The sequence below is a fragment of the Pteronotus mesoamericanus genome, unplaced genomic scaffold, assembly GCF_021234165.1.
Source record: "Pteronotus mesoamericanus isolate MK-2021 breed Mesoamerican mustached bat unplaced genomic scaffold, CSHL_Meso_final contig_101, whole genome shotgun sequence".
Taxonomy (NCBI): Eukaryota; Metazoa; Chordata; class Mammalia; order Chiroptera; family Mormoopidae; genus Pteronotus; species Pteronotus mesoamericanus.
Genome location: NW_026555001.1, coordinates 21,757,484 through 21,901,662, shown reverse-complemented (window position 1 = coordinate 21,901,662; position 144,179 = coordinate 21,757,484).

Genomic DNA, 144,179 nt, shown 5'->3' with positions numbered 1-144,179 from the left:
ATGAAGACTGGCTTGTGCCCAGTCAGCGGGGGGCGGGGGGGGGGCCGGGGGGGGCGGGGGGGAGATCATGGAAGGTCAGGAACGTGATAAAAGGGAACAGCATCTCTTTCAGCCCATTGAAGAAATTGTTAATTGATGGGCACTCCTGAGTGAGGCTATCAGTGTTCAAAGGGCTCCCACTGCCTTTCCCTACACCTGCTCTATGCCACACGCCATGCAGAGGGACGGGGTGCACAGGTGGATGGGGCGCGAGGAGCAACAGGGCACGTGGACAGCCGTGTAAAAAAGGTCCCTCACGTTTATGTGCGACTTTACAGTTTTCCTTTATATAAGTTTGCTTCTATCATTATGAAGTATATCATAAAATGTTAATAAAAATAAGTAAAAATAGTATATTTTACATGTTATCATTTTCCTACACAGAGATAATTGTTAAGATTGTGCTAAATTTTTCATCCACTTGAGTGCTTTCTGGTAGTTGAGAACATACCATATGTTGTCCTCTGTCACCCACTTTGTAATACAAGCATTTCCTCACGTTAATACACAGTTGCTTTATTTTTATTCCATTTAACATTTTAATATATAATTTGCATACAATGGTATTCACTTCTTTTAGTGCATTGCTCTGGTGAGTTTGATGAATGTATACGGTCATATAACCTCTATAAGGTATAGAACAGTTTCCTCGCCCCTCCAATTTCCCTCTGTCCCTTTGTCATCAATCACTCCAGCCCCCAGACCCTGGCACCCTTTGATCTGTTGTCCGTTCCAATAGTTTTGTTTTTGCAAGAATTTTATATGGATAGAATTGTACAGTACATAGGCTTTTGGGTCTGGCTTCTCATACTTAGCATAATGCTTTTGAGGTTCACACCTATTCTGTGAATAACTAGTTTGTTCATTTTTATTCCTGAGTAATAGAATACATTATATGAGGTGAGCACATTTTGTCATTTGCCTAGTTCAGGTATATTTCGGTTTTGTATAAACCCAATCAGAATTTGATCATTACAAAAAAAGCCACTATACACATTCACATACAGGTTCTTATATGAACATAGGTTTTTATTTCACTTGAATACTCGAGTAAACACCTAGGATTGGATTGCTATGTCTTATGGTAAATTAATATTTAGCTCTATGAAAAAATCTACCCACCCGTCATCCAGATATTGAGTTCTAACATCATCCTCCAATAAAAGAAAGCAGGGCTCTTAGGAGAAATGGATGATTCTACAACTGAAGCAGGAAATCCATATTAGCTGGGAGCATCTTTTAGTTCCCCACACAAACAAAACAAAACAAAGTGCCACATTGGTGATGGTGTTTCCAAGGTGCATAGGGGCCAACTGAGAGACCTCTCAATTGTTAAAGCTGGAAGAGTTTGAGCAACAAAGTATGTGAAGTAGTACTGGATTATAATCCAAGGTATGAAGGAAATAGCCATTCTTATATGAACAAATGATGGATAAATTAATAAATGGGGGAGAAGAGACAAATCTGCCATGCAGAAGGATTTCAAATAAGCTGTGTAGATACTCCCTTCAAAGGAGGAGTATATAACCCCCACTTCTTAGGTGAGGGCTGCATATTGTGATGTGTCCCAAAGTGAACAGTATGGATAGGGAAGGGGATGGTGGAACTTTAAATGTGAGACACCTGGCAAACACTCCCTCAGCCAGTGATCATGGTCAACAACAACAGTCAAAACTCAAGTTGATTGTACATACTCTTGATGTGATGTGATGAAAGTGACACTTTAACCCAAAACGCATAACCCCATGAGAATATCAGACAAATTCCAATGAGGGGCATCCTCCAAAGTACCTGACCAAAGTACCTACTCAAAACTGTCAAGGTCATAAAAATGCGCCAAATCTGAGCAACTGTCGTATCTAGGAGGAACGTCAGCAGGCATGGTGACCATATGTAACGGGGTATCCTAGATGGGATACAGAACAGAACAAGACCTTAGTGAAAAATGAGAAATCTGAATAGATTATGCACTTCAGTTGATTATAATATATTGGTATTAATTCATGAATTGTAACACATGTATGTTACTAATGTAAGATGTTAATAGGGGAATTGGTATTACTACTTCCTTAAATATTTAGTAAAATTCACAATGAAGCCACCTGAGCCAGGAAGTTTGTTTGTTTGTTTGTTTTTTAAAAGTCAGTTCAATTTCCTTAAGAAGGATAATATGAATTAGCTACTTTTGATCTCTCTTTTTTTTCTTTTTGGGATGTGTTGGCAAATCTTTCAAGGAATTTGTCCAAATCATCAAAATTGTTGACATTATGGGCAGAGTGATTTATAGTATTCTCTTATATTGTTATGGCTCATGTAGGTACAATCTGTAATAATGCTTCTCTTCATTCCTAAAGTTTGTAATTTTTGTCTTCTCTCTTTTTCTTTTGGTCAGTCTGGTTAGAAGTCTATCAATTTTATTGGTTTTGTCAAACCATGGGCTATTGCTTTCATTGTTTTTGTTTTTTTATCTGATCTTAATGTCACTTCTGCTTTTATTTCCTTTCTTCTGCTTATACTGGATTTGTTTTGCTTTCTTTTCTAGTTTCTTAGGGTAATAGCTTATATCACTGATCCGAGACGCCTCTTCTAACACATGGCTTTAACGCCATAGATTTCACTCAAAGCACTGCTTTTAGTACATTCCACAAATGTTGGTTAGGTTGTGCCTCCATTTTCACTCTCAAAGTATTTGAGAGCCTCTAGCCAAATATTAGAATCACCTGTGGATCTTTGAAAAATGCTACTGTCCACCTCACGCAGAGCTATGTGAGTCAGAAAATAGGGGCAGGTGGGGCCTGGGCATTGCTTAATTTTAACAGCTTCCCAAAGTGAGTTCATCCAAGATTGAGAATTCCTGCTCTAACCTGTTGAAAGTGATTCCCACACTTGTGTGCAAATGCTGATCTGGATGCTTTTGAAAAATGCATATTCTTACATGCACCCCTAGAGATTTTGACTCAGCAAGTATACACGATGGTAAGTGGAAGCTGAATTTTTTAAAAATATAGCCCTTGCAGTGATGATGAATGTGGGCTTCAGACCACACTGTGGGAAAATCTGCATTAAAAAATATCCATGACACAAGAAACGAGCCCTGCTGCGGTAGCAGCTGCGTGCATCTCTGAGTACTGTTGGCGCGGTTGGGGAGGGCGCCTCACCCCCAGCCGGAACCTGTGCTCTCACAGAACAAGTCCGTGGAGGCAGGGCCGAGGAATTCCTTGCTGGGAATGCCTGGGGTGGCTTCATTCCTGCAACTGCTGTCCTTAGCATCACTTTTCAAGGCCACGTAGAATTACCTTCATAGATTTCAGGTCTTTGCTCACGCAGGTGCTCTGTCTAAATGCATCCCTCTCCCCGGTTTCCCTAGCTGACTCCCCACTGCCATGTCAGCTGGGAAGACTTCTCTGACTTCCCCCGACTCTAGCAGCCTTCAGGCTTCTCCAGACTAGATCAGGTGCCTCTCCCTAGGGGCCACAGAGCCTATTTGCATATTCAGCTGGGGTCGAACATCTACTTACTCGTCTGTATCCCCCCTGAACCCCTAGAGGACAAGTTTAGTCTTCTTCATCTTCAGGGGTTGCCTAGGGTCTGGCCCATGATGGACCTTTGGGAAATGTGTGCTGAGCTGATCTAAGTTGAACACTCTTCAAAGAGCAGACATCCTGCCATTTTGATTTCCTGCTGCTTGCGGTCAGGATAGTGACTTCCTGTGTGTTCTCTATTGACAGTCCCACCATCTGGAGTCTAATCAATGCACGTGTGGGTGAAGCGGGTAGAGGAAGCCCAGGCTGTCTCTGCAGACAAGTCTCTAGCCCAGGGCCTCGCAAATGATAACTTCGGAAATATTATCTGATTGAATGAGGTAAAGGAACAAAGAAGGAATAAGCCAGAGTATTCAGAATGTCACAAAGTCAAGAATCAGGAGAAAATGCCACTTAACTTATGGCTTAATAGATTCTAAATACTCAGAACTCTCCAAATCTACTTCCAGGCTTTTTAACTAGAATGGACTGATAATTTGAGAAGGACTTACTTGAGTTTCCCCAGAAAATAAGATAAATGAGAATATTTTTCTGAACATTCTGGTTAATGGGTTAATGTAATGAGTGTTGGTAGGTCAAATAACATAGTTGTGTAAACAAGCGTTTAAACCGCTGCCAGCAAAGATGCTTAATTTCCTTGAAGGGGACTTGGTTTTTAGGCCTGCTAGAAACATCCATTTACAAGTAATCAAGTTGATAAATGTTGTGTTTATTTCTCAAAGTACAATCCCTGTCCCCGGGCACACGTTTGTCACAGCATGTTGTATTTTGCTGGAGGCACTTGTAATTAATAAAATTGCTTTTCTTTAAAAAAATAATATAAACGTCTGCACATTTCTCATGGTTATTCAAAGTAGAGATAGAAATAAGTGCACGAGTTTTTTTTTTAAATATGAAAAATGAAATGATATCCTTTCTGGTGTAACACCATTTAAAGAGCAGGTACAGGCATCCCTGCTTCTCAAAAGTTCGCGCTGTGCCGCCACTTTTTGAAAGATCTACATTAGCACAGGAGCCCCTCAAGCCACATCCTTTCCTTGCAATTCTGATGAGATGCAGCAGGAACTTAACTCTTGCTTATACCAATTATGGTAAAATCAGTTTCATCATACATCGTTTTGCTTAAAGTCACAGAACCTAGCGACGATGTTAAGTGAGGGTTTACTGTACATGGTGTGTTTTTTTTCCCTAACTAAAAGAAACCCAAACAGTGTTTTTTCACTTTTACAAAAAAAGGCAAAAAGCAAAAATAGTGGTCTGTGTTTGCTTTGCAGGGAGCCCTCATGGAAGCAGAGCTCACCCCAGGCAGTGACGGTGGCCCTGCCAAGCTCCTTCCCTGGAAACACACTCAGCATCTCAGTTGCAAACTGCCAGAGCCTTGAGCTGTGTCTGTGAGCATCCATGCTGTATTGCCATTTACGTGGTGCATGTGTTAGCAGGACGTGTCCTCAAATAGAGGAAAATGCTAAGAGAGCACATAGGCTGTTATGCTTAGTGTAAAACTGGACATGATTAAGTGTATTTAGTATCACTTGGTAGGTTAATTTTTGGGTCTGGAAAAGCTAAACTTTTTTTTTCCCCCACATAAATTAATGGTAGTTCCTTCTCCACTTTACCGTATTTTGGCTTATGGAAGGTTCCACAGTAATGCTCTGCTTTCACATAGTGGGGGAAGCCTGTGTGAGCTTCAGGGAGGAGGGACCAGTTAAGCTCTGAGTCTGGGGAAAACGGAAGGGTTGAGGATGGTTGCAGTAGCTGGCTAAAGACTTCCGAGTAGAACCAATTGATAAGAACTTCATTCAGTCAGAAAGTACTAAGTACCTACTGTGTGTCAGTCACTATTCTAGAATCTGAATGATGATGAAACAAGATTTCACAAAACAGATTATGGTAAAATGGAAGGAACTCTGAATCAGGAAACTGGGTTTTAGTTCTGTAAGTGCTCTGGGTAATTTCTTGTCTTCTTTGGGCTCTGGTTTCTATGTACATACAAAGAGGGGGATGAGACTAGACCACAGGAGCTCCAAGGTCCCATCCATCCGGCATTAAGGTACCATCACTCAATTGAGAAATGGAAATGTGCTCGGCGGCTTCAGCGTGGGTGGAGTTCCGAATCTTAAAGTTCAGTATGGCGGTTGGCCGAGGAAACAACTTCTGTGCGGAATGATGGATAGAAAGTGTCCATACTTCCTCTTGAAGGGCGTGTGGGTGAATGGAAGGGGTCTCAGAAAGTTACAGGTAAGGACTGGGCCTGCTTCTCTACTGTCTGTACCAGCACTGGGATGGGCTGCTGTCAAAATGAGCACAAAGGCTGAAGCCAGGCTTAACGCTGGCTGCGGGGTGTCACAGAAAAAGAAACGCTGGGGATACATGGTAGTTCTTTGTTTGCTGTTTTTCTCTCTCACTCAATTCTTAGCTCCCTGAGGTCTCCCTCTGACATATCGTATGTGTGTGATGTTGGGCAGTTTCTAACAACTTCAGATTAAGGTTGACGGATAGATTTGTGAGATAAGACATGCAAGACCCTCCAAGTAACGTTTGATACCGAGTATATTCTACAAGGGCAGCTTCTCTTCTTGCTAGTGTAACAGCACCACTGTGCTCGGAGAGCTCTATTGCAGGGCTAGACTGAACAGAGATTCCTTCAGGGTTATTCGCTCACAAAGATAATGACAGCTTTTATGTTCCTTTCCTTAGACCGAAGTATGTGTTCTCTTTCACCAGGATTTCCAGTTATAGCTTATAAATATTTTCTCCCTCCGCCCAAGTACTCCCCTTGTCAGCGCAGCGTCCACCTGCTGCTGGAGTTTTCCTTCAAAAGCACATCATTCCCCCGCTCAAAACCCGACCATGGCTCCCCATGGTTCACAGAGTAACATCCCACCCCCGGGCTTGCAGTCTGAGGTCATCGTGCGCCTGCCTTTCCAGCCCCGTCTCACATCAGGTCACTCCGCAGTCATTCCCCTCTATGCCAGGAGTCGGCGCACCTCCACAGGCTGCGGAATCACCTGGAGGGTGTGGCACAACACGTGTTTCTGGGCCTCCCGCCCAACGCCTCTGATTCAGGGAGGCTGAGATGGATCGTTGAGATTCTGCATTTCTAACAAGTTCCCAGGTGACGCTGATACAGTTTGGGGACCACACGTTACGAGCCATTGCTCCAGCCACACAAGTGCTTGTTCTCTTGAGATATAGCTAGTATGGATTTTTACAGTTGGCATTTTTTCTTACTTTTTCATCAAGCTCCTGCTCTTGGTGCAGTCTCATTTTCAAGCTAATTTTACTTTCTAAGGAAGCTTGTCTCCTCCTGTGTATTTCTACAACATGATGCCGGTCTTCCATTTCAGTATTTTTTCAGTTCTACACTGTACTAGAGCTAATTGCGTGTTTGCCTTTCTTTCATTCAAGTGTCAGTCCCCTGAGGAAGGGACCATATTTCATTAACCTTTGAATTCTCACAAGGCTTAAATATCACTGTGGTGCCTAGAGGCATTGCCAGTAATTACACATCCTTTCTTCTCCTTTCTCTGCTTATTCTAGCCCCCTACTCCCCCACAGGATTCTCAAGGGTGGCAGCCAACTTCTTTCTGAAGTTGAAGAATTAGTACCATTTAAGTGTCTGAACTAATGGACTTCATCAGCAATGTTATAAAGAAATTCACCACGGTTAGAAAGCAACCAGCCTAAAATGTTGGCCTGGTAGGTTTTAGAGCTACCTGCATCATAAAGTCGTTAAACCCCTTTGTAGTAAGTCAAGCCATTGTGGGGAACACTGGGCTCAACTCTGATCAAATGAAGTATTTGAATTATTTTTAAAATGTAAAGTGCCAGAAGCGATTTTTTTTTTCCTCTGTGGATCATTCTTTCCTATACTGAAGGTGCAGAAAAGAAGCAGGAGAATTAATAATGAAGCCAGAATGAGTGCACAGTCTCCAGAAGGTTTTGTTCAAAGTAAATTTCAGGGCAGACAAAATAATCAATCTCCTTAAAAGACCCTGTCAGTTTCCAGAGTGCACACAGTGAACCCAGTTCTCCCACAGACTCCCTGCTGGCTCGTAGGGAGGGGGTTGCTTCTCAGCCTCCCCCAGCTCCAGCTCCTCTCCCTCTGTCTTTCTCCTTCGTACCAGCTCCCATGCCTGACTCTCCTGGTGGGTTTCCTATAACTCACACCTTCCCTGGGGGTTTCCATCTGATCCTGTGACTTCTTCTCTCACGTGCATCCAGCCTACATCTTTCTCTTAATTCTCCTTAGCTGTTTCACGAGGTCTCAGATTCAATATGCCCCTAAATTAATTAATCATTTTCCTGGTTCTCTGGCGATTTGTAGGGCACTGATTACAAAGACTATGAATTAGTATAACCTCCATGGAAAGCTTTTTAATCATGTCTATGAAAACTGAACAAATGCATAGCACATGTCCCCAAAATTCCACTCCTAGGTAGATTGCCAACAGAAAAATGCTTGTATATATTCACTAAAAGATACATACAAGAATATTTACAACAGCTCTATTTACAGTACCCCAAACTAGAAACTATCCAAGTAACCCATTGACCACAGGATGGATATGTAAATATGGCTTATTAATTTGATGAAATACTAAGCATCAAGGACAACAAAGAGGCCCTGGCTGGTGTCGCTCAGTGGATTGAGCACTGGCCTGAAAACCAAAGGGTCCCTGGTTCAAGTCCTAGTCAGGTCACATGCTTGGGTTGTGGGCCAGGTCTCCAGTAGGGGGCGTGTGAGATGCAACCACACATTGATGTTTCTCTCCATCTCTTCCTCCCTCCCTTCCCCTCTCTCTCTTAAAAAAAAAAAAAGAACAACAAATAGGGTGTAGAACATACAAGCGATGGATGAGTCCTACCAACATTGTGTTGAACAGAAGAAGCCAGATATAGAGGAATACACCCTGAATGCTTCCGTTGATGTAAAGCTCAGAAGCAGACAAAGTGCATTTATACTGGGGGAAATCAGAGGCATGGATACCGCTGGGGAATGAGACGGGAAGGGAATAGGAGGGGCTCATCCTTGGTCTGGATCCTCCTGGCTTCCATGGTGGTGTCCAGTTTGTGAAAATTCCTTGAGCTGTATCCTTAAGAGCCAACAGTTTCTCTTGTGCACTATTTTTCAATGTATATCATACTTCAATAAATTTTATTAAAAACACAAGAAAGAATAAAAGAACAAGGGCCACTGATCTGAGTCTCTTCTCAGCTGAGAGTTCGAGCCTCAGTTATAGTTTCTGTCATTTTTTACATTGGGACTTAGTGATTTATTTCTCCCTTGCTGGCCAAAAATAAAAGAAACAACCAATAGAATGAGAAGACATACTATAAGACACAGATTCGGGGCAAGGTCTAATCAAAGCGATGTTTCTAAGCATCCAGTTGGGTGTTTTGGCCTCCACGGTTGCTCCTTCTCGGCCCCAAAGCAGGCCCGTAGGGCACCAACCTCAGTCTAGATCTCAGCCCACCAAGCATCTGCCAGCGGAGGCTCTGTTGCCCGAGTAGCTTGTGGGCCTAGGTTCCCCATCCAATAGACGGCTGAGGTGGTTTGATATGTGTGTGTGAATCAACTTTACAGTTTCTAGGTAAATGGCATTTTCAGGGCTGTTTTAGGTCACAGACCTGGGTTGCATTAAAAAGTGAGACAGAGCCTTCACTCACTGAGTTGCAACACTGATGTTTTAGTTAGCAGATAGACAGACCTGAAATCTCAGCCTCTAAAGAGGTAAGACCTAAACTCTCAGTAGTTCAACTGAATAGAAGTTTGCTTCTAGCTGATGTGAAGTCTAACAGTAGCAGGGAGGTGCGCTGGGGAGAGAAGGCTCTGGTCCTTGTGGTCATCCAGGCTTATCGAGGAGCTGGCATCTTCAACATGTGGCTCCCTCCCAAGGTCACCTTGGACGCTGACATGCAAATGTCAGATGTGGAAAACGTGAGGGGAGGACTGTGCAGTTTTCCGGTCAAAACTGGCAGTGGGATCCATCACTTCATTGGCCAGACCTGGTCATATGACCACACCAAACGTTGAGGGGGTCCATGAAGTGAGCTCCAGGTGTGAGCGTGGAGGAAGGAACACTAATTTGATGAACACCTAGCCTGACTCTGCAATGCTTGGATTTAGCTGCAAGCAGGGAAAACATTAACGAAGGTGAGAGGTGAGTGTAAAAGCAAAGGTGATCCTGTTGGCTGCAATAGGTCACAGGGGAGGCTCCAGGAAGTAAGCTTTTCTGCCTGGGGGGCTGAAGGGAGATGGAAGCCTTCTTGTAACTCGGAATCAATTTTTTAAAATTAAAACAAAAATGTGAGTGCCACAGACTGCAATCGGAGCACTGGATAAGGGGCAAGCATGTTTACGCCCAAGTTGGTAAACAGGAGAGGAAGTCCAACTTCTTAAATCATTCTCCCACTCCAACCTTTTCCTTTTCCTGTGTTCTCCCTCATTTGCAGTCACCTGAGCCTGATACTGTGAACAGTTTTTCCATCTATATTTATCCAAGTTTTTATCAGGTTTTGTCAGGTTCACATCCTAAATTTTATTCACTTCATTGTATCGTTTCATTTTTGCTAATATTGTCCGTTCCTGGATCTCTTTAGTTCTCAAGTGGGTTATTGCCATAGATCTCTAATAGATCTTCTCACTTACAATGCCTCTGCTTGAGGCTCCACACATTGTCAAAATAATCTTAGAGTGTCATCATTCAAGCATTTCAATGACTCTCCACTGCCTGCCAAATTAAAGTGTAAGCTTCTTCGTTTAACATTCACAGCATTTCTCAACCTAGTCCCCAAATGACCTATCCACCCTTATTCTCTGGCAATTTAAAAACCCTAGAAACGCTTGAAGTTCAAAACAATCTAGCTCCTTGTTATTCTCTACACACTCCTCAAGTCCATTTCACAGGCTTCCAAAGCAGGCCCGTTGGCCTCGCGGGGGTGAGCTCCTAATCAATAACAACACCTGATTCAAATGACACCTCTCCCCAGAGACTCCCAGCACTCTACCAGGAAGAGTTAATTTCAAATATTAGTCTTTATCTCTATTACAGCACTTCTCCCTTTACACTGCACTTTCTTGTTAGCCGCCCCCCTTGCTAGGTGGTCCTGGAAGTCACTGTAGTGTGATAGGGAAAACAAGAAAGTTAGGAGGCAAATCAGGCCTGGACTTGAAACCTACCTCTCCATGATACTACTTGTGTTGCCTTAAACTGCCTAAGCTCTCTGAACTGCAGGTTCTTCTGTAAGATGAGGATAGTAATATTTACCATGTGAGGTTATTGTGGTGACTATAAATGTGTACGTATCTAATATGGGACCTGACACCATGTGCCTAATTTATTTCTTCTTTTCTTCATCTTCCTCCTTTTTCTCCTGCACCTCTTCATTTCTTTCCTTCCCCTTCCTCCCCCTTCTTGTATTTTGTCTTATACAGAATAAAAGACAACTCAAACATTCAGTAAAGATTTGTTTAATGAATGAACTAGAAAGCTCAGCAGGCTGGGACTATTAATTTTGTTCTACAATTCATATTTTAATTTTTGTGTGTGGTATGAGCTCTAGATCAAAGGCAACTTTTCTTCTGTATATGCAAAGCCAGTGTTTCCTGCCATTTGTTGAAAAGTCCAGCCTTTCTGCACCCAGTTGGCTTTTTCAAAATCAATTACCTATATAGGCGTGGGTTAATTTCTGGACTCTGTTCTGTTCTACTGATCTATTTGTCTACTCTTAAGCCAAAAATATCATTGTCTTGATCATTGTGAGACCTCCTTGGAGGTCTACCTTGTGAACTCCAGCTACATGGGCCTCTTCTGACTCCCAGATCTGTCTTCTCTTCTTAAGGAAATAGTCCAGTACCTCTAGAGATCACTCTCTTACACAGCAGTCTGGGAATTTTCTTCAGATCTTAAGCTGAACAATTGTAGTGTTCAATTTGTTTGTTTCTTCTATCTCAAGGATCACTTTCCTTTATTGCCTGATTTCCATGGTCTAAAAACTGTTTCGTATAATTTGTCTGTTTTTTTAATTGCTTCAAATTGGAAAGGAAATCTTATCTCATTACTCTGTTTTGGCCAGAAGGACACATCTGTATTGATTTATTTTTTAGGTGTGTGTTTTTAAAATTTATTTTACTGGTTGTTTTAGGTATTATAACTTAGATCTTTAAATTTTCACAGTTAAACTTCAAAGAAAATTATGCTTTTTAATGAATGTTAAAAAAACTTACTACTGTATATTTCCATTCACTCTTCTGCTTTTTGTGCTCAAATTATCTTATATACATTCTCTGTATATGTTACACTACAGTATCTTGTCATTATTTATGTTTTAAACTGTTAATAGCCGATTTCAAGATGCTACCAAAAATGATTTATATTTATTCAGATATTTACCCTAAGTATGGAATTTCATTTATTCTGGTTTTCTATCAACTTGAAGGAAACTTACCTTTTTACATAAGATTAATTCTTTTTACCTTTGCATGGGTAAAAATGTATATTATTTTGCCTTCATTTTTGAAGAACATTCTAATTGGATATACAATACTAGATTGACAGGGTTTTTTTTCAACACTTCATAATTATTGTTCCACTGTTTTTTGGTCTTCACTGTTTCTGATGAGAAGGCAGCTGCTATTCATTTGGTATTTACTTTGGGTCCATTTGAGGTTTTATTTTTAGATTGGTTTCACATTTTCTACTTATGCCTAAGTTTAGTTTTCTTCATATTTATGCTGCTTGGGGTTGACTTTTTGAATATTTGGGTTGATGTCCTTCATCAATTTTGAAAAGTTCTTGCTGTTTTATTTTAAAATGTTTTTTCTGCACTGTTCTCTTTCTTCTGCTTCTGGGATTTTAATTACATACATGTTAGAACTTTTCATATGGTCTCACAGATTTCAAATGGTCTTTTTTTAAAATTCTTGTCTTTGAGTCTCTTTTTGGTGAGTTTATATTGCTCTAACTTCAAGGTCACTGGTTCTTTTCTCTGATGTATTCATTTTAATTTTAAAGCCTTGCATCGAATTCTTCATTTTGGATACAGATTTCTCATTTCTAGTGATTCCCCTTGATTTAAAAAAAATGGATTCTATTTTTCTACTGTAATTGCTCAGCTCCTGTTGTAAACCTTTTCTACTCGAGTCTTCATCATTTTTTCCTAGATATTTTCAAGTCTCAGTGTGACGTTTCAGTACCTAGGCTCTTTCTGGTTCTGCTTTGACTGTTTCCTTTATTGTCCATGGGCCACATCTTATAATTTTTGGTCATATGTCGGGCATTTTATATCAAAAACAGACAGAAACAAACAATATTTACTTCCAGAAAAATACCACATTTTTCTTTCTGTCAGACTTTTAAAGTGAAGACCTAAGTCACTCTGATCTGTCACTGAGCTAAGTCTGGACTTTGTAGCAGCATAGCTTTAAGTTTACTCATAGCGGGTTTGAGGTAGTTTGAGGTGTTTGAGGTGGCTGGGGACCTTCTCTTCCGCAAAATTTATGCCTTGGACCAGCCACAGCTCTGGCGATCTTTTGAAGGATTGCAACTCAGGTAACAGCCTTCCAAACTGTGTAAAAGCTTGGTTTTAAGAGTTTGAGTGTATGCTTTATGGGTTGCTATGAGTTTTTCTTTGTTTTTCTAGACCACTCCCCGTGTTTTTGTGGCTTAGAAGAATTTTTCTTCCCCTGCTGGCCTGCCCAAACCTTCAGAAGGCAGCTTCACTCCGTAAAGCCTTGAAGCACCTTGTGTTTCTCTCAGCTGTCTTGCATCCCCTCAAGAGTTTGGTGTCTGGGAACCTGTAATACCTCTGGTGAATTTCTTTGAACTCTCTTGTCCTACTTCTTGCCCCAGGAGCATGGCTGATTTGTTCCTGGAGGAGGCCCTTCCTCCTCATTGGCGATGGCGCTCAGAGCTCCTGACCTAACCTGAGCCTTTGGCGTGCTCTCTCAGAGCACTAAGTGAAGCCTTGTTGGAAATATTTGGCAGGTGAATTGAATCTCACTCTGTGCCTGGGGTTTCTCAGAATATTAATCTGTCATCCTAGCCAGTTAAAATTTCAGCTGGCTTCTCTTTATCCCCAACTATGTTCCACCCCGCACCACCTCCACTCTGTCAATGAGACAAACAGCTGGGTATATCTTCTCTTTTATGAAGAGCTTGTCTTTTCTTGGAATTTAGTTCATTTGAAAAAAAATGCTGTAGGTTCTCTGGCTTGTTTTTTTTTCTTAGGGTGAGAATAACATTCTCTTGTGACATTGCACATCCTAAACAGTGTCAGAAGATTTATCTGTGATATATTTTTATTTTTCCTAATTTCTTCAGTATGCCTGGCCGTTTCCGCAGTTACTGCATTGCAGGCTAATTCTGAAGGGGACATTCCCTTAATACCTTTCACGTGATCAGGCAGAACAACTTTCCACTTCTATGACATCATCCCCCAAATCCGTTTTGATCTTCCTCTGTACGTGAACCTTCACCAGTTCGTGGGACAGGTACACTCATGTGGTACTGGCAGCTCTAGAAACCCCACTAATAACACAACTCATATTTATGTGGTACTTTTACAGGGATTCAGTCTTATTTACTGCTACATCCCCCGAATCTGGAATAGTATGTACAGAGACCAAATATTTAATAAGTATTCATTGAATGCCTATATGATGCTTAAACTGTTCCCAAAGAGAAACAGAAAGGGGAAAGAACTCACACTTATTAAATGTCTACTCTTGGTTAGGAAATGTTAAACATGTATAGGAGATATTCTTACTTAACCCATAGAATATCACCATGCTGCATTATTATTAATGTCTTGAAGACTGGGGAACTAAGGTCTCAAACCTGTCAATGGCAGCTCGGCTCCACGGGAAACCAAGTCTATCTTGATTCTTCACTTTTTCCACCACCTCTCACCTTGGCTCTCAGAAAATGGCTCTCTGTGTATGAGACAACTGAGGAAAACAGTATTTCTAGGCATCGTTTACCCTGGACAACTGAGACATCTCTTCTTGGTTATATCCAAAGTTCAAATGTGTGCATGAGAATAAAAAAGACATGTACATACTTAGATTTTCTGTATACATCTGACATCCAGGATGAAAATGGACCTTTTTTTTTTTCCCTAATAACAAATTCTGCTATGTAAAAACATTAAGGTACTTGAATAAATAAAAATACTACTGAGACTCTAATACTATACATTACTTAAAAACGCTTTGGTTGTTTAAAAATATTCCAAGATCAGCTCACACTTGTCATACATATCCCTGTTATCTTTAATAGAAGGTTCTGGTTTTTATTGATCCACTGAGCAGTATGCTTTGCACTAGGAGTGAATTTAAACCACCAGTTCCTGAATTTGTTACATTTAATGGCTCTTTCACAGATGTGCCATGCATGTCTGCATTAAAGCAACGTTAAACGGTGGTTATTTGGATGTTTGCAGAAACTGAATTTGTTGAAAGAAGTAGATACTTGATATTCAAAATGACTATATAATCCCTAATTATCGATCAATAAATGCCTTTCCCAGTTAGCAAAATACATGTAAAACATTTTTTAAAAAGAATCCCACGTATCAGAGTTTAAAAATCGAAACTCCTGATTGCTGATTTTTCTTTCAAATATTTAAATTTGATTAAATTGATTTCTCTAGATTACTGCCATTTTGGGTACTTGTTTACCCACATTTTTAGAAATAGAATACTGAGATCAGGAAGTGCTGAACAATTCTCGATTGCCACGGGAGGAAAGGGAAATAATGAGTCAATACTTAGGTGCAGGGCATTCTTTCTTCAAAGGCACATCTGTCTTAGAACCTGTACAAAGGAATTCCATTACCAAAATATCAAGAGGTTCTTACTACCTGACAGCACACCCTGGGGAGAATCAATATTTATAACAAAATGGGAGGAACATCCTGTAGAACTTATTATTAGAAAATACTCTGTTTCCACCAAATTGCTAATTTGCTTTCTCCCTCCCCACAAAGAAAGTTATGCAATTCACCCTGCTTGTCTTTGCCTTGATTCTCAGGAAACTGTATCAAATTGTATAGAGAGCTTATCAGCATGCCAGTTACTGTCTGTCACACACACACCTTATTACATATACACACATATATTACATGCATGTACACATGCATATAATGAAATATATGTGCATGTTCATATGTTTATGTATAAAGAGAGAGAACACACTCCATTAATCAATAGCCCATGATTAGCATATTTGCTTCAGTCCTAATTTCCTTATTCCATATTAGGGTTATGGGGCATCTTCGTTGCAAGACATCTTCAAACTTTATAGAGAAGAAGGAGGATATAAATAAATATAGAATGCTTAATGAAATAAATATAAAATAATAATTTAGTAATGTTTGAAAAGGTCAAAAAGAGGGAAGAATTGAAGCTACTTACAGGACTAGGGGATGGAGGCAATAGCAGAGCGGAGAGGTCAGCGATTCAGAAGAGGGAGCATAGTTTACAGGAGTGGGCTCCGCGAGAAAAACATGTGTGGTTCCAATAGCTACGTGAGTTTTGGAAAACCAGGGACTCTCTGAGTTTCTTGCTTACGCTTCTGTAAAATGGGGTTAATAATACATATCTCGCAGGCTTGCGGTCAGAATCAAATGAGATCATGAAGGGTAAGTGCTTTACGATCTATAGAATACCCCTCGCATGAAGTTCACTAATGTGTCCAGGAAGGGACACAGCAGGAAGGCCAGCAGCTCCCCCAGTTGCCCCACTTCCCCCCTGCTGGTTGTGATTTCAGTCGGGTGCCTGGGTCGAGTGTCAGGGTGAGAGTGGGTGGAAGATGGCCTTGGGGGGAGGCAGCGCTGGGAGACTTCCGTCGTGGGCTCCCCGAGGCTGGTTTTTCCCCCTCTCTCTCCTTAGGGGGAATCTTGTCCTACTTGTCCTACTCCCAAGTGAAATTCTTGCTCAGCCAACAGTCCATGCCCCCAAATCCTTGTTTGAGCTCCCTATGCTCCGAATAGTTCTTCCTGGAGAGCCAATGCATTGCTGGTCATCTGTCTTCATTCCCGAAGTTCCATCTATCCAACCTCACCGATCCGTCCTCATGGAGGTGGGGGTGGAGGTTGGCGACCCTGGGTGAACATGGCAGCCTAAAATAACAGAAATGTCAATTATTGTCTATTTTTAAAGCAGTTCAGTTTTATTGCTTTCAAATATGCAAACTAGCTAGAACAAGATGAATAACATTGTCCTTAAGGCCCTTGCTTTGGTGAAGAGCCAAATGAGATCCATAATTAGCACACCGGTTGTGGTTAGGAACAATTAAATGGTTTAAATGCCTACTCCCCCTCCCTCATCTTGATTATATTATTAATTTAATCAACTGACCATTTCCTCAAAGAGTACAAGGTAGGTATTAAACCTCTAACTTAAATTATATTCAGTGGTCACAAAGTACACTTTCAGATGTTTCCTACATTATGATAGTATTACATGATTGCAGATTACAAAGTACTGTATTGCATGATGATCTCGTTTGATCTTCCCAACAGCTCTGAGATGAACTGGAAAGTTTCCTTATCTCTGTTTCCCTAAGGGAGAAACGGAGACTCCAAAGCATTAGGTTACTTATCTAAGGCCACACAGTCCGATCATCCAGACTTTTCTGATTCTTCAGAGTTTTACTCTATTCCTATTAATATTGTGAAGGAACCAAAACAAAACCAACACTGGGCATGCAAGGTGGCCAATTTTTTTCATTATTGATTGATTGATTCATTCATTTTTATTTCTATTATGCCCACCTCTATTATGCCCAGAACATAATAAATATCTCAGCAGAGTGCTCACTGCAAGAATGAAAAGGAAGATAGATGGAAGAATTTACTGTATGTAGCGGAGTAAAAAATATTTTACCTATTTTCACATTGTCACTGTGCCATACCTGCAGCCTCAAGTAGGGCAAGTAACATGGGAAAACCTCATCTTACCAGTCCCTCCTTCTTCAGGTACCCAGGGAGGGTGCTGGGTGACAATGTGAGGAACTGCCAAATCTGAAGCGTCCCCATGGCCATCCTTCCCTCTCCCTGGACGCCTGATTCTCACCAGCTGCTTCACTCTTCTGGTGACTTTTGCTCTTATGCTAACCTCTGGGGTCATCCATCTCTCTCTCTGTCATTTTTTTCTTTCCTCCTCATCTTTTTCTCTTTCTCCTTGTCCTTGTACATTTCCCTCCTCTTCTCTCTCTCTTTCTTTCTTTCTTTCTTTTGGTCCAGTGGGAACTTATTCAAAGACTGAGTGGCATGAATAAGGTTAGGTATACCCACAAAATGATGATGCAGATTTGGGTCATTTGAGGATGAAAACATGCTTTGGGTCCTTCCAGCTAAAATCCATTTCCATATGAAATAACCATATAATTGTTATAATATTTCGGAGATGAGTTTTCCAGATGATTGGCTTAATTCTCTACTCTATGCATTATTGAGAATCTATTTACTTATTGCATTATTCTTCTGTATTAAGGACCTTTCTAAGAAGTATTGGATAACCCAAAAATACATTGGCTTCCTCTTTGGCTGAAATTTAATGAGATTTCTGAGAAACGCCTTAATTAACATTATTAAGAGGCAGCTCTCGACTCAATATGTGAATTATGAAGCAGTCTCCCTGCTAGGGGTCCTGTCAGGTTTAGCATGTTTCACAGACTCTTATCTGGCCTCTCAACTCCCAGTTCTTCAGCCTCCCCATCACCCCATCCCCCCATCCCCAAGATGATTTTTCTAAACAATCAGATTTTATGAATTTTCTATTTAAAATGTCAATTGGTTCCTTATCAACAATGAGGTAATGCTCAAACAGTTTTTTTTCCTGAACAAGGTCCTTCATGACTTATCCTGGTTGATCTCCTTAGGTACTGCCTACAATGCCCTCCCTCCTCCATTGTCCCTGGATATGCCTTTCCCAATGCCCTTTTTTTTTTTTTTTTTTTTTTTTTTTTACATAGATGCTATTTCTTTTCTTGGAGTGCTGCTTCTTCCCTACATGCCCTTCCTTTATCTCCCCAGCAATGAAGGTGGAGAGCAGCGGTATATTTGAGAGACATTTCCCTGGTCCCAAACTTGTCTCCTCCCTGAAGCCATGGTCTATTTTGCTGTTCAAAGTAAATCTCTCCATCTCCTTGGTATGTTCCTGCATTATGGCCTGGAAAATCCTCTCTTGTATGGCAATCATTTTTAAAAATGAGTTTGTTTCTGTCTTGGCCTGAGTTTATATCTTATTCACCACCTCTTCAGGGTGCTGCACTCAGTGCTTGGCACATATTTGCTGGTCAAGAGTAGGTGGCCACTAAGTTGTTGAATTGAACTCTCCTCTGCACTTTGAGTCGGAATGTTGTGTGAATAGTAAGATCTCAGTTCTCAAGAGCGAGTCCTTTATGTCACAGGCTATGAGTTCAGCAAGATAGGAAAGTTTAAACTTCATATCCTTAGAAGTTAATAGTTTTGATTGAGACTTTATTTTGGAAACATGTCCCAGAAATGCCAAGAATCTAAGGAGTTTTTTTTGTTTGTTTGTTTGTTTGTTTTTTGCCTCTATAGAAGATTGTGATCCACTATTGCACTTTCTGTTCTGGTGGCCCCAGTCTGTCAGAGCATGTGTTCCTGTCCCAGGTGGAATCCCAAGGGTGGCTTTGGGAGTTCCTATTTTCTTTCAGGTAAATGATTCATTTGGGGCTGTTTTCCCATAAAGGGGAATAGTCACCGTCTCCCCCACTATAGAATATCTAGGTTGAATTTAATTTTTCAGCTATCACAGATCACATTTCTGGATTTTGTTGACAATGTATTTTTTTGTGCATATTCAAGGCTGATGACTAACATTGCTAAGCGAGGCGGCAACGATTAGGAGTCAGGGGGCTTTGGTGTGTTCATATGACTTTGGGCAAGTCATTCATCCTCTCTAGGGTTCAGTTTCACTTGGATAGTAATGTACCCACACCCACCTTGTTGGGTTGTTGGATGGATTGTACAAGGTGGTGTTTATGAATGGGCTTTTAAGCCTCCTGAGTAGTTAGAGGAGTTCCTGTCCTAAAGATGAGAGGTTGGGAGGCTGGGATAGAAAGTGAAAAGGTCCTTCCCAGCATGGCCATTTGAAGAGTTATTGTGTATATACTGTAGTTTCTCTTTGTTTGGATCAAGATGAATATTCATGCCTTTAGTGCATATGCACATATATGTGCCATTCTGTCTGGGACTTAATCAAATTTTGTGCCATGAATCTGTGGTGAAGCTATTCCAGAGGTGGAGAATAATATTATTAAGGGCATAAAGTAAAACATTAAGCTGACTAAGAAAAAAAATAATGAAATATAGTCCTATCTATTTATCCCTTGGGGACTCACAGACTGCAGCTTAAAAATTCCGAGCATGTCTTAAAAATTTTTAACCCAGAAATAAAACTTAAGAGTCACAGATCCTTGTACTCTCACTTCACAGAAGGGAAAATAGGATCCCAAGGACAGTTCCCCAAAACCAGTCCAGAACCACATGGGGAGCTTTGTGCCATGGCTACTGACAAAAATATAACATTCCTGGTTCCTCTGCTTCCAGCCACAAAGAACCCTTGGAATAATTTGTGCCTGGGGTTCTTGTTTCTTGCACCTACCATGGCAGACTTGCTGGAGTGAACGCCATTCGGAGTGACTCACTATCTGATCATTTCAACCCAAAATGGAGATCACAAATGGAGTCTTCCTGCACACTCAGTATACCCCATCAAAGTGCCTGTGCTCCATCAAGGTTATCCTAGTATTAATTATTCATGGACAGAGCACTGACAAATGAATTCTAATTGAGAATAAGTGCAATTGCTGTCAATTGCATAATTTATGATTCCATTTGTTAAACTAAGATGATGGGAGTTGATGAAAGGCATTAAGTGGCCCCAAATTAAAGGTAATTTGGGTTCAAAAGCATGTATTTGTGTGTGTGTAACTTGAAGTTGTCACCTTCTCTGAGACCCTCTCCCCACACTGGTGATAAATACACCAGGTTAGCTGTGTTCCTTGGGACTCGGTGTCTGGCTGGAGATGAGCTGGTCTGAGTTCCTGAAGACCTGTGGTCCATCCAGTGGTGGTCTCTTCCCCACACGAGGCTCAGCAGCTTCCATCTTTCTCTACAGCTCAGGGCTTGTCCTCTGGGTCGTGGCTGCATGAGAGCCAGGCTGGGCAGATTTGTCTGCATTGCACTCTGACACTTTGCTGAGCAGTGTTTGGACAAAATGGCAAACTAGGCACTGGGGAGGTTCATTGGATACAATTTCATTGAAAATGAGGAAAATGTTCTTCTTTCCATGGGACAGGCCCTCCCGCAGAGCAGCATCTCACAGAGGTTAAGTGCCGTCTCCGAAATTGCTCACTGCTCTTCCTACAGCGTAACCTGAGACGAAAGCTGCAGTGAAGATGGAGTCTTTTGCATAATAAATTTCCAGACAAGGCCGTTAAAGAAAAAAATGGGTCTTGGGGGGATCATTTACAGTATATGCACTGAAGTATTTGAGTTCAAAATTTGCATTGTGAGCGTCCATTCTGGGGTCTGGCCTCCCTGCTTTTGAGGAATCAGGGCTGTTACGAGGACACACATTGGGACTTTGAGTCTTGCAGATTTGTTCTGTAAACATGAAATGCTATCCAGTCATGAAGGAAGGGTCTGGGAACAATGAGTGTGGACGTGACTGCTTTTATGTCATGCTCTGTGATTAATTAATGAGCACGATGATTGGGGTCATTGACTTGTGGCTACGTGGTATGTACTGAACTGGGACAAGTGACTGCCCGGGCTGGGGGCCATCTTGCCAGCCATTGTGGGGTGGGCAGCTACGCAGGATTCTGTCCCCTGTCAGCGTGACACACTTCGTAATTCTCTGACACCCAGGTCAGGCCAGGAGGCGTGGGTCCATCAGGACATTGTGGGGGCACCAGAGGGGCCAGCACATTGAGAACGGCCTACAGTGGAGGAACACACTCAGAGGGAAGGCTGTTTGCTTGGGGCAGGGGGAGCACAAGACCCGCTCTGCCTGCTCCCTGTGCATCTGTATGGAGAGACCCCTATTCCCCATCGCTGGGTTGTTGTTGCTGTGCGCGAAGCAATTCAGGAGGGAAGCGCTCTTGAGAGATGGGATGGCTGAGAAGAGATTCAGGATGGGGTGCAGGAGGGCCTTGGACACGGCCGTGGGCCAGCCGGCTGTCTGTGCTCGCTGACCTGCAGGGGTCGCACTGGCCCTACGTCCAAGGCTAGTCTCTAAAAAGTCTTGTTTAGTTCTACAAATTGTTATTTAGGGCTCATCACTGGGTATATGAATGTGAGCTAGGCAGGTCCTAGTGCTTGGGAAACTCACAGTCTCCTAAGTGTTGGGGTCCACCTGCTGTGTTCCCAGGGTGCCAGGCGCTTTCAAATATCCTCACTGATGTCCACGACCACCCTCAGGAGAGGTATGTCTGCTCCTTAGATGGAGAGTTGGAGTGGCTCACCTGCAGCTGGGAAGGGTGAGGCTTGGCCTAATGCTCTGCCTTCTGACTTTGAACCTAGTGCTTTGAAAAATGAAAGGGGGCGGGGAGTGCCGCTGGTGGAGTCTGAGCCACCTGTGAGTGGCGCCTTTACAACGGGAAGCGGGGCACAGTCTGAAGTGGCAACGAGAAGTTAAGCGGTGTGTTTGGGAGGCCTGCAGGCAGAGTGGTGTCTCAGCTCCACCCCTGGGAGCAGGGTGTCTTCACTGAATCATCCATCTTCCCTGAGCTCCTCTTTCCTCACCTGTGACGAGGGGCTGTGACAAATGCACCTTTAGTACGTTTGGGTTGGTATGAAGACCAGGTCAGGTCATTTAAAGTGCTGATGTGGGTCTGTGTGTATCTGCAACATCTGCGTCCCCTTGACCAAGTACCATCTGGCCATCCTGTCAAGATAACAATGCACACAGAGCTTGTTTCTTTATTTTAAACAATTTCAAAATGCTTCACAAAGTTTAAGAGGAAAAAAAAAGCAGCTGACTTCATCTGGAGGCAGAGAGGGCTAAATGAAGTCAAGTTGTGTTAGGTCACCCCGGGGGCTAATTAACTGATTGTCCCCCTGGAGGCCTAATGAGTCAGCTGTGCTTGCAGCTGTGCTTATCACAGAAATACGCTGTTCATGCATTCGAGTACTCAGGCTCGTGATTTGCAGTTTACATGGTTTTACAAAATTTGATTTTCCCGGATGCCCACTGAGACAGGTAAGATTATAAAGGAGCAAACCAAGGCCAGGATTAAATGTTGTGCCTTAAGGCACACCCGAGTCCTTCCCAGCTCCCAGATTGCCAACTTCTCTAGGCTAACAAATCTCCCTTTGACTGCACCCAACAAACCACTCTGGGAACCGAGCACTCAATGCTGCTAACCTGCCCTCCTAAGGACATTTGTCCCCCTTGGTTTTCGTGACACCAGGCCATCCCCATGCACAGTGCGAAGGACCCGATGGGCAAGATGATCTCCAGGGTTTCATAATGTTCCCACCTTCTCTGGCTTAAGTATTGTGGCAGGGAATAGGCGCTACTGGGCCCATGCCTCCTCCTCCTTTTCTTCCTTGCACAACATTTCTGAAAACTACACCATTACTCCAAGGTCCCCATGCCCACACTGTTGCTATTGATGCTGGCCCTTTGGAGAACTTTTATTAATGGGAGTTTGGTGTCTGAGTTCTCAGTACCAAAAACAATTCTGCCTGTACCGGGAGGCAGACATTTTTCTGGGTTTGCTCCTCTGTGTACCATAGATCGCCAAGCGTAACAACAACTCTCATACATTTTGCTTTCAAAAAGTCATTCTCAAATATCTGGCAGGATAAACTAGAGGTGCTATTAATTAGGCAAAATGATGGGTCTCGCCTCACATAAGAGGCCATTGCCAATGGGACAGATGTGGTAGGTGATACATTCACTGACCCCCTGGAAGACTAGGCAGGAACTGGGGTGCCTGGAAATACCACAGATGAGGTCCAGGTAGGGTTCGTTTGAGTCCGTTGTTTCTGACCCCTGAGGACACAGGCTTATGAAGATTAACTCTGAGGTTGAAGGAGCTCTAACTTCACGTAGGCTGGCCCTGCGCTGGGCTGTGGGATATGCAAACAAGAAGCCACTTGTCCTTCAGGGCTCATAGTCTAGTGGCAGAAATTGACTTGTGGGCTCAAAGGATGCATCTTGCTCTGGTGAGCAAGAGCATGCATCAGGCATGCCCACTACTTGGATACAGTAGTTTAGGTCAGACTCCCACCTCACACTCCCTGCAGAGAAACACCTGCAAGTCTTCTTTGATATGCTCATTCAAGAAACTTTTACGGAGTGGCTGTGATCTACACAGGACATCGTCTCATTTGCATTCCTAGCAGCCAGTAGGCACTCATAAGTACTTGTTAAATGAGTGAATGAATGAATGAACGAAAGAAAGCCAGGCACTGGGCCTAGCTGAGCCCTGGGGATACAGAACCCGGAGCAGCAGGAGTATTGTGTGAAGACATGAGTTCAGGACCCTGCTATGGGACCCTAAGGAAGGTAGTGACCAATTCGACCAGTGGTAGGGAAGGATACCAGGAAAACATGCCTGCAGACAGGGACATGGACGTTACTCCCTAGCACTGGCCCTCTCACCTGTTCTGACACATGCACTTAGAGGGGGCCATTCCATCTGAACATGGCATTAACCCTACCCTTCCTGGATTGTAACAATCACCCATGTGGTCACCTTTCCACTCACAAACAAAAAAGCTGAAGCTGAGAGGACTTGTCAATTCTCTAATGTCACTGACCCAGTTAGTGGCAGGCATTTCACTCCAAAGGTATTTCTGTTAAGAAAAAAAAATCACGTTTTTACTTAGCTATGGGAGGTCTTCACAAGCCATAGCTTTGCACCCCTGTACAGAAGGGTAATCTGGATACTTCATCCCTTTCCCGCCCACCCCATAGCTTGGCTGAGGGAGGTGTCTACTCGCAGAGGTGGGGCAGGGCGGTGAAGGCGCAGAGCCCTGCTCCTTATTAACAGCGTTTCTGCTGGATTTTGCCTCGCCTCAGTCTTCTAAGGTTTTTGGGAAGCAACATCAACATCTGGAGTCGGTGTTCTTAGGTGGCCCTGTCCCATCCCTTCCCAGATATACTCAGCGCTGAGGATGTGGCTGCTTCATTAGTATCTACAGCACCACAGAAGCAATGTAACCAATACCAACAAAAGCTCCCATTCTGAGCATGCTGACCGTGTGACTGCTCTGTCGCTGCTCTTCCCATCCGTCACCGGCTTTAACCACCGCAGTAACAGGTGAGCCTGACGTTTCTTACACTGCCTGACAAGAGAGGAAGCGGTCCTAAACCACACAGCTGGTAGTGGCAGAGGCGAGGCCCAAACTGTGAATACAAAGTCTGGCTCTTCCTGCTGCAACGAAATAGAAAATAGAGACAACATTAGCCTAATGCAAGTCATTCTAGGTTGCTCTTTCTTTATTGGTTGAATGAAAATAGTCTAAGCAGGAAGTTTGCATGCATAGGACCTGATATTGTGTTGATTTACTGAATGTGTAGAACTTAATCTGGCAATGTTTTTGTAACATCCAAGCTCCTAGGGTGGCACCGTTGTGGACGTTCCAGTTGCAGTGAACTTAAAAGCTCTGGGCTTTGAACTTGAGAAGCTACTAAAGCACCTGGAGCATTCTTTTTGAGGGAATTAAAAGATATAACATCAAGGGTGTTTTCACATTCTGATTCCACACTTCTATATCCTACAGGCACCTGCTATTACATTAAATTTTAATTCAAAGTCTATCGAGAGCTAATTAAGTAATCTAAGAACAATGTGGAGCTTAGGGTTGGGGGGAGGAAAGGATGAGAGCAACATGGAAATTAAAGTTGGGTCTGAAATAAAGAAAATTTCAGATATTTTGTATAGGAAGAAGAGGCATGAATTCAGGTATTTTTTTTTAAATAAGGGAAGACCCAGATGGGACCCAGTGAGTTAAAATTACAATGGGAAGAATTAGTAGAACTAAGAGCAACTTTTCTGGGGTTTGGGGTTGAGAACAATGTAAAAGGTCTTGACATATATATTTTTAGTACATAGAAGAAGTGCTCTTCCCCTTCTTTTTAAAGTTGATATAATGAACAGGTAACATTATATTAGGTTCAAGTGTACAATGTAATGATTCGATTATGGTCCACACTGTGAAATGAAATGATCACCACAATAAGTTAACACCCACCCCGACACATACTTACAAATTCTCTTTCTTCCCCTTCTTTCAGGGGCACCTGACACCTGTATCAGGGCGCAGAGGAGACAGCGGAGCCCTGGCATCCCCGGGAGCTGGAAGCGGGGGCGGGGGGGTTCCGGGTCATGATGAGCAGCGGTGGGACTGGGTGGGGGGCGACTAGAATGCTGGCACCTGCTGCACTAGTACTGCCCCCCAGGGCCCCCCAGGGCCCCCCAGCGTGGGTCTAGTTTGAGCAATGCCCTGGGCACTCTTCCTCAAGACTTGGCCTCCTACTGGAGCTCAGGCCTTTATCTACCAAGCAGATTCCTACAGAACACTCACTGTATTTTGCCATGCATAATGTGTGCCCACATTTTGGCCCAAACTTTCAGGAAAAAAATTGTTTATTTAAATTTTTTTAATTCAATTTCTTATTTATTTGCATTTAGAAACAAAACCAATTATCGTATTCCAGGGTATTATTTTGTATACGGTTATCGTTACTGCTTTCAGGAGTTATACTTTTAATGCATAAACATAAATAAAAGAATTAAAAACATTTATATAGATATGGAATGAGTACTACCTATGTATAGTGTGCACCCTTATTTTTCCCTCAAAAGATTGGGCAAAAAAAAGGCACATTATACTCAGCAAAATACAGTACATTACCCAGAGAGAGACTTTAAGGAATGCTGAAAATGAGAGATGGAGGAGGGGACAAATGGTGCTGTAAGAAAGTATAAACTATTCCCTCCTGTCAAGGGAAGCAAGATAAAACCCAATGAGCTGAGAACCAAGTAGCCGTGGAACAAAGAAATTCCAGCTTTCGTAAGAAGCAGAGCCAGCTCTTACATGGCTTTTATTTTTAAGCTAAATTCTATTTTATTTCCTGCTTTCCCCCAATGGTAAGCCCACATGTAGGTCCCAGTACATCTCTGCTACCACAAGGCAGTTCTGTCTGAGCACAGGGGACACCTAATCACAAGTTGGTTGACTTGGTTCAGTGACAGACAAGGAGAAGGTATGGAGGGCAGAATAGCTACTCCCAAAGATGGTCATGTTGTCGTGCCTGGTACCTGTGAATATGCTGCCTTACATGGCCAGGAGGACTTTGTAAGTGTGATTAAGGTTGCAGACAGACAGGCAGAGAGTAGCCTGGATTATCCAGGGGGGCCCAACCTAGTCACAGGTGTTCTTACGGGTGGAGGACCTTTTCAGATTTCAGAGAATCAGAGAGATGCCAGTGTAGGAAGGACGTGACCTGTATTGCTTAACCTTGTAGATGGGGCCATGGAACGTAGGCTTCCAAAGTCAGAATATGCAAGGACACTTCTAGAAATCAATGCTGGATGGAGAACCTCAGTTCCTCTCTGGCTACTAGCTGGAGTTTGCCCTCAGTTCCTCTCCATGTGGGTTCCACCAGAGGGCAGATGAGAACATGGCTGTTGGATTCCATCGGGGAGAGCCCGAGAGAGGGAGAGTGGGGCAGAGGCAGAGGGGGGGAGAGAAAGTGTGCTTAGGACAAAAATTCCAGCCTTTTTGGACCCTAACCTCAGAAGTGATATTCTTAGAAGTGACATTCTTAGACGTGACATAAGAAGAAGGAATCCTGTTCCTTAGGCGTGAGTCACTAGGTTGAGCCCACATTCCCGGGAGGGGTTACATGCGTCATGAATGACCAGGAGGAGATCAGTGTGGCCTACCGCAGTTGTGCAGCCTTATTGGCCCCTTTTGTCTTCACATGGTCAAAAAGAGGATTTCTCTGAAGGCCACAGGCAAGGAAGTAGACAGAATTTATCTCACTCCTCTGGGGACCACCGCCTGCACCACAGCCTACCTGGCCTGTGTCACGGTCCCTGAAGGACATTTAGAAATGTACTAACTAGTGACAATTTTCCCATAACTGACAAAAATCTGGATTGGGAAAAATATCATAGCGTCTTAGCCTAAGAACCTTCTAGGAAGACATACTCAAGGCCAAGGGTAGGCGATGTAAGGCACTACACCTTGGTCTTACTATATAGGAAAGAACGTTGGCTCAGGAGTAGGAGAGCTTGTATTTAAAAAAAATTCGCATAATAGGTAAAATTTTAGGTTAGTTACTTAAAGTCTTCAGAGTCTGTTTCCTTATCTATAAAGTGGGTGTCTACCTGTGGTGGGTGTGGCCATTAATATACTTTGTAGTTGCACAGGAGTTGGTCACTCAGGAGTTTCTGAATACAATTCTCAACTCTGGAGCATTTCCCTCAATCCTAATTCCCAGAGAAACTCCTTATGCCAGCTTCCCGGCAGCCCTGGCGACATAGGCTGAGCCAGTCACATGACTGGTGAGAGATGCAAAAGTCACAGTGTACTCATCAGAAAGAGGGCCTCGGGAGAAATGAATTCTCTGGACACTCTGGTGGCAGTGGCTTTGGGCTTGGAGGCCACATCGTTCTTGCCTCAGCCCAGCATCAGCAGTGCAGGTGACTGTGTGTTGAGGTGTGTTAGGGACCTGTGGCCAGGGAGACTACAGTGAGGCCCTGCAGTGTGACTTGGGGGTGGCTCCCAGCTACCAACTTCCCAACTGGACCTTCTGGCATGTCTGGAGATTCAGTAAATTTCCACAAATTAAAGTAGTGAATTTAATTTTATGATATATACCATCAAAATGTTAAATTCCACTTCTGTTGAAACTACCTAGAATGTACTGCTTTGGCAACTGAGAGAGCATTGGCAAATCCAGTACCTGTCAGGGTACCATGGGGATAAAATGAGATAAGGTATGTAAAGCACCGTGCATGGGGCTTTTAGATTAGTAGGCACTAAACAGATGGTAGCTTTTAAAGTTCATTTTATTACTATGTCTTTCTGTCAGTGTCACTTGGGTACTTCACGTCAAAGTTAAATTTAACTGCCTGATTCAAGTGCAGACCAGGGATCTGGACCCTGGGTGGTTTTACCTCCAGACAGTGTGGGGCAGTGTCTGGAGACATTTTTGGTTGACACACAGGACATGGAGAGCTACAAGCGTTTAGTGGGTTGAGGTCAGGGATGCTACTGAGCACCTTATCCTATCCAGGACAACCCGTACAGCAAAAAACGATCTAGTCCTCTGGACAGTCAACATCGTTGAGGCTGAGGAACCCTGCTGAAGATGCCGAAGCAGAATGGAACCTGGCCACCACTCTCCACCGTCAGAAGCTACCGACTATATTTTGCCAAGACATGTTCTAGAACAGAAAATCTCCAGATGCAAATTTAATCACATAATTTCATGACCCTGGAAAGCACGCCCAGGCTGTGAGAGCAGGAAATAGAGTAGTACAAGTTCTCATTTCACTCCCAATGCCCTGGAGGAAGGAATTAGAAAAAAACAAACTAAGGAATGTCTCATTTTCTGCATGGATGGGAAGTTTGTTTGTTTGTTTGATTTTGCTGACACTGTTTGAATTTCTGGGGTTTTCTGTGCCAGGGAGTCTTGGTATTTCCCTCACACATTATAAATCTATATTATGCCCACATACAGCAATATAGAGTTTCTCTGCAGTTATGCACTTTTATTAGTGCACAGAAAATTGAAACATAAAACATCAAGTAGTCTATTTCTTTAAACCACAGATACGAGTTGAATACATCCATATAGTTCTTCAGTTTCAAAATGACTTTGGCTCATTCCAAATAACAAATGAATCCAAGTGAAGAATACCACCATAATGTAGTACCAATAATGGGTTTGTGACTCTTTCTTTCTTTTCCTGGGCTTCAGATTTCTCTTCTAAAAGTATATGTGATTTGCAAAAACTTTCTTTCATTCAGTGAATTGTGTTTAATTTTCTTTTTTTATTTTGAAATTACAATCGACATACAGTATTATATTAGTTTCAGGTGTATAAACCTTATGATTAGACATTTATATAACATATGAGGTGATCACCTGGATAAATCTAGTGCCCATCTGACATCATATATAATTACTACAATAGTATTGACTATTTTCTATGCCGTACTTTACATCCTCATGACTATGCTGTAACTACCAATTTGTACTTCTAAATCCTTTTACCTTTTTCACCCATCCTTCCAACACTCCTTCTGTCTGGCAGCCCTTAAAATATTCTGTGTCTGTGAGCTTGATTGTTTATTTATTTAGCTTTTTAGATTCCACATATAACTGAAATCATCTAACATTTGTCTTCCTCTGTCTGCCTTATTTTACTTAGTATAACATCCTCTAGGTCCATTCTGGTTGTTGCAGTGGCAAGATTTCATTCTTATTTTATAGCTGAATCATATTCCATTACATATATATGCACCACATCTTCTTTATCCATCTATCTATTGATGGACACTTAGGGTATTTCCATTTCTTGGCTATTGTAAATAATGCTGCAATAAACATGTGGATGTATAGTCTTTTTCATCTGGTATTTTGGGTTTCTTCATGTAAATACCCAGAAGTGCAGTTGCTGGCCTCTCTTTTGTCTCTTGCTATAGCCTTTGTTTTAAAGTCTATTTTGTCTGGTACAAGTACTGCTACTAGCTTTTTGTTTAGTTTAGTTCTGTTTTTGTTTTTATGAAAGATCTTTTTTCATCCCTTTACATTCAATGTCCATCAGGTAGCATATGTGAAGACCTTGTCCTGTTAACCATTCAGTCACTGTATGTCTTTAGATTCAAGCATTTAATCCATTTACATTTAAAGTAATTATTGATAGATATGCATTTGTTGCCTTTTTTTGTTCATATTTTTAATCTTTTTTTCCTTCTTTTCTTAAAGAAGACCCTTTAACATTTCTTGTCATACTGGTTTGCTGGTAATGAACTCCTTTAGCATTTTCTTGTCTGGGAAGCTATTTATTTGTCCTTGGATTCTAAATGATAGCTTTAATGGACAGAGTAACCTTGGCTGTAGTTCTTGCTTTTTATCACTTTGAATATTTTGCGCCAGTTCCTTCTGGCCTGCAAAGTTTTCAATGATAAATCAGTTTTATGGAAGCTCCTTTGTAAGTAATTAACTGCTTTCTCTTAACTGCTTTTAAAATTCTCTCTTTGTCTTTAACCTTTGGAATTTTAATTAAGATATGTCTGGTGTGGGCCTCTTCGGGTCCATCTTTTTTTGAACTCTGTGTTTTCTGGGGTTGTATGCCTATTTCCTTCACCAGGTTAGGGAAGATTTTCATCATTATTTTTTCAAAAAGGGTTTTCAATTTCTTGCTCTCTTCTTCTGGCACTGCCATGATGGATATTTTGGTATGCTTGAAGTTGTCTCAGAGGCTCCTTATACTATCCTCATTTTTTTTCTTTTTGCTGTTCTGATTGAGATTGAGTGTTTTCTGTTTCCTTATAATCCAAATTGCTAATTTTATTCTCTGCTTCACCTACCCTACTGTTGATTCCGCGTAATTTAGTCTTCATTTCAGTAAGTGTATCCATCATCTCTGACTGGTTCATTTTTATGACTTCCATGTCCTTTTTAATGTAGTTGAACTTCTCATTAAGTTCCTTGAACATCCTTATAACTGTTGTTTTGAACTCTGTATCTGGTAGTTTGCTGGCTTCCATTTTATTTAGTTCTTTCTCTGGAGATTTATTCTGTTCTTTCATTTGGGAGATGTTTCTTTGTCTCTGCATTTTGGCTGTGTCCCTGGATTAGTTTCTATGTATTAGGTAGAGTTGATATATCTCCCAGGCTTGGTAGGGTGGCCTTATATAGTAGGTGTCCCGTAGGGCCGAGTCGCACAGCCTCCTGATTCATCCAAGCGGGGCACACTAGATGCAACCCCTATTTGAACTGTGTGCACTTTCCTGTTGTAGTTGTGCCTTGATTGCTGTTGGCATCACTGGGAGGGGTTGACCCCCATGTCAATCAATCGCAAGGACAGGCTGCAACTACACTAGAGGAGCTGCTGTGCAGGGTCCAGCCACAGAACAAGACACACTTCACTGGGTCTTTGGTGTCTGCTGAGTCTGCCCTTTGAATGTGTAACTTGTGGAAGTGTTTGGGTTGTAATTCAGCATGGTTTAAAGTTGTCCACCAAGTATGCTGGCTTTGGGGCCTCCCAGGAAGTGCAAGGTCAGACACTACATGGGCCCTGCTGGGGGCCACCTGGCATGAGCCACAGAGCGATCTGCAGATGGCAGTTACTTTCGTTGGGATTGGAAGTGCCTGACGGAAGCCAAGCTGTAAACTGAGGCTGGCTGCAGCTAATGCCAGGCCTGGGGCCACTTAGTAGGAAGTATGCGGAGGCCAGATGCTGCTTGTGTGAGAGATTTTAGGAAAGTTTGAAGCATGAGTAAAGAGAGGCCATTTGTATGGAAGAGCCACTAGAAACAGCTCATGTAGGTTAGGAAGTTGGGCGGGGCAAGGTCTCAGAAAATCACCAGGGCAGGTGAAAGTGTTAGCCAGGTGATGGAGACTCAGATATGGTGCCCACCTGCTGGCTCTATAGAGGGACGTCTCAGCAAAGGAAAAAAGGCCTCTGTCAGCACTTCTGTCTGGGAGAAAGCTCCCCCACCAGCCTTTGTCTTGAAGCCAGACAAGTCAGCTCATCCCTGTATGTTCCTTGAGCCTTTCAAGCTGCTGCCCTAGCACGGGAGCTCAGACCGAGTGAGTCTGAGTACGCCCATGGAGGGGCCCTCGAAGGGAAATGCCTGGGACTTCAGCAAGCCCTTTGTCTCAGCCACAATGTCCTCTGGGTTTTATAGCTATAGTTACAGGGATTTTTCTTCCTCATCTGCACTCGGTGCTAGTTCTGAAGTGAAGCTGGGAAGTGTTGCTTTGCTGCCCAGGTTCCTCTCTGGATTTTTAACTGCCATACATGGGTGTGGGACCAGCCCATTCTGCGTTTCCACCCCTCCTACCAGTCTGGATGTGGCTTCTTCTGTATATCTTTAGCTGTAGGACTTCTGCTTAGCTAGGTTTCAGGCATTCCGAATGATGTTTGTTTCGTAATTTGGTTGCAATTTTGATGTGGTTGTGGGAGATTCCAAGAACTGTGTTTACCTATGCTGCCATCTTGACCAGAACTCTCTTTTAACTTTCTTGATGGTAAAATTTTCCAGACAAAAGTTTAAACTTTTGATGTAGTCTAATTTGTCAGTTTTTTCTCTTTTCACCTATACTTTTGATTTTATATCAAAGAAATCAATGGCAAGTTGCACAAAGACTTATTACTATGTTGCCAAGAGTTTTATATTTTTAGCCCTTAAATTTAGGTCTATAATCTATTTACAGTTGGATTTTGTGTATTGTGTGGGTGGATATTCAGTTGTCCCAGAAACATTTTCAAACTTTAGTTTATTTTTGGAAGTTAAATCAATTTTGTATTCCTATTGTAAGTATAACTGTGTGTATACACGTGTCTATGTTTATATATTGTTGAGTTTGGATTGCTAATATTTGTTTAGAATTTTCCATCTTATGTTTTTAAGTGAGATGGTCTGAATTTCCTCTACATTTATGTGGTGCATAATGACATTTTGGTCAATGATGGACTGCAGATATGGTAGTGATCCCATAGGATTATAATGGAGCTGAAAAATCCTATTGCCTAGTGACATCCTAGCTGTTGTAATGTAGTGCAATGTATCACTCATGCATTTGTATTGATGTTGGTATGAACAAACCTGTAGCACTTCCAGTCATGTAGAAGTGTAGTGCATACAATTTCAGTGGTAGCCTATAGCATCTAGGTTTGTGTAGGTACTCTGTGATGTTCACACCACAAAATTGTCTAACCATACATTTCTCAGAACATATCCCTATTGTTAAGGTATGTGTGACTGTGTTATAATTTCCTTGTTAGTATTTGATATCAAGGTTATATTGGCCCCATGAAATGATTTGGAATGTGTTCCCTCTTGCATTAACCTCTGAAAGAATTTATATGAGATTATTTTTATTTATTTCTTCCTTAAGTATTTGAAAAAAATTCACCAATGAAGCCATCATATCCTGAAATTTTCTTTTAAGATATATTTAAAAAAATGTTTTAAGTTATAAATTCAATTTTTTAAATAGATATAGGATCATTGAGATTTTTTATTTCTTCCTATATCAAGCTGTGGTTTCCAAAAAATTTATTCATTTCTTCTAAATTTTCCAATGTTTTTGCATAAAATTATTTTTACTATCTTTTGTTCTCTTGAATTTCTGCCCAAAGTATAATTCTGTGCCATGTTTCATTTTCATACTGATTGTGTCTTCTCTCTCTTCTTTTATTGGTAAGCCTTGCCAATATCTATCTATTGTATTAGTTATTTAAAAGAACCATATTTTGGCTTTATTTTTTCCTCTTCTTTTTGTTTTACATTTGGTTAATTTTTGTTATTATCTATATTATTTTTCTCCTCTACTATCTTTGGACTTAATGTCCTATCCTTTTTCTAATTTCTGGAGAAGAATGCTTACATTATTGAATTTTAGTTTTGTGTCCTTTTCAATTATGCAATTAAAGTTTTAAGTTTTGATATTCCACAAGTTTTTACATTTTGTGATTTTTAGTATCACCTATTTCAAAATAATTTTATGATTGTTTTTGTGATTTATTTATTGATTTTTGAATTATTTTGAAGTTTATTACTTAATTTCCAAAAATTTAGAGGTTGTCTCTACATGATTTATTATTGATTTCTACCTCAATTTTATAATTGTACTGAGAGAGCATACACTGAAGGGCTTTAATCTTTGAAATCCTTGCTGCTGCTTCATGGCTTAGCATAGGGACAATTTTAGTAATTATTTCATTGACATTTACAAGAAATGTATATACTGCAGGCACTGGGGACAGAGTGCTGTCAGGTCATTTATGTTAATTGTGTTGTTTAAATCTTCTATGCTTTGGCTGATTTTTCTACTTGCTAATCTGCTTTTAACACTCAGTTCTTAATTTCTATAATATAGTTAAAAAATACTGTTTGTGGTTTGAACCACTGTTATTTTGTTCAAATACTATTTGTTTTATATTTTAAACTACTATCATATTGGATGATCCCCCCTGCCGCCGCCCATTTTGGGTAGCTGTACCTAATCTTAATTGCTGCAGGGATTGTTAACAAGAAGAGTACTGACAAATGTGATATGTCTCTTGATCGGCACAATTATAAAGAACTTCTGCAGACCCCGTGGAGCTACCAGCTGTGGGAGCTTTGTTTGGTGAGCAGTGGTCACACTAAGATGAGCTCTTCCTGGGTCCTGCCTTGGTCTTCCTGCTGCCATAAAACATAGAAGGTGATATACAGGACACCATCACTGTTCCTTTGGAAACTTCCGTCTTCACAGCGTTTTCTTCTTTGTCAGATTCTGGGAGCACAATTAATTTCTAAAGGGTAGGTTTAAATTTAGTTTCAAGGTAGAGGAGAAAACAAGATTGGGTGGTGTTTCTGATCATTTTCCCCAAACCACAAAGTTGAATGCATTGCAATGGATCCCTTTCCTGATTTGTGGCATGGTTTACTTGAAAAGTCTTCTGAACATACAAACATAAATCCTCTTAGCAATCATTTTAACAAGTCATCGCTGTGGACAGAAAACAATTACATGGAAATAGATATAAAATGCAGGGGTATAATGTTTGAATACTGGAGATAAAGATGTCCCTCCAAATTGAGACCATCTGCTGTTATAAGTATGTAAATTGTCCTCTACAAAACATATTGTCAGAAAAAGGTATACCCACCGTGTTTTACTACATATCAGTATGTGACCTGGAAGATAATGACCTGAGTAAGTTCACAGAGGAAAAGATAATAAATCGAAGGAGGAATCTGAACAGCCTTTCCGTCTGGTAATAACAGAAGACATTATTGCTGTTCAGTTACTTGGGAGAAAAGCCACTTCTGCAGATTTAATCCTTCATTTCCCCCCCAGTGGTCCCACAATGCAGTGGAAAAAGGACTGAATTCGTAGTGGGGAGCTCAGGGTCCCAATGCACATTCCGCTACTCACCTGCTCTGTGATCTTGAGCAAATTACTTCCCCTCTAGGTATTAGTTCCTCATCAATAAAAGCCAGGAGCTGCTATAAACAGAAGTTCAAGCCAAGTTAGCTGAGAACTTACACCCTAAAGAGATGTAACGGGGCACAACCAGGGCCCCCCCCAAAAGGTATTTTGTAATGGAGTCCAGAGATTGGGGTGTCCAAGAAAAATATATTCTTCCCACCCCAGGGCGGGCTGCCCTGGGGGATGGGAGCCTTGAGCAGGGCCATTGAGAGTCATTTTGCATGTCAATAACAGGATAGCGTCATTCCTCATTTGCAAAGATGATTATTTGGCATATCACAAAAGACAATCAGGAAGGTTTAAAAGACTTAATACAGAATGTAACAGAGAGAGAGGGAGAGAGAAAGAGGAGGGGGGGGCCCTGAAGGCGAGACAAAGGGACACAGACTCTGGAGAACAGTGTGAAGACCACGCGGGAAGGGGAGAAAGGACTCTTGCTAGTGGGCCATGAGAAGGTGCCACGTGGTTATGGATTAAGAGCTGGAGATCGAGGCGACGCAGTGGCTGGTGCTGAGACCCGGACTTCTGTTCTTTTTTTTCCGAAGGACGGTACCCTGACTGGTCTGACTGGCCTAACTGGGCAAAGGGGGGAAGGCAGGACGGTGTGTGTGCTGGTGGTTGTTTCAAAGGGATTTTGAGGTTTAAGGGTGACATTTAGCCATTAATCAAACCTGTAACTTTTGAATAAATAGTTCCTTTCCTTTTCACCAAACTCTGCCATTCAGAGCCATAATTCCAAGGGCGGCGGGCAAGGGACCCACAACTGAGGGGTCCCAAGTGAGGAGGGTGTCATTTCAGTAATAGCTATCTGGGCACCCCCCACCCCACGGGTCCTTTTGTTTGGTAGCAGAGATAACAAAGATGAGGAAGAAGCTCCCAGAACTAAAATGTTTGTCTTTGAGAACGTTTTCTGAGCAGTATGTTTCATTCCAGAGTTATCCATTTAGTTGAAAACATGACATTTTTTAACATGGTTTGCCATATTTCAATCACATTGTTGGCCTCCAAAAAGTGAACCATGTTTATTCCTGTGTCAAAGGGAAAGATCTTGGACTGCTATCAAGCAATCACTGGTGTGGGCTCCCACCCTTACTCCCCCACTGGCCTAGCATATCTCCCCCTGTTGCATATATATCATGCAGCTTTAGGACAGAGCAGCCCCTCACAACACAGCCCCGTGCTCCCATACTGCTCTCATTTTGTTCCATTGGTGCTTGGACAGGTCCGACAGGGTTCTTGAGTGGCATAAAAGCATGTCTGGGCAGCCACTTAGTGGCTGTATGTCCCTCTTCTCCTTCAGCACACTTTCCTCAGCATCACTTGGAACCACTTTACATCAGAGACCTGACCGCAGCCTCCTAGCCTCCTAGATCTGTCACCTGCTCTTTCTCACAATACCTGCTTTTGTTTCCCAGACTTCCAGCTCCTGGTCTTCCTACTTCATCCCATCTGTCAGCTCCCTTTTGTCTTATTTTCCTTATCTACTTTGCCTGTTGTATCATCTGGATGCTCAATCCGTACTCTTATTATCGTTGCTGCCCCCTCTGAGGACCATCCTCATTATCTGCAGACTTTCCCTTTGTTTTTATCAAGGAAAGTGAGATTATCTATGTGATATCCCTCAACTTCTCAGTCCCATCCATAAACTTTATCCATGGTGTCTTATATCTTGACCTATCATGACCTTCCTTCCTTAAGCTTAAAGGGAGTCACTGTATAAGTTTAGCATTCCTTAAAACAAAATTAGAAATAATGGAAGAAAAGAAAATAAAAGAAATGAAAAAAAAAAAGACATTAAGGAAGGAAGAAAAAAAAATGCATTCTTGATTCCAAATTCCCCTGTAGCTACTACCTTGTACTCCTTATCTAGTTTTACTCAAAATTAAATTATGCTCACTGATACCACCACTGCAGCCATTTGCTCAAAAAGCACCAGTGGAATATTGGCAAGTGCCAGGCATTGTGCTAAGTGCTAGAAATTCAGAGTTGAATAAGACATGTTGTTTTCCCTTAGGTTGACTATGGTTTCACTAGAGGGATCAACACAGAGTTATCATAATACAGTGTAATCAATGCAGTGGTGGAGATAAGGCCAGGGGATCAGGTAGAGAGGGTGTCAGAGTAGAGTGTAGGTGTTGACCCTTGACAGTGAGGACAGCTTGAGTGAGGAGCAGTTGAGTGCTGTCAGGGCACAGTGAGGCACAGGAAACATTAATTCTCAAGGCTGATGAATCAGGTTGGAAGTGACAGATCAGGGAAGACTTTGTAGACCCAACTAGCATATTCACCTTTCATATTACTCTTTGGAAAACAGAGTAGTGAGTACAGGTGTACACATACCTCCTGTAGACAGGGAACAATTCTGTATCCATCAGAGGGTTTCTGCCCTCCATCTTGATAGAACTTTTCCGTGAGCCCACTTGAGCCTCTGCACTGAATCTATGTGCAGGGAAGCAGGGAGGGCTGTGCACATTCCTGGGAGTCGGGTGATGGAATGGGGGAAGGGCACAGAGCTGGTTCACTGGGCTTGCACACTGACAGCCCAAGCAGCTGCATCCTATTCAGCGTCTGGTTGGAGACAGATAGGATGCTGATGATTGGCTTGCCAAGGTCAAGATGACACATTCCAGGAAGCTGGCCAGGGTGGGCTGCATGCAGCTGGACCTGATCTCTAATAGTTTTGGGCAAAAGTGCTTTCCCTCTTCCCTCCTCTCCCTGCTCTCCTCTTCTTCTTCTATGGTAGAAACTGACCAGAGAAGGTGGTTGAGCTGAGCAGCTTCATGCCAGGCAGGGAGGTTGGGACCCTCTCATCCTGTCAGGTGACTTACTCTTTGGGTGCTACATGAGGACAACCTGGCAGCCCCGTAGACCTACGGTTTGTCCAGTGGGTGGGTCTTGGGTGAATTTAGAAAGACACCTTTTCTGGCTTTAAGGTGGGCAGCTCCTGGTTTTGATTTTAGCCCCTTGGCCCTGAGGTGGGTGCCCTTGTGCAGGGTGCAGTCCGAGACACTGCCACATCCCTATGTCCTCTGGCTTTGTTTTAGCTGAGAAATTCCTATTGCAGTGACAAGGTGAGGAAGCTCTCCTTCCATTGCTAGAACCCTTCCTGAATGGCAGGTCTGGTCATTTGCAGTCATGCTTTGATGAGCACAGAGCCACAACAAGGGGCTAAGAATTTGGCTAATTCAGCGCATTGTTTTTTATTTTTGTTTTGCTTTTGGTTAGGGCAAGAGTGATGACTGACATATTTTTCTTCTGCTTAGAGGGTTTCCACATGTTATTATCTCCCAGGATGGGAGTCGATCGGGAAGAGGAAAGCACTTCCCAGCCTGTGTAGGAAAGATTTCTGCACATCACTGTTAGGATTATATTCCCTTGGAAGATAATTAAAAGTTATGTTGCTTATGCTTAGGGTTATATTCCAAGTCTGTTGTGGTTTAAATGTGCAATAAATTAGAGATAATTTTATGGTGGTTCATAAGACCTGACCACGGGAATGTTCTCCTTTGTAGTGTGACTAGAAGCAAACTGTCTCCTGAGTTAAGAAAGAACAGTGGAGCCAGTGCCGATAGGTCTACCTGCTGACTGAGACTTAAAAAGAACCCAGTGAGAGACAAAGTATGAGCAGGGGGTGGGAGCAGGAACACAATGAGAAGATAAGTCAGGGTCCCCCTTGTTCATGTGACAATGGGAAGCATGGGTGGACCCCCCATGGCTTCACTTGGGAATCAGCAGTCTAAAATATGGGGGGCACACAGCCTGAAAATCACAGTTCGGGGAGTCATAAACATCACCTCCATTTTTGACAATGAGGGAAGAAATGCTCAGACCACAGTGTCCCTAAGCCAGGGTCAGTTGAGGATGGGCAACTGCTCTAACTTCTATCTTTTCCATTTTTGTGCATGGAATTCAATTACTTCTTTCAAAAAAATTTTTGAGTGCCTATTGTTGAGATTACTCAATTCTACTAAGCCAGGAGGAGAGGCTAGAGGATTTAGACAAACTGGGTTTCAGATCCTCAAGTTGGTCATGAAGCTGTTTTGCTATACAAAGTGGGGAATGCACCAAAGCCACTCTTGCTTTTTGCTCCCTGATGGCTAGGAATGTGTAAGCTCCCCATATAAAAGAAAGCTCAATATGATGCCTGTGATTAATAGTGATGGTGGTGATGATGTGGCCTGGGGAAAATGTAAAAAAAAAAAAAAAGAAGGTGCTAAGCTTTAGATTTATGAAGTACTGAGATCCCTGTTTAAGCCCTTAGCAACTTGACAGATACCCTGCTGTGTGTATGAGCTATGTCATAGATCTCTGTCTAATGGGTGTTCATGGGGATTACTAATAAGAGCCTGGGGAAGTCTGAAAAAGCTGATTCTCACCATCTGAGAGGTGTTCAGAGACTTTTGGGGTCAAATTTCAGGTTGAGATAAAATGCTATATTGTTGTCATTCAGTCTTGTGCAGTGGCCATAGCCTGGCTGTTCATAACAAGGATGTCGGTTATGATGTTAGTGAGATAGATGCCTGAGTTTATGCAGCACATGATGAGGCTACCGTGGTAGGTAGTCAGTATATTCTTATTTGGTGATGCAGTTCTCTTTTATGTGGAAGGAAAGAAATTGTTTTGAAATTGATGGCATGGTTGGCAATACCTGGAGTAAACAACTACCTGAAAGTTTCATGACAGATTGAAACTATTTAGTTTTGTTAACTAAAAACTTCTGAAAAAGTACAGCAATGACATAGACATGGTCATATGTTATATTTGTATAACACATTCCTTTATAGCTTGTACACATATTATTTTATCTAATCTAATTCTTACAATAATCCTATGATACAGTTGTTAATAAATCCCCTTTATAGATGAGGAAATCAGAGATATGGCAGTAACAGAAGCAACAGAATCAGGAACTTTTTCTTTTCTTTTTAAACTTATTTTGTGTTCTTTGTGCTTCATGGCTATTAGGAGACCCTCATTCCAGTTCAAGAGAAGCCATTCCTTAGCTGGCTGGCTCTAAGTAAATCACTTTGCTGCAATGATCTTGGTTTCCTAATCTATGCAATCAGGTAACCGTACTTTTTTGAACATTCTTAGACCTGTAAACGTAGTCAAAACAAGTCTAAGGGAGGAAAGGCATCAGCATCCCCTTGCCAGAAAGATGCAAAGCATAGTGCCTTCTTATGACCACTTTTTTTCTATCTCTTGCTATCTTTCCAGAAAGTTACCCAAAATCCTCTTATGCTTTCAACAATCCCTGACTATGCTGCCTTAGGACGATAGATCTTGGATTCTTATCCTCTATTAGAATCTTTCTTCCTCTGTTCCTCTGGTTATATTTTTATACCTGAAATCTACCTCTGAACTCATTTCTCTGCTCCGTGGCCTCATTCTTCTCAGATCCTGACCTTTATCCAATCCCAAGAGCCTACTGGATATCTCCTCATAGTCTCCATCAGTATGATGTGCTCATTCACTACTATCATCTCCTGATGGACATCTGGTTCATGTAACCACTTGGTACTATAACCATTAGTATTTACAAATTTCAGACTTTCTTCTTAGTTGATGAGTACAAAGAGTTGTATCTTCTTTAAAATGGTTCTTCCCATTTGAGGAAACTCCAGGAATATCTAGCATAACTGTTATCAGTTAGAATGTATTATGTCCTGTATGAATAGCTCAGTCTATCTATTGTATCTGTCTGTCCCAACATGCAGTCAGAACACATGGAGCATATTCTGTCTCTTCGCAAATGCAGGGATGAGGGAGTGCCACATAGTACAAGGAGGTCCAGGGAAGTGACTGTGAGGAAATTAATTTGTAAACATTCCAGTGATAACGACTTCCTTTTTGAATGGCTATTTTGGAAACTGTTTCTGTGCAAAAAGAATGTGCCCCATGAAATATCATCTTGATTCACAGAGCAATCTCTAGTCCATCAGCCAAGATGCTTACAAGCAAACAAGTAGACTAAGTGGCCTCAAAAATGGGACCAGGTTTGTACCCAGACTTCATTATTTTTCCATGTGTTGAAATCCAAAGGAAGATCTATTGGTCATTTTGCAATAAACTTGTGATTTTTCTTGGTAAAAAAGGAACATCTTTTGTTGATATACTCTCAATAATATGCACACATTTCAGTGTAAACTGAAGAAGTGTGGGCACCCCCTCTGCCCTAGAGCTGCCAGCTCTCCAGCAGGTTCTGATAATTACATGTGATCATGTCTGGACAGGAGCTTTCTAGGACTGTAGGAAGCTAGAGTCTAGTGCTGTACTTGTAAGCATGGGTAAGTCCTTAATCTGTTTAGGACCTCAGGTTTCTCACCTGTCAAGTGTCAGGTGAAGAAAATTGGCACTGGAGATATTTGTGGCTTCTTCCTGCTCTAATCTTTTATAATTTTCTGTGTTCCCCCATCTCCTTTTTCTTGAAAGTATAACTCACTGTACCGAGAGATCAATTCTGTATCCCTTACCTTTGTCTGCCGAGTGGTCTGGGAAGAGTTTCATCCCACCTGGGCACTCACTAAATAAACAGGTGGTTGGCCAGATCTACCTGACACTGAACAATTTCACAGACAATACTGTAGCTTCTCTGGGCTCTGAAAAGAGAGCTATTAAGACCATCCGTATAGCTTAAGAAGGACTGGCTCAGGGTACTACAGATCATATTATAATTGGACTTGTCTAGTTCTTACATTAAATTATTTCATTAATTACAGATGTTTGACATTTCACCTCTAAGTGAACTACAAGGTCGAATGGAGTTCAAGTTTGTCAGTTGCCCGGGGGGTGGGGGGGACTGACCACTCTTGTTTTATCCTCCCTCCTATCTGTTAGGTGACTCTCTTGTTGTCTCCTGTGATATCTCAGAATGAATCAGCTCTCACCTCTTGCAGGGTCTCTGTCCCTGCAAAACATGTGGCAGGGACTTGCAGACATCCCCTGACAGGTAAGGTTGTCACCTTGGCTTCTAGGGTTTTGCTCCTGGTCCTTATAAGCTCCCCACATCTGTCTACCTCCCCACCTGTGTACTTTGCTCTTTTTCCTGCTCTCTGCACATGGAGCCTCCTCCCAACTCTCCAGCCCCTCTCCTTCTCTCTCTTTCTCTCTCTCTCACTGCTCACGCCAGGATTGCAAGACTGCAAACACTTTTTGTCTGGAGTAGACATCATCATTGTTGATTTCCGCACATTGAGAAGGCTTTCCTCCCATTTTGGGAAAGAGAAAGCTGACCTCAGAAAGGTAAGTAGTCCCAGGGCACAGTAGTGGTACTTTTCTCTTGGTACAATTCTGATGACAAGATCAAAGCCATCAAAGTAACTCTTATAGTCAGAGTCATGATCTATTGAAAGAGCAGTGGGCAGTGTTGAGGAGGGATGGCGACAACTGAGGGACTGGCAGCAGTAATGGGAAGCCATGGCCGCCCTCATGGCCCTGAGGGCTGAAGGAGGGAGACAAGCTACGCCATGCCAAATGCAATGCCAAAGAACTGAAACTGCTCATGAGGCCACCTGGTGGGTCTGTGGCTGCAAGGAGGGCAGCCACACCCAAGCTGTGGTCCAGCACAGAGGGGACAGGGGAAAAGTGACCCCAGTTCCCTCTGCTCCCACTCTCTGCCAGCCTGCTACTGCCCTTCCCCCACAGTTGAGCCCCACAGGGAGGCCAGGAAGCCAGGGGATCAGAGATGTGTCCTAGAGGTTGGCCTCCCGGGCACAGAGCAAGATGAAGAGCGTGGAAAATGGGCCTGGGGTGCTAACAGGAACTATCTGGTATAGTCATTTTTGTCGTTAAAACTTTGCTTCTCATTTTGCTTAGACATTTGACACTTTGCGCTATCTAAGATTTCTGAACCAATCAACAGGAAGTCTAAAGAGAGTCCAATATCTCTTTCCTTTTAAAAGAAATCTTGCATGGCTTCCTTCAGAAATGGTTTATTTGATAGTCTTATATTTTAAAGTCCCAGGACTTTCTTGGAGAAATCAAGAAAAGAGAAACGGGGCTATTACTGGACTTTTAAACAAATTTCTATGTGTCCACTGAGAATGCTGTCTTAACAATGATTTGTTATGCCTGCTAGAGTAGTTGACTGGAATTAGATTTTATCCAATGCCTTGAGCTTCTTGGAGGAATGTTTCTCCTTGAATGCAAAGTCCTGTGTGTGTAGTGAAATAATAACACACAGTATCTATGATTTCAGAACATATGCTTGTTGTCACAATTATACATCTCAGACATTGTTGTCCCAGAATCCTTTCTGAAAGGAAAGATGTAAAAACATTCAACTGCAGAAATATCGGGAGTGACAGCTCACTGTCAAGGTGGTAACAGTCTTCCTGGTTTTGGTATATTTTCCCCTAATCTTTTCTCTCCTTTCTTCCTTTCTTTCCACATCTCCTATCTCACTCCTTCTTTCTTCTACTTCTTTCTAGATCGAGGGACAAGCTTTTGATAACAAAGAAATTGGTGTATGAAACCAAACATCCTAGATATATTCATTTTAATATGTGTTGGACTAGTCTATACATTTAATTTCATATGAAATAAATTCATTTTCAGGTTGGTGGTTTGGATGGAAACAATTCATACCGTTAGATTTTTAAAATCTATTTACAATTTTCTTATGGTTTTTGTTTTAATTTGCTTTCCTTGCTCTTTCTTTTTCTCAGTGATCGTCTTCATTTACCTGGCAGTTCCATGCTGGATTTTATCTGGTTCCCAGTCCTCTTATTTCCAGTGCAAAACTGGATCTTAAAATGTCACATTGAGTGTTTTATCTCGTATAATATTGGGAACATTGCAGACGCAAGCCTTAAGCTAGTGGCTAGCCAAGGCAATAAAAGGTTCTACATCGAAGAACTGGGAGGGCGAAGATAGTCTTATGACTAGAAAATGGGTTGTTCAGTCTAAATTGTGACCAGTAGTGAACCAAAGTGCCAGTTTACCATGTCCTTGCCAACATTTAAAAATACCTTTTGCCCTGGCCGGTGTGGCTGTTTGGATTGAGTTCTGGCCTGCAAACCAAAAGGTCGCCAGTTTGATTCCCAGTCAGGGCACATGCGTGGGTTGCGGGCCAGGTCCCCAGTGTGAGAGGCAACCTATCAATGTATCTATCACACATTGATATTTCTCTCCCTCTGTCTCTCCTTTCCTATCTCTCTAAAATAAATAAATGAAACCTTAAAAAATATATAAAAACACCTTTTATTATAACTTCAAAGCAATCTATAGATTTAATATAATTCCTATCAAGATTCCAGTGATATATTTCACAGAACTGGAACAAATATTTCAAAAATTTATACAAAGCCATAAAAGGCCCTGCATAGCAACAGCCATCCTGAGAAAGATGAACAAAGTTGGAGGAATTGCACTACTTAATATTAAACTATACTAAGAGGCCATAGTCATCAAAACATCTTGGTACTGGAATAAACACAGACACATAAATCAATATGTATCTGTATGGAACAGAAAATAGAGAGCCCAGAAAGAAACCCACACCTTTATAGTCAATTAATATTAGATAGAGGAAGTAAGTACATACAATGGGCTAAAGACAGCCTATTCAATAAATGGTGTTAGGAAAATTGGACAAATACATGCAGAAAAATGAAATTAAACCACCTTCTTATACCACACACAGGAATAAATTCAAAATGGATCAAAGATTTAAATGTTAGACCTGAAACCATAAGAATTGTAGAAGAAAACATAGGCAGCAAAATCTTAGACATTGTTTGTTGCAATGTTTTAATCAGATATATCTCCCCAGGCAAAGGAAACAAATGAAAAAATAAACAAATGGGACTATATCAAACTAAAATGTTTTTGTATAGCAAAGGAAATAATCAACAAAATAAACAGATAACCCACAGAATGGGAGAACATACTCACCAATACATCCAAAATTTATAAGGAACTTATAAAACTCAACACCAAAAAACAAACAACATAATTAAAAAATGGGCAAAGGACCTGAATAGACACTTATCCACAGAGGACATACAGAGGGCCAATAGATATATGAAAAGATGTTCAACATCACTAATCATCAGAGAAATGCAAATTAACACCACAATGAGATGTCATCTCACACCTGTCAAAATGGCCATCATCAATAAATCAAGAAACAAGTGTTGGTGAGGATGTGGAGAAAGGGGAACACTTTTGGGCTGTTGGTGGGAATGCAGACTGGTGCTGCCACCGTGGAAAGCAGTATGAAGATACTTAAAAAAATTAAAAATGGATCTGCCTTCTGACCCAGCGATCCCACTTCTGGGAATATATATGAAGGAACCCAAAAGACAAATTTTAAAGAACATAGGCACCCCTGTGTTCATTGCAGCATTATTTCAATCACCAAGATATGGAAGCAGCCCGAGTGTCTATCAGTAGATGAGAGTAGATAAAACAACTATGGGACAATTACTCAATGGACTACTACTCAGCCCTAAAAAGAACATTTTACCCTTTGTGACAGCAAAGGTGGACCTGGAGAATGTGATGCTAAGTGAAATAAGTGAGTCAGAGAAAAAAAATACCATATGCTTTCACTCTTATGTGGAATCTAATGAACAAACTGAACGAACAAGAAAAATGGGGACAGACTCCTAGTTGGCGAACAGGATGAGAGCTGAAGGGGGGCAAGGTGAGGGGGTGGAGGGATGGAGCGAAAAGGAAAAAGGACTCCTGGACATGGACAGCAGTGTGCTGATTGCTGGTGGGTGGGGGTTATAAAGGGACTAAATGGTAATCGAAAAAAATACAGTAAAAATTAAATGAAAAATAAAATAAAAAATAAAAACACCTTTTATTGTAACTTCAAAATAAATATGAGCAAAGGCATGACACTGAAAGCTGTTCTAGTTTGAGAATAAATTAGGTGTGGTGAGGTGAAGGAAGTCTTAGAGTAATTAGATGGCTTATTATGAACTGAAGAAGACCGATATTCTGGGACCATTCTTTTTTCTCTCCCAAAGAAAATGTAATTGTCAGATATGAAAATGTATTATATTTCTCTGAGAAGTTTTGGAGAGATCTTAAAACTCTATGGGCTCACAAAGTCTACATATATCTGTTCAGTACTTTGCCTTCTGAAATGTGGGAGTTTGATAAAGAAGGTCTCCGCCAATGAAAACTTAAGTGGTTTTTGTTTCTATGATATATGCCCAGGAGTTCTTTGGAACTTTGAGTCGGTGAAGTAGTTTCAAGTTCTGATACGAAGAATATATGGCAATATATATAGTTCCTGGGCCCCTTTGGGGGAAGTAATAGAGATTTTATCCTCCAGTTATAAAACATCCCAGCTGTTTGGTCACTTAATGTTATTGTGTTTTCAAAACCTAATATATCTCCACAGTATCCCAGTTACTACTTCTAAATAATGACTGAGTTGGTGGTATTGAGGAGCTATAAACCATGTTCTCTTTACCTGTCCCAGAACTAAGACCTCATCAGAGAAAGATTTATATACACATAAAAAATTTACAGTGGGACATTTGGTTGAGAGATAGAGGCAGGAGGGGATTAGAGTAGAGATTTTTGAGACTTTAAAGATATAGTGGCAAAGGTCATGCAAGTCACAATTCTATATTCCATTGGCCCACTGGCATCAAATTATTTTTCAACTAATTCTTTGTGTTTTTGATTAATAGATTTCACTTCTCTCTGCCTACTACCACCCCCTCTACCACTTCATACATTTCTATTTGATTCACAGCTTCCCTATTGGGATATAAACAAAAAAGTGATGTTCATATTGCTCTGGTTACAGTACTTGTGGCTAATGGCATGCTTTCTATAAACTCAATTTTCCTGCATCTTCTTTTATGTTGTATTCTGAAATCTGCTTGCATCTGTACTCTTCTTGTTTGACAAGCTGGAGTGCCTTCTCTCCACATCTTGTAAGACAGTATCTGTGAGGCTCAAGAACCAACATGTTTTCCCAGGGAAAACGCTACAGATGCACTTGTGGAAATGTACAGAAGGGCCCAAGGATTTCTGGAAGGAGTGCCGATGGAAACAAACACTGTCAAATGAAACTGCACAGGACCAGTTGTATCGGAATCTTAAGTCCCCAGCGGGGCTGTTTTTGTTCTGCTCATCCCAAATCCCAGGCTGTTGCATGGATTCTCTTTTTTCTTGAATTCTCCATGTGGAATGCTATTCCCTCCAGTACGATGGCCTAATGTCCCGCTCTGGGTCATAATGAGCTCTCGTGACTTTCCATCCATCCAGCCTGCCCAGGGCCTCTTAGGTCTTTATATCACTGGGCCTGGACTTCATAACGCAGGACAGTGCAGCCCTGTCACCCAGCCCACACTGGGCGGTTCTCCCTCGGTCCCTGTTTTCTGTTTACTTTGTGCCATGCTGAGACGGTGTGGCGAAGATTTGTGCTGGACCTCTTTTGTATTTCCTTGAGAGCATCTCTTTAGGAATTAATCTCAGTTCTGATTGCATAATCAAGCTGACACTTGCTTGTGTACCCTCTCTATCCATATCTTCCATTGATTCAAAATTCTATATTTTATTTATGGATCTACTGGCATAACAGCATGTTCAGCTCCTTTTGTGTGTTGTGTTGGTCTCTGTAATCACTGACAGTCCTCTCACAAACCGCATCTCCTGTTCTCTTCCGCGGAAATGAGGGCTCCTGAGGGCAGGGGTCAGGTTACTCAGCAGTTGCTTTGTGTCACTCAAACTGCCTGGCATATAACAGTCATTTCTAAATCTCACTCATCTTCTACATCCACTCTGTTTCTTGCCTTAATAGGAGCCCTGGGAGGGATTTGTTTGGCATGTATTTCAGAAGAAGAGGAAAGATCAGAGAGAGGAAGTTATTTTCCATAAAGTCAAAAAACTGGGAAGCAGAGCCAGGATTCAAATTTAGGGCCCTTGGACCTAGAGCTCGTGCCTCTTCCACTTCAAAATGCAGGTCCGCTTCGAAAGTATTGACCAAACTTGCGACATTAGAATTCTTTCCCACAGGAGTAATGTCTCTGTTTAGAAAACATTCTTGGATGGACGGGCCTGATATTAATCCCTTTGGGCTAGGGAAGTGGAATAGGCCCGAAACTAAGAGAAAACTGGGCTTTTCTGCCTAAGACACTGAGCAGAAATTTGGTTTGGGTGTGGTACCCCCAAATTATGACTATATTTTGCAACAAGTAGGGAGGCATTCGACATAAATATAAGCGAAGAATTCCCTAAGGGAGGCTTGGCAGAAGGGCTTTTGAAGAACCGGAAAGTTTAAACTTTTCTGTCCTAAGTTTAGTATCTGTGTTCTCTGTCTCAGACTGGCTGTTTAAGAAAATTTTACTATATACAACTGTCTCAGTGTTTAATTTTGAAGGAATCATCAAAAAGGGGTGATACATTTTGGGTCAGTGGGGCAGGGAGAATAGCTGGAGCGAAGCACAGCGGGGAATGGGCAAGAAATCAGTGGGGGAAGGCTCAGAAGGACAAGGAGAAAGGAACAAGAGGCAGCGTGAGACTGCTGGCCCTGGGGGTTCACCCGTGTCTTGCGGAGAGCTCTGAACCTCGCCGGAATGAGGACTAGAGGCTAAAGCCAATTTTGTTTAGATGTTCAAAGTCAGGGTGACTCCAGTCGACATCTGGGTACCAATGGAGTGACAGTAGCCCTCCCTACCTCTTCAGAATGAGGAACAGAAGGTAGATAATAGAGGGAACATTGTGTTTTTTGAAAAATAAACAAACAAGCAAGTAAACCCAAAATGTATTCTGTAATTTGGGAGAGGGAAGGTACTGGGCAACTGAAAATGTTCCTGGTGATGACAATTGAATCATCTGTTGAAGAGCAAATTTGATGGCATTAAAATGCATGGTAAAGCTTTATCTGCAGTATGGACATATGAAAGCTCTATATGCCCCTTAGCAAATCCAGCCTTCAGTCTCCCATGAACAGGTGTTGTAATCTCTGAAACGAAACCCTGTTATCTTTGAATGTGGCTCTTCATCTCAATAACAGAATGGAAAGGGGGCAGAAGGTGCATAGGTGAGAGACAGTTTCCTGCCTCTGAAGGCCAGCAGAGCATCTGCCCAGGACTCCTTGTGTTTTCAGCCAGCCAGGATCATGGAACTTAGATCCTGCAGCTGCTGACAAGGGCCTGGGTGAGCGAAGAGCTGCAGACCCATTCCATGCAGTGGGAGAGGTTCGTGGTGCCTCCCTGTCCCCTCATTCACAGAAGCTCAAGTTGTGGGTCCAGGTGACTGGCACTGCAAAGCGCCTAGCGCTTCTGAGGGATGCTGCTGTGGAGATCACCTCACCGGTCTAAACTGCGGAGGGCAGCCCCGCTCTTCCACCAGGGCTGGAGGTAACCAGACCAGTGAGCTCTCACAGCCTTTGGAAGGAGCGAGGCTGCTGCTTCCCCCTGTGCCGTTGCTGCTGCCTGTGCTCCCACTGTGACCAGCTATCACTGCTCATTAGAGGCCGGCCGCTCTGTCTAAGGGCTTTCACCCCACAGCTCACTGAATTCTCACCAAAACCCTGGTGGGCACCCAGGAGAAAACGGAGATTCAGAAACGCAAGGTACTCATTTCCCACCTGAGTGGACTGGTCAGGGAAATAAAGGGAAATGAGCATAAAGTCAGAGAGGAAGTGCTGAATAATGGCGTCGGAGTAAGGGCTTTCTCCTCAGACACATGTGAGCTGGGGGCCTGGCCCTGCCGCTGACGGGCTGTGTGAGGCTGGGCAGGTCGCTGACTCCTTGGAGGCTCAGTTTCTCCCTTTGGGCAATGAGGGTAATAATTATAACTATTCTAGTCCTTCTATATTAGAAGTGATCAAAAAAAATGCTATCAATTTTCTTGCTATTATTGTTTTTTTTTTTTCTGTACTCACATATCGAAAAGGCTTGTCATATTGTTCCCTGCAGAGTAAAATGGTCTTTAAAGTAATGATTCCCTTTAAAGATCTCCAAAATTTAAGCAGAAAGTGGCTATGGAAGTACATTCCTTTTTCAGGCCAGGGGTGATGGTGGTAAACGACCAAATGGCCAGGCCCCCGTCCCACTAGGTTTCGCTGCTTTGGTCTCTGCTTTTGGGACCAGTGTTGTTACTCTATAGTACAGATGAGACTGGCTGGAATATATTACAAAAGGAGCATTAATAACTACTGTATCAGTTATTCATGTCCAAGAAACAAAATACCTCAAACTTAGCACTTAGAACCAAATTATTTATTATTGGTTTGGATATTGTGGTTTCTCTGCTGGTGTGTCTTGGGATCGCTCTTACGATTCCAGGTGACAGATGGAAATGCTGGATAGACAGTCCAAGATGACCTGGCGCAGATGTCTGGGAGTTGCTGCTGGCTATCACCCCGGGCGCTCTGTCCTCTTCTCCCTGGCCTTTCCTCCTCTGCTAGCTGCACCGGCTTCCCTTCAGCTTGGCCTCCTCCAAGCGCCGTCCCAGGAGACAGTCCCACTGCGTAAACACTCACCAGGCCCCTGCTTGAGTCCTGTGTGGGCCTAGCCCGTTGGACGGATCGGGTAACATGGCCAAGCTCAGTGGAGGCGACTTAGACTCTACCTCTCAATGGGAGAGTGGCAAACACTTTGCGGTCCTTTTTAATCCATCACAACTACAAATATAAAACATAAAAATAGAGGGAAATCACATATAATATATAATAAGAAAAAAAGGAATCCTACTTGTAAGTATGGAATTTTGATCTACCTTGGCTCCAAGGGCTTTCAGGCATTGCCTAATCCCACATCCTGTCTGAGTAAAGCGCCACCCACTGACCCTTGGGCAGGTGAGCTTAATGACACCTTGCTTGTCTCCTTCCTTTGTGTCTCCTGGCAGGTTGGTAAGGTGCCATCTTACATTCTCTGTTGTTATCCTTTGGGAACTGGCTACTGGACTTCTCTATTCCCTAGGTCCTGTTCAGGGGACCATTCCTCCATAGGGCCCCACCCCCATTCCTGAGTCACACAGCCTTATCACCTGTTGCTGGGACTAAGGGACAGAGCGTGATTGACTGATCTCTTAATGCTGTGGTAATTTTTGCTAATTGAAATTGCAATGCAATTATTACTTTTTGTTGATTCTGTTAACATTTTGGTGACTACATTTAGCTTTATTTTAATTAATAGAGAAATGTAAGTATTCTTTATAGAAATGGTTTATTATTATACTTGCTATTGCCTGTTATGACTTTTTAATTAAAATTATAAACTAGGCATCTTTCCAAATCTCTCTCTAAGTGGTTATATAAATATTAATATATTTAACACAGTATATATAACAAGTATTTCATATTTGTGTAGTGGTGCTAAGGTGTATTTATCTAATTTCCCGATGATGACTATTTAGGTTGCTGGCATTTTTTAAATTATAACAAAGCATGTTGCAATGAATACCTTTTTACATATAGCTTAATACACTCGTTATGATTATTTCCTTAGGATGCGTTCCTAGAAATGGGATCACTGGGCCAAAGGATACAATTTATAAAGCTGATTTTATCAGCTTGTTCATCAAATAGTGTTACAGATTTATATTCCCAAGAATTGTGTAAAAGAACAGGAATACTCCTTTCCTCCTGGCTTTCATGGGATTTTCTTTAAACCTCAAATTATTATTTTTTTGTCTTGTTTTTCCAAGAGAAGAAGCAAAGAACTAAAAGTTAAGAATTTCCAACCCAGGGAAAGAGCAAGACCCTAAACTAAAGAACTTTGTTTCCTGACAGCCTGAGAGCGGCCCCGCTCAGAGTATCCCAGTCCGGGGCTCCCTGGGGGCAGCGGAGGGAGAAGTCAGAAAGGCTCCGAAGGCGAAGCCCAGCCCCCTCTGCTTTCTGAACTAGCCGCCCGCCCGTTCACTGCAGGTCAGGCCTCCCCGAGGGGCCTCCAAGGCCGCACTCTGGTGACAAGCTGCGCTCTGCAGAAGGACCCTTGCTCCAGAGGCTGGGAGTTTGCCAAAGCGAACTCCAGTCCCTCACTGTCCTGGGAAGACCGCAAGGTCTGGGCACCGCCTGCTCTCCTTTGGGGAGCAATCACTTCGAATTAGATCTGACAGGGCCTCAGGCTTCGAGATGATAGAACTGGCAAGGAAAAAGTTCTTATTTGTCCTCCGGCAAGCTGAGCGGAAATATTCCAGGAACCCACCACCAACACAACTTTTCCTCCCACTTAAAATCCCCAACTCCCTCATGCACTCGTTGCTTTCCCCAATCACTTTTCATTTCACTTAGAGCTGCAGCAGAAAATAATGAAAGGTATGCTGACGTTTGGCAACTCCTTCTGACCAGTGGTGGAAAAGGGCCTTTTATCTCTTGGTTATTCTCTGAGTGTCCAGTGAACGTCTGAAGTAGCTCCAGGGAGGATTTTGTGAAGGGCTGTTCCTTGGATCTTAATTCCAGGAAGATGCACACACTGGGGCTTCAGGTAGACTTTGTAGAGCCTTAACCGTCTTACTGCTATAGCCGTCAGGAAATAGAGCACGTCCACATTTTCTCCTCCAGAAAAATGGAGCAGTGCTGTGGGAAGTGCTGTGGGAGCAGCCAGCAACTCAAGGCTTGCTCGTTGGTGACCCTTGGCAAGGTGAGGGCCTTCCAAAATTCTGGATATCAGATGAAATCTTTGCTATAATAGGGTCTTATTCCTTCACACTTGAATGCAAGATTTTTATGACTTTTCAGTTCTATTATTCATCCATGTCTGAGCAGGAGGTGTCCTTAGCAGTAAGTCTTCTAATTCAAATTCCTCATTTGGAAAAGCTTCAGCCCACAGAGAGGACAGAGCTGCCTAGGCCCACATATATCTTGTTGGTGCCGGGCCCTGGCCCCAAGTGCGAGCCTTCTGACTTGTGGGGAGAGGTATTTCCTCAGCCTCCTTTTTCAGGCGCTTTGGTGGATCTGTTCTGAGCCTATTTTTAAGTAATCCTTGGGCACCAGGCATGTGCTAATCACTTTGTAGTTTGTCACATTGAATCCTTAAACAATTCTATCAGTACCATCATCCACATTTACAGATAAGGACAGTAGGTTTTGGAGAGATTTTATAAGTTGCCTAATATGACATATCATTTCCTTTATGGCTTCCATAACAAGTTACAACAAACTTAGTGTGTTTTAACAAACTTATGTGTCCTAACGAAATTGTGTGTTTTAAACAATACATTTAGTGCATCTCAACAAACTTGTATGTCTTAAATAAGACAAATTTATCATCTTACAGTTTAGTAGCTTATATCGTATTTTGCTGTGTATAATGTGCACCCACGTTTTTGGCCCAAACTTTCAGGAAAAAAGACTTTTGTTTTCATTTTTAAATTCAATGATTTATTTACTTATATTTAGAAACAAAACCGATTATCATATTCCAGGGTATTACTTTGCATACGGATATTGTTATTGCTGTCTAGAGTTATACTTTTAATACATAAGCATAAATAAAGGAGTTAAAAACATTTATATAGATACAGAATTAGTATTACCCATGTATAATGCACATCCTTATTTCTCTCTCAAAAATTTGGGCAAAAAAGTGCGTATTATACACGGCAAAATGCGGTAAGTCTGAAATGGGCTCCAATCAAGATGTGGACAGCCCCCAAGCTCCTTTCTGAAGGCTCTGGGTGAGAATATGCCTTCTTTAGCATCCAGAAGCCCCCACAGCCCTTGGCTTATGGGCCTCTTTCCTGATCTTCAGAGCCAGTAACAATGGGCTGAGTCCTCGCATTGTATCTCTCTGATGCTTCCTCTACCGTCCCCTGACTCTGTGACCACAACCAGGAAAGGTTCTCTGCTTTTAAGGACCCATGCGGTTAGGTTGGGCTCTCTCAGATCATTTAGGATAATCTCCCCATCCTCAGGGTTAGGAGTCCAGTCATAAATTCGAATCCTTTCACCATGTAAGGGTGAGAGCAGGGACATGTTTGAAGAAGGGACGTCATTATTCTGCTTACGCCTGTCTACCCTCTGGTCCTCAAAGATACATGTCTATCCCATGTGCAAAATGCATCCTTCCTTTCTCTAGGTCCCCAAACTCTCAACCCATTGCACGAAAGAAGTTGATATGTGACAAGGTTAGGTCTCTGGTTCCACAATCCTCTTACCTGCTGGTTTACTGCACAGGCTGCCAGTTTGCTCTAATATTGGAAGGTGGGGTTGATTTTCTTACCGATTAGCATAAGCGCTTCAAAGTACAGAAGGTCCAGCTGGAAGCTCTGTGAAGGCGGGAAAACTATCTGTTTTGTTAATCATTCTATCCCAGTGCCTATCACACAGTAAGCACTCAAATATTTGTGAAGCAGATGAATGTTCAAGAAAACAAGAATCTAAGTAAACCAATAGCATAAACAAGATACGGAGCCATACAAAGTCTTACAGATATACACAGTTCCTGTTCCAATAGAACCTGCACTCTTCTCAATGTTTTTAAGAGCCTCTTTGAACAGATTACAAACTTTCCCAGAGCCCAGGTTGCCTTTCCGGGTAAGCTTATCAAACTGCCTGGGCGCCATCTGGGTTTTGATTGCAGTAAGCCCTTGAATCATACCGCTTCGTTCAATGTCATTTTGTTATGATGTTGATGAGATGTCCTCGCAACCTAACTCTTATTTACATCAATCAGCCTATGGTGACATTGGTTTCATTATATGCCATTTTGCTGAAAGTCAAAGAGCCTATCAATGGCATGAAGTGAGGACTCACTGTACTAGTCAATGTCTTTTCAGACACTGATTCCTGCCAAGATTAACTCCTGGCCAAACATTTATTATTCTTGGTGTACCCTGAGTGTGCACATCCTGATTATTTCTGCAGATAAAGTGCTTTTTATCCACTTTCTCCTAATAATATCCTCCGTGATGATTGCTTCAATGACAGAAGTATCACTTTCCCAACAAAGGTATTAAAAAAAAATTTTGGCTTAGATCAGTAGTAGCCAGGGCTGGGGGTAGGAATAGGAATTAACTATAAATGAACACAAGGGGTTTCATTGTAATGATAAAATGTTCTATTGATTTTGGTGATGGTTATACAGCTGAGTAATTTCTCTAATAATTATTGAATTATACCTTTAAAATAGGTGAAACTTATGGTACATAAATTATTCCTTAATTAAATTATTAAAAATAATTTGTCATTCACTCCAAAGCACTGTCCATATGTTTTGTGTTAATGCATTTTTAAAAACAAAGGCGGTCTCTAAATACATCCCTTATAATAATAAGACCTAAGCATCTTCAACTTTATCTTTGCCAGTTAATAAGCAGAGTTGAGCATGGTCACACTTAGTAAACACATCAACTTGTTTGCCTTTTTCAAGAGCAAGTAGAGATTCATTCTTAATCTTTACAAAATCCTGATATTTAGTTTAATTTATCTTAAATTTATCAGAATAACTGTTGTGATGTAATTCAGAACCAAGCACTTTTATGGCCTACAATTCATGTAGGAGTAGTTATTTAACCCCCAATCCATCAGTGGGATCCTAAAGAGACAAGTCAGTTTCCCATGACAAATGAAGATTAATATCCTGGTGTATACACAGCGGGCAGGTAAACAAAAGGAGAAAAGGAAATTCTTGTCAGCTTTTTAGAATTTGTGGACTTAAACATCAATCACAGAAATGTATTTCTAGATAAACAGGGTGCAGCAGAAGTAACGCCTGCTTGAGTGTGGTTGGTAGGGTAATAATATGAGTGTAATATTTTATAGTCTTAATTTGAACATTTCACCTAAACCATCATATGGTATGCTTGAGTGTGATAGTGTTATGTTACAGAATTACATGCTTACGATTTTGTAATAAAAGATTTTATAATAAAAAAAGAGGAGTTATTTGTGCCATACCCTGTATATACACAGCATCAAACAGACACGTGCACTATTGCAAATGTAAAGAGCTGAAAACAATAAAACTTTATGTAGAAATTGTGTCAATAACTTACATGCTTCATGGATGATTCCATGTGCCTTAGACAAAGGAACATTCATCATTAGAGGAAACCTTTTGTACAGTTTCAGTCACAGGCTTGGTTTCTACATCAACCAGAGAAGGAAGCTCTGACCTTGGCTTCATTCCTGTTCCTTGTCCCCTAGCCCAGTGTTTCTCCCCTGTGGGGCTCATTGTCATACCTGGTGGTGGTTCTAAAAGTGCTCATTCCAAACCTCTGAGTCAGAATCTCCAAGCGAGAGTTCCAGAAATCTGCATTTTTAATAAGAGCTACAGGTAATTATCATGCACATTAATATCTAAAATATTTGATTTGAGGACCTTGACAATACTTGGAAGATTCAGCATGAACTCTTCAGATTCATTAACATTCCATGAAAAAGTGTGGCAAAGTAGTGTTTCTTCCGCTTTAATGTGCATCCTAAGTCATCTGGGGATCTTGTTAAGATGCCATCTCTGGTTTTGTAGGTCTGGAGAGGAGCCTGTGTTTCTGCATTCTAACAAGCCCCTTGATGCTGCCGGTCCATAAACCGCACTTTGACTAATAGGGCTTCAAAGTGAACGCACGCCGCGCTAGAGGATCAGAGTACCTCCCAGAGGAGAGAGCTGCACTAAAGATCATCCCGTGCAGATGCTTTCCCGGTCGGAGACGGGAGCAAGGGTGCTTCTGGGCATCTGGGCTGCATGGAGGGGTCTGATGGGAGCTCCCCTCTTCAGTTTATAACTCTGGTGAATGGAGAGTGGAGTCAAGGAAGGGCAGGAAGTCACTGTGGGGAGGGCAGGAGAGGCAGAGGCTGGGAATAGAGCCATTTAGGAAGTCCACCTGATCACAAATATAACAAAGTGTACAAACTGGAAATAGAGACTAAGGATAGAGAGCAAAGTCAATGTGTCTAGAAAGGAGGGCAGGAGGCAGAATCGGAGTCCCTTGAGGCTGAGGGGTAGCTGCAGAGGACGTTTATAGGTTGCCTGCCACTTCTTCCTGGGTGGGGAGCAAGCCGCCGCAGTGAATTTAATACTCTCAGTTTAATCCTGGGTGCATAATGTTCATACTTTTATGGCACTATACATTAATGGGTTTTGAAAAAAAAGATCTATTCTAATTATATGAAACAGTAATTCTCAAACTGAAATATGCCTAAGAATCATCCAGGCAACGTGTTAGAATGAGGTTCCTGGACCCTACCATCTGAGATTCTGTCTCTAGAAGGTCTGGGGTGGATCCAGGAGCCTGGATTTTCATTAAACACACCAGGTCTTTATGATGCCAGTGGTCTGTTGTCACACTCAGAGGAAAAGGGGTCTGCAATGACAAAATCATCGACGTGATTATTTAACCTTTCACTGGTTGAAATTCAGAGCATTATTTGTCCTGCAGGAAAACTAAAATGTAGAGCAGGGTATATGGAATAATGCAGAGTAGAAATGAAATGAAATAAATAGCATTGATTGTGCCATTCCTCAGCAGTGCTATGTACCTTGGTCACTTCTTCCTCTTGTACCGTGGGTTACCTGTACAAATTCCCCTCTGTAATAATAACTACTAGGGAGTGTGTGTGTGTGTGTGTGTGTGTGTGTGATTTTATCATTCTACAGTTAGCAAGTTCTTTTCTATATCCATTGTCTCATTTACTCCTCAGAACAATCTAGTAGGGTAGGTAATGTTACTTGGTTTCCTTTCACAGATGAAGAATCAGACTCAGGGAGACTACGAAATTTACACGAGGTCATGTAACGCATTGGGCCTGATCTCAGAGCCTGCACTCTGACCACCGGTTCAAGGTGTCCTATGGGTACTGGCTGCGGGGGCCCAACAAGTCACACCTTTCCCTCCCGCTCACAGCATGTGCTAATGTGAGTGTTGTGTCCCCAAGGCTGGCTCTTCTGTGCAAAGGGGATTATTTAGAAGTAACTCTGGTTTCAGGTATTCATACTTAAATTTTTATAGTTACAAATTCCAAACCTAGTTTCTCCTTAACCTTTGAAGTTTATTTACAAATGTTATTACACTATTTATATGTTTGGCATATTTAACAATCAGTTTGAGTTTTAACAACTTAATTAAATTCCCTTGATATTTCAAACTGTATTTATGGATTTAATATATCTGGTTTTATTTAGAAGTATATCAGTTGTCTGACTTACAAATAAAACCTTCACAAGTACTTCTATAGCTTATACTCTCATAAATTAAAGTTATAACTATGGTGAATTAGAATTCTCTTAAGTATCCCAATGCTGTGAATATAAACTTGGAAATTTCTCAGTTGTAAAAGGTCTAAATTAACTATTCACTTGTGCATTTTAAATGAAATTGCAAGCCTCACCTGCAAGAAAATAGGTCAAATTTTGAAAAAATATTAGAGAATGCTTCTTAAGTATAATATTGTTTACAATGTAATCTTCTTATACATCTGTATAGTTAATTCTAAGTTTCCTAGGTTAAAAGCTGCTTATCTGCTAATTAAAAAATTATATCATCCTAAGCTAATTTAGGAGATACCTTTCGAGGTAGTAAGGTTGCACAACAAAATATTTGGCCCCTAAACAGATTGGATTTATTGTTAGTGACACTATCCAGTCTTGGGCCCTATTTATATCTGTAACAAGGCCTCCATAATTTAGAGTTGGTCACACAGACCTCATTCCTTATAGAGTATATTTGATTTAATTCTACGGGCCACCCAAATAAATCTTCATCAGAAAGATTTATTAATCTTTCTAAGGTGAAAGTTTACTTTTTTGGTGTTAAGACATTTAAACATTCTCTAGTCTAATTCAAAAGGTTTTCAAGCATGACCCAATTTAATTTTTTTAATGTCTTCTTTTTAGTATTCAGGTTCAAATATTTTTTCTGGGTATTAAAATTATTTTTGACTGATTTTTAGTTGTCTTTCTTGACTTTGTCTGACTGGCAACCTCAGATTTTAAGATCATTGTCCAGGGCGTTGGATGCCAATCAACAGAGTGATAGGCAGCAGATAGGTGGAGATGTGAGCATCACCTGTGTTGCTGGGGAAGCCGGATTGGAGAACCGGCCTAGGAGCTGCCATTGTGCTTCCCCCCATTGCCTTTCTCACCCTCTTCCCAGTCAGGACCTTGGAGCTTCCCTTCAGAGGGAGAGCCTGAGCAGCATAGGTTTGCTCATCTGCTCTCCTGGCAGGTTGCAATGGGGCTGCTGGGCTTCCGGAGCAGGAAAGGGAAAAAGATCACACAGGGGTATTGTGTTTAAACACTGACTCTGCTAGGCCAGGGACGTCCACCCATTGAAATACAGGGGCAAAGTGTCCTTAATTCCTCGAAAAGTTCTGAGCATTAATTAGGAAGTGTGGTTATTAAACTCCTTTGAAAATTAGGAAGTTCTACTCAATGATAAGTTACATTGATTATTGTGTCGAAAGGGCTGTGAGTGTTGAAGTCGTATCAGGAAAGTTATTCAAGTTGAATTCCTTACTGGCAAGAGATGGTTACTGTTCTCTATGCCTTGAATGACAATTTTAACATATGGGCATAAAATAGTACAGCAGAGAAAAAGACATTGGGTGGACAAGGAAACCTATCAAATGCAATAGCAACAAATATGAGGTATTTGGATTGTCCATGACCTTTCTGCTCCAATAAGGTGGCTGACTGAGCACTGATTGTAGACGTTTTTAGTCAGCCATGCTTTCTAATCTTCAGGATTGTCATAAATCAGCGGGAAGCCTGGCTCGCCCTTCTTGTCTGACTCACTATTAATTGTATGGGGTTGATGGGCTCCTGGGGAGTAGAATGAGGGTGGTTTTCTTTAAGATTCCAGATCTCAAGTTCTAGGCAAAATGTCTTCATTGTGACTTGAGGCAGACCTACGTCAGGCCCCTGGTTTGGCCTTTGCTAGCACAGAGGTACCACTACCTCTCTGTAATCGCTGGGTCCCGGCCTTCGGCCTCTTTCTCCTGGACAATCACAATAGTCTCCTGGTGGTTCTCCCAGCTTCCATGCTAGTTCCCACTTGGAACCCAGAATAATTAGCTTAGAATATAAATCAGAATATGTCACTGGTCTGCTCAAAACCCTCCTAATCTTTCTCTCCCCAGATTTCAAAATCCCTATGTGATGTGGCGTATGAACCCTGTGCACTCTGGTCCCCAGGTGCCTCTCCACTGTCATCTCCCACTCTTCTTTTTGCTTCCTTATCCAGCCACACCTGCCTCATCTTCTCTTTCTGCAACAGGCTGATCTCTTTTGCCCCAGAGAGCTTCATTGCTTAATCCAAAATGGCAGCCAGGTCTCTATTCAAATGTCCCTTCATCAGAATGACCCACTGTATGGGGTGGGTTGTACCCCCCACCAGTTCATTCATCAAAGCCCTAACCCCCAGTACCTCTGAATGTGACTGTTTTGTAAGATAAGGCCTTTATAGAAGTAGTGACATTAAAATGAGGCTCTTAGAATGGGTCCTAATTTGATTGGACTGATATCTTTATAAAAAGGGGAAATTTGGACAAAGAGACACCAAGGGTGCATGTATGCGCACAGAGAAGAGACCATGTGAGGGAGCCGTCTCCCAACCGAGGAAGGAAGACCGAGAACAGACCCCGCCTGAAGCACCTTGATCCTGGGCTTCTAGCCTCTCAAACTGAGAGACAATAAATTTCTATCTTCTAAGCCACCCAGACATGGCAGCCTGAACAAACTAATATATCCGCCCTGGCCACTCAAGCAATAGCATGCCTCCAGTTCCTTAACCTACTCATAATTTCCTCCATAGTCCTTTTCTGGTGATATATTGTATATGTGTTTATTTCCCTCCTCATTGGTTTTCTGTTCCCACAAAGACAGAAACTTGACCATTTGCTTGTTGTCTGAATGCCCAGCACAGTGCCTGGCCCACAGCAGGTGCTCAATATTCATTAATATGTAAATGAGTGGAATAGGTTGTTAAGATTTCTTGTCTTCCTGGTCTTTCTTTGCCTACTATGCCTATATCTCCACGAAGCCTTCCTTGACTCCAACAGACCTTCCTGACTTTCTGGATACCCCATGCCCCCAGGTCGTCCATTGAGAGCACTGACTCTGGACCTATCTGTTTGGCCCCTGGTCACTCATTGCTGCTGCTTCTTCTTTTTTTTTTTAAATTGCTGTTCAAATACAGTTGTTTCTATTTTCCCACCACCACGTTCCCCTGCCCACCTACCCCCACCTCCCACCCTCAATCCTACCTACCTTTGGCTCTGTTCATGGGTCCTTTGTACATGTTCCTTGATTTGACCCTTCCCCTTCTTTCCCCTTTTTGTCCCCCTCCCCACCCCCTCTGGTCACTGTCAGTTTGTTCTTTATTTCAATGTCTCTGGTTCTATTTCGCCGCCATTTGTTTTGTTGATTAGGTTCCACTTATAGGGAGATCATATGGTATTTGTCATTCATCCCCTAGCTTATTTCACTTAGCATAATGCTCTCTAGTTCATCCATGCTGTTGTGAAAGGTAGGAGTTCCTTCTTTCTTTCTGCTGTGTAGTATTCCATTGTGTAAATTTACTGTCATTTTTGATCCACTCATTTACTGATGGGTATTTAGGTTGCTTCTAGCACTTGGTTATTGTAAATTGTGCTTTTTGATGTCTCCATGATGTTGCTTTTTCTGGTGTTTATTAGTTTCCTTCAGAAAAAAGAAGGTTTGCCTGAAAATGCATTTTGCATAGTCTTAAATACTGTGCATCTATATACTGATGGCTAAAGTTTCTGTTTTCAGCCATTTTCCTGACTCTTGAGTTGTACAGTCTCCTCAATCCCTATCCTGCTGAGTGAGGCTGAATGTTCTCAGACAAATGCAGCTAACATTTGTCCAGCCAAGGAGACGCGAGGCACCAAAGAACGCACTAATCAATTACTTTGCCTAGCTCTGCTGAAAACTTGCAGTTTTGATGCTCTCAAGGCTGTGCTCATTCTAATAGCTGAGTGGCGATGCCACACGCCGAATTGGGTGCATCTGCAGGGCTGCCAGATTAAGACAATGTGGATGCCTGGGTTATTATCTGTAATGGAAGCATGGGCAAGAGCCAGGAATTTGTGCAAACTCTACAGCTGGCATTCAAGGACTTCCCCAAACTACCTTTAAGCCGTCTCCCATGTGTCTATGTGAAGCTTCTGTTTCATTCTCAGCAAGAGTGGGCTCACTGGGCTTACTACTTTCTGAGCACACCCTTCACTTTCCCATGCCTGATTCCTTTACAAGATGAGTACTTGGGTGAGGGCACAGATGTTGCCTTTGCTTTGGTAGCAGGCTGCACTCGTCCGCCCTTCATTCTCATCTATGAGATGCTACTACCCTCCAAAGCCATTCTCAGTTAATAACAAAAACTAGCTAACAGTTCATCTTTAGTTTTTAGCATGGGGTAGCTTATTCAATTCCTATAATGTAGGTCCAAACATGATCTCCCGTTTATGGATGAAGAGACAGGAACAGAGACGCTGTCTCCACATGTGCAATAAACCTCTCCTGATCTCTCCTATATGATCTAATTGTGCTGTTCTTTAAATTTGAAAGCATAAGCTTCTGTCAATTAGCTTATTTGGTCTTGTAGAGTAGTTATAGATATACTGGTCCAACTCATGCTGCTGGCCTATAAGCTCCTTAAGAGTAGAGGCCATGTCTTAAGTGTTTTATCCATCATGCTATTTCTTACTTGACACAAGTGCTCAGGAACTGTTTCCTGCATTGGCTTGAATTGACCTGGTGACTCTGGAAGCCCTAGGCTTGCTGTTGAGAGTGCTCCCAGGATGCACATCTTGCTACAGAGGAGGGGTACGGTCCTTATTCCAGCTAAGCTCCTTGGTCGTGATTCCTGGGGATTGACATTTTTTGGCCCGGTACCAGGGCTCTTTCTCAAAATAGACCCAGCCAACTGTTCCTGTGTCATTGTCCCTCTTTGGCAATGGAGTCGCTTGGAATGGCTTTAGGAATGCAGTGGAGATAGAACCCGTTTGGGAAAATTTGGTTCCTCCCATCTGCTGGAGTCTAGGCTGGAGGTTTTAAATACATCTGTATATTATTTCATTTTGTCTTCCAGTCAAAGTAAGCAAGAAATAACCTGACTTTAACTCATATTTAAAGTATAACCCTCGTCTCTTGGAAGGGCCTTCTTTCTTCATCTCTTCCTCTGATCTCCTCTAACACCAATATGTGTGCCACTCACAAGTCGTGAAGTGCAGACAGGTCTGTGTGGCATTTATCTTTCTGTGGATGGTGTATATTTCATCTCTGAACATGACCCCAAACGCCCAGAGACCAGTGATAGAACCTTATGCTTCCCTCAAGTTCCACAACTGGGTGTAGAGGTTTGACACATGGGTGGCTTTGTGATGGACACACTCATCATCTACCCCATGCTCACAGGCACTGTGAGCATCAGACGGGTACTGTGAGGTTGGACAATCAAGCAGATAATGTAATAAGCCAGGGTGCCCCACAAGTATATCTATGATAAATGAAGAGTTTCAGGGAAGTGTTTGGAGAATCTAATATCATACCTTAATGACCACTGTGGAAGTCTTCCATAAATTATAAGCTGAGGCTTTAGAAATGTTAAGTAACCTGCTCACATTGCCCAACTAATATATTGAAGCATCAGGTTTAACCTCTGGTCTTTTAAAACCAGCTCTGCTTTTCACATTTATTACTCTTACTGTTAGGATTGTGGACCTGAACACCAACCCTGAGCTCGTGCACAGGGGTAGAGCTGAGTGAGCCCAGAGCTCTGACTTCTCTCCCTAATGGTTCTTTCCCCAGGATGCATCTGCTCCAGGTTCCCATTTTCTTTAGTCCTTGGCTTTGTCAATGTGCAAAGCCATTTAAAATTAATTAAATTGATTCTTATCTTCAAATGGGTCCTGGATAATGCGTTTGTAGTTGCCAAAGGAGCTTCCCCAAAGGCATGTTAATGATATATTAGTTTTCTATTGTCCCTTTTTTTTTTTTGAGCCCATGTCCTAGGCCTTCCAGTCCTAAGAACAATAATTGTGGCTGTTATTATCATGACATAGAAGGAAGCAAAGTGTTCCACCCTCCCAGAGAGATGGAATCCCCATTAGGCTCTAGTGACAATGCTGTAGGCTTTGTCCTTTGTCTGAGAGCTTCTCTGAGACAATGGTGGGACTTTGGTGCCGAATTCCCTGTCAGACATTATGACTGTTATCTTCCAGGGTGATTGATGGGAGCCTAGGTTACTGCAATCATGCACAGTGAAAAGAAAATGATAAATCCCGAACAGCTTGTAAACCCAATTTTATTTTATTTTGTGCTAAAGTGCCTTCATATCATTATGTGAGACAATAAAACCTATTGCATGCCCTAATTCGAATCTCTTCTTCATTATAAACATCCTCGGGGGTATTGCAGAATTGTTTTGGTGTTCCACATGTCACCTTCTTTCATTCTTCCATCTGTAAAATGAGACCGGGCCTTTATGATCTGGGAATAAAAGATGTGATGAGGTGAGAACTATCAAAGCATGGTGACTTGAGGACTTTTCTCTCTCAACTTACAATACTGGCAAGTCCAGGGTCCCAAGCTTTCCTTTGAAGTGTGCTGGGAAAACACACAGTGCAGTGTCTGGCTAGAGATGGTCACATATTAGCACGGAGAAGTCTAACTGGGCTGGTAACACCCAGCAAAAAGATGGGGCACTAAAAAAGAGAACTCAGACTCTCAGGCTAGTTAACAGCTACTTCTTCTTCCTCATGGAGCTAAACCCATGCATTGAGGGAGCTTTGGAATCCTGCCACTACCCCCCGCCCCCCCCCCCCAAACCCATGGGTTTCCTCAATTCGGATGAATCATTGTAGGACCTCCTTGAACCCAACAGTGAGGCAGGACTTCTGGGACAGAAGCAGAAGTGGTTCAATGGATTCCTGCCTGAATTCAGGGGGAGCCCAGTTGGAAGGTCCAGCAGCTGAGTCTAGGCAGGAAGAGGCAGGTTCAGTTTAACAGCCAGCCCTTCACATCCGTCATTTGCTGGTTGGCCTGGGATGACTCCCTCATCTGTGTGGGGCCTGGCCCTGGGGCCGGTGCCCGGTGTATCCTGGATATGGGAGATGTGGTATTACTGATTCTGACTCTGCTATCAGCAATAGCAAGGCTTCCCCAGTTTGAGCATGAACTTTCCTATAACAAGGATATTGGACTAGTAAACCTCCAAGGGCCCCGCTCCCTCCATTACTAAAATGTTGTGATATTCTGACAAACTCTCTTTGTGACTGTTTGTCAGCGTTTCATAATAGAATCCCCCATGGTGAATACATTAGAGTTCCATCTGGGACATTAAATACATCAAAGAAAATCCACACTTTTCTTTCTATTCATCTGTCATCTGTCCCTCATTCTTTAGCTCCCTATCCCCTTCCTTCTTGCATTTGTGTTGCAAATACTCGTTCATCTTTATATACCCTTTATTAGCTAATCTCATCTGTAAGGTCCCACTTTCTCAAACCTCCATTTTCCTTTCTCTCTTCTCACTCTAAGCACGTTTTCTTTTACCTCAAAAAGGAAATTGGAACCATTGTAAGGGGAAATTGTAAAACTTCCTTCCATCAAATTTCAAAATTCATCTGCATTTGTCCTATCCTTTCTCCTTTATGTCTGTTACAATAGAGGTGTCCTTTTTATTCAGATCAAGGCCTCCATCACTGCTCTGCTGCCCATGCCTGGGAAACTTCCCCTCAGATTATCTTCTTTTCTCTCCTGTGTATTTGGCCTGCCTGAAAGGAATCCTTCCCATCGACATTTCACTAGGTCCCACCTTTTCCCATCTGAACACAAAGCCACACTCCTTAAAGGTAACCTTTCCCATGAGCCTACTGCACCAGCTTCCTATGCACAGTGTCTCTTCCTACGCACAGACACCTTCTCTATAGCATTTCCTACACTCACGGCCTCGTTTCCTTCTCAAGTGCCCTCCATCCTGACCAATCTGCCTTCCATCCCCACCGTTAACCTGAGCCTCCTTTCATTAAGTGACTGTGCCCCTCCATGCCGTTAAGAAGGCCGCTGCCACTTACTTTTCTTTCTTCCCACCAGTCACACCCTCACCCAAAGTACCACAGTCTCATCTTCTCATCTGGGACTGTACAGTGTCTTTACTGGTCACCTCACATCTGTCCTTCTCTGTGCTCCCTAATCCGTTCTCCATCCTGCAGCCAGAGTTTTGAGGGTGTCAGAGAAGGTGGGGTTGGCAAGTTGGGTGGCTGAGCTGGGTGAAAAGAAGCAGAGACGTGTTGTAGGGGTGGCAGAGGCATCGCAGCCACCACCCCCGCCCCCACCTCCGAGAAGCCACATGGTTCTCTTTTCCTGAGTGCTTATTTGGCAAAGGGGTTTTTAATTAGTACAAAGAGCCAGGCAGGACCTCATTACCCCGAGACAGTGATCCTGTTCCAGAATGAAGAGAGAGCCAGTGTGAGTGCCCAGAAAATGCTAGAGCTATCGGAGTGTTAGGGCTGAGAGCACCTCGCAGTACGTCTGGCTCAAGCACAAGTGAAGTGGATTGCGTGATTCTCATAGCATGAAAACAGTGGCCCCTTACGTATTTTGGAAGAAGTTTCTCTTGAGTGGCCCAGCCCATGCCCTGGCACCTGTGTCCGGGTTTTCCAGATGCTGCGTGTGAGCCACGTGGGGAGGGGCAGCCCCACACTGGAGTGTGCACCGGCGTCACACGCCAGCTTGTTAACGCAGTTCCTGTGTCTGCCACCAGAAACCCTGCTTCTGAGAGGGCAGAGTGGGTTGAGAAATCTGTATTTATCTTTGCTTTTTAAAATTATTCTTTAAAATTCAACAGAACAATAAAAAATAAAAGGGAAAAATATAAAATTGTGGTAAAATACACATACCATAAAATTTGCCATCCTAACCATTTTTAAGTACAGGGATCAGTGGCTTTAAGTACGGTCACATAGTCGTGTGACCCTCACCACCATGCAGACCCAGGGCTCTTCTCATCTTGCCAAACTAGTACTAAGTACCTGGTAAAACTAACTTTCCATTCTCTCCTCCCCCCTGTTCCTGGCAACCAGCAGTGTTCTATTTGTTTCTATGAATTTGACTTCTAGGTACCTCATATAAGCGGAATCGTAGGTATTCGTCTTTTTGTAATTGGCTTATTTCACTTAACATCGTGTCCTCATCCATGCTGGAGCATGTGTCAGAGTTTCCTTCTTTTTTAAGGTTGAAGGATATTCCGTTGTAGTATATATTACATATTATTATATATATCACATATTGTAGTATATATCACATATATATTATCACATTTTGTTTATCCGTTCATCTGTTGATGGACACTTGGGTTACTTCTGCTTTTTGGCGATTGTGATAAATGCTGTATAGCTATCTCTCTGAGGCATGATTTGAATTCCTTTCTGAATCTGCATTGTTTACCCCCTTCCAAGATGACTGTGGTGCAGGTGATCCTCAGCCCACACTTTGAGAATGTGGATGTGGTGGGAAGCACCAGTTTGGATGCAAATTCTGGCTCACACCTGCGGCCGTGTGTCCCTAGGCAGCGACCTATCCACGTATTCCTCAAAAAGGCCTCTTTGAACCAGAGCATTTATTTAATGTTATGTCTCAAAATGAAAATGCCAGAACCTACGCTGTACTCCCAGGGCTAAACTCTTGAAGGTAGTATTTGTCAAAGAGTGGTGAAAAGTGTATTTACACAGAATCAAGGGTCTCTCTCCCATTACATAAGGAAAGATATTACTTTACCAACCAAGGATGTCTTAGTCTGTGCCAGACATAGTTACGCATTTTCATATGTCTTCTATTGATTGTCTGTAGGTAGGACATCTATTATTAATTCTCCCATTTTCTAGGGTGGAAATTGAAGCTCAGAGAATGTATATGATTTGTGTAATGTCCTGTAACTGGCCTTGACTAGACTCCTGACTCAGAGCACTCTCTGCTATATTAGAACATAAATGGAATTGGAAAAAAATGCACGCTTGAACCTTACTGCTCAGGAATTCTCAGCTAAAGGAAGGACATGGACTCGATCTTTGGGGGGAGAGCTTACCCGTGAAGGCAGGGGCAACACTGGGAAAACATGGCGGAGGCAGATGCGCGAGAGCTGCCCCGATGGCCACACCTGCAGGCGGGAAGCATATGGGACTTTCTGAGGTGAAGCTGTGAGTGGGACAGGGACACAGAGACACAGCAGCTGGATCCTGCCCAATGGGGTGGCGCCAAAGGCTCCTGTGTGGGCAGGGCCTCCCCACTCTGGCCTCCAAGGCTCTGTCAGCATAGCTGGGCCGAGGTGCTGGTCGGAGGGGCTGGGGCAGGTGACAAGGTGCAGCGCTCGCTGGATTTGCCTTTACTCAGTCCTGCCCTTTGTTTTCCTGACTTCTTCCCTTTGGTCTTTCCTTGAGAGACAGAAGGGAGGATCTTCCACCCACCTGCTCTGACCCCGTCTGGGCCTGTTTCATGTGGGGGGTGTCTGGTTGAGAAAAGCTCCTCACTCTTCAGTGGGGTAAAATCCCTTCTGCCTCATGACACCCCATGGGAATCTCAAACCTCCTCTGAGCTTAGAAAGTGATTGAAGTCCATGGGCTGTAAACTTCAGGAAGGTTTTGGCTACTTTTCTGTGAACATTAGCAACTTTGATTATTTGACAAATGAAGAGGACCCAGGCTATCCCTGCAAGAAAGATCTCTCCACTCCCGGGCGGTAAAGGGGTAAAAAGGGGCAGGGCAACTTCCAGAGAGAAGAGGCCCCTGTTGGTGTGTAGCAAACGTCCTGTTGCCCAGGGCCCCTTCCCTCAACACGTGTGCTTCTTGGGGGCGTGAGATACAGAACAGGTACCTCCTCTGCTCTGTCGCCTTGGGACACTGTAGAGGGAAATGTCTGGGCTATATTTTTAGAAATTCAATTATACTTTAAAAAAAAATGAAGAATGGGAATCCATATACATGGATTCATCCTACTCACCCGAGGAGAGGTTTGGCTGTTATGAGTGACGTGCCAGTCAAAACTTCCAAGGGATGGCACTTCCTTCCTGAGGCCCCTCCATCCCTAAGTGCTGCTCTGACTCTCGTGGCTCCTTCAGGTGGTCTCTGGAGTACCAAGGGGCCAGCTGTAGGAACAAGTGTTCTTCCAGGCTCCCACCAGCAGGCCTGAGGTGCAGTAGGGCTCTCAAAAGGCTGCACCAGACTGAAGGGAAAAACAGACAGGCAGACCCGGATGGGAGGGACATAAAGCAATATGAATCACATAACATAGGGTCTTGGAACTTCTGACCATGGCATGCATATCCCACCATCTGTCTAGTTCATTTTCTAGACTCTTGCTCAGAATGGCTGGCCTCAACACTTAGACCTCAGAAGGCCAGCAGACACAGCCCTGTCTGATGCCTCCATGTCTTCATGGACAAGGACAAGAGAATGTTCTAGCCCTTCGCCCTTTCCCTCAGCTACTGTCAGACACAATCGCTGTCTCAGTGGTTAATTCCACCTTTCATGTGAGACCCCACCCCATCTAGTGTGTTGCCTGGTCCCTAATATGGAGTAAAAATATCTTAACCCTACAACCACCATAAATAAGTACCTCAATTCTAGCAGCAGCGTACATGTCCTGTGACAAAAGCGTCCTTCCGACACAATGACGTCACACCAGAACATTGTGTCAGTCCAGGCCAACAAGATCAGGCTGAATTTCCCTACAAGTGTTTTTGGTTACCTTTAAAATACCATCTGGATACTACAGTAAGCGAATTACAGCAAGTGACCTATTTAGACCTGTTTAAATCGACCTTTAAGTGAGTTTTGGTCACAATGATTCTTTTATTTTCAGCAGGAGTGAGAGATGGATGCCTTCTTGCAGATCAGGGTCACATCTTCTTGTCTTCATCAGCAAGTAGGGCAGGCGTAAGAACCATCAGCTGGTTCCCCAGGCAGGAGGCCCCAGGCCTCTCTGAGAATTTTCAGCACAGAGCCAGCACCGGGGGCTTTGATAAGCTCTTGATTAAGTCTGTTCCCATTAGGGTGCTGGTACTTACTGCCAAACAGGAGTGTGGGGGCTGGAAAATGAACCAAGTGCAGGGTCAATAGTCTGGATTCTCTTTCTGGATTTCTTGTCAGGTAAACTTGGGGAAATGTTCACCTCTCTGAGCTCCAGTTTTGCCATCTTTTTTTTTAAATGAGAAAAAAAAAATACCAGTTTACTAAATCACACTGCTTTGTAGGTTCAGATACTTCCTATAGCACCATTTAAACTAGTTCACACTACAGTGTCAGTGACTCATCAGTTTATTGCTCCTCCTGTTTTTAAAGGAATCTGAAGTATCCTGACCTCTTCAATTTTCTGAATTGAGTGCCAGGCTTAGCAATTTATAGACATCATCTCATTTCAGGCTCAAAATCGGAGGCAGTGACTCTCGGTCTTTGCATGCACCAGGCTCCTCTGGAGAACTTTGGATACAGATGTCTAGGCCCATCTCCAGAGTTTCGGAGTCTGTAGGTCTGGGGCAGGGCCTGGGAATCTGCATTTCCAACAAGGTCCCAGGGGATGCTGCTGCTGCTGGTTGAGGCCACACTTAGAGAATTACTGCTGTGAGGAATGTGTCTTAGTGTCTCACAGATGAGGTCGCTGGGACACAGAAAGTCACTAGGTGGCAGACCAGGGATTTGCAGCCAGGTTTGCTAGGACTTGCTCGAAGACTTGTTCTTGACCAGTGAACTATGAGGGCTCCAGGCGCCTGTGTAGAAATAGAATTAATTTTTATGCTGACTTTGTGTCTTGCAAATTTGCTAAGTTCTCCAAATGATTCTGACAATGGCTCTGTAGATTATCTTGCATTTCAACTTGAAAAATCCTATCACCTGCAGATAATGTCTTTTATCTCTTTTCTCCCAGTTTTTATACATTTTCTTTCTTTTTGTTTCTCACTTGCTTTGGTTAAGGCACTGACTGGGACCTCCAGCGCAATGTTGGCTAGGGGAGTTCACGGAGCTTCTCCCTTGTCCCACCCCGTTTCCCTCTAACAGACAGTTCCAAAGGGATGTCTTCCCCTTGGAACCCCCGCCAGGGGAGTCCCTCCTTCTCACAGTCTTAGGAAATGTGATGACCGGGCTCATAAAGTCACCATACCAGCTGACATAAGCTTTTACTTCTGAAGTCATGGGAGGTTTATTTCATTTAACTGAAATGTAGATTTAAATTTGAATGATTGAAAATGTCTTTCATCGAAGGTGATAATTATCCTGGAAATTGTAATTCTGCTGTACATGTGCGTCACACAATGCAGTGAAACCGCTTCTGTGAGGTGCCAAGGTCCCTAAACCTAGAAACATTGCACAACCTTCCTTCACGGGACTCCTGGGAGCAGCTGCTCTGCAGTTCCTGCAGGGACCACAGCTCCACACTTCTTCCAAAACGACGTATCAGGAAAAGATCGAATTAATAAGAGACTGAAGTCGTAAGTGGAAAAGGCCTCACATTGTTCCTAATTCTATGATGGCCCCATGTTCTCTCTAGAATTCACAGGCACTAGAGGTAAAAACTACAGGAGTAACAAAATGAACAAACAAAAGAGAAACAGACTCATAGATACAGAGAACAGACAGGCAGCTGTTGGGAGGGGGCGGGGCAGCGGGGTGAGAAAGGCCAAGGGATTCAGCGGTACAAGTTGGTGGTTGCAGAGCAGCCACAGGTGTGGATTGCAGCCTGGAGAGTACAGTCAGGAATGTCGAGAAAACAGGGGAAGGAGCCAGGTGGGCGCATGGGGCAGTGGGGGCATCTAGAGTACATGGTTTTCTGGCCACTTTGCTGTACATGTGAAACTGATGTGAAATGATATCGAATGTAAATTGTGATTGGAAAAAAAAAAACTAAAGGAGGAAGGAAGGGTGCAGGGTTGTCCATCACAATATGACACCTTCGGCCCTCTGGTGCTCAGACTGGCCAACCCTTGTGCTTGCCTCCGCAATCAGACCAATGTTTCCTTGCTCCCAAATTACACGGTGATGCTGCTCAGCTTTTTCTTGGATACCATCAGCTTGCCCTGGCCAGTGCCTCTCGGGCGTGCTTACTGTTGGTCCGCAATGAGATAAGTACAGAAAGTGAGAGCGAGCATTCAGAGCCTTTTCTAGCAAGCTGACATCGTTTTGACATTTCTACTGTATTTATCGAAAGTATCATCAGCCAGCAATGGATTAGACATTTAAAAAAATGGTCCTTAATTGTAGAACGTGTCACTGGCATTCAGTCCATTGTTTTGGAGGAGGAGGCAAGGCAATAAGATCATCACTTTTTTTTTTTTCTTTTTTAAAAACCATTCCCTCCGACTGAAATACTGTGGAAGAATTTGTTCCTGAACTTGAAGGCTCTATTCCAACTGCACTTTGAGACACATTCTGTGACTATCTCTCCCAAATCAGACTTAATTGTTTCTTTCCTGAGCTGTTGCACTCTTTAGAACTTTATTTGCTATTATATTATTCTCCTTTGTTTTATAGGTAGTTGTCTGAATTTCCATCTTCACTCCATATCAGACTGAATGCCCCCAAGGGTAAGGTTCGTGTTTTGTTTCTACCTGGGCAGCTTGTATTATTGGTTTCTCCAGCTAGAACACTATAATTCTGTCTTTTTTTGTATGTGTTGGCACATGACACATGGAAGGTACTAAGCAATTCTTTGCAGAATACATGCATAGGTTCTATATTCATTTATCTGACAATTAATTTTGGGTGCTGACTCTGTGTGAGGAACCACTCTAGGACCTGGTAGACAAATGACCCAGACTCATCACATTTCTGTCTTCATGCAGCATTCATTCTAGTAGGTGGGAACGAATGAGTTATAAAGTCCGTATACAAGGAACATTTGAAGAAATACACGTCTTCATGAGTAACTAATGTACCTCTCTGGCTTCATCAGCGAGAGACAGCTTTCCCTTAGCTTGGCCAGCAAAATCAGTCAAGGAGAGTCAGTCCCATTCAGTCAGCCAAGCATCAGAAGCGGGGGTGGGGGGTGGGGGGGTGGGGGGTGCGGGGGCGGGGGCGGGGGCTGCGCTGAAAATGCTCAGCACTCCGTGCGGGCCCCTGGGTCGCACCCGCAGGGCCCTCATTCTGAAGGCACAGTCCTGAGGTAAGAAATACTGCCTATTAATCTTGTCACAGACACAGTGCTGCTTGGGGACGCCCTTATCATTGCCTCTCAGCCTCGCTGCGGGAACTTACAGAGTGTGCTTCAGAAAAGAATCATTTAAAAACTGAAATGGGGGAGGGAATAAAACAACTGCTCACTCCTGAAAACTGGGGCCTTTGCTTTGGATTTCATCCTGTCACTGTCAAGTTTAGAGTCCAAAATACCCTTAAGTAGAGCTATTATTTCAAAATGTTTCCAAGTGATGGACTAAATTGCTCAAGGAATAACTTCTGTAATCTAAGGCAGTGGTTTTCGGATTTCACTTTTTTTTTTTTTTTTTTGGAGCAACGCCCTTGATTGGAACAAAATCTTACATGAAAGCTGAAGTTGTAAATCAGATTAATGTATTTATTCACAAGATATTATTTGAGCTGCAAATGACAGCCACTGTCTGAGGCACCTTTTCCAATGGTATTGGGTGAAAGAGGCAAAAGTCTGGTTTTCAAAGAGTTTATACCTAAGTGTGAGGAGGAGATAATAATAATAACGTTAACAAAAGCCACGGTGCCCTGGAGAAACCAAGGTGGGAAACAGCGTTAGGGAGTGATGCCGTAAGGGCGGTCCTTCTGAAAGGCCTCTTCTGTAAGTTACCACTTAAAGAGACCTGGGGCAAGTGAGGGAGGGAGCCTTTGGGATGTGAGGGAGAAGAGTGTGTACGAGGAAGCAAGTACAAAGGTCCTGAGATGGGTGTGGGCATGCGGAGTCCAGGAAGAGCAGCAGCTAACGGGGCCCACAGATGGGGGGATAAGGGACGAATGTGTCTGGAGAAGTAATTAGTGTGAAGGATGGGCAGATTACAAGTCGAAGCTCTTGTTTCTCCCTGCTCCTCCAAATTTTGAGGGACATGTAAAGCTACTAAGGAATTTGAGCAGAGGAGTGATGTGACTTGGCTTACATTTAAAACTGTGCCTCAGAAGCAGCACAGCTATGTATGTGTAGCCACTGGAAGGCAGGCAGGGTCTATGGGTGTGAATGCACGTAGCTTGGAATATGTGACGATGGAAGCCTAGGAAATGCCTCTTCTGATTGCTTCTCTTTCCTCAGTGAATGAAGAACAGAGTCACCAGCCAAGAGCAAGCGGGGCAGAGAAGTTGTCATGCAGAGGAGAAAGGAGGACGCGAAATGGCGTTTTAGCAGAGTGAGCGAGTGAGCGGCCTAGGAAGATGAAGAGGCTTGCCAGGCAGCGGGAAGTGCTGGTCATGAATTAATTATCTGTAATCCTGAATGTCAAAGGAGACCAGACCCAGGGGTTGTGAATTATCCTCCAGTTGCAGCCCAAGTTTGGTTGATGCCCCCTTCCTCTCTCAGCCACAGCCTGGTGCCAGGAGGGAGGAAATGGAGGGCTCCCCCTCCGCTCCAGCGGGGATAGTGGCATTGAATGAGGAGGAGGGGGCAAGAGGGTGACGATGATGATGAACCATACAACGTCTGTCCAGAAAAAGTCCCACCATTGTTAATATAACAAGAACATTTTGTGCGACGTCGGTGTAACCTGGCAGCCAAAGAGAATGCACCGGAACGCACATGTGTAAACAATGATGACTTCCCTGTACTAGTCAGTGGGGGCGGCAGACATTGAGTAACCATGTGTACTGTGTGGCCGCTGCATTCAGACTGACTGAGTAAATAGAGCAATCTGCATCAAGTTTTGTGTTAATGTGAACATTCTTCCATGCAAACTATTTGGATGATTCAGGAGGCCGCAGCTGCGGGCAACTGGTGACTGGCAGCTTCGCCATGACAGTGCTCCCACTCATACATCATGTCTCATGCAGAGTTTTTTGGTGAAATATCAAACCACCCAGGTGACTCAGATACTCTACAGCCAGGATTTGGTGCCCTGAGACTTGGCATTTTCCAAAACTAAAATCACCTTTGAAAGGAAAGAGAATTCTGACCATTGATGAGATTCAGGAAAATAATGGGGCAGCTGATGGCAATTGGGAGAACTATGTGAGGTCCCAAAATGCCTGCTTTGAAGGGGACTGAGGCGTCATTGTGCTGCATGAAGCACAATCTGTCTTCTTCAATAAATGTACTTATTTTTCATATCATATGACTAGGTACCTTCTGAACAGACCTTATAGTATCCAATTCTGGGTGCGGAGGGAAAGAAAAATTGAGCAAGAAAAAGAACAAAGTATTTTATGTCCTCATGGGGTCACAGTAATGTGGGGTAGTTATTAGAGGGGTGTGAGAGGAAGTGAGGTAGAAAGATATGCAGAAGGGCCAGAGAGGGAGCGCGTCTGATATTAAGATCGAGGAGGGGGCCAGAATATTTCAGATTGAAGGAGCAGTAAAACACTGAAGCAAGAGCTTTAAATAACCACTTTGGACAAATGCATGCCCTACAATGTGTGCCCATTGGTTTGAGTTTTCCTCGCCACTGGAACAGCCTGGTCTGTCCTTTGTTGCCATGTCTACTTAGCCCTGCAAGCACCCACCCTGGCGGGCAATGACACGCAGATTTAAATGACAGCATCCACTCTTGGTGAGGGGCCCAGGCTTCTCCTCTCTACTTCCCACCAGCTGCTATTACATCTTTTTTGGAGCCCCACCTCTGCCTCTGGGTCCTAGCTCCCAATCTTTGGACCTTGATCTGTTTATCCTCCTTCTCTGGCATCCTGGCCTCCTCTCTTGTTCCCTTCCCAGGTTGAGTGCTCACTTCATCTCTATGATACAGTTTTTGCTTCATCTGTCAGCCATAAGCATCTTATCAGGAGGGAAGAAGGTAGTGGGGCCTTTTACCTCCCAAAGTGATATCATGATATCCCAGAAGGGAAAAGACTTGATAACTGAAACCTGATGGAAATATTAGGAGTCCACAAAATGAGGTACATATGCTATGAAACATCAATCATGGTTCTGTTTGTTTTGTGACAATGTAAAAAACTCATCAAGATAGATGATAAAAACCAAAAGAATCAATTTGAGGAGGAAACTGCCTCTACTTTATTAAGATTATTTTTTCCCTTTTAACTAACTAATCTTGACAAATAGTACTTCTGTCAGGACAACCAGACCAACTCTACCTCTTCTCCTCGCCCACACCCCACTCATACTCCAAGGAGAGAAATTTGCAGACAGGACTTTCCTCTCCACCACCTTTCAAATTCTTCCTTGTGAGACCGTGGTCAGGCTCCAGGTCCTTCAAAAAGTCTTTCAGAAAATTCTTTCCTTTTGTAAACACCAAGTTACTTGGTACATGTGATTGAGTGGGCTTCTCTGATTTCAGATTGTCTGCTGAGTTTTATGATGACCTCAGATATGGTGCAAGCTCCTGGTGGACGAGGACTTGCATTAAGAAGAGCCCAGTGCACTGTTGGTACTTGATTCCTTGGCCTCTTCTGTGTTTCTAGAGTAGCTGATATCCAGATTCTGCACAGAATATGTCATGGCTCACTGCTGTTTATCCTCTTTCGAGGCAGAAGGTGGTCAAAATCACAGATACTGGAGAAATTTCAGCTCTTTGCTCCACTGCTTAGAACTTGTGGTTCTCTGGTTTAGGATCTAATACCCTTGTGTAGTGTTTTCTCACCTGTGAAATGGGCATTCTAACAGTAATGAGGGTGATAGTGAGGATTCAGTTAGACATATATATATAGCATGCTTACAATAGTGTCTGGAATTAAGCACTCAGTGTACCTCTGCTACTGTGATTATTGTCTCCATTTTTCCTGTGATTCCTAATCTAGCTCCTTCAGCAGTTCAAATGGCTTGAAATGTTCCCCATCTGTAGTGGTCAAGTTCTTTGTTGCAGACCCACCTCTGTGGTCACTACAAGCTGCTCAGGGCTCAGTCATGCCCCAGGCTTCACTGGTGGGATTTGGGTATCACTTTGCATATCCCGAGCAATGTGTATGATAATTGTAAACAGCTCTTCACAGGTTAAAAATGTGGTTTCACAGCTTTATTCCCTGGATCCTCTCTAGCGTGGTTGTGGAGCTTTGTTCTGCTGCACCCCAGCAGGTCCGGTGCACGGTGTCATCTATGGGAATGGCACCTGTTCCAGCTCACGCTGCTCCACCTATCATGGCGAACCTGCTCGTGGCCACCCTATGAGGTTAGTGCTATTATCCTCATTTTAACAATAAAGAAACTGGGGCTTAAGGAGATTTAAAAAAAATCTAAAATACAAAGAAAGCAGTTTTATAAGTCTATGACTGCTTCGTATAGCCTGCGTATTTTGTCAGTTTCCAGGAAATTACACTGGAGAGAAGCAAACAATCAATTTTGAACTGTTTGCCTTTATTGCATCTTCTTCTCCACCCCCACATTGAGAAATGGAAAATCCAATAACTAATAAAGAGCAAGGTAAAGTCCTTTTCCTTTGTTGAAAGGATTTAATCGTTGGGGTGATCTCCACAAATATTTCTGCAGTGGATGAGGGAGTGAGTCAGCGAGTGTGATGTTTCCGTACTCCGGGCTCCTTGGAGTTTCCTGCACAGCTTTTGGCTGGCAGGACAGACTGACTGGAGCAGACCTGCCTGTTGGGAGGAAGGCCTCAGATGGCTCAGTGACCCTCCTAGCCCAGGGCTACCCTCCAATGCTGCCAGGCTCGTGAGGAACAAATGCACACACTGGTCATGACTGTTCGCAGACAGCCTCTCTGCGGTCCCAGGTCCTATCTCTGTCTCTGTTTGCCAGGACACATTGGGACATGGACTGGGATTTGAACAATCTACCAGGTATCCATTTCCTGAGAGAAAGGCTGTCAATGGGCACAGAGGCTGTGTTCAGTACCCACAGCTTTAAAGGATCCTCCCCTCCCCTGGCAGCTTGCCTTTGAGTGGGGTCCGCCAGCATCTTGGCGGGAGAGACTATTCTCATCTTTCCTTGGCTGCTGGTCTGCAGCAGGGTTCCCTCCCATGCAGCCACCTCAGTGTCTGCCCTAAAACACAGCCATGAACATTCTGTGTTCTGTGACCTTTGTCAAACACTAATTGTTTACAAACGAAACAACATTTCTTAGCAGCACCTCCAACCTTTCCATAACCCGCAATCTGATCTCAATCCATAATCTGATCCCGCCTCCCCAGCCTTCTCTCTCCCAGCTCTCCCAGAAACTCCCGCATGCCAGACGGCGGGTAACTCAGCGCTCCCACCTCTGTCCTCTGGCTGTGCGCTCTGCTTGCTGTGGGGGCCTAGGCTTCTCTGCCTGCCTCCTGCAACGGCTCTTCCTCTCGTGCTTGGTATGGTCAGAACTAGCTCCTCCTTCCTTTTTTCATGAGGATTTGATTCCAATTTAGAAAACATCCCTTTTTATAAAAATTTCATCTTGCTGCATGTTAGAAACAGTCAACTTCAATATATTTAATATCAGACTTCTATTAGGTCAGGGTCTGCGTTTGAATATTTCTTCTCTGCTCAAATGAAAGTTCCTTGAGGGCAGGAGCCATTACTTATATGCCTCTGACTTCCCAGTGGGAGTCAGGCCAGGCTTGTTACATGGCCGGCCAAATCTGATAGAATTTCTAAACCATTTAAATGCAGGTCTTCCCCTCATGACAGGCGAGGTTCACTGCATGCATTTATAAGCTGCCTGGTGCCAGGGGACACTGAGGCCGTCACTCTGAGTGCTGATCTTTGGAAATGAAGCTGAAGGCAGCTGGATGCTGGGGAAGCGCTCTGACAATTAGACTGGCTGGTAACCAACCCCAGCAATGGCAGGTGGGAGTCTCATCAGATCTTGCCCTGTGTCTCTGTCTGGCTTTCCTCCCAGGAGAATGCCTGGGTGGAGGTGACATGGGGAAGCCCATACATCCAGAATGTGGTCACCAATTCGCAACAAAGTGGGAGGGAAGGCGTATATCTTACCGGCTCCTGGATGGGTTAGTGTTGCAGGCTGGGTGGGATTCATGTGACCCCAGAGAATGCAGGCAGAGACGAGGCAATTTCTGCCTGTTATGGAAAGTTCCAGGTGGGCCTCATGCCCATCCCTCACTTAGTTGATCATTTCATCCAGCAATGTGCCTCTGTGACAGTTGCTTTGGAAACTTTCACTTGAAAAATTCTGGGTAAGGACCAACTTGGCCTCAGGTCCTCTCGCTTTCCTGGTCCTGGCTCTCCCTCCTCCCTCCACTTTCCAGGGTCTCCATTCTCTCTCTCTTTATTCCAGGTAAATACTCTTAGGCTCCTCTATAACAATTTTTTTAAGCCCTCCCACAGGAGTTCCTTCCCTGACCAGGAGAACAGTCTTAAACTAAACAAATAGCATGTAAATGGTTAAATTCCAGGCATCAGCCATCCTAAGAAGGAAAATGGGGTGGGGCAGCCTGGCGTTACTGGTGCCCTTGAACTCACACCAGGGACTGGCTTCTCCTTCCATCTGTAGGTATGCAGGTGTCTACCACAGCTGTTGGCACATTGGAGAGGGTCAGTAAATATTTGTTAAACTCAACTCTTAGGTTGTATAAAAATAAACCTGATTGGTAAGCTTTTATAAAACAGCTGTTACTGTCATATCATCAGGGATGAAAAGCCAACTGGAAAAACTGCTCTCTGGCTCAACTGCTAAACCAACTGATAAGTCAACACAGGCAGAGAGGAGACAATAATGGCAATAATAATAATAATAACAACAATTGTAATTCCCATTTTCTGAACAACTACTATGTGCCGGGAACTTGACATGCTTTTTCATGTTTGTTTCTTAAAACAACCCTGTTAGATTATTATGATGCCCATTTTACAAATGAAGGAAATGAAACTAAGAGAGTTTTGATAACTTGATCAAAACCAAACAAGTAGCAAATGATGGAGCCAAGATCTTAAGTACAGTCTGTTTGACAAAGCTAGTGTTCTCTGCATTAAGCACGGCAAGGCTAAGAAATGAGAGGCGAAGAGAGACACAGATTCTATTTAAGGGTTTTGGTGGAAAGGAGGCTGCTGCCGAGTAAGGCTGACCCAAGGGGACTTTGTGGAGAGTTGGCTTTATACCGGGAACAGGTTTTGTTCTGAATATTCCTTTGTAGTTCTGTTTATCCTTGGACATATCCTCCCAATGATGATTAGTTAGGGAACTGTGTTCAAAATTTACTTGAAATAATACATGAAGAGCTCTTTTGGAAGAGCTCTCAGGTTGGAACAAACACAGAGGTTGGCACGGTGCAACGTTTTGGGTAATGTTGACTAGATGGAAGGAGAGAGAAATGCATCAGGAGCAGATGGAACATCTAGACCACCTACATTGTCTATGGTTTGAGCTTGCTGTTAGCATTGGTTCTAAACATTTGTAAATCTTTTTGAATTTGAATCTTTCAAGCTCTTACTCCCAGTAATTAGTTATTTCAATTATAATAGGTCACAGCTCAGCTACTCATGCTCATCCTTGTTGCAAACCTCATGGCTATCTGGAACCAATCCTGAATGCTGCTTCACTCCTGAGATCCTCAGCAGCCACCGAGTCCCCAGTGTTGGGGAGAAGTTGGTTGACTATGGAAATTCATTTATCACTCATTTAACAGAAGTATATATAGTCCCCATTATGTGCTGGCACTATTCTAAGCCCTGTAGTTCAAGGGAAGATGAAGACTTTTCTTGTAGGGAGCTGATATCCCATTGGGAGGGCCAGACAATAAGCAAAGAGCTACATGAATTTGTTAGGTAGATAGAGGTAAGCACCATGAAAACAGGTAAAAGGAGAGGAGATGTCAGGGATTACATTAAGTGGGGTGCTAATGAAGTCCTCTTTGAGGAGCTAATATCTGAGCTCAGATTTGAAGGATGGGAAAGAGAGGCCCAGAAAGTAAACAAAGTTGGCGGTAAACTGGCAGAAGGCATGGCAAGTGCAAAGGCCCTGGGGCAGAAAAGAGTGTGGTGGGTTTGAGGAATGAAGCAGGTGGGGCGGGAGCATTGGCTGAAGGGGTAGGCAGGGGCTAGACGAGGTGGCGCCTCATCAGCCAGGGGAAGGAGTAATTATGTGTTATTCCAGTTGCAGTGGGAAACCCCTGGGAGGTCTGAGCAAAGGAATCCCATAATCCAAATTTAAGCTTAAAGATCACACTTGCCTGCGAAATGCCTAGTTCAAGCTGATTCTAATATCAGTAGCATTTACTGAGCATAGATTTTGTGCCATTCACTACACTAGGTGTTATATATATATATGGCATTTATAATAGACATATACATATGATATAGTATATATATGCCTCATATGGTGATCTGTCTGTCTGTCTATCTACCTATCTGTCATCTATCTATCATCATCACCACTCTCCAGCCCACTCTTGGAGGCAAATGCTTTCACTCCCATCTTGAAATGGGAAGCATGGCACCGGCCATGACTCACTCCAACCCAAAGGGATTTACAGTTCAGTTTAGCGCCAGGGTTTGAACCAAAATTGGCTCAACGTTCTCTACTCTTTCTACTCTGCCATGCTCTCTCACCAGTAAAATGATGGGATTCGAGCCGTCGTAATTAATAAAAGTGTCTCAAGAATGAGAAGGCTGAGACATTTCCGGCCCAGCTTTCGTCCGTCCAGAGCTGCCCTGGCCTCAGCTGTGCCGCCCTGCAAAGCCAGACCAGGTCCTCCAGCCCCATGGCGTGGCAGATGGATGTGCTCTCTGGGGGGGGTGCTGTTCCCAGTCCCGCAGGCCACTTGCAGGCAAGCCTCACCGTGCACTGCCTTACGCCTGGCTATGGGCCCCGCACCCAGGGCTTGTCTGTTGCACGGGGCACTGCAGGACGCCCTCAGCACCTGAGCTTGAGCAGCCTGGACCCTGGAGGAGTGAACATTCCATGGATGAACTTACGTGGAGCCAGTGGGTATATATTTCTCACTTCTTCCCCCTAAAAGCACTATTCAGAGATTCAGGAAATTGCAGAGGCTGTGCTTGCTTTGTAAGGCACTTCCTTGCATTTTCTTTTTGTCTTCTGCTGCCTGGGATCACGCTCCCCTGTAGCTGTTGGCACTGAAGCCGTCGCCTTGAAGTCTATTATCTAAGACACCCTTTCTCCACACCTCTCACCTTCCTTTCGCTATTTTCCTCTTACTCTCCTCACGGCCAGGCCAGTTCTTTTTCTAGGTGCGCTGAGAAGGTGTTTGTGGCTTGCCGAGCCCAACAAAAACTTCCACCTGATATTTCATTGTACCCTAAACTCCAGTCTCAGGACTGGCACTTGGGTTTTATAGAATTATTAACTGGAAATTTTTTTACAGAATTTAGGATGAATAGTGGGGGGTGGGGCAGAAGGTGTGATGCAATATCTGTTAACCGAAAGCAGAACTTTTTATTTTTTTTTTAATTAATTTATTTACTTTTTAAATACATTTGTCTCTGCCTTCCCCCCCCCCCTTTCCCTTGCCCCCTCCCACCTTCCCTCCCTCAGCTCTTCCCCTTTGGTTTTGTCCATGAGTCCTTGCTATATGTTCCTTGACTTTCCCCTTCCCTTCCCTTTCCCTGCCCCTCCCCTTCCCTCTTGTCTCTGTTGATTTCTTTTCCTTTCAGTGTTGCTGAACTTTTTAAAGCACTAAATACAAGGCGCCATTTTTAGCCTGGGGAGAAGAGGGAGAAACTGATATTAATTGAGCAACTCTTATGTTCGACCATTTTTTCATATTTTGATTCTCCAGGTGTTCTTCATCTGCCTCCCATTTGCTGCATGACACAGCCCTTGCCTTCAAAGGGCTTTCTGTCTAATAAGTGTTAGGCTGGGCAGTCTTATTGAAGCTTCCCAACCAGGCTTTGTCATTTGTTAATTGTGTTCATTTCTATCCTTTCACTGGATCCTGGCAACCAACTTTAGATGGAGGATTGCATCCATTTGGTGAGGAAACTGGGCTTGGTGAGATTAAATGGCTTCCCAAAGCACCTCCACTGAGTGAGGTATGAACGTAGGTCTCTTCCTCACCCACCAAGCTGGCTTTGCCTGTAAACTTCGCCCGAGTGGCCTTCTATTTCAGACTGTGCTCTCTAGTCACTTATGTGTCATTCTGTGCAGCCCTGTCGCATGGGGAGTTCAGGGTGTGGAGCCTCCATTAAAAGCGGGAAGAACATGGAAAAGGTGCTAAAATATTAGAAATACAAACCTCAGCATTTAACAGTCTCTAACAACAACAAAAAATGTCTTTGCAAAGTTGAAATTGAGTATTGAGTACCCATCCCCCAAAGTAGAAGCTGTTAGCTTCCAATTGCTGTGGTGAAGGGTTTGGAAATGAGAGCAAACATTCCAGAAGCCTGTGCGGGGCCAGTCCCGAGCCAGAGGAGGGCGGGTGCTCCTTGGCTCTTGCCACAGCCGTGCAAACAGCTTCCCCCTTCACGCACTCAATGACTTTGTCTTGTCTTGAAAAATTATTTCCTTTAAAAAATAGTTACTCAAGTTTTTCACAAGGAAACCGAAAGGATTTTTAACATTAGTAAAATAGAAACTTAACCTCAGGTACAAAAGCCAAGCTATTAACCAGGTACAGAGCTCTGTGGTATTAGAATATATTAGCATAGAGAAAAGAAAAAAAAAACATGGGATTGCTTTAGCAAAGTTTACTCAGGGACAAAATTCATCTATTTATCAAAAGCAAGTTAATTTACCATCCAAGAGAACTGTTGTTCTTTCGCATTTATGAAATCAGGGCTCCCTTATTAAGCCAGAGTACTCTTCCAGGACAATAATGAAGAATAATGCAGCTTTTTATTTTCTCTGGGGTATGTCTGTGCACAGATGGCCTTGAAAATAAAACAGTATTTTGGAATGAATTCAGTCCATTTTTTTTTTTCTTAACCCAACTCCTGTGAATGGGAGCAACACCATGTTCTTCAGCACCCAAGGAGCCCCTCAGGAGACATGGGACCAACTCTCACGCATACATCCATTACATCTGTGCCGACAGCCTGAAAGTGCATGCTCATGCAACCCCAACTTGTTATGTATGGTGGCAATCTCTAGAAATCAATCCGAGACTGCATGGACGTTAACTTCACTGCTGCTGAATCACTTTGAGATATGGCTCTGGGCTCGGCTGATACTCACAGGTCTATGCAGCCTGAATGTCAGGAATTTTGCGTCTTCTGTAGCCTAAGGCAGGGCAGAGCCCACACAGTCTTCTGTCCTCCAACTTCTGCCTCCCTCCTCTGAAAGTGTGGCTTAAACTGGTTCTGAAGAATGCTACTGAAGAGAATCAGCTTTTTGCTGCTGACTATTATTGACATCAGTAACGCTAGCCAACTTGGCTCCTAGCATTCCAACACAAGATTCCTTTTGTGCTTAAGACCGTTGCTGTTTTTTTTCCCTGTTTTAGAGCAGCAACCTAAGAAGTAGGGAGAAACAGTACAGACATTGGAGCCAGGAGACCATTAATATAATCTGATACTGCTATTCACTTGCCTACCACACAGTAGGCCATTAATAATATTTATTAAATGATGAATAAATAGATGAATGAATGAGTAAAATAATTGTCATAAGGTTTAAGTGGGATATACAATTTACTATGTGCTTTATATATAGTAAAACTTAGAAAAGTTAGTTTCTTTCTTTTATTTTAGTTCAAAAAACATTCTTGGGCACCAAAAATGTGCAGATGGTATGCAAGGTGCTAGATTTCCATGATGACCATGAGAAGCCATGACAATTAATTGACATGATTTTTACCCCAAGAATAAAGTGTTGATAAAGGAAGAGGAAATAAATTACGTTAATTAATTCAATAGCTGTCCTTTGTCATGGTCTTTTTTATCAGATAAAATGAATTACTATTATTTTTGAGAAATTTCAAACATAGCTTTTGAATTTTTCTGTGTTCAGATTTATATTTCACCCTTGACAAAACATAATTTTCTATTTCTATAAAAATAAAACTAAAGGGTTTTATTCCACATTGCCTAGTTCTTAAAAAAAATACCATTTAGACAAATACTAATTTTCTCTTCAAAATATATGACTGGTTCTATTCCTCTTGGGTTCCTCAGTCCTACAGAATCTATGAGTGACTCAGAATGAAATGTTTTTACTAATTTCATGTTTATTTCTATTGACTTTCAAAAAGAACAGCACTGCCACAACTCAAAATTCAACCTTATATAGCCTGGAAGGGTATTGTACTTAAATGGATAGAATGAATGCAAATTACTTTGTCAAACATTTATTGAGCATCTGCTACATGCCAGGTCCTGTGCTAGAGATTGTGCAAGATCTAGAGATAAGCAAGAAATTGCCCTCACTTATTAGAAATCTACAACCAATAAAATATAAAGATAAATCCACGAACATCTACTATGTGAGATAGGGTAAGTGCCAACTAAATCTCATGGTGTAAGGGGAGCAGGGAGGCTGGAAGAGGTACTTCCTGTGTACCTTCATAAAGCAGAACTAGAAAGATGTCATCCAGGTGAGCTTTTCCTGGAGAAATAATTAAATCACAGAGGTCACTTTCTTAATAAGGCAGATAGAATGAATGATGAGTTGATCTTGTCCATTTTCCCCCTAATATCATATCTACTAGATAGTTCTGGATTGCAAAGTGACAGAAAAATCTCATTCAAAGTTGCTCAAGCAAAAGAGGCAGTTTATGGCGAGTGAAGGTAAAAACTCTCCTCGTGGATCTGGCCCCAGTGGTGCCCTCAGAGGCAGTTGTTCTCTGCTGCCTGACTCTGACCCGGGTCGTGACGCCCCCTCCCAGGGCAGCTCTCCTCCATGGTCACCAGCTGGCTTCAGGACTTCCAGACATTGCGTCCCCTGGCCTCCAGCTTCAAGTCCATGAAAGTGTCTTCTCCAGAGGCCCCAACAAAGGTTTCGTGGTGTTTGCATGACTCTGATTGTGTGTTCAAACCATGTCCAAACCAGTGCTATGACCAGGGGAATGAAGTGTGCTGATTGGCTCAGGCCAATATGGATCTGCCTTTAGAGCTGGGACTGGGTTCAATTCCAATCACACTACATGGGCTGGGAGTGTGTAAAATTCAAGAGCACTTTACTGAAAGAAGGGTAAAGGACTTTGTGACGGAAACTATACATAACTAAGTAGACCAATTAATAAAAAACTATTAGAAGTGATTACAGCAAAAAAGTGGTAATTTTTCCAAATTATTTTTAAGTTAATATATGATTGATATACTCTGCTGTTATTCCCCATCTTTGGTTTTCAAAACCAATGCATCTTCTCCGTATGTCAATTTATTAGACATTAGCTGAAACTCATGTGGTTTAGAGCTATGTTGGATGTTTGGGGTCTTATGGTATTGTTTTCACTCTCAATAGCTTGCTGTCCCCTGAAATAAACAGGAAATACAGAGTCAGAAATTTCCAGGGTTTCTGCCTTTCTCTTTTTAAAGTTTCTCCAGATGGTACGAATGTCATATTGTTAAGTTAGAACAGAGACTCAATAAACCAATGAAGAAACTTGTATTGGACTATGTTAGTTGCCTCTGACAAATGAGCTCTTCCAGCATAATTGACACAGTATCTGTCTTTAATCCAGCTGCCAAAGTAATCCCCTTTAAAAAATAGGAGTATTTGGGGATTTGCTGATATAGTCAATTCCAAATTCCTAGGCATAATTCTCAAATTATGGCTTCATTTTTCACAACTTCCTGTTCTAACTTAACATTTTAGGCTCAGTGAACTCCTCAGCCCCTGTGTAGATTTTTATGTCATTACACATCCTGTTTTCTCTGTCTTATTTTTTATATACTTTAAGTTGCAGATATAACCTCACGTTGTCTGTGAAGCATTCTTTAATTTTCCTGCACAGATTTAGAACTTCCCTTCTTTAATCTTCTATCACATTGTGTAAAGCTCTTTGTTGAGCACTCCAACATTGCATTGTGTGGAATTTTCTTTGTCCGTCTCCTATGCCTTGAGACTAAGAACACCTCCCGACAAAGCAGTGTCTTATTTATTTTTGTCTCTCCAAGACTAGCTCGGTATATGGCACATAGGCATTAGTTGAGGGTTAAAGAAATGTGAACCAAGGGATAGCCTGAAGATTGTTGCAGCAAAAGAGTCATTTCCAACTATTGCTTTTCTGCAGAAATCTATTTTCCCACTCATTCATCTGGAAAATGCATTTAAATGAATTTTTACCTATGTAGGGTTATTTTGAAAGTGGTTCAACCATTTTAAAAATAAGATTGCTGGATCATTGATCTGAATCACTTTAACAAGCACCAGGGCACAGAAGGAACACAATTAGAAGGGCCTATAAAGATCTGGCTCCTGACTCTACAATGAGCATGCTCTGTGACCTTTCAGTTAATCTCCAGGCATCTCAGTTTTCTCATCTGCAAAATGGGGTTTGAGAAGGAAGAGCTTATCTAAGCTACTTCACATCAGCACAATACAATAGACTGAGTCAAAGAAACTTGAGGGTTATGAGGAATTCTAAGATCACCTCTTCCAACTTCCTCCCCAGAAACAGAAGTCTGTTGATCAGCCTTCCCAGGAGGTGACACCCAGCATTTAATCAAGCCTGCTGGAAACAAGGCTTTCACTTCTTCTAACACCTCACACTCCATTGCTGGACAGCAATCACCTTAGAAAGTTTTCTGCACTGAGCTGAAGTCTGCTTCCTCTCCGTGACTTTCCTCATTGATCTTGGTCAGCCCTCTGGAATCATGAGAATAAGTCAATTCCATTTGTGTCCATGACAGTCCTTCCATCATGGTGAGACAGCTGTCACAGCTCCCCCGAGCCTCATCTTTAGATTAGACAGAGCAAGCCCCTTCAAGCATTCCTCACAAGTCTTGAATGCTTCGTTACTCTGACCACTGGCCTTGGACCACGTGTCAAGGCCCCTCTGGAAGAGAACAGAATGCAAAGAAATATCTGGCCCAGACAGATCCTAGGAAACCATGGCTTGCTTGGAGCTGGACACAGCATTTCTTTCATTACTGCCTAATCACACAACGATTTTAGTTTATTTATTTTTCTGTCAGCCTCAGAATCCTATTGGCTCATATTGTGGTTGTGGTCAGTCGATACTTGAAATATATCATCATTTAAAATAAAAATACCTTTAAAAATCCTCTGTCAGTCTAAGTCACCCCTTCTAGCACTTATGCAATTTATTTTTAACCCTAAATGGAAGTATCTACATTTATCTATATTGTTCTCAATCCTTAAACACTGCAGCCCTCCCATGAATCACTCTACAAGGCAGTGACCGCAATTAATGATTACCGGTTGAGGTACTGAGCCAGGATGGCCCCTGGTGAACCTATTTAACCTTTCACTCCCTGGCCTCATCTGCTTGGCTAGCTGACAACTGGCTTGGAAACCAACTCAGGACCTCGTCCCTGACTGCTTCCTTCTCCTTCATAATGTTGGACTCACCACTCCTCATAAACCTCCTCCCCACCCCCTCTTCCTCCTCCTCCTTCTTTCTCCTCCTCCTCTTCTTCCTCCTTCTTTTGGATACCTGTGTCTGCAAGTAAGAGAAAAACCTCTTCACTAGCCTCAACCTGAAAATCTACCACTGCCCTAGAAAGCCCCTTAATTTCCTCTTCATAGGATATGTGTTATAGATTCTGTAATGTGGTAAGTGCTCAATATATGCTAATTAAAGACTGGATTTAATCTGATGACTCAATCAGAAAAAAGAAGGGAATAACAAATAGTAGATAAAAGAAGCTCAAACCCTTTGAGTACCAAAAACATCAGAGAATGAGACTGTTTCTAGTTCCAAAGAACTTGAGAAAGAGTCTTTAAAGCAAACGTGTGCTGCTTAGAGTTAAGTAAGGATAACACTTATTTATTAAGTGTTTGAAATTAATAAGTAATTTCAAATGTGAAACTACTAAAATAAACTGTGTGAGAAAGGACCATATTGAAAATTTTAGAAAGAGAAGCTCCTCTGATGTGGTCAGACTCCCTGCTTTGCTATATCGAGGCCAGCGGAGTGAACTCACTGTCCGAGGTGGTATCACTTTGGTTGGAAGTCCAGGGTAGCATTCAGCTTCTCCTCTCTCCACGGCCATACCTTTCAGAGGAGGTGAACTCAGCCCTGCCATTAGATGACTCTGGGTGTCTTACATTTGCCAAAGGAAGTGGCACCCATGGTGGCTGTTATGGCTGAATGCCTGTGACCCCCCTAAAATTCATATGTTGAAATCCTAACCCCCAATGCAGCTGTATTAGGAGGTAGGGGCATTTGAGAAGTTACCAAGTTGTGAAGATGGAGCCCTCATGAACGGGATTAGTGTCCTTAGTAGAGGCCCCAGAGAGCTCTCTCTGCTTTCCACCCTGCGAGGAGGCAGGGGGGAGACAGCCATATGCAAACCAGGAAGAGGACACGACCCAACTGCAGTGGCACCCTAAACTCAGAATTCCAGCCACCAGAGCTGTGAGAAATAAATTTCTCTTGTTTATAAGCCACCCAGTCTAAGGTGTACTTTGTTATAGCAGCCAGAACAAACTAAGACAGTCATGCTGAATATAAAGATTGCCATCAAGCAATGTGGATGTGAGTAGCCTGCCTACTGCATTCCTTGTTGTAGCTCTTGGGGAACGTTGAGGAATATTGTCCCTGATGCCACCATTCTCATACCTGTATTGTTTTAACTCTTAGAGGGATTTATTAACCAAACCTAGAATTAGAAGGAGAAAAAAGAGATGTTTCTAGCTCCCTCTCCTTTTATTCTGTAAAGATTTGCTAAGTACTCACAAGAGCTCAGGAACTGTACTTAGCCCTAGGACGATCAGGATGAATTAAATAGAATCTCAGAATCATTTTAGTGCATAGAAACTACAGTTGCAGATGTACCTACCAGCTAACAAATGCAGAACATCTGTCTGGTCAAAAGTGGTGGGGGAGATACCACTGGAGGCAGAATCCTGGGAGGAGAGAGTTTCAAATTGTGGGCATGAGACTGATTGACGGATACAGGCAGCCCTGTAACGGCCCCAAAGGCTGTCTCCTACATTACTTGTGGAATGTGCTGTTACTAAGTGTACTATTTCTCAAACGTGTCTCACTCCTGGGCATTGGAACAAATACACGGTTCTTGAATATAATGTCTCAAAGAATTATTTCATAACTTGTCAGCAACAAAATAATTCTATGCTTTAAAGAATGAGTTGAAAATGATAGAATGACAAAAACACTTCAAAAACTCCACCAAATAGATTTTTTTAAAAAAAACCCTCCACAAAAAGAAGAGCATATTTAGATAGCAAATTTATTTAGGAGCAAGTTGTCGAATATTAAAGGATGCTGAATGAACACATTTGCCACATCTTTTGAAACTTGAAAATATAGCTCCCTGTGCTTTATGGAGCTTAAACCATTTGAATAAAAATGAAATATCTCTGGGCTAGAAGTTACATAGCTGCAGTCTGCTTTTATTTTTTTTTTTTAGGACTACAATTTGGGTGGAAAAGGAGGAGATTCAGAAGGCATTATTTTTCAGTCTTTCTTTCCCGCTGGGTAGGATGCTGAGAGAAAAACCAAGAGAAAGAACATGGAGCAGTTTTGCTTGAGGGGCAAAAGTAAAACTTGAAGTCTGTGACAAGACATCTTCTTCTGGAGATTAGTTGTTACATTCCTCTGAGGGTCCACCCCCTGAAATGAGCAAGTAACTTCCTTCAGGGTAGGATTTAAATTACACAGCTTTAAAAAAGCAACATTGACTCTGCTTAAGTCTGCTTCGCACACTAAAAATGTCCCTTTGCTAGGACCTTAATGGTGACCCTACTGAAATATTTGTGCAATGCTAGGAGATTACATTTTACACAGATTGGACATGAGTCTAAATTTCATTGTTTTGACAATTTTTATGCCTCAAAGACTCAAAGCCTCCTGTATCTTTTTACAAAAAACTAATCAGAAAACTAGTTATATGGGAATTGTAAAAAACATATAATCTTTAACATAAGGTTAACAATAGCTTTTTCTTTATTACTACAGAAATAACATTATGTCTGATATTATAACTATTTAGCATATTTTTTCTTCTGTGTTAGAGTAAAATTCCCTTTAAGGAAAAGGTCCTATCTCCCTCAAACACCCAACATGGAACATAGCAGGTAATCAGTGAAAATGCATTTACTTAATAAATTAATGTGTGGCTATATCTTTGTATTTTAAAGCATATTTGCACTTCAGTGTCCTGAAAAATGAGCACAATACCTGCCCTGTGTATTGCTGCCTGCTTTTCAGAAGAAAGGCTCTCAGGCATGAATAGACTTGTGTGAGGCCTTATCACAAAATCATGTTGTGTTTGGATTCTATAATGTGACCACGTTTACCATTCTGCCTTTTTGTAAGACCTTCCTTGCATACATATAAATGTTGGATTGGAATCATTTAATTTAAAAAGTTTTCTAAGGAATTCTGTTTTGAGTGTTACCCTGCATCCTTCATGATTTGCCATTGATCAATGAGCTCATAGACTAATGCCAAAGGAGAAACCTCCTGGTTCTCTGGATAAAGTGGGGCCTTGGGCACAGTCAGACTCATCTGTGCCTTAAAGCACATTTGCTAGAAAGCACAGTCTTACAAGAAGTGAGTTAAACTCACTATATTCTTAACTTTGGTGTTGAATGAGGATTCTTGCAATCAAGATAATAAAATGAAATAAAGCATATTTTTGGCATAATGGCAAGTATATCATTCTTTTAAATTACTGTAGCACCAGGCCATTGCCAACATCTTCTTAGTTCAAATTTTTCATCATGAATCTTTACACTGATTCATTCGCTCCCTCATTCATTTATTCCTTCCTTCCTGCTTTCATTAATGCAAAAATATTCGCTAACCATGCACCAGGCACGAGTGTTGGAGTGATGAGTAAGACACCCCATCTGTAGGGAGCACACGGCCTCGTGGTGTGGACAATCACAAGGATATGATAAAGACTACGTTAGGAGCAAACCTAAGTCAGCAGGAGAGAAACTCAACTTGGCCTGGGAGAGTCAGGGACAACTTCCTGAAGAAGTGAGGCCTGGTCTTGATTGGTATTAAAACATGAATTTTGATTGAAGCGCTAGTGGTTATTCTCAGAATTGTAGCTGCCTCCTTGTCTATGATGAGCATCGTTAATAATTTATTGCACAGATTCCTTCATGGAAAAAGGCTAAGCTTGGATGTTCTGCATAGGATGGTGTCTTGGACTCTCATGTGTGTTCTCAGGGAATATTATGGAGGAGTGGTTCTCCACATGGCTACATATTAGACTCATCTAGGGGGTAAAAGTGTCCAGACTGATTAATTGTGCTAGGGCAGAGGTGGCATGTTTTAGAAGTCACTCCACATAAATCTGTTGTGCACTGAAAGTTTCAGACCACAGCTGCAGACAGAACTGAAGGGCTCTGCCATACGGCCCTTAGAAATCATTCAATGCAACTTTCATTTCATAGATGAGGAAACAGAACTGAGTTGCAGCTGATGTTCCTTGGAAGGTATTTCTTATTGATTGAATGGTGCCCTCCCCAAATCTGTATGTTGAAGTCCTACCCCTCAGAACCTCAGAACATGAGCTTCTTTGGAAATACGGTCATGGCAGGTGTAGTTAGTTAAAATGAGGTCAGACAGAGTATGGTGGGCCCCTGGGCCAATATGACTGGTGTTCTTTTAAAAAGGGGAAATGTGGACAGTTGTGCACACAGAGAGACGGCCAGGTGAAGACTGGAGGCATGCTGTGGCAAGCCAGTGCCGCGGGTGTCTGCGGAGTTAATGTGCATGTTTGTGTCGGTGTGCGTGCGTTATGGACGGAAGCAGGAAATCACCTTGACTGAAATCAGAGCTGGCAACTCAGGCCCCTGGTGAGGCTTTCTCCCAGCCACACACGGGGTGGGTGGTACTGTTGCCTGCAGTCTTGGCCTGGGACGTTCAGCCGGGTGCATCTTCACCCCCAGCAGTTCGAGCTTTGTGCTTACCAAGCTGCTAGGGGCTTGAACAAGTCTTTCAACAACTCAGTCTTGCATCCTCATCTGAAAAGTGAAGACATATTATTTAAGTGGCAAGATTAATGACTGTAAAAATACATGCAAAGCTCCAGTCCTGTTCTTGGTACCCAGAAAGCACTTAGCATCTAGGTGGGCTTTTTTAAGAGTGCTGCTAGAACAGATGAGGGTGGTATTCCAGGAGCTGGGAAGACGGAAGCAGATACAGAGTTGATGCTGCATAACAATACCAATCATTTGTTTCTCTCTATAGTCTGCTGGTTGAAGTGTGTGCTTATCAACACCCGAAATTATGAATAACCCATGTTGTATCAGCAGAAAGGGGGAAAAAAGAACAACAAAGCAAAAAGGCTCAACAAATTTCTAGCCAGCCAATCTAGCCTTTCAAGCTGGTTGATTTTTCATTTTAACGTTTGTTCTTTGCTTAATTTCATAAACATGTAAACAGGGGTATTTTTTTCTCCCTCCCTCGAATATTTCTGGAACTGAAAGATCTGAAGACGGAGGAGAGGAAAGGGGAAAAAGCGAGAGGGCACAGGGTAACGGGGAAGCCAGCCTGTGTTCTGGGAAAGGGAGGTGTCGGAGCAGCCCAGGGAGCGCCAGGGAGATGCTGGAGGGGCCAGGCTCGCAAGTGCTCCCTGAGCAACGGATTAGGTCCTGTCCCAGGGAAGAGGTGCAGATGAGGCCTCCGCCTACACAGGTGTCACTGTGACAGAATGGCAGGGTTCGCAGGAGCCTAGAGTGCACCTGAGCAACAACGTCCTTGCACGGAAGGTACTCAGAGCCTGCAGAGGATGTTTGCTGCTCTGCAAACCCCAGGTAAACCCTTCTCACATGTTGTCTCATTGTTTTGTTTTGTTTTAGGCAAGGCTTCTTGTTTTCTAAATTTTATTTTTTAATTACAGTTTACATTCAATATTATTTTGTGTTAGTTTCATGTGTACTGGATAGACAGTCATATAATTTACACAGTGTTCCCCTGATATTTGCAGTACCCACCTGGCACCGTACACAGTTATTACAATATTACCGACCGGATTCCCTATGCCGTACTTTATACCCCGTGGCTATTTTGTAACTGCCAATCTGTACTTCTTACTCCCTGCACCTTTTCCACCCAATCTGCGAGCTCTCCTCCCCGTGTCAGCCATCAGTCACTTCTACAGAGAAGTGTTTCTCTGTAGAAGTTCTATGAGTCTGTTTCTATTTTATTTGTTCACTCATTTTCATACTTTAGATTCTACATACAAGTGAAATCATGGTGTTTGTCTTTTCCCTGATTAGTTGCGCTCAGCATAATTCCCACTAGGTCCGCCCTTGCTGTCACAAGGGTAAGATTCCATCTCTCGTTGCTCTTTCATAAGGCGGGGGACCAGGCACGAGCCACTGGTGGGAAGCGGCCGCACCCACCTGTGGGCCCCGAGGGCCTTGCCAGCTCCTACCTTCTCACCCAAGCCCTGGCCAGAGGTGAGGGAATCTTCTCCTTAAGCCGTGAATGTTAATTTTCCACTTTACAGGTTGACGGAATGAAAAATAACGATTTCAACCACTTGCCACTTAACGGAAAGGACATTTATCATTGAAAAGAAAAGACACTTGATACCAAATGTGTTAGAGTGACCAATGCCTCCCACCCCCCCCCAATACCCAAGTCCCTGCAACCCTGAATGTTACTTTTAGGGCAAAATGGTCTATGTAGATGTGACAATTGCAGATATGGAGGTGGGGTGATCTGGGCAGGCCCTAAATTTAATCGCAGTGTCGCTATAAGAAGGAGGCAGAGAAGACTTTGACTACAAAAGGAAAAGGCAGCGTGAGGACCGAAGCAAGACGCTGTATTGCTGGCTTCGATGATGAAGTAGCTGCGGGCCAACTAATGTCAGGAATGCAGCTCCAGAAGCTGAAAAGGCAGAGACGGATTTTCCCCTGAGCCTCCAGAGGGAGTTGGGCCTTGCAGACACTGACTTTGGTCCAGGGAAACTGAGCGCAGGCTTCTGATCCTGACAATGGTTAAGAGAATAAATATTGCTTTGTTTTAAACCACTAAGTTTGGGATAATTTTGTATAGCAACTGTAGGAAATGAACACATCAGAAGATTGCTCTTCACATCAGCACAGATGGAACCTTGCGGCAGAGGTGGCCTTGGGTGGCTGAGGTCTCCTGGGACGTGACCGCTTCTTGTCATAAGCACAGAGCCATTAATGTTTGGTGTGTGGCACTTGGGCTGGCCGCTGAGAATCCCAGAGCAGAAAGCAGTCACGCAGGAGTCCCGGGCTGTGGTGTTCACTGGTTCGTCGGAGCATGGGTACAACTGTCCTCGGATTGCTAGCAAGCCGTCTAAGGGCAGTGGCACCCCCTATTATCTGGGTTTGGGTGGCAGGGGAATTGGGGAGCGCCCCTCATTTTTAAAGTTGATTGACATCCTAGCAGACAAGGAGTAAAGGAGTTAAGATTTAAAGCATCACCCAATGAAAGAGGAGCATTGGGGATAATTTCTTCCTGTCCCTTATCATTCATAGTGGAAGTTCCCATTAGGTCTTGCCTAATTATGGAGATGAACTTAGAAGGGTCAAGGACAGGAAGGAGGAGTGTCCCCAGGCATCCCAGTGTGCTTGTGCGTGCCAGATGCTGGAAACGTGTCCCGCAGATTTGCACAATGCCGGAGGTGGTGTTTGAACCCTGAGTTACCTAATCCCAAGTTTTCTGCCTCCTCTGCCATTTCGCGTGGCTTCCTGCAGAAAGGGACATACACGGAGTTAGAGCTGGAACTCGAGTTGCCCGCCTCTGAGTCCAGGGTTCTTCCTACCTCCCTGGGCAGCTTTCTTTTGCAAAAAGGAAACCTTGTTAGCACCATGTCCTGCTTATCAGCATCCAGTACGCGATTTTTGTTCCATCTAGCAGAGATGCCCATTTATGTCTCCATCAGGCAAAGAATTAAGTGTGCTAAAAGGAGAAAGTGGAAAACTTTGCAACGAGAAGGTGTAGTTTTTTTAAGAATTCTGAGGCAGAAAATGATGAGATCATTTATTGAATGCTCCTTGGAGCAATGTGCTTGATATCCATCTTCTCATTAATCCGTACAAGGTTTTGAGGTCAGGTTTCATGATCTTCAATTTGCCTGTAAGGAACACTGAGGTATGGAGGGGTTAGGCAACTGTCCAAAGCCGTCCCTCAGGTTGGTGGTTCTTGGTGAGCATGCGTCCTTGGAGGACTTGCCCAAACAGACCTATGGGCCGGAAGGAGCCTCTGAGGGGAAGGGGTTTCCCTGTGGTGGGGAGGAGAAAGTGCTATGGGAGCGCGGGGCATTGCAGCCTAGCCTCGGGAGGGCGCCTTGGGTTTGTGACTGTTTCCATCCTGTCCTTAGGAGACAGCTGCCCTGTTGCAACAGTGATCCTGAAAAGATTCCTCAGCCCTCTGCAGACACCTGCACCTATGGGGGTCACTGATGTGCTTTATAATGGAGTCGTGACGCCGCTGTTTGATAAACTAGCACCATGACTCCCCAAACTCATGGAACTTTTGAATGCGTGTTGTGTTTCTTTATTTCTATCTAGAAACCAGGGAAAGTTCACTGGATTTCTCTTACTGCCTTACACACAATTAGAATCTATTATGGAAAAATGCTTCTTACTCACCCTTGTAATTACCCCTGATATAGTGCATGGAAAGACCTCATGTGTCAGAAGACACGTAACCCTGCTGCTTCTCATTTACGCAGTTCTCCCCCTCGGTAAGAAATGTGTGGAAAGGGCCGGGGACTGGGAAGCATTAGACCCGGGATTTATTTTTAGCTTAGCTTCTATTTTGGTGCCTCTAGATTTCCATCTTCTCATCTATAATAATAATGGCAATAAAATGCTACCTCTTATTGAGTGATAACAGCAACTACATTTTCCCGAGAGGCAGTAGAATTTAGTGCCTGTGAGCACAGACTCAGAAGCCTAGTTGCCTGGGTTTGAACAGTGGCTCCTCATTCATGAGCCTGTGACCTTGGGTGAGTCACTCAATTTCTCTGGGCCTTGGTTTCCTTATTTAAAAAGGGAGTATGCGTTACTTGATAAATTGAGTTAGTGTTGTTTATGATATATTTGGAATAGTGCCTGGCACATAAAGAAGTGTTACTTTAGAGTCTGTTAAAAGATAAATAAAACAAAATACTAGATCCTTTATAACTACCACAATTATTATAGTAGTAATTAGACTCTACCATGTAATTACTAATAACATACTAGGCTTAGTTCTTTATGTGTACTGTTCTTTACTGCTAATAACAATGCCACAAGGAAATTATTATTATACCAAATCTTGTACCTGAAGAAACAGATTCAGAGAGGTTAACCAAGTTTTTCAGCATCGCACAGCTAGTAAATGAAAAGTCCAAAATTATTCCAGCTTTTCTCATGTCAAGCCTTTGCTAGATCTAAAGCTGTGGATTTAATTATTTATTGTCACATGAGTCCAGCTAGTTGCAGATTCAACTCATTGGACTTAATGTGAGTCCATCTCTTGGCCAAGTCCTTGATCTGCATGGACCCTTGAACAAATGGCCCAATTTTTCCACTCTTTAGGCATCTCAGGTAGGACAGAGAGGATGCTAACCTACCATACAAGCGCTGGTGTGAACATCTGTTCATTTTAGCCTGTGCTGCGTCTGTTTTCCCTGTTCTGGCAGTAGTAGCTTAGTTTTCCTGTGGGAAACCATTCTATTCCTGGCCCCCCATCTGTATGATTCAGATAAAAGTGACCCCACCCTCTTGGCTCTGCTTTGGGGCCTTTGACCAACCCATGACCAATCAGAGTATGACATCCCTTCAGGCAGAAGGATCGCTTCAGAATGAGTACATGCATGTTGGGCCCCTGTCTATATAAACAATTTGATTTAAAAATGTATTACAAGTGAATGGGCTCATGTTAGATACAGTGACATTGATGGAAATTTAGAATGATGAGTAGAGAAGAGGTACTGATATGTTATTGTCTAATCAGTACACATGAAGATTCTTTATAAATTCCAGGTACCATCTATCTACTCTGGGCCAGAACCATCTCTTTACATTCTTCTTTGTCAAGTGTGCCATTCCAGACTAACTTCTTATCTTCTAACTGTGAGAAAAAGAGCAATGTCGCTGTTACAATGCCGCGACTCTTCAAAATCTGCTTATATTGAAACAAAATAGAACTTCTTATCTCTGTGGTTTCCTAACTCCGTTTATTTAAGGCTGACTCTGTCAGGACTCTTGACACTGTGTCGCCACCCAATGCACTGTTCCTGAACACTGTCTCTCCGTCACTCCCCCAAAGGTACTCTGTTGACAATGGCCACTAATGCAAGTCTCACCCAGGGTATGCAGAAAAACGTAGTTGGGAAATAGTTTTCTGGTCACGTTAAATTTGCTGTTTGGAATTTTATAACATGAATATAGGATGACATATCCTCCAGCCATGTCTCCTCTTGAACTCTTTAGCTCACAATCATTGCATTCCAAGAGAGTGATCTCTTTCAATGTTGATCATACCCGTGTTTACCATGGACTGCCACATGTAAGAGGATGGGTGAGGGACAGAGGGCAGAGCAAGGATGGTCCCATTTACTCAGAGAATGACAGTCCCTCATCCTGTCTGACTTGGGAGAGCACCCAAGACCAACCTGAAGAGCATAATGTTACCACATTGATCAGAGGCAAGAAGGGACGATGACTGAGGGGCCAGCTGGCGTGGTGGAGCGAGAGTCTGGGAGCCTTCTGGGAGAGTGGGCATGTCCCTCCACAGAGGACTGCCTGGTGCGTGGTGTGGAGCCTGTGGCGGGGGCTGCAGGGCGGGGTACTGCCCGGAATGTCAGAGTCACAGGGTCGGGGGCACAGGGGTTGGGAAAGCGGGTAAGCGGGTAAGTGCTGTTTGCTGCCACTGGAGCAGAAACACGTTTCAGATGGCGAGGATTCTGATGGTGGGTCTCAGTTATCGTTTCTGCAGAACCGGAGCACTGTCATTCAAATGATGTTGGCTCTTTCTATTGGTTATTTTAAGCAAGTGATAAATTTCCCTCAAATTACTAACAAACAGAAGGGCATGGTGAGTGAGCTCCTGGCTGGAATGAGCCCATAGGCTTGTGGTGGGCTGGCCTGCTATACTTGGTGGATGGAACAAGCATGAATGGGCGTGGGAGTTAAGGTTTCCAAACAACAGATTTTTTTAAGGAGAAAAAAATACAATCTTGGCTTAGTGGGCGGAGGGGGGTGGTTGGAGATGTTTTCCTTTGAACTGAAAACCAAGGCTGGGTTACGAAGGCAAGGTGGACGCGCTCTTAGACCTTCATGATGGCAAATGTCAAGTGACATGTCTGTTCTGTGCATGTGGACACAGTATAAGCATTCAAGACATACCCTGTGACCTGTGTAACAAATAAAGCTGACATGTCACTCCTGTTCCCAAAGTATGACTTTAGTCCTATACAAAAATGCAGGAAAAATACCTCCTGGAGGCTAGCATGAGGGATAGTCAGGGTGGCGAGGGATCCGTGCTGGCAGGAAACTGGGAATAGGGAAGCCAACCATCAGAAAGGGGAGGGGAATCTAGTCAATAACACTGTGGTAAGTTTACACAGTGACAGCTAATTACTAGAATTAGTGCGGCGATCACAGTGTAAGGTACAGAAATGTCAAATCACTATATTGTACACCTGAAACTCATATAACCAATACCAGATAGTATACCAACTATCTTTAAATATAAACAAACAGACAAACAATCTCCCACACATTCAGGGCTGTGCTCAGTGCTGTGGGGAACTCAGATTAAAAACAAGGTTTTGAGGCTTTGAGCATCCAGTGAGACATGAAGGGCACAGCTCAGAGCCTGGGATATTCTGAGAATAAGACTCAGCACTGAGTCCCAGGAAAAGAAACATAAGAATTCAGAGAAAGGACAAAGCTCCTGAGAAGGGAGAGGCGGCTTCCCAGAAGAAGTAAGGAGGAGGGTGAACTTGAGCATGCTGTAGGCAATGTTTTGAGCATTTACTTATCAGCCAGATTAACTGGGCAGGAGAAAATGTGAGCATTTTTCAAGATGACTTTCCCCCTGCACAATTACAGGCCACACGATGCCACCCTTTGGCTGAAACTGGGATTGTGAATCTTCTCCAAGATGAGCTAGAAGGCAGAAGAGGGGGTTTGGGCAGCAACAGAGAATGTGAGAATATGCACAGCTATAGAGAGAGGTGCACCAGCCTGGCACTAGTGTTTGCACTGTGCCAGGAAAACAGCTCTGCTTGCCCACGTCGCCTAAGTAGATTTAAAGACCTGCACACAGGTCTTTAAGGACCTGGTGTTTTCCGGCACACAGATACAGACGTGCACACAGACAGAGATGTGCACACAGATACAGACATGCACACAACGTGCACACAGATAGAGACGTGCACACAGATACAGATGTGCACACAGATACAGGCGTGTACAAAGCAGCTGTGATGCATTTTTTTCTCCCATGGGTCAAGGATAGAATACTACTTGTTAGTGAAGTTTCTGAAGAACATGGTAATTTGTTATCCTAGCAAATTTTTCAGGGTAAATTTATTTCCTTTATCTCTCCAGTCTTTTAACAACAACCTGCCTGATTGCATAAAAGGGTTGAACTGAATAGCTATTGATTGCAGATTGATTGGTTTTAGAATATTTCTTGCAAGATTTGAGGAGGGCTTGCATTTTAGATATTGACATTCAGGCTACATGAAAATGATGAAACAATTCTTGGCTGTGGTAGAAAATTCAAAATGTGACACGCTTAAGAAGATTTTGTGGGCTTTTACATACGCACATGTATGTTAAACACGAAGACAAAATTCAAAATTGTGATCTCATCTTCTTCTTATGTTTATTGTCAGAGTTTTCCACATTCCCAATGCAGATCATACACGATACCCCTGTACTATATATATAAACATACTGCAAATCTTATTATAAATAAACATTTCTAATTCTCATTTAAAAACAACTACTGAAGTACAATTAATCTCTCCATACTCAAATTGTTCATTTTCCCTACTTTCTTTCATTCTGAATCTATTCAACCACACCTGGGGCTGGCAGCTACACAGACACTGAAGCATAGATTTTTAATGTTTGGAGACATTTAACACTTATTTTTCAACCGCTGGAAGAACAGAGTGATTGAAATTCTGACCTAGCGCGGCACATGGGCATAAGACATACTGAAATCTGCATGCCAGGTTATCTCATAAATTATTCTGTTGGAGAACAAGCTGAAAAAAATACCCAGAGATGTATTTCAAACTCAGAAAATGGTGTTTGTATTCAAAAAAGGCAAACACACCAGAGAAATAGAACAACAACAAAAAAACCACTAGAAGAAGTCAATCAAGGTTTGGAAAGGTATCTAGATTTAGACACACATTTGGTGCTCCTTGGTATTTTCATTCTATTCCTCTCTTTCTCCTTATAAGCAACTATGAGTGTATTAATATTATGGACTTCATTTCTTTTCTTATTTTGGCATTTTATTCAAAAACAGACCTTAAATCTTGGGTTTTTTTTTTTTGTTTTGTGTTATTTGAACATAAAACTCAGTGTAAAGGCGTTTTCTCTCATCCACTCTTGAATGGTTCAATGTTATTGTCTGGTATTTCTGTAATTTCCTATATTTTAATATTTCTTCAATGAAACGTATTTTTGAAGGAAAAAAATGGCCTTTTGACAAACAGGGATGGACAAAACTGCAGTCCTGGGGTCAGGTCTTCCACGGAGGTGCTGCGCGAAGCTGTCAGTGTTGCCAATTCTCTAGACAACAGTTTCCGAAATAAGAAATAAAATAGTTCCCTCCCTGCAGAACCTCTGTGAGATTAAAGGTCATATTTGTAAAATACTGGGCAGAAAGAGATAATGGTAGTCTCAAACACTCCTCTAACCCAGACCTGAGACAATATTAACTCAGTTTATTTAAATTTGTGTTCAGTAAATGTTGCTGAAAGATGGCCTCAAAACTTTGTATCTCAGAACATTTGTCGTTTCCTCTTTCTATTGTAGTTATTTGGAGCTTTGCCTCATCAGCTACTCAGACTGCGAGCCTCCTACGGGCAAAGCCTGTGACTTCACCATCTAAGTATCCTTTACATTGTGGCTTCCTGGTTTCCCAAAGTGTCACTTGCAAAACGCTGGTCCCAAAATATGCTCCTTGGGGGAAATATGTTCCATGAGCTAATAAGCTTGGGATCTGCTGCATACATGCTATGTTCTCTCTCAGAGCTTTTCAACTTGTATTAACTCACTGAACGTGCTGAAAAGCCCTATAATAAACAAGCCCTAAGTCTGTTTAACTCAGTGTTTCTCAAACTTGTTAGACCATGGAGGACCACCTATGCTCTAGAATAACATCTATTAGCTTGGGGAGTGACACGTCTCTTAAAGGTGGCTAGTGCAGTGTTTGCAGGACAGGCAGGCAGTAAGTGTGGATAGCATTGTGTTTTATGTATTGATACTATGGTTCAAACATAAATGTTTAAATAAAATTTTATTTTGAACAGCTATCTAATTCTGTCCATGTTGAATGGGTCTGATACTTCTCATTAGTCTGGGAGTGCCTAAGCTCCTGGAAAGAGCACTGAGTACCATGCTAAATGTACCAACTGAAAGTCAAACTTTAACTGAAACAATAACAACAATTGTAAAGACAATGGCAACTTCTGTTCTTTGGAAATGAATTGTGTTGGATGAAGCCGATTTTTGAAAGGTGAGATTCCATTTGGTGACACATAAAACGATTCAGTTAAAACATCCGGCCCTCAGCTCATGAAAGGTGGAGCAGCATCTTTTCTGACAGCTCCTTTTCTAGGGGAGCAATAACAGATATAGATATTCCCATAAATGAGCAACCCAGAAAGCAGGAACTAAGCATGAAAGCATGAACACTTAAAAAAATAAAACCTCAGCTACGACAGAAGTCTGTCCTAAAAGTTTTACACACTTCTCATCCTTATTAGTAGTTTACAGACAGTATAATTGGACCTCCTCTCGATGACTCAGGAACAATGTCCTGCTAGTATCCTCGCCAAAATACAAGTATTTTTATTCTCAAGAATCAGCAGTGAGAAGCTTAGAGCTTTGTGCTCCCTGCTCTAAATGTGCCTTCCCTGCAGCTCTCTTACTTGTTGTCAGCGTCTCGCTCTGCTGCTAATGTAGACTTCTCAGAAGCTCTCCCCTCCTTGACACCTTTGCCCCCTAGCTGGACCCATCCCCAGTGCCTTTTAACCTGAAGATGTGGAGATGTCAGCTAAACAGTGTGTTAAATCAGTAGCCATTTTTCAGCAAGCATTTATAAATAAACAAGTTTATGTGAGAATATGAATAATGGTTTCATATCAATTACTATTAATTTGTGTTAACACGCTAACTTAGGGTGGCACTAGCACACAATTTCCTGATAAATTTAGGGTTCCATAAAACTGTCATAGCTTTGTGATAACTACTTTCCCACCTCTGCTCCATGCACTTTTGACTTTATTCAGTCAATACATAGTCAGTCCACCGGTGTTGACTTGTGTCAGGCCTAGGGACAAATGCCGGGTGTTGGTGGTTTTGGAGAAGGACTGATAGCATTTCTCTCTTCTCCACCAATTTTTTAACCAACTGGAATTAGGAATCAGGGCTCAAAAGAGCAGCTTAGTTGTTGGTGAGCCTCCACGGAAGAGCAGAGCTTCGATCTGCAGCCCTAATCTGGCTGCTGCCTCAGCCCCTTCCCAACTGAATTTAATCTCTCAGCACAGACAGGGTGCCTAGGAATTGTAGCTCCCCACTTGAGAGGCTATTCTTACCAATTTAGGTGATTTTAGGCTAAAATAACCATAGTTACCAATTATTGGGCAGTTGCAGTGGGGCCAACATGGTGCTTGGCCTTACGTACACCGTGTCTAATTCTCAGCCCTGGGAGGTATTTTTACAGACAAAGAAGTAGAGGCTGAGAGAGAAATTACTTACCGAGCTCTGACAGGGAGTCGAAAATGGAGTTGGAATTTAAGTGAGATTTTACACATTCCAAGCCTTATGCTCTTCTTACTCCCAGAGAGTGACCTATGTTCCAAACTCCGAGGGTTCTCCATGGCAGTCCCCATTGCGCAGACTACACTCACCCCAACGATGCCGCTATTTCTTCCTTTTACTCTTCAGGAGTTGTCTTGTGCACACTCGGTCCTTCCAGTTGACTAGATGAAGCCACACGATGCCAGTTAATATTTTTATAAAGACCCACATCGTTTTAGCAGAGTCCCTCTCAGCGCACATTTGACTATTCGGGGACCACTGACCTTTATTGTGCGACAGTGGCATAAGAAAAAAGGTTATTGCTTAAAGGAAGTAACATCAACGCAATCACTAAACAAATAGAGCCCCGTCCCAACTGCACATGAAAGGCAAGTCCTAGGAATGACCTTCACTGAGGGCTTCACGTCGCGGAAGCAGAGAAAGGTAGCGGAAGTAATTCTTTCCTAGGAGAGACATGCCTTTGTTAGTTATTGCTATTCCCTGAGTAACGTGGTTCCCTTGTGGGAATGCCTTTCTCATTTCTGTAGCTACTATTGCTATTTTTTGGTTTTCTCTTTCTCCTTTCTGTTTTTTGAACGGAAAGACAGCAGCTTGCTCCAGGCGCCTCTGCACTTACTCCCAACTCTTGGTTAGCCCTCCCTCTAGTGGCAGTTCTATGAATAGCCCATAGTATCCTGTTAATGAGACCAACCTGGTCAAAATCATAGAAGAGTTTATTTCCTTAATGTCGACATAGTCTTTGTTTTTATCCTTTCAATGACCAGGGAAATAGCTCAAAGCTTAATAACATGATTTATTTTCCAGTTATTTCAATTTTTATAATTATTAAAAAAATTCCCCATTGGATACATTAATGTAATGTAAAACATTTCCTTAAGTTAAATTCTCAGTAGTTGAAATTTGGAGGACAGAGGACCCCAGCCGTTATGGTCAGGATTGTGTTCCCCAAAATTCATGTATTGAAGTCCCAACCTTCCTGTATCTCAGAATGTAACTCTGTTTAGATAGGATCTTTAAAGAGGTGATTAGTTAAACTAAGGCCATTAAAGAGGGCACTAATCCAGTATGACAGGTGTCATTGCACGAAGGGGAAGAGATCACAGGGACGCACAGTCACCGAGGGACCACCGTGTGCAGGGGCAGCAGGAGGGTGGCCACCTGCAAGCCAAGGAGAGAAGCCTCTGGGGAAACCACACCTGCTGACACCTTGATGTTGGATGTCCAGCCTCCAGAAATGTGAGAAAATAAATCTCTGGTGTTTACACCATCAAGTCTGTGGTATTTTGCTATGGCAGGTCTAAGAAACTAATATGCAACCTCTTTCATCAGATATCAACACATGAATTCTGACCTGTCTCTTATATAAAATCATATATATAAAATCAGTCTTTTTAAAAGTGTTTGTTTCTGAAGGATCACAACACAGTGTCACTAACACTGGATCTTCATCGTGGTGTATAATTCTTTTTATGCTTTTTTGAATTTGAGTTGCTAATATTTTATTGAAAAGTTTTGCATCTCTGCTCATACAAGATATTAATCTGTAGTTTTCTTGTAATGTCTTTGTCTGGTGTTGGTATTAGGGTAATACTGGCTTCGTAGAATTAATTAGGAAGTATTCTCTCTGCTTCTAGTGTCTAAAAGATATTACAAAGAGTTGGCATAATATCCGACTTCAATGCCTGGTAGCATTCACCAATGACCCCATCTGGGCTTGGCACTTTCTAATTTAGATGGTTATCAGCTATTGATTCAGTTTCTTTATTCTACATAAGCCTATTCAGATCATCCATTTCTTCTGTATTTTGGCAGATTGTGTCTTTCAAAGAATTGGTTGATTTTTTTCTGGTTACCAAATTTGTGGGCATACAGTCATTCAGAGATTAGGTGTATGTAGAGATTGAGATCATCCAAGTCTGGTTGTGCCTGGAGAGGAGGAGCAGAGAGCAGCCCAGTTGGAGCTGGCAGCCTGGACTGGTGGGCAGTCACTAAATGGTGGGTAAATCAGTGGGTGTAAAGGGATTCTCGATACAGACATATTCCTAGTCCGCTGCTGGTATTTTTGTTTGCTTACACAAAGTGTTATATATTTTTATTTTTATTTATTTAATTTTTAAGTTGAATTTATTGGGGTGACATCAATTAATATGATTATATAGGTTTCAGGAGTATCTGACACTTTTCTTTCTGTTTCCTTTCCTTGCTTCAAAGTTTAGAAAATTGTCCATTCAGAGAGCTGACAGATATACAGTTCTGTGTTAGTAGTTTTTCTACCATAAATTTATATCTGGCTATTTACTTTTGTTGGAGTTAATTTTAGCGTGTAGCAGCAGAAGTCATGTTTTTTGAGTAGGAGAACTAAATGTCCTTTATTATTGTCACACATACTGTGAGAGAAATAAAATTTTATGTCATGTTAGCAAAGTTCTATGAAACATTATGTTGTCTTTTTGTTATTAAAACTTCCAGTTACTTCTGTAAGTTTTTTATGGCCATCTGCTATGAACTGAATTGTGTCCCCCTAAAATTTATATCTTGAAGCCCCAGCTCCTAACGTGATGGCATTTGGAGATGAGACCTTTGGGAGATCAAGGTTGATGAATCATTTAGGTTGGACCCTCCATGATAATGCCCTTATAAGAAGAGACACCAGAGAGCTCGCTGTCCCCCTCTGCCATGGGAGGACACAGCAAGAAGTCCTCCCATGGCAGGAAGAGGAATCTCACCAAAACCAACCATGCTGGTATCCTGATCTCAAAGTTCTGGCCTGTACAACTCTAAGAAAATAAATCCCTGTCGTTTAAGCCACTCACATTTTAGAATATTTTGTTATGGCATATGTTATTTAACCCAGCCCAACAGCAACCTGCTCTTCTTCTGACCAAAGCACTCTATCCCCCTTTGGGGAACTCCCACCTCAGTTCATGTCATTTGCTAGGAGATGACTTCCTCTTTGGCTCTAGGGATGGTGAGGAACTCAGGATGGGAAAGTGACGTTTTGATGCTATTGGACAAAATGTGCCCTTTTGCCTTCGGGGTTGCTAGACTAGTAAGATGCAAATTAGAATTGACCCTTGGAAAATTTTGCCATTCCTCGGGGAAGAACGCCTGCCTGGGAAGAAAGCTAACATAATGAAAGCTGAACTGAGGCACAGATTTATTTGCGCACCAGGATTCAGTAATGTTTCTTCTCTTGGACTCTTTCCATTTCCGGAGCCAATAGATTTTTCTATTTACTGGAATCAGTTGCCATTGGCTTTCTGACACCAAACCCCAAAATGCCCTCATGGATACAATTCAGGTAGATTTATTAACTGTAGTTCATTACAGTTAATTTGATTTCTATTTAGTTGACGCAGATCCAGGATGTTCTGTTTTTGTAGCCACTGTCACTGATCAGCAGGGATGAACCGCTAGGTAGCTTAGGCCGGTTGGATGTCTACTAGGCATTTCACAATTAACATGGTCAAGGGCCAGGGCAGGATTCCTGATTTCCATCCAAAACTGATTCCTTCCTCCAGCATACCCAGTCTCAACAAATGGCATTTGTTTTCACCTAGCTGCTCAAGTATCACCCGAGGGTCATTCATTTTTTTCCCCTCTATTGTCATGTTTTGCATCGAATCTACAAGCAAATCCTTGTCGACTCACCTTCAAAGCATATTACAAATCCTCTTCCTTAAAGTCATCCTCATCTCTTGCTTGCATTTCTGCGAATCCTTTGCAGCGCTCTTTCTGCTGACACAATGTAAAAGTGTTCTGTGAGAACAGCCGTAGTGGTCTCCGAATACACACATCAAAGCTGAGGTCATTCCCTGCCCAGAACCCTGCAGTGGCGTCCCATTGTCCCACAGATAACATCCAGATTCTTTATCACACCTGCAACATCTCACATGACGTGACACCTGGATATGTCTTCAAATCTGCCTTATACTTTCCCTGCCTGTTACACTCATCAGTGTGCTACCTGGCTCCTGATGAATTATTTTAAGGATGTTGTGACACGTTAAAACCAAATATTCAAAAGAACATGTAACTGCTGAGCACTGTCTATATTCCACCTGATGTCTGCTCCACTGGAGATTTCCAGAGAGCCATGATGATTTGTACAACTTTTCCTAGCTCTCTGTGGTCCTCTATTTTATCTCAGTGAATACTTACGGTGTCTATAGTTAGATATGAACATGTCATTATTATTGTCAGGGAAGCCCAAGGAAGCTGCTGCAGGTTTTAACTTACCCCAGATGATAATGATTAGTAAACTACCAGTGCCAAGACTAGAACTAAAGTCTCTTGTGTCTGGTTCATGGATTTTTCTTCTGTTACTTTCTGGCAATAATTAGATTGCAGTCAGAATGACTATCTATATAAACGTTTATCAGAATAGAAAATGTCAAAATGTGAAATAAGGAGTTTCTTCTAAGAGCTGCATGAACCAAGTATATGAAGACAGTGTTGATCCCCGCCCCCCGCCCCCACACTGCCTGATCTGTATATGCAGAAAGAGGTCCACTCTGCACTTGGGGACAAATGTGCAAGGAATTTTGTACCAATGAATATTAACAGAGAAGGCTTCAATGAAAAGATGTGTAAAAATCAGAAAAAGTCAGCCATATTTCTTATCACAATGAGAAATTACAATAAGCTTTTTAGGAATGCAGTTGCATGAGGTTTGATGGATGCACACAGCTGCATGTCCTGGTACCTTTCTACACACCTAGAGATGTATTGCTTCAAAACTTAAGCCTCATTTTGGAAGAGGGAAGGCAGATCCCAGGAGGCACTCCCCAGCCAGCTGCACGTTGCCTTCCCTGACAATTACTTGTACCTGCATGCTCCCAAACGAGACCCTGGGTCTGTTTACTTAAACACACACACACACACACACACACACACACACACACACACACACACACACACCCAGACCAAGTGATCATTAGTGAGAAAAATATCTGCAGCTGCTAATTTAGAAAAGCAACTGTTTACCACAGAGATTGATAAAACCGTGCCATAAATTCTCAGTGTAAAATTGTTTTCTTTTTTCTTCATCACTGAAAACCCCGGAACAAATGAAAATATTCTGACACCATGTGCATCAACTTTACTGTGGCTACAAGTCTTCATCTCCTGAGTCAGTGACAGGGGAAAATGGGGCTCGTAAAGGATATACTGGCGGGCTACGCACTCTAATGGGCCTTCGGGGGAGCTCTGTGATCAGAGTGAAGAGAGCCCTTCCCTCCACCAACCCTCGCTGCAGAGAGAGGCAGGGGCAGGGCAGCCACACAGGCGCGGCCCCAGCTGGTGGGAGGCTGCGGGCATGGGGCTGGGGTGGCTTAGGCTGGTGGTGCCCTCAGCAGGGGCATGGTGGGAAAGTAATGAAGGAGGCAGGCGAGAGGCTGTCACCAGGTTATAAATCACTGGTCTGCGGGGACTCTGATCTGTCCCTTTCTGTACCTGCCTGCTCCCTTTTCTTTGACAGGGCAGGAAAGCTGGATGGGATGTTTTGATTGGCAGGGATCTTGCAAAGTAGTCAAGAAAGTGTTTCTTCAGCTGAGATGCAAAATCAGCAGTTTAGTGTCCTAGAACTGGACCAGACCTCTTACAGAGTTTACAATATGCTTCCATTACATGTGCATTCCTTCTCCAGAAAGCATCTCTCATGGGTCTTATTCCCCTGATTTGAGGTGTCATTAGGTAAATTCTTGAGCCAGGCCGTCTCCAGAGCAAGGAGGAACCTGTACCAGGAAGCATGGTATCAGATAAGAAACTGAAGCTCATAATAAATCCCCCTTTTTGATGTCAGGCAGGATTTTGAGCCACTGTTGAGTTAAAATTGAAATCTAGTAGCTCCAGCTTGGGATGAAGGCTACAGGTAAGGGATGAAGCACAGCAAGGCATGGTGACATTATCTCTGTTGCACAGTGTCACTGTTACCCATGACATTTCCACGCCTGGGTCATGCCTGCAGAAGCTCTCAGTGCAGGGTGTGGGGAGCAGGTTCATGAAATGGACACTGAGACTCACAGCCCACCTGCTTCTCTCCACCGACTTTAAGTGCAGGTCTTCGGGTCAAGGTAAGAAAGTGTAAGGGGTTGAGGGGCGGGATGACCACATTTGTGGTGAGGCTCAAGATGGGAACTGGGCATCGAGGAGATGCCCAGCTTGGGCCTGCTGATGAAGTTCGAGGTCTGTCTGGAAAAATTCAAACCATTGTTAATATAACAAGAATGGTTTGTGTAATCTTGATGTAACCTGGCAGCCACAGAGAGTGGACTGGAATGTGCATGCGTGAACAATGATGACTTCACTGTGCTAGTCAGTGGGCGTGGTAGGCACCATTGAGTGAGCATGTGCACTGTGTGGCTGTCGTGTTCAAAATGACTGAGCTAGTACAGCAATGAATCTGTATCAAATTGTGCATTTAGCTTGAACATTCCTCTGTGAAAACTGTTCGGATGATTCAGAAGCCTGCAGCTATGGGCAATGGGTGACTGACAGCTGTACATCACGACAATGTGTCCACTCATGCATCACGTCTCATGCAGTTTTCAAATCACCCAGGTGACTCAGCCCCCTTTCAGGCCATATTTGGTGCCCTGCAACTTCTGGCTTTTCCCAAAACTAAAATCACCTTTGAAAGGGAAGAGATTTCAGACCGTCAATGAGGTTCAGGAAAATACGATGGGACAGCTGATGGCGATCGAGAGAACTGTATGAGGTCCCAAGGTGCCTACTTTGAAAGGGACTGAGGCATCATTGTCTTATGTACAGTGTTTCTTGTATCTTGTGTCTTCTTTAATAAATGTCTCTATTTTTTATAGTATGTATAGTATGGATAGCTACTTTCTGGACAGACCTCATATTCTCTTCCCAAGGCTAGAGAAAAGACGTCTCACAGCTAGCCCTAGGCACAGGAGGGAGGGGTGCCTCATCCCCGCTCTGATATTTCTGTGGGTGCTAGGCATGCTCAGCTTCTCATTTTTCCTAGAGTAGGTCATCCCATTCCAAAGTCAGGTCTTTGTTGATACTGGGACATTGTTTCAGTTTTGGGCACCTACCTTTGGTGGCCCCTCCAGACCTCCTCTCCACTCCTCTCCATCCTGTACAGACATCAGTGGGTTTTCTTTCCCTTTAGCTTCCAGATAGGTTGGGCCAAGGAGACACCCCCTGCAGGAGATTAGAGGGAAGAAAATGAGATCAGACTACGTATTTCCAACTCCTGTCCTGCAGTCTCCTCAGGCTGGCTTTGTTCCTTACCAGTGGTCCCTGTTCCTTTCCAGGTGTTCAACAACATATGACTGCTTCTTGTTGGGTTTTGGTAATTGCACATCCTTCCCAGCCTATGGTTGGCAATAATGCAGTGTTTACAGCCCTGGGTTACTGCACTCTCACCTGGGTTCCTGGGGTTTCCCTCACCGGTACCTTTGGAAATTGTTCCTTTGCAATACACTCTTCTGGAATTATCCCATTTGGAGAGTGCCATCTGCTTCTTGTTGGGAGATTGACTGGTACAAATGACTGGCCACTTCTTCCTCTACAGATAAACTTTGACAGTATTTCAGGTTCCAGCTCAAATTCTTCCTTCTTTCTAGAGAACTTCCTGCCATTCCATTTCACCAGCATACACAGAATTGTTTGGCCAGTTCTCTGATGTCTCATGACACTTATGGTCCCCTCCATTATGCTGCTTACATGTTCTGTGGGAGTTATTTGTTGCATGTCTGATTGATCCCTCCCTATTCACACCACACTGTGAGTGCTTCAAGGGAGGCATGTATCTTACCTTCCTGTTTCTGGTGTTTTTCTTGCTGCCCATTCCTTTTGTGCATTGGATTAAGACCAGCCATGGGGATCTGGGCAAGGATCACTGCAAGTAACAGTTTATAAGGTGTACCACCTTCTTCTTAGAATGGCTACTTGTGACATTTAACCTACAAAGGGCACTGTGCTTTGGTTTTTCTAACTCCGTTGAGAATCTTGGCAGGATGATAGCTTTATAATGAGGGCGCCAGAGGAGGTGAGCTTGTCTGATGGGACTTGATGGAAAATGCTGCTGCAATTTGCATTATGATTAGTAAACCCAATCAAGGCATGCCATACCAGCCACTGTGTATGATGAATCTACTATGTGCTAGGAATTGCGTTCACCCTCGTAGAATGCCGTGACTTTCAGATCACAGCTCTGGAAAGTGTACCAAGAGCTTTGAAGAAAATGTGAGCAGAGACAAATCACAGTTCCTCTTATTTTGAGCCTCACACTGATCCTTGCTACCCCATTGCAGGCTTGGGTGATAACCCAGCTCAAGAAATCACGGAATCTCCCTCTTTTTCTCCTTTACTTCCTTTTCTTATTCTTCTTGGCAGAAGATGTCTGCAGCCTAAAATGCCAGGGTGAACGAACCCTTTCTTCCTCCCCAGAATTTTCTCATGACAAGCAGAGACGTCAGAAGCCAGGTAGGACTCATTTCAAGGTTCTAAATTATGACTTCACTTGGTTATCATTGCAAACCCAGGCCTTGTGTGAACCTCCCTGGCATCAATGCTGTGACCAGCATTCCTTGTCACAGTCTCCTTCTGTCTTCTGTCAGACAGCCCTGCACTTTGGGGTCCCCAGTGGACAAGCTGGAGTCCTCCTGATGACAGCACGTGTCCCAAAGAACCTTGAGGCTGTTCAGGTCACTATATCCATGAACTCTGAGTAAGTTGGTCCAAGAACAAGATGGAGAGTCCCCAGAGCAGAGGCACACGTCTCCGGTGACTCCTCACCTTCACGGTAAATGTCTTCATTTATTCCCTCTGGCTGCTTCTTTGTAAATTCCACTCATCTTTCTTCATTGGACTTTTTGATTAAAAATGCTGTCAGCAGAGCAATTTGATGTCCAAGGGAAGATGCTGCTTGTGAGGCATTTTTCTTTTTGGAGTAGTTGGAGTAGAAAATTCTTTTGCGTTGTTTTTTTCACCATGAATATAAAGAGGAAGCTGGCAGAGTGTGTTAACCTTTCTGTTCTTGTGTGACTCCATCTGCATCACTCTCAGCCCCTGCACACAGCTCTGGATCCCACGGGCACGGTGGGGGAGGTCTGCCTGACACGGCAGCTGCTGCTGGGCGCTCCAGATGTGGAGAAGCTGGAAGCCCAGGGAGAGACGCCTTGCTCTCCTTGCCATGGGGTGCCTGCTCCACATCCAGGGACTCCGGGGATTGGAAGGGGACAGGGCAAAAACGCTTTTAGTGGGGTGACAAGGATGCAGAGCAGAACTGCAGTCTCTAGTTCCCTCTTATTACCACTTGTCTCCATAGCAGTCTCCCTCCGAGCTAATTTAAATATATGACTATTATTAGTGGATTTGAAAATCATTTAGTATGAACCTGTTATGTGCCTGGCACCATGTTAAGTATTATGGGAAGAATTCATAAATTGCTGTCCTCAAGAAGTTCAAGTCTAATGAGGGAGACAGATGTGCACACCAAGTAAACACAGGGTACGACAGGAGCCAAAGGAGGGCCTCCCGACTCTGGGTTTGGCAGGATCTTTGGTCCAAATTCTACCCACTGATAGCAGGCCCGCTGGGAGGAGAAGGTAGACGCAGGCAGTTGGGTTGGTCATCTCATTCTCTGCCTCAGGGTATGAACCACTTAGCTTAGTTAAAAGGCTTTCTGTCTGGCAGAGATTGTTCTCTGAGACTGCCAAAATGAAAAGCTTCCAGAAGTTGGGAGCTTCAGGGAGGAGGCAGTGGGGTAGGAGCTGTTTTTTGTATTGAGTAGAAGCTCAGTAACGAATGAGTTACTGAATGGCTTCATGGCGTTAGGAGCTGAGTGATCTGAGTTCACGCTGGCTGGCCTCTGATCTGTCACTTTGTCCTCATCTGGGTTCTTTCATCTATGAAATGAGGGTTCATGCTTGGGGAGCTCCAAGGACTCCTCTTCTTTGATATTTTCTCAGTCAATGTAATAACCTAAAATAAAACAAAAACCCACCCTTGTATGAAGGCTGGCTGACAGTGTCCCCAGAGGGAAGAGCAGCTCTCCAAAGGGGATGTGCCATCAAATAAGCTCCAAGGACAATGCCTTTCACAGTGGAGAGTTTGAGGTTGATGGAACAGTTCAGCAATTGAATAGTCAAAATTAAAGGTATATTTCCATTAAGGGGGTCCATTTCCCTGGGGGTCCATTTCCCTGGGGGTCCAAACACTCAAGAGAATGTTTTCCCCCAATGCCTCTTGGTTTTTTGAGCTCTTTGGAACACTAAAACTCTAGGAAGAAGAAAAGAGTTGAAAGAAAGTGCTTCTTGAACAAAACTGAGATAATCTGGGAAATGAGTTGTTATAGTTGAGCGCAAGGAGTCATGGATGGAAATGGTGTCTTGCATCCTTATTGCATCTAACTATTGGACATATGGAATACTGCATGGCAATAAGTGCCTTATCTGGACAAAGACAGGATCATGCAAGTCACTCATTTGCCAGTCATGACCCTGGTTCAATGCAAGGGACCCTCTGCTGATATTGAGGACGCTGAGGCTCTGAATGGAGGAACCCAAGCTACCCTCCAATATTCATCCTCTAAATGTCTCACCTAAAATTCAGCCCAGAATTTTCAGGTGAATCTTTGCTGACACTTGAGGAGCTCTAGGAGATAAAAAGAGTCATATCTCAGAGGTTCTTATCTTTTTTCTAGATTCAGGCATGTAGGGACATGAGTTGGAAGTTTGGTCGCAAATTAGGTGATAAGTGTAGTAAGAAAAAAATGGGACACTGGAAAAATTTTTTTGAAAATCACAAATTAAGACCTTTGCAGAGGTTGTCTTAGATGGTAATATATTTAGGACATACAGTCATAAAAATGTGTTGTTCAGGGGCAAAGAACATCACCCATGGAGAAAGACAAGAAACATAAGACAGAGGCAGGCTCTTCAGAAAGAACTGGAACTTAGGACAGAATTCTAGTCACGAGGAACAGGAAGGTCAAGGCAGAAGACTAGCCTTTACATGCATTGTTTTGGAACAGAATGACCAGAAATGCTGAATAAATGAGCTCTTTCCATTGAATTTAATAGCTAATACCATTACACTTAACTGACTCTGTATTCCCTCCCTGCCTGCCTCTGGCATTGAACCCAGAACCCAGGTCAGGCTGAAGTGGAAACCAACTAGTTTCAACTTCCAACCATCCAAGTCAGGGATCCTGACATATTAAATCCTGTATATTCAGGAAAATGCTATCTCTAAACACACCCTGTTTTCAACAATTTGAGCACTTTGAAATTCTTTAGAAAAGAATGAGAGAAGCTGATTGATTGTGCATACAAATCCACTGAGAGTGCTGCTTCTGGAAGAGGTAGCTGCTTAGCATTAATGACGTTAGTGGGTATGTCATCTGTCAAGTTCACTGACACAAAACTGTCACCTGTGCAGGATTGCTGCCAGTCACCCCCTCTCCCCCGGCCAAGCCATCTTAAAAGAGTTGCAGCTCGCACGCTGGGACCCATTTTGTGCCAGAGGACTGGGGAAATGTGGTGTCTCCAGCCAAGCTCTAAGGTCTGGCAGAAGTTAAATCCATTTCAATTTCAAGGACAATAATGCCTTAAGATGGGAGGAAGGTTTTAGTTTTCAGATCAGGTAGTCATTAGCTAAGCTGTTGTCCATCTGCTAACTTCAAACTTTTTGGCTTCTTCTGGGAAATAAAACCAAACAAAAGTTTTAAAGAGAGAGCATAATACATTTCATGTGCAGCCAACTGTAACAGACACCATCTGAATTTATAAATAATGAAGAGAATGGCTTTCCCTTGGACTCAATTTCCTTGTCTGCTACCAAACTTCCCTATGACAAATAACAATTGACTTACAGGCTGGTCACCTCTCAGGACACATTGAGAAACATGACAGGAACACTAGACAGTGTCAGGAATTTTTTGGTGCAAAATGAGTCATAATTTATTACTTTTTGAGTTTCTTACTCTTCTAAAAGTCTCCAAATATAGAGAAATGCTGAAACTCTCTCAATAGGGGATTGTATGTTGATTCAGAGCAGCTAAATGAACGTGTAGGAGAGCAAGTGCTCACTGACTGAGGGTTTGGGCTGATTACACTTAGCGCCAGAGGGAGGAGAGGTGGAAGGGAGGGACCCAGGGCAGACCCTGCTGATACTGTCTAATAGCTGCTAGATCTTAGGTAAGTCTTCAAGTCTCCTCTCCTCAACGTTATAAAACCTGCTTTCTGGATTTTTTTTAAAGTCAAATAAATGAACCTAAAGGTGCATTGTTAAACTATGATGTAGAAGAGTATTCTTAAGTTTAAATCCAAGTCTTGTATATATTAGATTGCCTATATTAAAATTGGAAAGTACAAATTTTTCTGAAAACCAGGAGTGTCTGGGTCTATCAGGGTACTGCTTTTGTGAGAAAGTTGCCAGGAAAGAGAACATTGTTCATAGGGGAATACAGGTCTCCTCATTTTACCTGAATTAATTACTTAATTAATTGAACCAAATGACTAAGACAGGAGCCATTATCCACGACTTCTTTTTTTTTTTCCCTCTTTCTAGAACATGAGGGAGAGTAGGATGATGTGGACTCTGAACAGAAAATCGCTGGCCAAGGCCAAGGGCTGTAGCCATCCTTAAATATCATCTGTCAGGAGTAGAGACAGGTCCTTACCATAAAGTCCCTCCCTCTTGGGCCAGGTCTTTGTGACTGTAAGAATTCAGGGAGCTGGACATGAGCCTGCAAAGGAAAACCTACTGACATGGGCAAAATTTGTACTTCAGTTTCCAGGCTGTAAGTCAGATTGATTCATTCATTCTTTATATTTGAAATTTGGAGCAACATTTTAAAAACATGTTTTAGACTTGATTGTGCTTAATTGTGCTCCTTTTATTTGGGAGAGGGGCCATTTTGTAGAAAAAGAATGCTGTTGGTCTTGAATTTTCCTCTGGTGCTATTCTTCCTGGGAACAAAGCCCACTTTACTGAAAATGTCTCATTATTTCTCACAAAAAATGGCGTCTCCTGTGATTGCCTTTCTCCCAAATGTCTTCTAGAAGAAATGAGATTGGAACCACTTGTGAGAAATTGAAGAATTCAAAGAATTTCCAAGATCAGAATGAAAAGCACCTAGGTCTGATTTTTTGGCAGAAGAAAAAAAAATCAGCAGGGCCTTGTGAGAAGCAGAATCTACTGTTCACCTTCCTTTGAGAGGCATGAATTTGCTAAACTAAGATGTGCCAAGGGTGCACTTCAAGGACTCTCTTGAAACTAAGCCCAAGTTTGTTTCAAAATTAAACCAGACTTTTTGGTTTCTGACATATGCATATCATTAGAGTCAGAGAATGATTTGGAAGCAGGCTCCTTATTTACTAAATGAAAAGTTGTTAAATCCCTGTAGTAAAAGATGTCAAATAAATTTGTATGGGAGACCGTAAAAATGAGAATTGCAATCATTTAGTCATGTGCAGTATTTTGGTATTCCCACCTTTCTGAAAGGAATTTAAGAAAAATATATAATCCTCAAGAATTATTGCATCACCCTTGGGAATGACCTGTGATCTACTCCAAACTTCCTCTCAAGACCACCCCCAAAAGGAGGTCATTCCACTTTAGTGTGAACATATCTGGTGACAACACATGCGTTGCATTGCTAGGCAACTTCTAGGTTAAAAACTTCTCTTATTGAATGAGAATTTGTCTCAATGGAACTTCCATCTACTTATCCTAAATTCCACCTAAACAATATACATTTTTTTCTTGCAAATTACAGCCTCTTAATAATTTGAAGACAACTCCTTTATTCTTTGCAAATCTTCTTGGGAGGAATCTGAAAGAAAATTACATGCTGTTATCTCCAACATTTTATATTTGTTTTGTACATGTTTGCAGGGGTCTGAAAGTCTGTTTCATCCTATAGATGATTCCTCCGACTTACTGTTTCTTCTGATGAGAACAGGCTGTTACCACTGACAGATGTGTGCTCTCAGTCAATAAAGTAATTCAGGTGTCTCAACCATGGATAAAAATTAGAATGCCTCTGTTCTCTTGGTTCTTCGATTTTCTAGGAGTATGTATATTCATATATATTTATGTACATCCCTAGAAAATATATATAACTCTATGAATATAAGAATATATTTATATATAAGATTCCAGCTCTCCTGTTCTCCCTAGTACCTATTTATAATTAGAATGGCCATGAAGGGTGCATCCCCAGAAGCCAGCTCCAGATTTTCTCTGATCGTCTGGAGTCCAATCAATGTTGGCCTTTTTCTTGCCTTTTTACCAGATAGCAATAGAGAGTGCCAGTGGAGCAGCCAAAGATGTTATTAACGAGCTTGGACTGATCAATGCACAAGTAGCCAAGGCCTGATTTTCTTCTTAGCCTCCTAGTAGCTCAGAAAAAAAATCAACACTGTTCTCAATAAAGACACGGTTGGAGTAGTTGGGATCGGAAACTGGAGGTCAGCATGTCGTTCCTCAGCAGATCGCCGCACTGACTTTCCCTCTTCGGGCCTGTTGGTTTGCACAGTGAGCTGCTTGCGTGATGGATGCAGGCTTTCTATCGCAATGTTTCTGGTGGGATAACCTCCTTTTATTTCAGTGATGAAGGTTTGGGATGATTTTTTTTCACATTCAGATATTTTTCATTAAAAGAGAAAGTTAACCCATGATCTGGAAGGGACAGAAGAGTTGACTTCTAAATTCAGGACATGAACCCTGAACACTGAAGTAGAATATAGAAGAGAAACCAGTGTATCTTCTTTCTTAAATCCGATTTATTGAGTTGTAAGTTACATACCAATATGGGCAGTGCATTCATTTTATGTGTACATTCCTATGAGATTTGAGAAGTGTTTACACTCGTGTAACCGCTGCCACAATGAAGACACAGAACATTTCTATCACGTTAGAAATTCCCTTTGTGTCCCTTGCCAGCCCATTCTGATGCCTCCAACCCTTGGCCCAAGAAACACACCAGTTGGCTTTTTGTCAATTTCTATTATATTTGTCTGTTCTAGAGTTTTATATGAACAAAAATCACATACAATGTGATTACAATGCCTTGTAAGTCGTGCCTGGCTCCTTTCATTCATGATAATGTTTTTGAGAGACTCGATGTTGTTGCAGGCTTTCTTTTCCTTGCTGGCCGTTATCCCATCGACTGTATGACATTTTGTTTAACCATCCCTGCTGGTGGGCATTTATGTAAAAGGACTTGTGTGGATATAGGCTTTCATTTGTCTTGGGTAAACACCTGGGAATGGAATCACTGGGTGTTACAGTAAATGTTACGTTTAACTTTATAAAAAACTGTCTACTTGTTTTCTAGTTTGCAGTATTCTACATTACCACCAGCAGTGTCTGAAAGTGCCAGTTTCCCCACTTCTTTGCCAATACTGGTACAGTTAGTCCTCCTAATTTTAACGTTCAAATGGGTGGGGTAGACATGTTTCACAGTGATTAATATTACTTTGATGGCTAATGCCAATCATACCTTCGGTATATATTAGTCATTTATGTACTTTTTATAAAATATGCAAATCTTTTGTCTATTTTTTATTGGGTGTTTGCCTTGTAAGTCGTGCTTTTATGTATTAGGGACATAAGCCCTTTATCATATATATATATAGAGTTGTAGATGTGATTATACATGTGAGACATATGTGATATCTCTATTTCTATCTATATCCATATCTATAAATAGTTTTTAAGCAATGAGTGGATTACTTTTCCATTTTTAAAAAGGAGTCTTTTGAAAAACAGAAATTTTAAACTTGCTTTTCATGTTCTAAGATATCTTTGCCTACTCCAAATTTGCATATATTATAAATATAAATAAATGTTTAACTTATAGCAGTCTACTTTTAAGTAATATATCATTCGACTTAAAGTATAAAAACTTTAAACCATCACACTTTCATTTCTTCCTTCCATCTCCTGTTTTTGTTGTCATACATTTTTACTTCTACACATATTGTAAATTTAACATACATTTTTATTATTTTAAAATCAATTGTTTCTTAAGAAATGAAAATTCTCAATTTCTATTTACATACATGTTTCCCATTTCTGGCACTTTTTTATTCCTTTTTATAGACCCAAGTCTCTAGCTGGCATCATTTTCTCTTTAATTGGAGAATTACCAGTAATTTTTTTTTTTAGTGCAGATTTTCTGAAGACAAAATATCTCAGGTTTTCTTTGTCTGAAAGTCTATTTTGCCTGAACTTTTGAATGTTATTTTCATTGTGAAAAGAGCCCAGTTCTTCTACTATGACCCTGGGCTGGTCTCTTCTTAATGTCCCAAGTTGGCAATGAGTGTTTTCTTCTCTGGCTGGTTAAAGACTGCCTGTCTTCTCACCTTGTGCATCACTTGGAAGCTACTCAGCTGATGGTTCCCAAGTTAAGCCTTCTTTGGCTGTGTGCAATGGAATCCTATTGAAACAGAGCTCAGTATTCAGCACAGACTCAGGGAGGCTCCACTCAGATTTCTGGAGTTCTTTTCCATAGCACACACTTCTCTAGAACTTTTTCCTGCACCTTCCTTGTGCCTCATCTTCCCTGGACTCTAACTTCATGTGTCTTCTCAACTCAGAAAGATCACCTTGCTCTGCTTGGAGTCCCTCTCTCTGCACTGTGGTCCAGGATACACTTCTAGATGGAAATCTGGAGTAACTGTAGGGTTTACCTTGCCCTTTTCATTTTGTGGCTCATAGAAGGGGCTATATCCACAGTTATATTATGGCTCTATTAAGGTCTGAAATGATACTCGTGTCATATACAACTAGAAAACTGGACGAAATATATAAAGCAATTATTTATAGATATTGGAAAATAGGTAGCAGAGGACTATGCTCCTAGAGAGAAGGAAAATGATACTCTTGCCACTACACCATTGTATTTTTCCAGAACTCTCTCTGTCTTAACTTCCTAACCTTCTCAAGTACTTGTGTGCTCATTTGTTTTTCTGGTCAATAATTGTCATTGGGCATTTTCAGTAGACCAATGGTTAAAATTCAAGTTTTGAAACCTGAAGATTGAAGATTGATTCAATATTTAAAGTACAGTGTGGAAAAAGTATATTGGTAAAAAGTCATTGATGTCAAAATGAGGGATTCTCTGGGCTAGTTATTAGATTTCTCATTCTTCTCAATATCTTTTGCAAAGTCATCCATTCTTCTTCTTCTGCCTTTGAATCTGTTATAACATAAACAAGTATTATTATTTTTTTAATCCTGAAGAATAGCAATTTTAAAATATTATTCCACTGAAAGTCTAAAATAAAATAATTGCTTCTTAGAAGGTTAACTGTTTTTTGAAGGTGCCATTTTCCTGTGCATTATGGGCTCCTGGCATTTTTCTTTCTTTACTTTCATGTCTGGTAAACATTAGAAAAGGGAAGGATAATGCAACATAAACTTCTGAAGAAGTAAAGAAAATTAGGCCTCTGTGAACATACCAGTGCTTCTTGGTTACTCACACTTCACCACGGGTTGAGGAAGAAATCTTCATGTGATATGACCATGTGAGGTTTTTAATTTCCTTTATCAGTGTGTGGTTAACATAATCAGAAACCCATATCTATGTCTCTGTATCTATTATCTCTATATATTGCTAATCCTATGAGCCTGTCAAAATTCAGATTCTAATGCCTAGGCATCCATGCAGTCTTTCTGTACATGTGGGTCATTCTTAAAAGTGTCTGTCATTTTCTTTGGTGCCCTAGTTCTCTGTGGGCCTGAAACGGCTACCATGTGTTCTTTCAGCTTATGGTATTTGGGACAGTAGAGGTGCTCCAGTATCTTGCCTTAAAAAGAAAGAGTAATCTCAAATTACTCTGTGTTTTCATCAGATTGCTAATTTACACTTACATATGATCAGTTGAATTACTGAGACTGTGCATAGCATTGATTTTTGTAGTCACAATAACTCTTCCCATGTTATAGAAAGCATAGAGAATGCGATAGTTGGTTCATTTAGATTTTCTGTGGTTCAATTTGCTGCATCCTCAATGTTGGAGGAGGTCATCAAGAGGACGTGACCACCGGTTGACCTGCATGAGAGCTGGACCTGGGCAATCAGAGGCTCCTCACCCCTCTCCTATCCTTAGAATGTATGCATTGCCCACCATTCCTACAGTGCAAGCCATTTTCAAGGACACAGGTTTGAGGGATAACTGTCTTCCAGACTGAATACGTGGCTGAAACCAGTTAAGGCCTCGCTATAAAATTTTAAGACTCTGGAGGGTGGGTTTGAGGATCGATTCATCTTGTGTCCTGAAGACAAACATTATATCTAAGTTTTATTTATTAAACTTGCCACTTACCAATCTGGACGAGACTGCTTCTTTCTTCCATCTCCCCTTGCCCTTTGTGTGGGGGGAGCAGTCTTAGGTTTCACCCAGGAAGTTTCCAAGGGTGAGAACCAACACTGAAATAGCAATGATGACCTTATGTCCTTGCATTCTACCACCGCTTATATTTTATATGGCCCATTCAGGGTATCGTTTCAACTCACAGAGACGCTTTGGTGTAAGCAATGTGCTTGGCACCTATAGCACAAAGACTAATAATACAAGGTCCCTGCCCTTTAGAAGTCACAGTGAGGTTGTATAAAATACCATATAATAGCTTATAAAATGCACTCACACACACACACACACACACACATACCCACACACATACACAGTGGGCATGCCTATGAGAGGGAAATACATTCTATCTACAGTTGACACCTAATGATCTTGATTACCTTCTCCTGATTCTGGTAAGAATCCTGTGAGACAGGTATATTAGGTTCATGTTCAACACTGAATGACAGATATCCCCAAACTAGAGGCTTAAACAACCTATGTATTTATTTGCTTACTAAGTAAACAAAACCAGGAAGTAGGTAGTTCCAGTGTGGCCCAATGATTCTCTGGTCACAGAGGAAGCAGGGTTCTTCCAGCTTTACTCCACGATGGAATTGCTAGATTACCACTCTCACAACGGCCAGTTTCATAATGAGTGTTTGAGCCTGGAGCAGAGGACAGATATGCTCCCTCTGAGGAGACTTTTGGAAGTCTCATGCAAAGCTTCCACCTTGGTAGGAACTCAGCATCTGCACCAAGTCGGCATTGCCATTGGACCTTGCCATGAAGACCTGCAAAGCTGGGGGAGTGACGGGTGGGTGCACAGAGGTAGAAGACCTGGATTCTCCGTCAGTTCCATCATTTACTAAAGAGGAGACTTGGAGCCAGTCACTCCCGTCTGTAGGTGTTAGTCTCACAGAAAACACTGGTACTACTTCATGTCTGAGAGATACTTTGTAAAGATTAAATCACAGAACAAACTCTAAAGTACCATACTAATTTGTTCTAAGTGGACTTGAAATTTTGGTTCCCTGGTCACCATTCTGTAAGTCAAACAATAACACATAAGGTGATGCTTAATATTTTCAAAAGCCCACAGATCGAGTTTTCAAGAATTACAGCCGTATAGCGTCAACCAGTGGTCATTGGTGCCAATTCAAGGCCAACAGGAATCCCCTATTTGGGGTGCGGTGAAGAAGGAAACTTTATTCAGCACAAATAGCTTGACTGTGATATGGTACAGCTGCAAAACAGCTCAAGTGTTACAGCTCAATTATGAGAGAGCACAGCTGTGGAACAGCATGGCTGCGAGGGAGCCCTCCAGCTAGACAGCTCTGCTCTGCTACTCCGCTCCATCCAGTGAGACGTCCTTGTGTTTCAGCTCCAACCCGGGGGAGGAAGTCTTCAGTGGAAAGGGAAAGTGTGCTCCCCGAGGGAGAAGGGATCTGAATTATATAGAAAGGACTCCCGTTTCTGATCCCTGATTGGCCTATCGTCATGCAAATGAGAACTCTAAATGCTCAAAGTTCTATTTGTCCAAAAGACATTGTCCTGATTGGTCAGAATGGAACTGCTCTGATTGGTCAGTGAAGATGCTGGTGCTGATGTAGGTGCATGGCTCTGATTGGATAGAGAAAGTCTCAGTCCTATTGGATGAAACATGAGTCCAGGAACTGCTTTTTTAAGGGCTGGCTTGGCTGGTAGGAACGTAGTGCAGGTGGGCAGTTCAGTGCAGGAGGCAGGAAGCTTAGTGCAGCCTTCTCCCTGAATTGCAGTTTGCTCGAGTGGCCCAGTGTAGAAACAGCTGTTAAGCTCTTTTTTAAATTTGAGCCCAGTTAGCCACAGAGCGCTTCTTGGTAGGTATCCTTTCTAGGAGTCAATAATAGCTACTTCTTTAATAAATGTGCAGATTTGCTTCCCCTTTCACTTTAGAACTCCTGTATATTGTTCACATCAAAGCATGTGTTCGTGGGGTGGGGAATGCTTCTTAGAGTAAGTCTCTAGAATGAGTGAGACTGAGAGAACTTGTTTGTGTTTAGGCTGAACAAGACAGATCTTGTGGATACCAAGAGCACATAACTCCAGAGAAACGCCATGGCTTGCTAACCTGGCCGCGTGGTGAGAGCGGAAGCGGAGCCAGGGGACTTGGGGTGTGCAGAATTCTCCTGCCCTGCACTCGAAACTCAGAGTGGTGAGTTCTTATTCAAGCTATGCCAGGGAATGAGGACTTTAGAATACGCAACTAGCTATTTGGGGACTTAATTTCCTTTAACAAGACATAACCATTTCCCCTTGACTTATCGGTTGTTCCTTCAAAGCCATTTTGCATTTTTTGCTGATTTAATTTTTACCTTTTCTGATAAAGTAAGTTCCAGATAAAGTAAGCTTCAATGATGCTATTCTGTAGGGGAGAAATCGAGGTACAGGAAGGAAGAATGTCTACTTCCTAGGAGGATGGGGTATGCGCAGTTTTGGTTCTGCTGCTCACCACTGGCTTAGGTTCTTGAACAGGTTATGTGGCATTTCTAAGCTTTGGGTTTTTTCTTCTGTAAAACGGGCCTGACAATACCCACCTCTCAAAGCTTTCATGAGGATTCAACAAAAGCACCAGCGCGGTGCCTAGCACACAGGAATCGTTCATCATTCAATCAGTGGTGCTTGTTACCATTCAGTCAAGGTCAGCGCTGCATTAAGGCACCCAGGAATCCTGACTGAAGTCTAATTGTCTTTCTGTTTCATGACAGTGCCCTTCCTGACCCCTCACTATGGCCACAGTCAAAATGTGGTTTGCCATCCCCTCCTCCTTTATCTTGGTGGGAGGTAGGGAGAGAGGATCAGGATCTGCCTAGATCACGGATCCCTTGATATGGTGAGAACTCAGGATGGTAAAACAAGAAGGGATCTAAGCTGTTTACTCCCCAACTGCCCAATTTACAAGTGGAGAAACTGAGGCCCAGAGAGTGGAGGGGCTTTCTAGAAATCAACAGTTTTGTTTTTATCTTCGTAAAATTTTTGGACCTTTTTGGATTGCAGCATAGCTCAAGTATTTATGGATTTGTCAGTTCTGCCTTGTTTGGTCTTATATTCAAAGGGCAGCATTTGGCAGAGAAGGGAAGCTAAGCCCAATTATGGCTGTCTGCAGCAGCTGGCACTGTTAGAATTTTAATATACACTTAATAGCAGTTTTATGACTCTCTATTTGTAGCAGGCTGGCTTCTCCTGTACGCCACTAATGAAATTCGTGAGTCTGGTTCACCATGGACAGAATGGGTCAGTGAAGGTGTGGTACTCTGAAGGAAGCAAAGCGCTGTTCAAATGCTTTGTATTAGATGTCATTGGTAGTGTCTCTACCTTGATTCTTAACATTCTCAGCACTGCACAGCTCCACAACCAGGATTATTCTTGGAAATATTGCTTTTGTCCACCAGGCAGGAAATAGGCTTTTGATGGGGAAGGAGTGGAAGAAAATGTGAGCCTACAGGGGAGGTTCTGTTGGAAGAGTTCCAGATTGTAGTCCTGAATAGAACCTTGGAGATCTCTGATACATCTCCCTAAATGTTCAGATAAGCAAAATGAATGCCTAGAGAAAGGGAGGTACTTGGTCTAGGTCCCATAACCAGATGGTGATAAAACAGTGGCCAAGTCTTCTGATTTGGGAGACAATATAGAGGATTTACATAGTTTATTTTTGTTCTTCAGAATCCATGGGAAGCAGTAGAGAGTGAAGTAACACCTTACCTAACCATTTAAATTTAGATGAGTAAGCACATAAGTAGAAAAATAAAAGAAAACAAAATTTAAAAAAAACTCAAAGCTGCCTAGTAGATACTTTTTAAGCAAAATATAAGCTACTTTATCAGCTCCTTGAAAATGAGCATTTTTACCCTTGTAACATTGAGCCGAACATTTAGAATATATGCAAATGATTGATGAATCAACTAAAAAGTTTTGAGTTGAGCTAGACCATTTCATTTCTTGATTAATAATTGTCATTTTGGTCACTGGGGCAAGCCCAGAGAGAGAGGACACTGCCTACCTGCTTGTCCGCGTCAGGGCTCCAGGTCAAAAGTCTGGGGACAGTGACCAATTTCTGCTGTCCCAAGCCGAGGGGCCAGGTCTTCAGGCATGCAGCTCCTGTCACTGAGGTGTAGTTCCTGCAAAGGGTAGAGCTGGCTTTGCTGGGCCCTGGATGTGTTTTATGTAGTTGGGCATAAATTAATATCTGGTGTTTAAGGACAAACTGTCAAGCTACCTCTTCCTTCTCCAAATGCCTGGAACTGTTGTGTCTGGACTGTTGCCTGCCTTTCCTCGCCCAACCAGCCCAACCCCTAATCTGTGGGATTGCCAGGACTCCTCGCTTGTCGCCTACTCATGTGTTGGATTTTTGCGAAGCCTTTCAGGGTACCAAAAATCTCAGGTTTTCTCCCAAGCAAGGTTGTTGATTCTTTTGTTTCTTTGACGGCCACAGTTCTCTGTCTATTATTGCTAAGTGACACAAAAGGTCCACAAATTTATGCAGTGATTCAGTTGTTAAGTAAAACTGTAAAATTGAGTACCTTTTAGGTGTCTGATTTTGCATGTAAGAGCAACAATACATTAATTGAATCAAAGAATATTTACTGGAGAAATAGCTGGGTGTGGAACTAATCTCAATATCAGGATCAATATTGAAGCAATGATAGGAAGTTGTATAATTTATGGAAGTGGCCACCAGACTTCAACTTAGACGAGACAGATTCTAGCCTTAGCCACATATCCGTGTTTATGCCAAATGCAAGTGAAATTATTGGTGTTCGGGTTGTGTCGTGATTCAGCTCTGCTAACTAGACATGTGTAAGATGAATATTTAAGCAGCTCTAACATGCTGTGGATCTGGAACTTGTGGTGTGGGGTTATTGGCAAAAGGTGGAACAGCAGATTGCTCGAAACATCCTTGTTCTCCTCATGTCTGAAAGCCCAATTTCAGCTCCTTTTTTCAGGCTTTAGCTTAAATAGCATCACTTCTCAGAAGCCTGTCCTGTTTCCCCTGTCAAAGTAACTCCTTCTGTTTTTCAACTCCCAAAACATTTCAGTGAGTACACTGCATGCAACTTAACACTTTGTATTATTACTACTATTGACCATATTCTAGTCTTCTATTAAATTTGTAGAAATCCTTAATAGCAAGGTAAACATTTACTCCTTTCTGTACCTGTCATAGTTCTTAGCACACAGTGGATATTTATTTTTTGTTATGTTATGATTAAGTAAATCAGTGACTGGTCAACTGAATACATGGTGAATCATGCACATAAATGAAGAAATAGATGAATGGGTATGTGTGGGGGATGGGAATGGACTGACGGATGCAACGTCTGCAAACCCAACATTCTTCAATACTATAGCTCTTACTCTGTGTGAGATATTGTGCTAAACATTCTGTATACATGATCTCACTGAGCTTCGTGGCATGCATGTTAAGTATTGTCACTCCCACTTTAAAGATGAAGAAATTGAGATTTGGAAGAACTAAACGTTATACCTAAAGATTTGGAAACCCACTGTGTCTGACTATAGAAACCATGAGTGACACACAAAGTTAGGAATGGTGTTTACAAGGGTAGCAATCAAATATATATGTCATCTCTTCAGTATTTGTTGTTTGTGCTTTCTTTAATTTTTTTTGGAGTCTCATAAAGCATGACAATTTCATTTTCAAACAGTGTTCAAGCACTATGTGGTTGTTGCTTCTCAAATGAGACCACCGACAAATTTAAGGCTTATTGACCAACTCATTGTACTGGCCCAGTGTCACCTTTGATGTTCACCTTGGTTGCACTTTAGACCGACTATTCTATGAAATTAAGTATAGTCTCATCACCATTATATTAGGGAATTCTAGAAATACCTTCTATTTGAGTAAAATATTAGCCTAAGAGATCTAGTATGGCGAGAGTTATATTAACTCAACTTGAAGACGTTTTCCTCATTGTCCCTGGATTGGGGGGCTATGTAATGTTCTTGATTAATATGCAGCATGTAAAGCTCTGCCTGTGCTTAGTCCTTTTGGGGGTGTCAGGCCATCTTGATGGGTGCAGAGATTCCTAGAAGAAGGATGCATAAAAACGATGTCCTCCAACCCAGCAGACTCCCCATCTAGAGGCGAGTACATTAATCTGACAGTTACTGGTCCAGAGGAGAAATCATAAATACCAGATTTCATGTAGCCTCAGTGATACTTCTTTTCTTCCAATTGGACTCTGGGGGCTGTTTTATTGTTTCAAGGGAGAATCATAGACATCCAACTAGTCTTCATCATATGTCTGTGGGTGGCCAAGGGCGCTGTCCTTAAGGCTGTTTATTTGCCACAGGCCCTTTTCTTAGTTATAAAGAGATCCTAGCCCAGCCACAGTGTGACCAGGATGTCCAGCTAAGTTCTTGTCTGTCCTCTTTCCCTGACTTGGTCCCACTCAATCCTCCTTGGCTACTATTCAGAGCCATGCTGTATATGGATAGATTTCCCAAACAATGGACGACAACCATCCAACTCTGGAGCATCTGCCCCAAGTCCAGATTACCTGCTGTTAATTTCATCTTCCCTGAGCTAAGGAAGAGTGGAGATTGTGACCATCTCTCTTCCTACAGCCCCACTGCCATCTGAACCTCCCAGCTGGCCTTTCCAGGACCAGCCTTTGTATGAGTTCCTCCTTGGTTCTGGTGCTCTCTGTATTCCTGCAGTCCTGACCTGCATCAAACCTATGCGAAGATACTATGAACATATATGCAGGGTGGGCGGTGGAGTTCAGTTCTTTGATGCCACCTCTCCTGTTTAGAATGGCAAGTAATGAGCTTCAGCCAAGCTGTCCTGACCAAGAAGGCAGTTGGTATTATGACAACTTCCTTATTAATCCTTTCCAATGTGTCTGTTTTAGCCTTGGGATGGCTGAGATTTCTGATAAACTCAGACATGTTAAATTTAAATGACTATCAACAGATGACTACTAACTAATCTCACCAAGCAGCTAGACCAGTGCGGTATCAAGAGCACTGCAACGCTGCTGCCAAACTAGTCCAGGCCGACCCTGAGGGTGGACAGGCCTTTGCTGTGAGGAACTCATGCAGCTCTACAAACACGCCTCAGACCTATTTGTTTCTTTAATCCAACTGGATTCTACTGGGACATGTTTTCATTCTTACATGTCTATGATTCATGTTTGTGATGATAAGCCTATAATCCTACAGCTTAAAGCGCTTCAGCACCCTGGCCTGGGGAAGTCATCGGCTTTAGCGACAACAAAGCTGGTCTTAGCATCAGAAACCATGCTCAAGTCATGTGGCAGCAAATCCCAAGGTTGCTTTTTTCCTTCTGTCTCCCCTCATCCCTCTCCATATTCTCTTTGGCGAATTCATGAACACACAATCTATTGAATTAAAGCTAATTTTAGCTCCAAAGCCATTAGATAATAAGATCCTGGGGGAATCTTAAGTAATTTCATTTCAGCTGATTAAGATGTTTAGGTACAATGCATTGCATTTATGTTTAGAAATGTCAAAGTTGTAAGCACCCAAGGTATACAGAGTGCTAGGAGCTAACTAATTGGTGATGGGATCTATTTAAAACTTTTGATGATTCAAAATTTCCTTGAAAACTCTCCCAATTCCTTTGTCATAAGGGAAAAGTCTAAAGTCCCTAAGTGATCTGTGAGGTGATCTCTTTGCATGTAGTTATATTTACAGTTTGCTCTTGAATTAGGCCTAATCTTGTTTCTGGGCCTGTTCTTTGATCTTACTCTAATTTAATGATTTACATTCCCTGTATTTAAAGAATAATATAGCCATGTACACACAGCTTATTACCCATGTGACAGGGAGATCTTAAAGATCTTCCCCAAGAAAAGATCTTAAAGCCTTATATTCAAAAACTAAATGTCACGTTCAGAGAAATATATGCATGTTTCTAATTGCCACTAGCTCCTCTTTATGTCCCAAGCTTATCTGAAGACCAGGTCAATATTGCTATCCTTAGGGTGCTTACTGTCCTCTCTGAGATGCATAATAAAGACAGCTAACATTTTTTAAAGTTTTTCCTATGTGCCAGACATCTCCTTAACTGCTGGACATGGGCTACTTTACTTAACCTTACCAATTGTCCTAGAAACAGGCACTATGCTTACCCCTGTTTTAAAGATGAGAAAACTGAGGCTTTAAAGGCATTAAATAACTTGCCTAATACATGTAGTATGTTTTAGAATTGACATTTGAACCAGGTCAGTGTGACTGTGGGAACCACCATAAGACACTGCTATGTGGAGGGACAATGCAATTTTATATGAAAAAGGTTGTGCCATGCTCTTCAGGCACGCCAAGGAGGCATTACCTGCCTCTGACCAGGAGGCTAGGGGGACTGGAGGGGAAGTGTTCTCATGAGTATAGGTTATGGGAAAGCCGTGTTCCATGGGAGCTGGATATGAGGGAGGGACAGAGTCACACTGGGTAGTGGAGTCAAGGGGAAAGATATGATTCAACTAATTAATATGTTCAGAGCCCCAACTCCTCTTTGCTAACACACTTCCTTCTTAGTGGGACATTCTTCTACCTGTTCCCCTTAAGAAAGTGTTCTTGTCACTACAGTAGATTGCAATGGGTAGGGAGTTTGCTGTCAAGAAGATACAAGTTCAAATCTCCACTCTGTAATTTGCTAGCTTTATATCTCAAGCATGCTACTCCAAACCTATGAGTTTTAATGTCATCATGTGTAAAATAAGGATATTGATACTCATCTCACAAGCATATTATTAAAATGAAAGATTTAAAAAAGCAATGAGTGAGATTTGACCTGCTGAGTAATGTGTGCTCATTCAACGGTGCCTTCTCCCTTTTAAACTCTGCTCTTGGGGAAAGTTTTCACCTCATTCTTTTGTATTTTGGTACAATAACATTACCAATGAGATTCTCCTTATCAAAAGGGCCACTGGACACTAAGCCTGACCTTTCAGTGGCTTCTTACCTTCCAGGGATTTCAAATGTCAAAGATTTTACTAAGGGGCGGGGAGAGAGAGAGAGAGCAAGAGTGAGAGAGTGAGCGCTATGTTTCGGTGCTGTGAAATTCCACCCCAGAGCAGGCAAGTTTTCTGCTTATTATTTGAAGCTGGGGCCTTCTTATCTCTGGGATGGTCCTAAGCACCAAGGGGAACAGAGATGGGACTGCTGAGTCCCAACAGGTGTCCTGAAGGAAGCACAGCCCAGCTGCTGGGCCATAGCCTATGAGCTGTACTGAAAATGTGACAGTCCATGAATGTCACCAACAGTAATGGGAAGTTTGCAGCTGCCCAGACAGCAATACAAGGCTGAGTGCTACTCAGCAAAAGTGCTCTGAAATCACATCATTTCCAAATAGCCTCCATCCCATCAGCAAGCAAGCAATCTTAGCTGTAATCAATAAATGTACTTAGAGAATCGGAGTGGGGACCCCATCTCTTTGGCTACTCATTGTAATGCCATTCACAGGTCATTGGCAGCATGTGGAAAACATCTTGATCATCAATCCAGTTACTTGAATAAGTTTATTTAATATTAAAGTCTTCTGCTTTGCCCAAAGACCACCTCAACATCCCAAAGATCATCAGATGTCATTTATCCAGCTAACAGCTTTCTTTCCATTTATTTTTTTTTACCTTCTCCTCCATTGTCTCCTACTTACTTATTTCCACCTTCTTTCTCATCCTTTTTCTCTTTTTGAGAAAGAAAGCATCAGCATGGTTAAAAGTCATTATTTTCTGTGTTCCAACTTCAGATCTTTGGTAGGACTAAATAGATTATCAGGGTAGTTCACATTGGCTTAGTTTTCTGATGTGCAAAATAAATTGCTTTTCCTTGAAAACACCATGATCCTCCAGTCTTTTATTCTTTGGGTACACACTAAGCATCTAATGGGTGCTGTCCAGGATGCAGATGTGTGTATCATGGTTTATAGCTATGAAGGAAGTGAAAGATATGATTCAACTAATTAATAAAACAGGACAGAAAAAAATGTAGGGAGATCAAAAGGGAATCAGTCATTTTTGATGGACAAAGTACTATTTGAGCTAGATCTTAAACATTTACTGAAAGTAATAAAAAAAAACAACACTTTGTGCTCAAGATACACAAGGGGATGGGGAGTTAGAAATCATCCCTCTCATACAACCTTATGCTGTGAAGCTTGTCTGGACCCCCATGTGCATAAAGGAAGGTGGTGAAAAATAAGGATAGAAGAGGTAGATTTGTGCTAATAGATCCAAAGTGCTAAAAGCAAACAAACATATAAATGCCAGAGAACCCCCCCACCCCCGCCTCCAGCCCCATCCCTATGGGTCTGTCTCTGAATCAGTCTCTCTTTCGGGTGCTGCCTTTGATGTGATCTGTTGAGGGACAGTTTCATTCTGATGCTGAAACCACATAGGATTGCTTAGTGTCAAAGGATTAGTGGGGAAAACCCCCTGCAAGGAGAAATGACAGGAAGCAGGGTGTGGGGCGAGATCCAGGATGATGCCCTGTCTTACTTCCCCGCACCCCAACCTTGTTGTAGTAATTTTTACCCAGGCTGCGATAGAGGGACCTATTTTGTGATAAATAAAGTCAGTGATTAGGAAGAGAGGAACTATGGTAAACTTGGTACTTTTTCTGCATAAAACAACAAAAGATCAATTTGGTTATTGTCAGAACATGAACTTCCAACTAATAATCTGAAATCAAAGAAACTATAAACAGTTGATGTCTTATGAATGGTGTTTTGCATTCAATGTACAGCAAAACATCTTCTAACTAAAAAGTTGGGTTTTTTTTTTATTAACAGACTGTTGATAGTGATTAAATATATCAAACATCAAAGAAAAAATTTACAGGTAAAACAATGCATCCTAGCGAAATCATCATTTTCATAAGCTATTGTGTATTGGTCTATTTTTTAAAAAATAATATGTAACATTCATGTGTGTATGCACTAAATACAATGAGCCCAATAAACTCAATCTGAGTTACTTCACATGGCAAGAAAGAACACGTTTGAAAAAAGTAAAAATATAGTAAAAATATGTACAAAAGAGAACAATTTGTGTAAATGTCATACTACAGTTCCTTTCTATATGTGTTAATGAAGGAAAGTATAGTAAAATCTCTATCAGTATATTATTAATAGCCATTGAGAATCTGTGTATACTCATGCTCTAAAACTGCTTTTATTTTGAAAAATTATTTGACTTCAAATTTTTAAAAATTCAGGCTGCTGTTCTTTTCTCTTAATCCAAGTTGGCAAGGCTTAATACTTTGCAGTGTTTTCCATTATGTCAGGGGTTGTTGAATGAAATAAATAAAACTTGTAAATGAATTCAGTTCCATTGTTTACATAGATCAATAAGTTGGCTTGACATCTATAAATTCTTTGTTCTGGAACACAGAAAGGTGTGAGTTTCTTTTATTAGGTAAAGGAAATGAGTGGTTATATGACTCAGTGTTTTATATAGGAAAACAATTGAATGAGATTTCTTTCAGACATCAGTAATAGAGAAAAACGATGGACTATCACATTACTTATAAATAGGAATCTAATAAACTAGTTACTAACAGGAATAAATTTCTTGCAATTTAGAACAAAATCATTACTATATTCTCAGCTAATGTTCATATGACCTACGAGTAATATCTCTTTCCCTGAATGAAATATTTTCTCAAAGTTAATTCAAAATTTAACCTAAAAAAGTAGATTTTGATTTTAGTTTGGATGTGTGTAGATAATAATGACTTCCACTTTGTGGCAATACTAAAAAAAGATCAAGATATAATAACCATTTCACCTCTCTCTGAGATAACTGAGGAAGCTTAAGTGAACTGACACCTGAAGAGAGAAGGCCTTCCCAGATGGGCAGGGAGCTGTGGCAGCTTCCCGAGCGCTACGTGGGCATGGTACTGGGTGTGGGCTGGCCGAGGAGAGGGCCTGCCAGACTTCGCCTGCTTGAAGAGATGCCAGCTGGATTGTCACTGATAGTTGAGGCAAGCAAGATAGATTGACACCCGGAGGACCTCAAACACAGTGATTTGTGTGGCCTGAAAATGCTTCCTTCTATATTTTGATTTAGAAAGATAGTAAAGCTAAAATCTTTATCCCAGGATAGATTCCCCAGGGATGACAGGTCCCGACCAAGTCCAAAACCTAGCAAGGAAAATGCCATTATATGTTAAGAATCAAAAATAATCCTCTTTGGTTTGATATCCTGCCTTCTAGACCAGCTGTGGCCACGTGTCTCCCCCTCCTCCAAATTGAATCTTGAGCACCCAATGGGACAGATCAAGGTGGCAGTTGCTGAAAGACAGGGTGGCTCTGGCAATTTCTTAAAACAATAAAATTTGCCACATCTATTGATTCTTCCTTTCATGATCAGTTTACCTGTAGCACATGATGCTGTTTAATATCATTTTACCCACAGTAGAACTTCTTTCAAAATTGGAGTCTGTAGTCTCAATCCCTGATGCTCTTTTATCAACTAAGGTTACATAATATTCTAAATTATTTGTTGTCCTTTCAATAACATTCATAGCATCTTTACCAAAAGTAGATTTCATCTCAGAAATCCTCTGCTCATCCGTAAGAAGCAACTCCTCATCTGTTCAAGTTTGTATCATGGGACTTCAGCGATTCAGTTACATCTTTAGGCTCCACTTCTAACACTAGCTCTCTTGCTATTGCCGCCACGTCTGCAGTTGCTTCCTTCATTGAAGCCTTGAACCCCTCAAAGTCATCTGTGGGGGTTGCAATCAACTTCCAAACTGCTGTTAATGTTGATATTTTGACTTTTTCCCCACGAATCTCAAACATTCTCAATAGCATCTAAAATGGTGAATATTTCCCAGGTTTTCAATTTGCTTTGCCCAGATTCATCAGAGGAATCAGTATGTATGGCAGCTATAGCCTTGCAAAATGTGTATCTTAAATAATAGACTTGAAAGTCAAAATTACTCCTTGATCCATGCATGGGCTGCAGAATGGATATGGATGTGTTTGCAAGCATGAAAACAAAGTTAATCTTGTACATCTTCATCAAAACTCTTGGGTGACCATGTGCATTGTTAATGAGCAGTACTATTTTGAAAGGAATTCTTTTCCTTTTTTTCTGAGCAGTAAGTCCCAATAGTGGGCTTAAAATATTAAGTGAATCGTCTTGTAAACAGATGGGCTGTCATTCAGCCTTTGTTGTTTCATTTATTAAGCACAGGCAGAGCAGATTTAGTGTAATTCTTAAGGGCCCTGGGATTTTTGGAATGGTAAATGAGCACTGGCTTCAACTTAAAGCCACCAGCTGCATTAGTCCCTAACATGAGAGTCAGCTCTGAGGCTCGGCATTGACTTGTCTCTGGCTATTAAGAAAGTCCTAGAGGGCTTCTGCTTCCAATATCAGGCTGTTTTGTCTACATTGAAAATCCATCATTTAGTGCAGCTACCTTCATTAATTATCTTAGCTGAATCTTCTGGATAAATTCCTGCGGCTTCTACCTCAGCACTTGCTGCTTCACCTTGCACTTTTACTTTATGGAGATGGCTTCTTTCCCTTAAACTTATGACCAACCTCTGCCAGCTTCAGACTTTTCTTCTTCAGCTTCCTCACCTTTCTCATCTTTGAAAGAATTGAAAAGAATTGGGGCCTTGCTCAGGATTTAGCTTTGACTTAAGGGAATGCTGTGGCTTGTTTGATCTTCTAGCCAGACCCTTAAAACTTTCTGCATATCAGCAGCAAGGCTGATATGCTTTCTTATCAGACATGTATTCGCTGGAGAAGCACTTTTAATTTCTTTCAATAACTTTTTCCCTTGCATTCACAACTTGGCTAACTGTTTGGCACAAGGATCCCGATTTTCAGCCAATGTTGTTTTTTGTCTGACATGCATCTTCACTAGGTTTAATCATTTCTAGCTTTTGGTTTAAAGCAAGAGACGTATGACTCTTCTTGTCACTTGAACTCTGAGAGGCCTCTGTAGAGTTCTTCACTGGCCCACTTTCAATATTATTGTGTCTCAGGGAATAGGGAGGCCCAAGGGGAGGGGGAGAGTTGGGGAAACAGCTAGTCAGTGCAACAGCCAGAACACACACAACCTCTATTGAATAAGTTTGCTGTCTTGGCTGGGCACAGTTCATGGCGCCTCAAAATAATTACATTAATATCACCAAAGATCACTGGAAACATTGCAAGAATTTCCAAACTGTGATACAGAGACACAAACTGAGCAAATGCTGTTGGAAAAATGATGCTGGTAGACTTGCTCAATGCAGGGTTGCCACAAACCTTCAATTTGTGAAAAAGAAAAAAAAAGCAGTATTTGGAAGCACAGTAAAGCAAAGCACAGTAAAGCAAAGCACAGTAAAATGAGATACACCTGTATACATAATTTCAAGGATGTCTATTGCAGCATTTTTTATGCTAGTCCCCAATTAGAAGCATATTGAATAACCATTGATTACAGGATGGCTAAATAAATCGAGGAGCAGCCACACTGTGATACGGCCATTAAGAAAAAATAAATGAGAGCTATATCAGAGGACTTGCATAATTTCTACACTGTGACAGTTGAGGAAGAAAAGAAGCATATAAAAAAGTGTGGCTAATTTCATTCCTTTTTTAATAAAACAATTCATTTTAAAAGCTCTGTATATGTATTATGTGTAGTGCTCTATCAGGTTATTTTAGTATTGAGAAAACATGGAAGAACATAATATAAGGATGTAATCGTCTGATGGATATAGAGCTCAAGTTCAAGGTCTGGCACATTAGCGCCAACTGAAAGCCGTCTTTGACCCCTTCCTATCACTTAGATCCCCATTTCACTTGGTCACATTATGGAGCTCCTCATTCTCTTGATTTGTTTGTTTATCTACTTATGGCAGCATTTCCATATTCCAGTATTGAGAGGGTGTTTCAGGGGTATAATTTGTCATACTGCCAGGAAAGTAATCTCTTTGAGCTCTTCTCAACTAATAAAGTTTGAAGCCCTACTGCTGGGTTCATGTTCAGGTTCAGTCATTCAAGGTGGCCAGGTCTAAATCTCTCCTTACATCTCGCAACTAAGGCAAGGGATGGGGAACCAAGGCCTGAACCTTCACTGATAGCAGTCTGTTTCTCCCATGAAACCCAGATAAAGGGTCTTCTGAAGGGCAGCCAATGTTACAGCCAAGAGTGTGGGGTCAGACAGATCTGAGTTTGATTCCTGATTTCCTACTTTTTGTAATAGTGTGAATCTTCTCAGGTTTATTTCGCCTCTTTGAGCTTGTAACTCTATTTTTAAAATGGGTGTAATCATACCCATTCTTCCTATGAGGATTACTTCCAACTGAAATGATAAAATACCACCATGTCGGCACAAAGTTACCACTCAAAATGGTAACTTGGAAGTATGATTCTGTCCTTTGGCAGTTCTCCAAGGTGGTATCTTCCTAATGTAGAAGGGAGGTACAGTGGTATAACAAGACAATGGCTGTACTTTACTGCTGAAGAGGAAATGTTCTGGATCTGCGTTTACAGATTTAATTTATGACCTTAGGTATAGATACCCTTCACCGATTCTCAGCTTCTCATGAGATCTCGGGGAGGGAATTTGTGCAATATTTGTCATGACCAATCTTTAAACCCTCTGAACTTCAACTGTACCTAAGATTGAGGGACGCCTTACATATCTGGTGGCCTCATCAGTGGGTTATGATCCTTGAACAAGGATGACAATTAGCAATAGGCTTTGCCATGTGGCTTCAATTTGAAAAAATGGCTCTTTACCTCTTTTGTGAAAAACGGCTATGGCAATGTGTCTACTTGTTACATTTCTGGGATAGCTGTCCCCAATACCTGAGCTGCAGTGGTATGGATAAATAATTTAGTGGTATATTAACTTCATTCACATCAAATAATCTGAAGTGATTTTTCAAGTATTCAAGGGTATTTCAGTGTGGTCTAGCTACATCAAAGTGACTACGGAAACAATGTTTTAACAGTGGGTAGATACAGCAAATCTCCATTCTTTCTGCTATACCTTTCAGAGAAAAAAAATTCTGAATTAAGCATAAACAGGTGAATTGGATAATACATTCCTCAGTAAATTGCTTTTTATTCTTCACTTTAAATACATGTACTTTTTAGCCAAAAAGAAATTTTCCAGGTGGAAAGATTGTATTTATGAAATATAGGGAAAGATATAACCCATTTTTGTGCTGCTTGGAGGATGATTAAAAAGTTAAAATTTAATTATATTTTGCTCTTATAGGTTGTAATAGTATGTGTGTGTTGATCTGTAAGTAATTTTCTTTGTCCTTTCGTTGAATTACCCTGCCCTGCCAACCCAGTCTTATTAAAAATAATAATTACTGAGCATGTCGTGCATGCCAAATGCTGGAGACAAGAATGGATGAGACCTTGTCCCTTCCCTGAAGGAGGTGGGTAAGAAGGTCAGGGAGCCTAATGAACAACTCACAGATGGAAGCGACTAAACCCAGAGGAAGGAAGACAGCGGGGGCTCCACAAGGTGATGGTATTTAAGCCCATCTTAAAGGGTAACAGAGACAAAGGCAAGGGGAATATTATTTCAAGAAGAAATTAGCAGGCATGAAAACAAAGAGGGATATGAGACCTCCATGAGTTTAGGAATTAAAGGCCACAGTTCAGTTTGGTTAAAATTAGGGAGAGATGTAGCTCAAGGACAAACCGATAATGGCCAAACCTAAATGGCAGGCTTAGCATTTGTTGTTTGTATTTCCTGTGTCACAAGAAGCCAGCTGCAGCATGACATGGTGAGATTCCTGTTTTGGAAAGACTCTTACAGCACTGTGGAGACTACTGGGAGGATTTCAAGGGATTTAAACAAGAGTTTACAACTACAAAGCACCGCACAGACATTGTTTTGGGTGGTGTGAGAGACCAGAGGTAGCAGATTTCTCATGTTCTGTCTCTGGCAGGAACTGGGAGTTAATGGTAAGCCCCACAGAAGTGGAGGGAGACCACATCAGGCCTGATATTCGAGTGTAGCTCACGGTGGTGGAGGAAGACTGTCAGGTTTTTCCAAGGACTATACCTGAGCTGGCTTTGTATAACATGCTGTAATCAAGGGTGTCCAACACGTGGCTGGGCCACATGTGGCCCAGGATGCCTGGGTATGCAGCCCAACATAAAATTGTAAATTTACTTAAAACATTGAGTTTTTTTTGTGATTATGTGTCATAATATATTTAATGTGTGTCCTAATACAACTCTTCTTCTTCCAGTATGGCCCAGAGATGCCAAAAGTTAGACACCATATAGATGGATGGTCATAACCAATTTGAGCATCAAAATTAATATTAAATTAGAGGGATAGAAGGAAAAGTGCTTCCTTATAGTGGAATTGTGTAGTCCTAATAAAGTACTAATCAGTGTGGACAGAATACTGGAGATTAAAAAATCATTATTTGTAAACAAAATAATCAATTCAAGCAAGACATTAATTGATGCTAAAAGAACTTGGTAACTGATAAAGACTAGGATGTTTACAGAATCTGAAAATATCTCTTAAAATTACTACTAATTATGAAAAGAAAATAGTAACTTTAGAGGGGAGGAATCTGGGAGACACCACCTTCACCAACTGATCAGGGTTAACATCACCACCATTGCAAGAAACTTACAGCATATACCTCTGGATAGAGAAGGATACAACATCATTTATGTAGTATCCCTGTCAAAAATGCAGATCCTGAAGTACCCAACAAATGTAAGGTGAGTGACATTCTCTAAAATAAAAGGCCAGCTCTCTTTTTAAAATATCAATGTGATGACAGAAGGGCTGAGGAACTGTTCAAGACAAAAAACTTGAGTGTGCATACCAAATGCAATGTATGATTGTGGGTTGATTCCTGGACTGGGAAAAATATTCATAAATAACTTTATTGGGAAAATTGGTATAAATTAATATGAACTATATTTTTTGATTTTGATAACGGCATTGTGGTTTTGTTAGAAACTGTCCCTATTATTAGGAAATAAATTTTGTAGTATTTAAGAGTAAATGTCACCCTTGCTGGTGTGGCTCAGTTGGTTGGGTGTCATCCTGCAAACCAAAAGATGCTGGTCAGGGCACATGCCTGGGTTGTGGGTTTGGTGCCCAGCCAGTCTCATGCAAGAGGCAACCAACTGATGTTTCTCTCTCACATCAGTATTTCTCTCCCTCTCTTGCTTCCTTACCCTCTCTCTCTAGAATCAATAAAAGAAAAAAATTGTTTTAAAGAGTAAGTGTTATGTTTATAACTTACTCTCCAATATATGTATGTGTGCAGATATAGAAAGAATAATTAAATATATACAAAAATGTTAAAAGTAGGTAATGCTGAGGAGATATAAGAAATTTTATACTATGCTTACAAATTTCTTAAGTGTTTTTTCTTATAACTTTCCTATATGTTTGGAAATACATAAATATGAAAAATTGCAAAAATAAGCTATTGTGAACTCAACATTCCTTCAAAGAGTCCAGTCCAGTGTTGGTGTGCATGTCACGTGGGGAGCAGCATGAGGGCACAGAGCGTGAGGCTGAGGGTGTCACTCACTGGTGGCATCACTTCTGCTGGGCCCGCTCACTTCTCCTGAGTCTGTGCCTTCTCTTAGAATAGTAGAGATAGGAATTCCTGCCCTGTTTACTTCACAGAGCTATTGTGCGGATCAGTAAAAAAAATACATACAAGGCGTTCTTAAACAGGCTAGCAAGCTAAACAGCATATTGTTCTTATTCATTGTGATGGCACGAATAAAATGCAGTAAGAACTTGTTTGTTTAAATCGATACTTCTTTGCTTATCACAACTATGTACCTATATTTAAAGAAGTAAAATAAACAAGAAAGGCTAAGAACAACAAGAAATAACTTATTTTTAAAATAGGCAAATTTTGCCTTACAGCCAAACCCTCATATCCAACAATTCAAAGATAGTTATTCGGATTGAAGGGAGAGAAGAAAATGTTACTGGACAGACCTCATCCTTAAATTTTAAGCAGATTTGACATAATCTGTTGTATCTGTGTGGATGGACATGAGAGTGTGTGTGTGTGTGTGTGTGTGTGTGTGTGTGTGTGTAGTAGTTATGAGGATACTGGGTGGCCTCCCATTTGAACTCAGCAGTATGAAATGGGGACGGCAGAGGATAGTTCTGGAAGAAGGGCAAATTGCCAGGGCATCTTTTCATCACATGCCAAACGCTACAGTATTATAACACTTCTGCTTGGTGTGTGTGTGGTGGGCTTAGGGTGGTGACATCAGGGGAAATAAAGGCCAGTTCAGCTCTATCTAGATTATTGTTAGTAATATGCTTCTGTCCTTAGAGAGTAACTAGTGGAAAATGAGAAATTGAGACCGTTATTCTCACAGCTAAGGGATGAGTTCCTGGATGTCTGTTAGACACTTAGAAATATGTACGTCCAGCTGTGATGCATCATTTGCTAGTCCAACAGCCAATCCCAAACTTGCTCTAGTTAATGAATGGCTCATTCCAATGAATGGGGCTTTGGCTAAAAATTATAAATTATAATTAATTATTGTCTAGCTACAGTGTCCAGCCACTGTAATGCATATTTTATAAAGAAATTTTCATTTAATTCATATAATTGTTCAATAGATATTATTATCCCCATCTCACAGATAAAGAACCTAAAGCTTAGAAATAGTATGTAAGTTTTTAGCTCATCTGTCATGGGCAAGAGGTTGTGCTGACTCTAAAATCAATACTCTACAATGCCATTTGTTCTTAACAAATCTATTTAGAATCTTTCAAGGAAAAAAATCCCTATCCCATAATAGGTTTATTTGAATATATTGTTTAGTTAGTATCTCAGCTTTTCTTCTGAATGTACGAATTCAAATCACTATTCCAAGGGTACTGTAACCTTATCTAAATATATGGAAAGTGTTTTCCATAGCAATTATTTAAAAATGGTATACGGAGGTGCCCTGTGGTTATCATTATATGGTAATTGCATAATTTTATAAAATAATTAAATGGTATAATCTTCAAATGCTAGTCTCATTGTGGAATTCTTTATCATTTGTGATTTTGGTGTAATGAGAGTGAGAAAATAGATGCTGACAGTGTTAATAAACTTATTTTTAGAATCCCTAATAGATTAGCACTGATGGCCTCATCAGTCTGTTTGAGTGCCCCTGGCATTTATAGTTCTCACTGATGGGTGGTATTTATAACTTCAGCCAAATCTGTTCTCACATCTTAAGTGCAAGGAGTTACTCATGTTGAAAATATGTAAGAAATGGAGCATAATTTCAAATATATAAATTAAAACTTTTTTTCACATTGCTTGTCATTTTATTCTTAATAGTAAATAAAACAACTATGGCAGAGATATGAATGTGAATAAGAAATATCTGCCCTTTGAAGACCATTTATAGGAGAAGGTAAGGATTTATCCTTTAAATCCAAAATACTGCCTTAAAGAAATCTCTTCAAATGGTTTACTTTTACTGAGTATAATGGTCCATTGTACCTTCCTTTACTACCTCTTTCTGCCATGAGCACTAGTGAGTTATGGTTAAGTACTTTCTCAATTCAAATAATGGCCTGCAATTTTAACAGTGATCTATTGACCTCCCTGGGGAAGTTTGCCTCTGTCCTTTGACAAGGGAAAGCAAGAGAAATAACATGGACAAAATCCTCAAGCTAACCTTCCTGGAGTTTCCCAGTCCTTGTGGCTCTGATATTGACAAGTCAGCTTTGGCTGCAACACAGCGTTTTCTTTTCAATATTTTGATGTCTCTTAAGAGCTGGCTCTAAACACGTTTCTTACCTCAAAGCTTTTTTTATTTTTAAATTGCTGCTGTCAAAGAGTATCTGCAAATCTCCTCAATAGAGTTGACCATCAAAGTTTTTTGAAAATTGAAATAATCAGATAAAAATAAGATTAATATCTTCCTTGGCTTTGGCGTCTACCTCTTTTAATAAGTCCTGTTGTTTATTTACTCTAAACCCCTAGGCTGATTGCACTCTGCTGCATAAAGCCTGGCATTTCATATTTGGTCAGCTAGATGAATAGGTAGCTAA